General features: G+C 35.1%; 1 protein-coding gene across 1 annotated transcript in view; it reads left to right on the forward strand.

Annotated features, from left to right (window-relative positions):
• Positions 1-143,797: 143,797 nt before the first annotated feature.
• The window catches only part of LOC149565468 (uncharacterized), a 1,436-nt gene continuing 1,054 nt past the window's right edge, over positions 143,798-144,179 (forward strand). The window contains exon 1 of the mRNA XM_089816325.1: positions 143,798-144,179. This exon is cut by the window's right edge and continues 120 nt beyond it. Within this exon, the coding sequence (XP_089672451.1) occupies positions 143,798-144,179 (382 nt within the window).

Below are 144,179 nucleotides of genomic sequence, written 5' to 3' on the forward strand. Positions count from 1 at the left end.
AATTCTTGACGAGTTTAAGATTTGACGTGTCTCTAATTTGCTTAAAAGTTTGATTTTATATTGTTGTTAGGTGTATCATTTCTTCATTCTTAATACTTATATTTATTTTTATCTTCAAATTTTATCTTAATATTTGAATACTAAGCATCTTGGGTGGCTTACATCTTGTAATTTATAATATAAAGGATGTTTGAAAAATTGGATTTAACTATAGAGTTTTAAGTTATACACCAATTTGTATTATAGTATCTCAGAATGACTTATTAATTTACTTGCATACATAGGGAGTTGATCATAATAATTTGGGATTAATCTTACTTTTTGCATTCATATTCTCTTTAGATTGAATTAATATGGGTTGACGAGTCATAACTTGCTTAAATCATGATTGACAATATGATTTCTATTCCTATTTTCTATTCTATAGTGTTCTCGAGGTATCAATTGTCAGAGTTTACTGCCTTCCTGAAATAGGCATATTCTTAGTTTTTTAGAATTATAGGGATATCTTAATTTGTTATATTATGTTTCCTTTATCGTTGTTAGCAAATATTAGACCCATTCATATGTATGTTCCTCTTTTGAAAGTGATTGTAATACTACATATATTGTATATGGTTTCTTTGAACTTTATCCTTACGACCCCATGTGATGTTTGAACATGTCCTCAGCTTCATTTTCCATTCATTAATTAATCATTGTATATATTGTGTGTCAAAAATGAGAGAAAAATTGTTTTAAGAGATACCCTATTCTGATAGTAATCATTTTACTTATCTATTAAAAAAATGATCAAAGGATAAATATTTTTTTCTTTTTCTACATCTATTTATTTTCTCATTGTATATTTGCTTAGATATTTTTGAATAATAGGTCTTCCCCATATGCTCCTTGATTTACTAATCCATCTGCTTCTTGGAATTCATTATTTCTTCAAATTTGCCAATTAGTTATAATGTGATTTCCAATGTCGAGTTTAGTTTCTAGTTTGGAGAATTTCTTTTCCTAATAACATTTATAAGAATTTGTGAATCCCCTTCAATAATAAGTTTGTTAATACCCATCACCAAACTAAGTTTTGAGCCTCTCGTTACAACTTCTAATTCTGCAAAATTATTTGAGGTATTCCCTAAAAATTTGGCTCTTTTGGCTCTCTAATCTCCTATGTTCGAGTGTATTATACAACATGTCTTGACGTTGCCAATATTTTGCCTAGAGGCTCCATCAATATTTAATTTTTCCCATCCTATAGGTGGAGGTTACCACTTACATTTTTTTCTTGTTTGTATATTAGCTTTGGGGTATACCATTGGGGGATTGTTTAGGTTAATCTATTTTTTCTACATTTCTGCATCCCGATCCAAAAATGTCCCTTCTCTTTGATAGTATTCCTAATGTGGTTATTAATTACTTTAGTTATACTTGCCTTTACTTTGTTTAAAAAGGATGAAATTGACATTTCTTTGTTTACAAAATTTCTTTTGTTCCTTTCCTTTCATGTTTCCAATAGTAGGATAGAGGGGGAGATTTTCCAAAAAAAATTATAAATCTTAGATTTTCCATATTTGGGGCATCTTTTCATATGATTCTAGAGATTATCGAGAAACGTTGTTGTCAAATCAATTTTTTGACATGACCACTACTAGCACTTCTTGGCAAAGTTGCATAGAAATAACAAGTGATCAATTGTTTCAGAGGCCAGTTTACATAAGGGACATCTTGTGGGTCCTTCAAAACCCATTTTGGTGAATCTATCTACTATAAGGATCCTCTTCTATAGTGTCACCCATAGGAAGATACCTACCTTAAGAAGGCATGATGGATCTGAGCACAATGTTAATGAGATGTCAATCTACTCCCACCTTTGGGAGTTTATTATCAATTCATATCCCCTTTTGACATTGAATTTCCCAATTTTTGAAGCTGCCCATATTAATTTATCTTGTATTTCTTTATGATTTAATAGTCTTGGTTTAATATGTTAATTATAGAGTTGTTTTTCTTGTTTTGATAAGTTTGTTTCTTTAATTGGTTTCCATTTCCATTCTTCAAGGTGATTCTCACTTATTTTATATTAATAATACCAAACATGTTTAGCCCATGTATTAATTAGTGTGGTCCTAATGTTGGGGTTAGATTGTAACTATCCAAAGGTGGGAGATCATCCTAGGAATCTTTCTAGAATAAGGCTTTCTTGCCTTGGCCTATGTCCCATGTTAGATTATTATAAATCAGAGGAGAATGGTGTATCATGAAGTTCCAAGTTTTGGATCTGATGGGGAGGATCTTGAACAAGGTTCTAGCCTCAACTACTAGAACTCACTTTAGGCTTTCTCCTAGCCTCTTAGGGTATTTATCCTATACCCTACTCCAAGGGAATCTTCTCTCTATTCCCTTATTACACTAATCCTCACCAATCAACTCAAAACTCTATTTCACCATGGGGTCTCCCTAGTGCTCTCATTGCACCGTTCTTGACAACTAGCTTCCAGGAGTGCATTCTTGGCTATATTGAATTCCAAGGCTTGTATTAGGTCTCATTCAATAGTTTTTAGGATCACTAAGTGAATTGGAGTATTGGGTTTCCAATCGATTTGAAGATTGCATAGTTAAGAGGGCTACCAAGACTAATAACAAAATTAGGCCTCCAAAACTGATTTTTGGCTTATATCTCCTCAAACCCTTAAGAAGTACTCAAACAAATTTATGATTTGGATACCCTTTTGGCTCCCCTTGAAGATTTTTTAGGTCTGCAACACCTAGGTCATCCGTACAAGGGATTTCCAAAAATATGTCTATTTACAAGGGTTTCTTGTTTGTATGAACAGGAATATAGAGAGTTCTTCCTTCCACCACTCAAATGGACTCTAAATGACTGAACTCCTGGAATTAACTTCCTTCACTCACCACTCTTGCCTTCCATGAATTTTTATTGCACCCAACACCCCATTCTATGCCCCTTTCAAACACTTATTTGCTGATTTCATTGCCTAGCCGGGTATGCAAACTCGCCTAGGGCCTTTTGGAAAAAACAACAAACCTCTGAAAAACAAGACAAAAATACATATTTACATTGTTTATACAGTCTAGTACTTGATTCCAAAAGGCCATCATGGTTTCGCCATTGGAATTCAAGTTATAGAGATTTCTTTGCTGATTGCTGTGTACAGACCAGCGAACTGTTAACTTTAAAAAGATTTTTCAAACTAGTAATGAAACTGATCAAAAAAACTCCTAATATTTACCAAAGCATCTACATTCCATACACTATAAAATCACATGAAAACAGCAACCCTATCAATCCATTAAAGGTGTGGATGAAGGGTGAAATCAGAAAACTGTCATCAAAATGCTCAGTTTGCTCTTCATTCCAATGCCAAAATTCGTACAAAAGCATATGCCAACCCTCAAACTAACTTGGATTGGTCTTAAATACCTCTTACCCACGTGAATCAACAGATCCCATAGGTTTCCAACTGATTCTTGAAGCCCTTATAAAGTTTTAGCACTTTTTGTCAATGTTGTCAAGCAACTTTGCAAAGTTGCAAAGTTGCCAAGTGCAACTTTTGCACTATTGTGCATTTAATGGCTCCATGACCTCAAACATGGTTAAATGAACCTATTTCCATGTAATTACAACTTTTAACATATTTTCCATGTTTCCCATCCTCCTGGGGTCTTGGTCAGTGTTTGACCATTCTAGGCTCTAACAAGCAATTTAAGCAATTTTGCCAACATAGAAGCAACTTGGAAACTCAAACACAACAAAAACCTATTTACAAACACAACTCACACACTTGGGGCTTTATCACATATCCCTTATTCATGTGGTCTAGCCAAGACCACTACAAGCCAAAAATGATTTAGGAAACTTGGCATATTTCCTAGGTGCTCCTGCACCAGGATCCTTAAGGGAGATTCTTTGTTCTAAATAAAGATAGGGGTTTGATGCTATTAAGATATTTATGATACAAAATTTTAGCCCACTCACTATCTTTTTCGTTGTGCATCCTCCATACCAGCTTCACTTCCAATGCTTCATTTGTCCAACTCCAATTTTTAATTCCTAATCCTCCTAACTCCTTAGGTCTAAAAATTTTATCCCATGTTATTAGCACTTGTTTTTTCTTCTCATCTATCCCTTTTTAGAAGAAGTCCCTAAACTTAATTTCTATTTTATTTTTAATGCCCTTGGGAAAAGGTAAACATGACATTTGATATGTCGAGATGGTTGATAAAATTGACTTAATTTTAGTGACCTGGCTAGCCTTGGTCAACCATTTCCCTTTCCAGCTTTCAATCTTTTTATTCATTTTTTCTAAGATAGGATTCCATGTTTTACTATCTCTGACCCCTTTCTCTAGCTAAATCCCAAGAAATTTACAAGGGAAGGTGGTTTTTTCTATATCCCATTAGACAACAAATGTTTCTTTCATTATCAGTATGAGTGTTCAAAAAATTTATTTTTGATTTTTCTGCATTCACATTTTTTCCTAAGGCTTTCATGTGTGTTTTTATGGTTTTTTTGTAATTCTAAGCTTCTTCTAATGTGCTTTCTCCAAGTAGGATTGTGTCATCTGCAACCTGTTGGTGGGTAACATTTGGTATCTCTTCTATTGTTGAAACTCCTTTGATTTTTGTTTTTGACTGTGCCTTTTTTATTACTCTACCGAATGACTCTATTATTATAATAAATAATTAGGGGGATACTAGGTATCCTTGTCTAATACCTCTAGATATGTTAAAGAAACCTTCTAGTGTCTCATTAATAAGAAGAGAGATTTTAGTATTTGAGATGCAATTAAAGATAAGATTTATTCATTGATGTGAGAATCCAAAAGCTCCAAGAGTTTTGCATAAACACTTCCAATCAACTTTATCTTATGTTTTTTGTATGTCTATTTTAACTTAGAGCATACATGCTTCCTTTTTAGTTTGAGTGAAGTGTATTAATTCTTGGATAATAATGATGAAATCTAATATTGATCTTCTTGGTACAAAAGCAATTTGCTCTTCTTATATTAGTTTTGGTAATATTATTTTAAGTTTGTTAGCAAGAGCCTCGGTAAGAATCTTGTATATGGTATTGCATAGTGCTACTAGATGAAAGTCCCTAGGTTCTTCATGGTTATTTTTCTTGAGGATGAGGGCTAGGAAAGTGTTATTGATTTCCACTAAAGGGAGCCTAGTTTTCTAGTGGCTTTAATTGCTTTCCATAAATCCTCTCCTAAAATGTTCCAAAATTTTTGAAAGAAAAAGGCTTGGAATTCATCAAGTCTTGAAGATTTATTTGGGTTGAGGCTGAATAATGCTTCTTTGGTTTCTTCTAACATGAATGCCTTGTTTAGAAATTTGTTGTCCACATTTGTTATTACTTTTGGGATTCTTCTCAACATGGTATTTTGAGTTGTTAGATTTGAATATCCATAGTTGTTAAGTATATCAAAATAGTAACTAACAAAGACTTCTACTATTTGGCTTGGATCTTCTACTATGTTTCCTTCATTATTTTTTTATTTTTGAAATCCTATTGATATTTCTAGTGCTTAATTATGCTATTATGTAGGGAAAAAAAATTGTTTCGGTCTCCTTCTAATAGCCAAGTTTCTTGTGATTTGTGTTTTCAAAATAACTATTCTTTTGCTAAGATGCGCTCTTGTTTTATTAGTAGCTCCTTTTCTCTTATATATTTGTTGTTTTCCATGCCATTTTTAATGACTTCTTTATTTATCTTTTTAGGTCTTTTTCTACTTCTAATTTTTATGTAAATATATTGTTGAAGTGGTTTTTGTTCCATTTTAATATATTTTATTTAAGTAATTTTAGTTTTGAAACAAAATAGAACATTCTTGATCCTTCAAAGTTTTCTTCTTGATGCTACTATTGTATATTTTCCAAGAAGTTTTTGTCTAAGAAATACATTTTCTCACACTTGAAGGGATTTCTTGACAAGCTTTTTTTAATCTTCAATTTCTAAAGTAATAGGGAAGTGATCTGAGCTTGTGTTTGGGAGTATAATAGACTAAACAACATAATTAAAATTTATAATGTCTCCTTTAAAGATGAATCTATCCAGCCTTTTCGCTATTTGACAAAATTCATGTCTTTTGTTATACCAAGTAAAAGTCACATTAGTTGGTGGGATGTCAATTAGATTGTCTCTTAGAAACTATTCCCTAAAGTTTGTCATAACTTGAGAGAGAACTTGAAGACCTTCATTTTTTTCTTACAGCTCTAATAAGGCATTAAAGTCCCCTCCAATCCAGAAGTTATATGTTTGATTTAAATCCATAAATGTACTTATTTCATTCCATAAAGCTCATTTATTTGTTGTTGGGATAGGTCCACATACATTTATTAGATATAATTTAATATCCATTTTATAACATTTAATTCTTCCTCTCATCTAATTGGTATTTTAAACCATTCTATTGTTTTCTACTTTCCTTGGGTCCCAAATGATGCCTATGCCTCCTAAAGCCCTGTTTGACTCATTCTCTCCCATAGCCTTGCTCAATTTAGTTTCTTGAATGAGAATGAGTTCTTAGTTAAATAAGGTTAAGTTGTGTTTTAACAAGTGTTTCTTGTTAGGGGCATTTAATCCCCAAACATTCCATGTAGTGAGCTTCATGGCTCCATAGGAAGCCACTTCCCCTTCCTTGCATTAAGCAAATCATTGATCTTTATTTGGTTTTCTGCCTTGCCCAATTTGGTTTTGGTTTCAGCTTAGGATTTCTAGCCACATTTCTTATTTTTTTTACCACATCTTGGTTGCTTTATACCTTCTATATTCATTACAATTCCCAACCTTTCTGTGTTCATGCTTACATTTTGAATACTCTTTGTAATGGTTTCATCTACTATATCTATCTCTTCTATTATCTCTAGCACAATTCTATCACTTAGTTCATCTTCAGAATTTTCTATTTCCACTTCCAATCTTGGTTGATTTGTATAATTTATACTTTCTTTGAGTTGTATTGTGTCATCTTCTATTTTATCCATCACTCCAAACTCCACCCAATACTGTTGGAGAGTTGTGTTATTTCTTTTAACTTGTATAAATTTGAACTTATATTTGAACGATCCTTTCCAATTTTTCCTTATACCTTATGAATGGTTTCTACTTCCAAAATATTTTTATTATAGTTTGGATTTCCTTTTGCATCTGATTCATGGATATCTAGTGCTATGATATCTTCCTCAAGAAGGTTTTCCCCACTTATTAGGGTTTTCCAAAATTTATTGAATTTTTAATTCTTCTTCCCTAATGTTTTGGTCATTACCTTTGATTATTTCACTAATTATCTATCTATTTTTTTATTTGGAGTGTTAATTTGTTTTTAAGGTTATGTTTTGTTTTCTAGACACTTGTTATTTTATAGTTGAATAGGAAGTGAAGTTTCTATGTGTTAGAATAAAGGATTAATTTCATTTCATTGATTAAATTGACTTTACTCCCTACTTAAGATTTCCCTTTATGCACATACATTTCCATTTAATAATTAAACATTAATTATTAAATGTAATTTATCTCTTAGGGTTTCCTTTCTAGGTTTTACAATCTCCTTTTATAAGGATTGACCAATTATATATTTCATTCATTCTTTAGATTGATAACTCAATCTTGGATATTGTTAGAGAAAATTCCTTGTACTTTTCTTCTCTCTCCTCTATGATAAATTTTTTGCATGCAGGTTTCTTTAGTTTAGAAGATTTCTTTTTCATCAAATCTTACTTGGTATCAAACTTGGATTTGCTACAACTTGTTTGAATTTTTTTAAGGGACAAAGATCAAGGGTTTCTTGGATAAGATTTGGTATTTTTCAGACTTTTTTTGTATAAATAGTGGGTCTCTGAAATATGGAGTAGTTTGTGTCCAAATAGACCTCGTGGCTGGATTTAGAGGACATCAAAACTCCTATTTTTGTATAAAATATGTCAATTATGGCCAAACTTGATAGGGGAGGCAAAAACATTTTGCATACGAAGGCCATACGACCCTTGGCATGCAAGCTGAGGTGCACATTAAAAAAATCATAATTTTTTTATTAATTGTGTATTTTTAAAATGCGACACATTTTATCCAATGTGCTGCCACCCACAGCTTCTTGCCACTTGAGCATTGTCACGACCTCTCGTCATCAGCATCCAACACCAACCTGCCACTGTTGGGCCACCAACCGGGCTGCCAACCCTCTACCACCCGCCTGCAGTCATATACACACCCAGGGGGCTACATTTTGGGGGCTTAAGGTTTTTTTGTTTTTTTTTTCCTTCTATTCCTACCTGCCATTTTTTTTTTTGATATCTTGAGCATACGATATCCAAATTGGGAAACAAATTATCATTGAAAATATGATTCCAAGAAGGATGCATTGGTGCAAGTTTTACTGGTGAATTTTTTCTAGTATGGTACCTATTTTTGCAGTCAAAACCAGATGATTGTTCTTACATTATGTGGGCCCAGATTGCTCAATTCAGCTATATTTTTCAATCTGAAAGAAGCGTTGAAAAGCTCTCTTCAAGATCTTTCTAGATTCTTTGTTCTGTTATCAGAGTTTTTCAAAGGAACACATGATAGTCATTTGAATCTTTTTTTCCCTTCTCATTGTATAAGCTTTCCTTCTAGCATCTAAGGTTCAAATATTTGCAAAGTGGGGGTGTTTTTTTATTCATTTTTATATAATTTACATCAGTAAACTAGAATTATAGTTGTGGGAAAGTAAAGACTCATAAGGTGTGCATTTATTTGATTTTGTCAAAGCTTCAAGGAAACTTACAAAATTTCCCTTCTACCTTCTATAGACACCTAAATCTGATTACACCATCATGTAATCTTATTTAGTCATCTTCTAGGACATTATTGATTAAATATCTACTATTTAATTAATTAATCACCATCCCCTAGTTAATTAATTAATTTAATTAACTATAGTCCAATTGATGAAATCAAATGATAACCCAAAAGCAATTTATCAATTAAATCCCTATTCCTCTATTAAATTAAATAAATGTCCTAATCTATTTTATTTAATCCCACATCCCTTATTTATTAAATATATTATTTAATAAATCATCTTAAACCCCTAAACCATCCCTAAAACCTATCTTTACCCCTAATCCAACCCATTCACCCATACTAACCTCACTTAACCACCTAATTAACCCATCCCATCAAAGCTAAGCCACTTACCTCGTAACCTTGTTTATAAGCTAAGCCTAATCCCTCTCCTAAATGTGTGCATAACTTTAAGCAAGGGTTAAGACTTGCTAACCCAAGCCAAAGTCAATATACAAGAGCATTAATGGCTCTTACATGCCATTAATGTATCTTACATCCCTCTTACACACTCTTCCTCACTCATTACTCCCTTTGACCATCCATTTTTCCTATCCCCTCACACTCATCCTCTTTGATACAATTGTCACTCCCTGATTGGCTCTAAACAAGCACAATCCATGTGCTCCCCTTTCAAATCATCCTAGCCCTCCCTCACCATTCTTCCATCCTCACAACTTGACCCTCCATCTCACTACCCCTTAGCCTATAAATTGAGCCCTTCCCCTCTCACAATTCATCATCTACCCATGCAAACTTATAATGCCCCACTAACCACTACATCATATCCATTTACACTCTTACCATGTTAAAATCTATCTTCACCTCCATTGTTGAATCTTCCACTCACCTCCATGTTTGATAACAACCCATCCCTTGAATCTTGAGCGCAATCGAGGATACATCCCCTATCTATCTGGACACATCTACATCATCACAGTTCAAACCCAAGGAGCTTACCATTCTTGGTTTGCCTTCCTTCTTGGTGTTCACCTCATCTTATCACAAGTGTTGCTATTAGTTAGTGCTATTAATATTTGTAGCATGCTAGATTTTTATCTTTACACCTTCCATTCTAGTATGGATGCTTGGGGTCCTAGATCTACCATGCCCACACTTGAGGTGTTCTATGATTGATTGAATAGAAAGTAGGTCAAGACTACACACTTGGACTCTCTAATAGGATCAAAGAACTAGGCATTAATTCGTCAGACATCTATAGGGAAGCCACAGTAGAAACTGAAGCCCAAAATAGATTCAGCTAGAAGTGAGAGTTCCTCCAAGCCATCTCCTAGATTAGATTCTCATAAATCCACTCTAAGGGGTAAACCTTCTAAGTCTGATGAGTCTTCCTCCAAGACTAAGAAGTTTATAAGTGATCCTTATAGTTTTTGTGGTAGGGAATGACATCCAATTTCCAGGTGTTGGAAACATCTTGAGGCTTTAGAGGAGGCCATGAAGTAGAATAGTATTGCTTCTCTGAAGCCACCACCTCCTCCTTTAGGGAAAGGACGTGCTCTTTTTGCACAAGCTTTGTCTTCTTCTTCTACTTAGATCATTAATTCAGGTTTTTCCCACCATATGATACACTCACCTAATTTGTCTACATTGCTTACTCAGAGTGTTACTACACAGATTGCAGTTGTTGACTCCACACAACTTTTAATTTTAGGTTCTAGCATTATTCCTTTGGAGGGTAGTTCCCTAAAAGATGTTCAATTGGTTCCAACCATTTCTATGAACCTCTTGTCTATCTATCAAATTTGTCATTTTGACTTTGGTAAGACAGTTGAGTTCTCACCACATGATGTGGTTGTTCAAGACCTCCACAATCCTGATTTGGTTGTTTCTACTGGGAGTGTTGATTTACATTCTCACTTATATCAATTTGATGGCTTTGAGAGCTCTAATTCTACATTTATTTCTCTTGTTTCTCATGCAAACATAGTGAGCAAACTTTCGCATGGGAATTTTGGCCATGTCAACTACATATATCTCCAACAGACGATTACATGGGATCTAATGACTGGGCTACCTCAGATCTCTTGTACTGACAATACTTGTCAAGGTTGTGCACTTGACAAACATCACATAGATCCTTTTTTGGCAAGTAGATCCACATGTGCTAAGGCACCATTGGAGTTGATACATAGTGATCTTATGGCATTCCCCACTCCATCTTTTTCAAGTACTCGATATGTGCTTACCTTCATAGATGACTTCTCCAAACATGCATGAGTGTACTTTTTGAAGTGCAAGTATGATGTCTTTGATTCATTTTGAATATTTAAGACATTTGTGGATAAGTATTGTCATCTTTCTATTAGGTGTATACATACTGACAATGGCAGGGAATATGTGAATTAGTCTTTTAGAGATTTTTGCACTGAGCATGGTTTACATCATTAGTTTACACTTTCCCCATACCCCTTAGCAGAATGGGGTTGCTGAGAGAAAGAACATAACATTATGGGAGATGGCCAATTGTATGATATAGTCTTGAGATTTAAGTCCTTCTTTCTGGGTGGAGGCTATCAATTGTGCCAACTATATTCAAAATTAAATGCCTCACAAGGCATTGTGACATTTGACTCCTAAGGAAGCTTGGACTCATGTCAAGCTCGATGTTTCTACATTCCATATTTTTGGTAGTGAGGCTTGGGTATTTATTCTAGATGCATAGAGGAAAACCATGTAGAGGAAGAGTCAACCACACATATTTGTTGGCTACTATGAGGATGTGAAGGCATACAAGTTTGATCTTGATTCTAGAGAGGTCTTGTTTCAATGAGATGTCGAGTTTGATGAGCGTTATCCTTTGATGGAGTCTCTATCACTAATTTATCCCTTATTTCCTGGTACTTGCTCTTCTTCTCTACAAGATTCTTTATCCTTTGAGGAAGATCTTAGTGATGATCCACCTTCCCTTGCTCCCTTTGATGTTCTGAAAGTACCCAAGTGGAATCATGATACTATTGATGTAGTTGGACCTATGATAGGAGATCCTTCATATTCTTCTTGCACTCATTCTTAGATATCTAGTACTACACTTTTGAGTCATGCCATTTCAGATGATACACAGAGTTTTTCATAGGTGACAAGACACTTAGATTGGGATAGGGCTATGGTTCAGGAGTATTCTTATTTGATGAAGAACCACACTTGGGATCTTTGTGCTCTTTTGAAAGGAAGAAAATTGGTTTGATGCAGGTGGATGTATTGTACCAAGTATGTTGCAGATGGTTCTATTGATAGGTAAAAAGCATGTCTTGTTGCAAAGGGTTTTTTAGAGTGGAGGATATTGATTAATCCAAGACCTTTACTCATGTTGCCAAGATGAACTATATATTTGCCTTGTACTCTCTCTTGCAGCTTCTCAAGGATGGACAATATAAGAGATGGATGTGAGAAAATCATTTTTGCATGGAAACCTTCATGAGGAGATCTATATGGAGCAGCCTCAAGGTTTTGTGCATGACTCTTCTATGGTGTACAGACTTTCGAGGTCCTTGTATGGTCTTAAATGAGCCCCTTGGGCATGGTATGAGAAGATGGATTCCTTCTTGCTTCCATCACACTTTACACGTTGTCATTATGATCCTACAATGTACATTCAGTTTCATGGGGTTGATTTATCGATATTTGTGCTATATGTTGATGATCTTATTATTATAGGTATCTTACCCTCTATGATTCAAAGTTTTTAGCGAGCTTTGAGAGAGCAGTTTGAGATGGTAGACTTTGGACTTCTACACTATTTTGGCCTATAGGTTATTCAATCTTTAGATGTGATAGCCACACTCCAACAAAAGTATGCCCTTGATATGCTTCAAAGATTCAACATGCTTGATTGCAAGCCTACTCCTACACCTTTTTAGTCAAGGTTTATCTACCAGTTTCTCTATTCCTTTAGTGGATTCCACTTTGTATAGACAACTTGTGGGTCATTTGTTGTACCTAACACACACATGTCATGATCTTTCCTTTGTGGTTGGCCTTGTCTCTCGATTCTCCCATGATCCTCCTGAGAGTCATTAGAAAGATACCAAACATATTTTGAGGCACATTCAGGGTACTCCATGTTATGACATTCACTATACATCAGGAGATCCTCACATTGTTAGTCATATAGACTCAGATTGGGCTAGTGATATATATGATTGAAAGTTTACTTCTGGCTTCATTTTTCTATCTTGGTTCTAGTCCTATCACATGGTCTTGCAAGAAGAATCATGCTCACACATTATCATCTACAAAGGCAGAATATAGGGCAATGATGCTAGCTATTCAAGAGATTTTATGGCTTCCACAATTGATGAAAGAGTTTGGATTTCCCGTTGATAGTTCCATCTTTCTTTGGTGTGACAATCAGAGTGGAATACGCATTTATCTATAACCCAGTTGAGAATCAACGAACCAAGCACATTGAGCTTCATATGCATTTCATCAAGTATTCAATTTATGATGACTCTCTTAGCTTGGAGTATATTCTCATTGTTGAGCAGGTTGCAGACATCTTCACTAAACCTTTTGCATCCCTACGAAATCTTTAGTCACATTCTATGCTTTGGGTGAAGGAACTTGTCCTTGGGGGGTCTCAGTGATGAGTTTCTTTTCTTTTTAGAATTCTTCTATCTCTTTTTGGAGTAGGTTTTTTCCCACATGGTTTTCCCTATTTCTCCATTTTCTAGAGATTTGATTGTGTTGGGTACCTTATTAGGCTATGTTGTTGAGACCCATTTATGATTTTAGTATTGTAGTTTTCTTTCGTTTTCATGCATTTTTTGTAGTTGCATTGTTGCTCATCTTAAGGGGGGTGTTAGAGTAAAGGATTAATTTCATTTTATTTATTAAATTACCTTTACTCCCTACTTAACATTTCTCTTTACGCGCATGCATTTCCATTTAATTAATTAAATATTAATTATTAAATGTCATTTACCTCTTAGGGTTTCCCTTTTAGGTTTTACAATCTCATTCTATAAGGATTGATCAATTTTATATTTCATTCATTCTTTTAGCTGATAATTCAATCTTGGATATTGTTAGAGCAAATTCCTTGTACTTTTCTTCTCTCTCCTTCTCTGTTACAGGATTTTTGCACGCATGCTTCTTGGTCTTAGAAGATTTGTTTTTCATCAAATCTTACTCTATGTTATTTCCTTTTTTATTTTTATTTCCTTCTTACCCTTGACTCACGTTTCTCTTTTGTGAGAGTTCATTTCCACCTGTTATGGTTTCCAATTTGTCTTTATCTAAAATGCAAGTCTGAACATGTGCTAAGCTCATATGAGTTTTAGTTTCTATGTCACCGTTACTATTCCTATTTTGATATTCTATATTTTGTTGTGCTTCAAGCTCCTACCCTTGGTCTTTTACTATTTATGTGGTATTTTTCTTAGGAATGACAATGGTTTCCTCATGCATTCCCAAATTTCTTGCTCCATGTGCAAAGTGTTCTCAGAAATGTTCTTATTATCCCTTAGCAATTGTTTACCTAACATTATGTCTAGGTGGTTTTTGTTAGCTTCTTACCAAATGATGAGTTGATCTCCAATATTATAATGAATCAATAGAAATTCATTAATAAGTTGATTATATTTCTTCAAATTTACTTTTATATCTTCTATGAAGAGGTTTTTCTTTATACAATGATCACTTTGTTGCAATCTTCTAACTTCTTCCTCTTGTTTATTGCTTATTTATCTAATACCTTCTTCTCTATTTTGCTCCATAGTTCCTTGTGTTCTTGCTCCCTTTTGTCTTCCTTTTCTCTGTTTTTGGTTATTTTCTCAATATAGTTGCAGTTAATATTAGTCTCTAAATTTTCCTCCTCCTCCCTTATATCTCCATCTTCTCTATCATCTCCTTCACTATTTATATAACTTCTTGTTTGTTGGTGATTGTTTTGAATTTTTGTTGCAACTATATAGTCATGTTTTGGTTCTGTTAGTTTGTCTTTTCCTTTCTTTGTCAACTTAGGATGCATTTTATTTAGATTTGAGTATCTATGAGTTGGTTGTAGCTTGCGTTAATAATCCCCTTGCTATTTTATTTTTCTACAATTGAAATATTCTTAATAAATTCTTCAAATTTTGTGTATTGTAATTCATAATATGATCTATTTATTATGATCTTGAGTTTATTTTCATTTGTGATTCTTGGTTTCAATTTTATTAATAATTTATTTTATTTTTTATCTTTGTGTTCCATGTCCACTTCTAATAATTTACCTAATATTGATCTAATCCTTTTCAATATATGGGAGTGAAGTATTTTTATAGGAATGGATTTAATAACTATACAAGTTGGGAGTAGACTATCACTATGTTCATCAATGTTTGGTCTCCTTGGGAAAATCTTGATAGTGCAACCTTTGTAAAAATATAAAGGATCTGATAGACTTTCATTTCTAACTATTCCATTTTTTCAATGTAAATACACTAGACATGAAGAAAGCGAAAGAATATCTACCTATTCCTAGTTGAATGATTCAATTCATTCTCCTAGTTTAGGGCTTCTAGTATTTGTCCTATTCCAGTAAGCACAAATTTCATAGGCTTTGCATTCATGCCATCATTATTTACTAGTTTCATTACTTAAAATGACAACATTTCCATGGTTGATTTGTTGTTGACCTTGAGATTCTTTAGGATAACCCTCCACTCTTGATGTAGGAGCATCTTAGGTGTAAGAGAAATCTTGCATCACCCAAAACTATTTTCTTTTTGTTTCTTGAATAAGGGTTGTCTTAGTGCAAAGTTGTTGTCTGTGAAGTCTTGTTGTTTAGTAAGTCAGTCATATGAGCTTAGAATGTCCTAATTTCAGAGGTGGATGTTCATCTTGGATATATTAGCCTACCAGGTGAGGATCAATGTCCTATCATACGTATTAATGTATTTATTACAGATTTTTGGTGTGCAATTTTGGTATAAAAACTTTAGGCTCACAATTGAAGACCTTAGAGGCCCCAAATGGGCTCTGAAATGGGGTTGATTGAAGCTTGCACTAGTTGGGCCTTGTAGATTAGACATTATGGATTTCAAGGAGTGGTTATAATGGCCAATTGAAGCAACGGTTCAAAAGTTATGGCCTTCTCAAGTTGGGCCAACCAAAATTTCCAAAATAAGTGTCAAAGGTGTACCAAGCCAACTCTATATGTAATTTAGAGTTAGTCAGTCTCAAGGGTTAGGGTTTGATGTCTAGAAACTTCTTGAGTGGTGTAAAAATGTCTATTTAAGGAATACCCGTACATTGTCTAGGATGATTTTGAGTGATAACTCGTAGCTCTATGTTGCAAATTATTGTTAATATGGTGCCCATGTGGGTTTGCATATTGTATTTCAAAATTCTATAATATTGCATTTTCGACAATATTAAGAAGCTCATATTTTGTTCTCGCAAATTATTGTTATTTCTTTATTTTTGTTATGTGTTTGTGGTATTAAGGGGATCACCCTTCATCAAGTGGTATTAGAGAAGGAGTTCTTGAGTGTGTAAATAGATTGCCGACTATGAGGCAGTTACACCAGGATCGTGGTTTGGGTTAAACATGTAGACAGATTACCAATTGTGAGGTAGTTTGCACTATAGTTTTAGCAGAAGTACAAACAATGCCATATTGTAGAGAGCATGGTGGAAGGGTTGTTGGTGTTACACTTGAGGGTTTTAGAGCCCTCCAAATACAGATGCAAGTATAGGAAGAACAAATGTGCAGAGGAATAAATCTTGTTGTAAGAGATGAAAGTGAGGATGAAGGTGAAGAAGAAGAAAATGTTGAAGTAGAGGCAGTTCTGAACCCAAAAGAAGAAATAATTTCCAGGTCATCTCCAAGATTGAAAAAATACCTAAGTTTGAGGTTCCTACATTTTTGGGAAATCTTAACCCAAAGGAGTTGATCAATTGGATCAATGAGTTGGGGGAACACTTTGAGTATGAAGATATTGAGAATCCTAATAGGGTCAAGTTTGTAAAGGCAAAACTAAAGGGACATGCGAAGATCTGGTAGCAAGAAATTCAGTTGGAGAAAAATAAAAGAGGAAAGGAAAAAATCACTAGATGGGACAAGATGATAGCTAAATTGAAGCAACGATTCATTCATGTGGATTATGAGCTTGATCAACTAAAGAAAATGCAAGGGTTTAAGAAGTAGGAAGATCTGTTCAAGAGTATATTGAAGAGTTCTACCCAATTCTCATTAGATCTAGCCATGTAGAAGTTGATAAGGATAAAGTTTCTCGTTATCTTATTGGGTTAAGGCCAAAAATTCAAGAGGAGATGAGTCTGGTTAGAATGACTAGTATTGAGGAGGCATACCAATTTTCCATAAGAGTTGAGGAGAAATTGAGCAAAAAGTTTGATAACAAGAATAGTGGAAGAGGTCGTGGTGGAAGATTAGGTGGATGATCTTATGGAGACTGAAATAATGATCAAAAGAACAAGGATGAGACAAGTAGTAGTGGTCATAATTAGAGGGATTATAATTCCAATCATTTAAATGGTTAGAACAATAAAGATCAGAGAGGAAGAGGAAAAGAGAAAGGAGCTAGAAGAGGAGGTTTTCATGGAAAATGTTTTCACTAGGAGAAGAAGGGCATAGGGAATTTGAATGTTCCCAGTGCCAAGGAAGGATAGATCAAAGAATGAAGGCTAGACCAGAGTCGCACATGTTGATGAATATTCCAAATCATCCCATTCTAAAAAAATTGAAAGAGGAGAAGCCCTAGTTAATAGGAGAGTCTTGCTAAGTGGTGAGAACTCACCTAATCAAATGAGGAGTTTGTTTCACACAAGATAAAAATGTGAGGATAAGTATTGTGATGTGATCATTAATGGAGGAAGAACTAACAATCTAGTGTTAGAAAAGATGGTTAAGAAGTTAAATCTCAAGAGGTAGAAACACATGCATCCATATTGTATTCCCTAGGTGCAGGATGACCACAAGGTTGTGGCCAATGAGCAATGTATAGTGAAGTTCAAGATTGGAAGCTACCATGATGAGATGCTTTGTGATATCATACCTATGGAAATATTTCATATGTTTTTTGGTAGGCCATGGTAGTTTGATAGACATGTTGTAAATGATGGGTCAGAAAATACCTACACTTTGAAAAAGGATGGAGGGAAACATAAGTTGAAGTCATTGAAGGAGAAAGAAGGAAAGGTATGTGGTGTTGCTAGAATATGTTTTGTTGATGGAAAGGAGTTTCTCTAAGGTATGAAGCATCTATGTATGTGTTTTTTTGTAATCCCAAAAGATGGTAAAGAAGACGTAGAGGACGTACTTGAAGAAGTTGTAGATTTGTTGGGAGAGTTTTCTAAGATTGTTTCAGATAATGTACCTGATGGACTACCCCTAGTGAGGAATATCAGTCGCCAGATGGATTTGATTCCAAGAGTAAGTTTTCTAAACAAGGTAGTGCAAAAAATGACACCAGCAAAAAGTGAAGAGTTGAAAAGAAAAGTTCATGAGTTGTTGTAGAAGGGGTTGATTTGAGAGTCTGACTCTGTGTGTTATACCAATAGTATTAGCACCAAACAAGAATTGATAATGGAAAATGTGCATAGATATGTGGGCTATCAACGAGATCACAATCAAGTACAAATTTACATTGCCAAGTATAGATGATGTTATGGACTATTTGAGTGGAGGTGTGTATTTCAAAAAGACAGATCTAAAGAGTGGATACCATCAGATTTGCATTAGAGAAGGATATGAGTGGAAGACTACCTAAAAGGCAAGGGAAGGATTGTATGAGTGATAAGTCATGACTTTTAATCTAACCAATGCAATGAGCACTTTCATAAGGCTCATGACTAAGGTACTAAAGGAGTCTTTGGGTAAGTTTTTAATTGTTTACCTAGATGATATTTTGATCTTTAGCAAGACATTAGAGGAGCATTTGATGCAGATTCATTTGATAAGTTGAGGGAAGAAAAGTTGCTAATAAATCTAAAGAAGTGTAGTTTTATGAAGAAGGAGTTGGTGTACTTGGGATTTGTAGCATCAGTAGAAGGTCTAAAAATGGACCCTAAGAAAGTAAAGGCTATCCTTGAATGACCTAATCCAAGGAGTGCAATTGAGGTAAGATCTTTCCATGGACTGATTAATTTTTATAAAAAGTTTATTAGAGGTTTAAGTATCGGTGGGCCTTTGACTGAAACAATGAGAGGGGATAGGAAAGAGTTTAAGACAACTGTAGAAGCAGATAAGAGTTTTAATTTGTTGAAATAGAAAGTTACAAAGTAGCCTGTTTTAGAACTTCCAAATTTTAATAAGGTGTTTCAAGTAGACTATGATGCTAGTGGTACTGTAATAGGAGTTGTTTTGAGCCAAGAAGGTAGACCTATTGCTTATTTTAGTGAGAAGTTGAATGATGTCAAAATAAAATATTATGTTTATGATTACGAATTTTATGCTATAGTTTAGGTACTAAAGAAGTGGAGACATTATCTTCTTCTTAAGGAGTTTTTTTTATATACTGATCGTCAAGCTTTGCAATATTTGAATAGTCAACAAAAATTTAACCAAAGACATTTTAAGTGGGTTGAGTTTTTGTACAGTTATACATTTGTTTTGAAACATAGGAATGGGAACTCTAACAGAGTTGTAGATTCTCTTAGTAGAAGACAACTTTTGCTAACAAGGTTGTAGATTGAGGTGATTGGGTTCAAGAAACTCAAAAATTTGTACCCAGAGGATCCTGATTTTGGTGAAGCTTGGAAGACTTGTACAGAACCTGTTACACTTGATAGGAAAAAGTGGTTGTATTTCATAATCCAAGATGGTGTGTTGTTCAAAGGATGTCAATTGTGCATTCCCATAAGTTCTATGAGATAGAATATCATCAAGGAGAAACATAGTGGAGGGTTGGCTGGATACTATGGTGGAGATAAGACCATTGCTTTGGTTGCTATGAATTATTATTGGTATAGTTGCACCAGAATGTGAAGAAGTTTGTGCAGAGTTGCAGAGTATGAAAAATGGCAAAAGGCATGAAGCATAATTCTACGTTGTATCAACCATTACTTGTACCAAAGAAGATGTGGAAGGATGTCAGAATGGATTTTGTTCTTGTTTTACCAAGGACACAACAAGGGTATGATTCAATATTTGTGGTGGTTGACAGATTTTCAAAGATGACACATTTCATTCCCTGCAAGAAGACTAGTGATGTTATTCATGTGGCAAAGTTGTTTTTTAGAGTAGTGAGACTACATGGTCTACCAAAGAGTATAGTTTCTGATCAAGATACCAAGTTTTTTGGGTGTTTTTGGTGAACATTGTGGAAGAAATTAAAGACAAATTTTAAGTTTAATTTATCACATCATCCACAGATTGACGAACAAATCAAAGCTATGAATAAGAGTTTGGGAAATTCACTGAGATGCTTGGTTCGAGATAAGACAAAGGGTTGGGATCTGATTTACCATAGGCAAAATTTGCATATAATAGTTCTATCAATAGGAGTACCAATAAATCACCATTCTAGACCATATATGGGACCAATCCCAGAAATGCTTCTGAATTGAGGCAATTGGATAAAGGAGAAATAAGTAGTGTTGAAGCGAAAGATTTTGTTGAACATTTGAAGAACATCCATAAGGAGGTGAAGAAGCACATTACTAAGATGAATATGTAGTATGAGGCTAAGGCAGATGTGAAAAGTAGGTATAAGGAATTTCATATTGGAGATGAAGTCATGGTTCGTTTGTGAAAGGAACATTTTCCAGTGGGTACATATAATAAGCTAAAAATGAAGAAGTTTGGATTGTGCAAAATAGTGAAGAGGTGTGATTTTGGAAATGCCTTTGAAGAGGAGTTGCCTCCTAAATTGAATATTTTTCCAATATTTAAAATTTTAGATCTGATAAGTATTATGAAGGAGGTGATGGAGATGAAGTTGTAGAAGCACAATGGAGTATTCCAACAACTAATTAAGCTACAAAGGAGATTGAGGAGATACTGGACAATTGTGTTTGAAAAAGTACAAGGAAACAAACTTATGAAGAGTACTTTGTCAAATAGAAAGGGAGGCCAGTAGAAGATTCATCATGGCTAGAAAGGGAGGAGGTTAACTACATTGGTTTTCCTCTAAACACCTAAGACATGATGGGATCACTTCTCAAATTACCCCAAGTATCTAATGCAAGAGCATCTTGGGTGTAAGAGCACTCTTGCATAACCCCTAAATATTTCCTTTTTATTTCTTGAATAAGGGTTGTCTCTATGTAGTGTTGTTGTCTGTGAATGCTTTCTACTTAGTAATTCAATCATACGAGATCAGAATGTCCTAATTTTGGGTGTGGATGTTTATCTTGGATATATTAGCCTACCAGTTGAGGCCCAGTACCATATCATGAGTATTCGAGGATTTATTATGGATTTTTGGTGTGCAATTTTGGTATAAAAACTCTAGGCTCACCATTGAATACCTTAGAGGCCTTGGATGGGTTCTGAAATGGGGTCAATTGGATCTTGTGCAAGTTGGGCCCCATAGATCAGAAGTTGCAAATTCTAAAAAATGGTTATAATAACTAGTCAGAGGAATGGTTCAAAAGTTATGGCCTTCCCAAGTTGGGTCAACCAATATTTCCAAAATAAGTGTCAAAGGTGTATCGAGTTGACTCTATATGTAATTTTAGAGTTAGTCAAACTCAAGGGTTAGGGTTCGATGTCTAGAAACTTCCTGGGTGATGTAAAAATGCCTATTTAAGGAATGCATGTACATTGTCTCGGACAACTCTGGGTGATAGTTCGCAACTTTGTATTACAAATTATTGTAAGGAAGGTGCTCATGTGGGTTTGCATATTATATTTCAAAACTTAGTAATTTCACATTTGTGGCAATAATAAGAAGCCCATATTTTGTTCTCACAAATTGTTGTTATTTCTTTTATTCTGTTATGTGTTTGTGGTATTAAGGGGAGCACCCTTCATCAACTATATTTTTTGGGTTTTCAATCCTTTTGTTTTCATTGACCTCTATGTGTCTTTTTTGGTCTTCTGGTTTGTCTGCCTTCATGTCTGCATTTATTCTTTGATCCCTGACATTTTTATGCAAATCCCTTAGATCTTAAATTTTATTATTGATCTCTGAGAGTTTATTAGGGCTAGGATTGTCCCTAATGGTCTTTGAAGGTAATTAGTGAGGGGGGATATATATTTTTCCATAGCTTGTGCCTTTTTGTAACTGGTGGAGGTGGGGGATTCAAACTTTTGCTTGTGGATGAAATTTTGAGGCTCGATTTGCCCTGACTAAAGAGTTTGGTTTTTTGCTTGACTTGTGTGCATAACCTTAGAAAGTAAAGACCACCAAGATAACTGATGTGGGGGGGTTGAATCCATTATCAAATCAATATAACTTTTATCAACCTTATTAAATCTCAAAAATGTGCTCAATATCAACAACAACCATTAGAAGATACACATATAAAATAACACCAGATATTTTAATTAAGGGAAACCCTTGATCAAAGGGAAAACCCTAATGGGGATGGTACCCACAATTTGATGTACTAATATATAAGTTCCTTGTAAGAGGATAGACTATGTTAGGATCCAAAGAAATACACTTAGTACATATCACTCCTTGTTAGGAGACTTTAAATTCCTCTAAGGAGATTCTAACCCTATTAGGAGATTGTCATGTCCCCTAATTATGATAATATAAGTAAATTATTATAAATAAATAAATATGTTTTTTTCTTAATGTTATAATATATTAAAAGAAATATTGATATATTATTAATAGTATGATATATTATTAAAGAATAAATAATAATATATTATTGATATAATAATATTATAAAAGGTTAAATCATTATTAATAAATGAAATAATAATAATATTATAAAATGTTATTATCATACAATATGATATAAACTAAAGTTTTAATAAGGAAATATGTATAGAATTATAATATAATAATATATAATTGATATATTATTTATGTTACAATATAATACAATATACATTATGATATTAATTTAACTAAGCTTATTGATGTAAAAATATAATTTATATTATCATTAATATAATTAATATTAATGAAACGACATGACTCTATGTAATGCACCTATAAATATAATGTCAAGGATATGATAGGAGGATATTATAAAAATTTATGAAAAAAAGGAGAAAATAAGCTAATGTCAATCGGGGACATTACAGTGGTATCAGAGCAAAATATCTTGCCAGCCTAATGAATATTAAGATTCTGCCATTAGAATCGGTATCATGAGGCCTTCTATTGAAAAAGTATCATGAGAATATTAGATTTAAGAAAACTTGAGAATGATAACCCTAAAATTTTAGAGAAATATTAAGAATATATCAGATTAAAAACAACAAGAATGAAAATCTATACAAAGACAACAGACTGAATATTTCTGAATGAAAAAGAATACCAAAGGATCTCTATAATTATAAAGAATAGAAGAATTACACAATGTTCTATATGCTTGTGATATCTTTTCTAACTATGATCATCTAAGAAAAGGCAACACAAGCTAGGAAAAATAGTCATCACGTAGCAATGCCAAGAATAAAGACTAGAGCAACGAGGCAAGCTAACCCTATTGAATCCACAAGAGTCAAAATAACTTCTTCTTTAAATGGAAATTTCCAGCCACGCGCAGATACAAATTCATATACATCTGAAATAGATAGTAGATTTCAATACCATGTACCATTCAAATCACTCAACATTGCATTATGTCTCCATTTGACTTACATACATTCAAATAAGACCCCATTCAAATAGCCACCCACGCCTGCCATTCGTAAGAAGACCCCATTCAAACAACCACCCATGCCTAGCATTACCTGCGCAGCAAAGAAGTCAGATTAAGTAGAGATTAGAAGTGATGATACATAAAGCCAGGGAAGTACAGCCGCACCAACCTTAAGGAATTTAATTACCCGAACAGCTACTCACAGTACCCGTGCAGTGAAGGAAGGGGGAGGATTACACCAACCCAAAATAGTAAGTCATATAAAATGTGATATGATATGCAATTAGAATGATTAAAATTCGTTGTTTTAAGGCTGAAATCTGATCAGCATAAGTATTGCGTGAGACGGCAGAGGGTGACATAACCATTGATTATAAAAGAAAAAAAAAGCCCTAATCCTATACATATACATAAAATATTAATTGGACAGGTTAAAGACGTTTGTTGTATATCCATTTGGATATGGAATACAAATAAATAAGTAGTCACTTGTTGATTTGGAATGAACAAGTAAATATAAATATTAAATAAACAATGAATTATATAATGGAAGTAAATAACTTAAAGTATAATCATATTTCAAGATTCCTACGTATCGTTTAATTACAAGAAACTCTAATTCAATAAAAATAAAAATAATTATTAATGGACAGTTTAAATGTTATGTATATTTTGGATACTTAAAGAATAATTCCTACCATGTGAACAAGTAATCATATGTTATGGAAATTGAATATATACATATGTCCAATGAAAAAATTGATTGTATGATAGAAATAAACCATTTAATTATTTATATAAAAAATTAAAAAAATGTTTTCAAATTAAGTCATTATATTATCATGAAAACAATAATGAACATAAGAAAATGAGAGGAAGATTAATAATGATTTATCCCAAGAATTACATTCAGTAAGAGCAGAGGTGGGTAAGAGGGTAGAAGCTGAATCCTAAGGCAAGAGGAGGGGAAAATGCCCTCTTGGGTTTAGGATTGTCGAGCCATGGAACCCCACCACAATGTTTGAGGACTGAGGAATGGTATAACAACTAGGCGTGGCGAAGATGGGAGGCTCACATTTGAAGGGCGGGGACCTGGGGTTTTGTCAAGCCTTTAATGTATTGTCCCGGCCCAGTCTCCAGATGACCTAGCCTATACGTACAATGTAATAGTCTGGGAAGGGAAAATATACATACATAATGAATCAAGCATGGTAAGAGATGGAAGGATCACATTTGAAAGGTGGAGACCAAGGTCTTGTCACGCCTTTAATGTGGTGTCCTAGTCCAATTTCTGGATAACCTAACCTATACGTGTAAATGTCATTTGGAATAAGAAAATATACATACAATATAACCAACAAGACAAGAATGAAGAATTATTTTTGATTAAATATGTTAGCTTTTTTTGAAAATATATTTATATGTACTAACATTGGTACAGGTATATGAATGTGTATTAATAACTTGGTGGTTGTAGGTTCATGATCAAGTAAATTGCATAACATGTGTATTATGTGTCTTCATCGTGTATACTTCGTGTCTTCATGCATTAATGTGTCTTTTTCGTGTATGCTTTGTGTCTGCAAGTACTCATATATTTACTTTATGCATTATGACATTAAATACATGCATACCTTATGTATTCTTTCATCCTAGTGTATAACTTGTATATTGAATTCACAAGGAAGGTTTAGTGTAAACAATCATTGCTTGAGGACAAGCAATTTGAGGAAGGGTGGACTGTCATGTCCCCTAATTATGATAATATAAGTAAATTATTATAAATAATAAATATATTATTTCTTAATGTTATAATATATTAAAAGAAATATTGATATATTATTAATAGTATAATATATTATTAAAGAATAAATAATAATATATTATTGATATAATAATATTATAAAAGGTCAAATCATTATTAATAAATGAAATAATAATAATAATATAATAATGTTATTATCATACAATATGATATAAACTAAAGTTTTAATAAGGAAATATGTATAGAATTATATTATGATAATATATAATTGATATATTATTTATGTTACAATATAATACAATATACATTATGATATTAATTTAACTAAGCTTATTGATGTAAAAATATAATTTATATTATCATTAATATTAATATTAATGAAATGACATGACTCTATGTAATGCACTTATAAATATAATGTCAAGGATATGATAGGAGGATATTATAAAAATTTATGAAAAAAAGGAGAAAATAAGCTAATGTCCTATCAGGGACATTACAGAGATATGCTAACCTTGTTAGGAGTTATAGAAGGTAGATGGACCCACTGTCCAAATACTTTAGGGGCAAGACCATCAAACTCAACGTCCAACTAGCCTCTATATTATTCCTTTTAGAATAATAAAAATATAACTAATCTCAACAACTCAAATAATTTCTCTATCCTCGTGTCATTCCTCTACCACAACAAAATACTTCTTAGATTTCAATAACATATATGTAAACTTGCATCATAATGATCCATTTGATTGCTTACTCGCATTTACCAATACACTTTACGTATCACATTTTCTTGATCAATTTCATACTTCAACACAAGAAAATAACTTTCCTTTATACCATGTCTTAAAAATAATTAATTGAGTTGGCCTTAAGGCTTTCCCAATTATAATTACAATAGGACCTCATTAATATATTACAATACATTACAAATTTTTATAATTACAAAACATTGTTGGCTCACAATCTTTACAACTTATCACATGTCTGACCTTAAACTTCACACAGTCACTGACATCATCATCAAGTTATCTTATATTTCTATCTAACTACACTTAACCAGATTCTATCATGTTACGAGATATAATCCAATTACTAGAAACCACTTCTCACGAACCTTGTTTGCAAACTATCTTTTGTAAATCACAAATAACTCTCATCGGTCTTTGACTTTCTTCATGCACTCTTAGCCATGTCATTAGGACACACTGGGGAACATGTCCCCAGCTACACTAGACCTCATCTTCAATACTTGATCCGTATGACCTTTTTAGTGAATAGATTGTCCTCCAAGAAAATACGTGCAAATATAACTGTAAATGCCCAAGTAAGAAGACTAATCAGCACTAACAGTTGGGTCACTTCACTATTGAAAGAGTGTAACTGCCCTCTAAATTTATCTGGGTACAACTCCCTGTATATGATTTACAATGAATTTAAATACAGATGCTTTTAACCAGAAAGCATAAAAAGATTATAAACATCTACCTGTAAACACAAAGTAGATGTAGAAACTAAGAAACTGAAAAGAAAAGAACAACAAAGAACATCAGATGACACAAAGTTCACATGCCCAAATGCTACATTACAAAGAAAACGAGATCAAAGAAGTATTTTCCATCCTCTTGAGAAAACAAGGAACCAGAGCTTTAGGAGATATCTTGAAATGATAGCATAATTCGAAAACAATGACAATAAAATGTATTTGAAAGCAAACTGAAAACAACACAAAGATTGTGATCAGTGGAAGAAAACTGCATCTTAATCAAAGTTTTAATACAATTATCCTCCAGTATCCCTTCTCTAAATGTAAAAGACACAAAGGTCCCCTTACACATTTACAATCCAAAAATCACTATCTAAAAGAAAAACTGAAACTCTTTTCTTTAACATTACATTAACAAATCAAATTTTCTCCTATGTTTAACACACAGTTCAGAAAATAAACTCTGCCCTCTCTCTCACAAGAAATGGAACAAATCTAGAAAATTTCCTTCCCCTGCCATAGCACATAGTCTCCAGTCTCCGAGAGAAAAGATCCCCTCTCTTTCCAACACACTTGTTGAGGCATATTTATTCTTTCCTTGTTGTCGATCTCTGTTCTATTTGATCAACTGATTCTTGGAAAGGTTAATTATTAATATTTCACTCTTCCTTTTCCTGAAAATCTTCCCATACCCGTTAGCTTTTTAATATTATCATAATATGAGATTCCCCTACATAGTCCCTCATATTCTTAATATTTGGTCACCTTTAATTAATGACACTGCACACGAAACATCAAGTAATCCTTTGGAGATTGTTGACAGCTAGCTCCACACCCATACTTGATCTTTTGGAGAGGAAGAGAGTATGATATTTATGCAAACTCAAACATTCAAATTCTTTTACATCCCCTTTTTATATAATCTACAAATTCTCACTAAACTGGCATCGTGAATAGGCATTTGGCATCCATGACCTTCCGTCTGAAATGTACTTGAGCTACATTTGGGTTAAAATGAAATCAACATCAGCCTCTTCAATTACCACCAATGTTGAGCTTTGCTTTTCCTTGATATCTATGTGTCCACCGAAGCTTCAATCCTGTATTAATCCAATCATTCAGATAATTATGCGGTATATGCCTGAAATATATCTGCATTAATTATATGATGGAAGAAGACAAAAAAACTTTGTTCATGATTTGAAGGCATCTGAGGAACATATCAGATCTTTCCATGTCTCAAAGAAAATGGATTTCTTGTGAGATTTCAAATCTACACCTCGGGCCTACTGTATGATGCGATCAACATCAAGGCATCAATTTTCATTGGATCCTTATGGGTTCCTCCTCGTGCTATCAGATGAATTCAATCATCTTGACAAACCATTTTCACATGTCCACAGAAATCTCTGTGTGTTGATTTTGGTGAATCCATCATGCTGTGACTTTTTATTTAGGTGTCAAATACCAACAAACCAATTCGTGTCCCCTAGAGGAGATCAGGGGTCTTCATAGAGTGAAGAGTTCGATTGATATTTCCTAGTTGACCCTTATGCATTTCCATCCCGCACATATCATTTTTGGTATTTTCATTACAAACGTGGGGATGCCTTCTTTACTATCGGCGTCCAATCAAACTGTTCATACATACTGTTGATGCTCCAATAATGGAGATCGATTGAAACTCAAATTTTTCCCCTGTATACTAATTACTCATAATTCTTCATGAGCCTTATCTTCCTTTGATGCAGACTGGAAGCACTTCCTTGAAAATGAACATCAAACCATCCAGCGAATCCATTGAATCTCCCCTATTTAATAATAAAGGAATTGTATATTCTGACTTCACACAAGAAATTTCATCTATAATTGTAGTTAGACAATCAGTTTCATTCACAATGGTAGGGGCGCCAATTATTTGGTGTGGATAAAGATCGTTCCAAAGAAAGGTCTATAGATAATACTTTCTTTGCTCTTCACAATGGGGTTGTGTTAGGATACTTAGTCCATAAAAGTCATTGGTATCCTCTATAAATTGTTCCATTCGGTCACAACATTTCATAATCGAGCAACTTTTATTCCCCTTTTGTACAAGCATATATATAATGCTTCAAGTTCAAAACTTATTGCATCATCATCCTAAATTTTCAATTGTAAGCTCAAAATCTATATAGTTTGAATATTATTTTTTACCAACTTACCTATTATCTTGAACTTGAAATCAAAAATGAGTATGGTAGTGTTTCATGTGAATCAACTGTATCGATTGAACTAGATGGAACCAATGGTATCAGGTTGGAATCTAAGAGGAGGTGATTTTCAACTTGATGAGTCATGGACTAGAACCATCCCTATTATCAAATGAGCATCTTTTTTATGCAATGAAGTATTTGTCTTTAAGGTTTTGTTCCATATCATATTTCACGAACTTTTTCAATCTGAATTACCTCATTCCCACATTTGGAGACTGTAAATCAAGTGCATTCTAAAACTTTGACATCTTTCCATCTCATCCATAGAGCTCAATACACTCTGCATTGAACTTCCTAAATGCACACTGACATAGAGGAGGGATATTAAAGATCGATGACACACCACAAAACCAATGATATTTCTTAGGCTTCTTTATGTTTGCATTCTCATAAGTGCCTAAGAACTTAGAAATCCGCTCTCACAACCTTGCAAAAACAATTTGACTCAAAATGAGGTTTGCTGAATGAATTTTTTCATTTGACACTAATGATGATTGCTATTTAACTCAACCTCAAAACTTGGCCTTATCTCACAAATTGAATATTAGGCACTATTGTGAAGCCAATAATTTGCATAATGTCACCTTTGAAAACTAGTACACTTTGAAATGCCTTAAATGCTCAAGTTCTAAAGTTTCGCACTTATGGATGTTATATATTCTTAATAGCTAAATCATCAATACGTACTATGAACTTGGGGTCTGAATGAGCTCTTGAACTTGCATCTTAAATTCTGAACTTGTCAAACCTTTACTCTCAAACTGATGCATATCTTCAACCTTTGAGCTTCGAATTCTAGCTTGAACATTGTGGATAATGACTGGCTTAATAAACCCTAAAACATGAACTTGAACCTATGACTTCAAACCAGGAGCTACTTTTGTGGTGTTGAACTTTGAGCATTCAAATCATTACACTCTAAACCCTTAGGACCATTTTGAATTTTGCTTGTGTTGAACCTGCAGGATGGGTCATTTGAACCACTGAACCACTTCAAACTACTTTGAACTAAGGTTCAAAGTGGTTCAAAAACACAAATTACAAGTTTTAAAACCATGTCCATACTAGATACTAACAGACCTCAATCTCTATCTACTACTTTGTCAATCTTCATAGGATGCTGGCATTAATGACAAACATAGTCATGAATGCAACACACAGTCCTATTCTTAATCTCTCCAAAGCTCCAACAATGCTAGGATACTCCCCCAAAGGAATATGATCAACATTCATGCTAACACCTATTCCATTCTAATTTTTCATACCTTGTCTTAGCAAAGAACGATTCATTTTTCTCTAATGGATCATCAGTTTGATCATCATGTGGATACATGCTACTATGTTGTTCTTGGGAGGTACCCCTAATGAATGGTTTCAGAGATGAAGATTAGTTCTTTGTGGGATTCTGTTATGTGCATGCCCTAGTGGATGGTTTAAATGAATTGACAAATTTCATAGTATGGAGTGCATATATATAGTTTTGTAACAATAATGATGATTATTTCTAGGTGTTCTTTGTGATCTTCTTCTGAAATGATGAGTTGATCTCCTATATCATTATGAATCAGAAGAAATTTATTAATAAGTTGATTATATTTATTCAATTTTCTTTTATATCTTCTATGAAGAGGTTTTTCTTTAAATAGTGATCACATTGCTGCAATATTCTAACTTTTTCTTTCTTGTTTGTTGCTTATTTGCCTAATACATTCTTCTATATTTTGATCCATAGTTCCTCTCTATGCTTGCTCCCTGTTGTCTTCATTTTGTTTGTTTTTGGTTGTTTCCTCCATATAATTGTAGTTGATATCAGTCTATAAACTTTTCTCCTCCTCCCTTATTTCTCCATCATCTCTATCATCTTCCTCACTATTTATATAACTTGTTATTTGTTGGTGATTGTTTTGAATTTTTGTTGAAACTATATTGTCCTATTTTAGTTACATTAGTTTGTCTTTCCCTTTCTTTTTCAACATAGAAAACATTTATTTAGATTTGAGTATCTATGAGTTGGTTTGTAGATTCGGTTAATAATCCCCTTGTTATTTTATTTTTTCTAGAATTAAAATATTCTTAATATATCCTTCAAATTTTATTTATTGTAATTCATAATATGATCTGTTTGTTATGATCTTGAGTTTATTTTTAGTCGTGATTCTTGGTTTCAATTTTATTAACTACTTAATTTCTGTGTTCTATGTCCACTCCTAATAATTCACCTAATGTTGATCCAATCCTTCTCAATTTATTGGAGTGAAGTATTTCTACAAGAATGGATTTAATTACTATCCAAGTTGGGAAATTTAGTAGACTAGCAATATGTCCATCAATGTTTAGTTTCATGGGAAAAATTGATAGTGTAACCTTTGTAAAAACATAAAGGAGCTGATAAAATTTCATTTCTAACTATTCTATTTTTGCAATGTAAATACCCTAGGCATAAAGAAAGTGAAAGAATATTTACTTGTTTCTAGTTGAACAACTCAATCCATTCCCCTAGTTTGGGGTTTTTGGTCTATTTCTAGTTCTAGTAAGCATAAATGTCATAGGCTTGGCATTCATGCCATCATTGTTCACATGTTTCATTACTTATAATGATAAAATTTTCATGGTCGATCTGTTTTTTATCTCGAGATTCTTTAGGATAACCCTCCACTCTATTTTTTGGGTTGTCAATTCTTTTTTTTTTATTGACCTCTATGTGCATTTTATTCTTTTCTAGTTTGTGTCTCCTCATGTCTGCATCTATTCTTTGATCCCTGACATTTCTATGCAAATCCCTTAGATCCGAATTTTTATTATTGATCTTTGAGAGTTGATTAGGGCTAGGATTGTCCCTAATTGTCCTTAAAGGTAATTAGTGGGGGGGGGATATATATTTTCCCATATCTTGTACCTTTTTGCAATTTTGGAGGGATTCAAACTTTTACTTTTGGATGAAATTTTGAGGCTTGCTTCACCCTGACTGAAGAGTTTGGTTTGTTTCTTGATTTATGCACCTATTCCATTATAAGTTTACATACTTTGTCTTAGCAAAGAATGATTCTTTTTTCTCAAATGGGTCCTCAGTTTAAACACCCTTCATAGAAATATTAATATGTTATTCCTAGGAGATAACCTTGATGAATGGTTCTGGAACTAAAGATTAGTTCTTTGTGGGATTCGGCTTTGTGCATGCAATAATGGATGGTTTAAAGGAATTGAAAAATTTCATAGTATGGAGTGCATATTTAGTTTTGTGAAAATTACGGTAATTATTGCCTAAGCCATTTTTCATGGTGTCTCTTGGATCATCTCCTATTGCATGATTAGGGCTTGATTTTTTAAGTGTTTTCTTGCTACATAAGACCTCCCATCTTTCATCATTTTGTGTTTGGATCCTTAGAATTTTTAGTGTAGATTATTTTTCTTTTTCTTTTTTGGATTGTTGGAGTCATGCTTATCTTCTATTTTTTGAGCTTCTACAAGTTCATTCCCCCCAATTTCATGAAGTTTTTCTAAAATTGTGAAACTATTCTTGTAATGAAATATTATTTGTGAGGTTTTTTTGCTTGACATGGGTGAGTTGGTTATGTTTCTTGTAGGCGGGAGGAGATCAACACTATCTTCCATCTATTTGGGGTTGCTGTGCTTCATAGGATTAACAAAATATTTATAGATTTAGGGTTCATAGATGAGTGTCCAGCTTTGTTTGCATCATTCACTACTGTTGCATTTGTCACCATTTTTTTATAACTTATTATGTATTTATTAATACAAATAGAATTATAAATTAATAAATATGTATTTGTGATTTAGTTATATTAAGAGAAGTTATAGTGGAGTTTACTATATAAACATCTAGTTATGAATATTTAATAATATGAGCAAAATTATAAATAATTTAATTATAACTATAATTTAAAGTTTGAGTTCTCTCTAGTTACATTATTAATTAAAGGAAAAGTAAATATTAATATTGGACTTAAATAGAAGTCAAATTAATATTTCAAAAATGAAATTAATATTAATATTTAATCTAGTAATATACATTTATGTTATTAATTAAGTCATTTATGATTTAAGGTTTAAGATTATTTAAATTAATTACATGATAATATTGGATGATATTTTATATGCACAAAATAATTTGATAGTTAAATACTTATTCATTTAATTAAGTATTAGCCTAATAATTTATACCAACATGTATATTCTTACTTAATTATTAAACACTTCCTTATAATTCAATCTAAACATAGAAAATGATGAAATTAAATCATATGACTGAAAACTATGTGTTTCTTTATGTTTGTTTAAAGTCTTGTGATGGTTTTATGTGACTTGTGCACTTGTCAAAATAGGTTTTGCACTAGAGGTTTTTGAGTTTTCTTTTATGATGTTTATTTTATTGGATGTAATGATATGATTGAAAGTGGGAATTGTGTTTGTGAGTTTTATTTTACTAAACAAATTATGATGTCTTAGGGTTTTGAGAACCAATGCATATTTTGGGTTTCCTATTGTGAAATCAAATTTGATTATTATTTTATTTGTGGGATGGGATACAATTGTGATTTGTGAGTCTATGAGAGGTTGTTAGGTGCATGACTATGGGGGTGGCTTATAATGGGGCTCTGGGACCCAAAGTGGTCAGTGTTAGGGTATCTTATTGTAAGTTATGTAATAAGTGTTAACCTAGTAATTAATATTTGGGAAACACATTAAAAAGATAAATAGAGATGTTGGCTTTCCCATTAATTTAGTGATTTTATAGACCAAGGATGGGAATGAGATGATATCTAGTGAAAGGTATGACTATTTTCCTTGTTCATGAGAGGGTAACTCAACATTTAAGGGTTTGGGTTCTAGTTAGAGACTAGTCCAAGGTAACTCAAGTAGTTTGACCATGTGATGATACCCTCTAGTATGTAGCCTAAGTCTCCTCCATAGATATTTTGGTATTTTCCTCTAGTGGTGTTTAATTATCAGCAATTATTTATTGTTGGTGATTTAATTTTATTAATGACAATTAGTTTTCTGTCGATTATTGTGATTTTGAAATTTGACACTTGGTTTGGATAATGGATATGCTTTTAGTGTTATAACTATTTATTTTGATACTTGACTTATACTTGGTGTTTGATGTTGACTTTGGTATGTAGTGTATGATTGGTTGAGCATCTTATTTGAATTTGGATATCTTTTCTTTATCAGTAGTTTATGTACCCTTGAGTTAGATTCGACTATCAAAATCCCTTGCCTATGATTACTTTATAATTTGGTTCTCTATGTCTAGATCATTCATTATCTTCCCAGCACAGTGGTATTGGGAGCCTAATTAGGTTACTATACAGGCACGAGGTGGTGACTTCTTACCACTAGGTTTCCCCACAAGTTGATAGTTGTTGTATATTTGTGGATGCAGTTGTACTTTTATCATTTGTATTCTTATCTTGGATACTTCTATTCATTTGATGTATATATGTATCATGTAACTTGAGATCCTACATGATGTTGTAATGTGTATTGATGTACTTGTATTTGTTATTGGATACCCTACAACATGTACAATGGATGATGTTATCTGAATGTACTCTATCATATTAGTTGTTCTTATGTATTTTCTTATGAGATTATGTATCTATATTTTATTATAGTTATGAAAATTGTAGTTAAAGACTTAAACTATTAATTAAACTTCTTAAATATGACTCAATGTGAAGGAACCCTTGAGGAATGAAATATGTGATTGTATTTCTTATGTGTAAATGATATGTATATGTATATTGCTTCCATATTGTTACTTTGATGGTGTCTAACATTAACACATAAAAAATAGTCTAGTGAACCTTATAACATATTAGGTTTATTTCTTTTGGGTTCTTGAGTAGGTCATTATATAACAACACAACAAGGAGAAAAGATTGATGAAATAGCTTAGAGTATGGAACTTGTCACACCAAGGTGTATCCAAATCGATCATAGTTTTTCATACATAATTAGAGACAAAATTCAAGGTCTATTAACTAGGATTAAAATAAGAGCAAGGAATAAAACATGCCTAATATCAGAAATGGAACTAAGTTGGTAAAAGATCCATTAAGATATGATGACTAGAAGTGAGCAGTGAAAGAAGAACTAGAACACATATTGAGAGGAATAAAACATGGATATTAATTCCTATACTTAAAGATAAAATTGTTATAGGAACTAAGTGATTTTTTGGAAACAAGCTCAATTAATCAGTTATCCAAAGTCTAGATGTATAAATAAAACTTTTCACAGCTTGGTGAACCCATAAAACATTTATCATCATGCATGTATCCGTAAGGTTATGTAATCACTTAAAACTTGTAGGTTACTATCAAATCAATTTGTAGAAATCTAAACATGAAACATAACAGATTTAGCAACACATTTCACACAATGATTTATGTGGAAACCCAATTTGGGAAAAACCACCACTAACATGATACTCTTTTTCACTCTTTTGAAGTGATGCCTTGTGAAAGGCCAACCTTCTTAAAGGTTACAATACATGCTATTAAATGTGACCATGTTAAAGAATTTCAATCACACTATTAGGAGTGAGCCTTGTTAGAGGACTTTAGACCATTCACTTGGAATGTCACCTGGTTAAAGCATTTACAAATGACTGTTAGTTCAACCTTAATCCAAAAGATTTACCCTAGACTAATATAATTATTAGAGAGTAACAATAAGGCTTGATCTGATAACAATGTACAACTCCATTTGCAGATTATAGATCTCTATTTTAGTCCTCCATTCTGCTTGGCTTTCATACATTTCAGCTTTGATAGCTTGTTCACCCTTCAAGCATCCATACCCTTAAGCCTTCTTTCTTAACATGCCAATGTAAACTCTTCACTTAGGTCACTCGATGAAGCAATACCCTTGACTCCTTGTCTTCCTTAGGTTCTCACATATAACAACCCTTGATTTTAACAAGCCATGCCCATAAATACAGAATTAAGATCTTTTGTTGTTAATTCTCCATTGTCCAATTTAGGGTTAGGATATATTGGGTAGGATCCAATGAATCTACCCTTCATTCCATATCATTTCTAGAAAATTCTCCTTCAACCCTCTTTGAATTCATATTAAAATAGTTTATCATGAATTCTGTGCCACCAACTCATCAATGCTATCTTCCACCTAGTTCACATAATCCAAGAAAACAAACTTTTTGACTCAAATCCATCGAATTCATGATCTTTCTAATAATGATGACACTCAGCATTAACTTTCTCCTTATGCTTGACACATACTGCGTTGCTTGACATCCTCTGAAAAATTACTCAGCGTGAATTAAAGTTTACTGGTGCTCAGCATCAACTAGACTTTACTCGGCATCTACTGTTTCACTCATCATACATTAAAATAAACATTTACTTGGCTCCAACTGATTTTTTGCTCTGCTTGCATTGACTTTGCTCAACACCTACTAACCATTTGGCCAAGCTTGGAAGACAAACTTTGTTTAACTTGTTATTTTGAACTTTCTTAGTGTAAACAACCTTTTCAACCTTAAGTAGATTATCAATGCACTATGATATCACTATCTTAGTTGATTCTTGTACTCTTTTTTATATCATAACTCAACCTTTCCTCTAGGTTCTTTTGTTACATCTTTTTTATCAAATCCTCTTCATCAATCAAACAAGTGGTAGTACTTAAATCATACAAGTAGTTTTCTTACCAACAAAAAGCATGTTTGACATCAATGATTAAACAATGATTGAAACACATTTATCATACTTGTATAAATCTGTTTTCAGCAATCTCCCTCTTTGGCATTGATGACAAACCAAACTGATCAACCAAACTGACTTGGTTAAAATAGTAAGACCAACAAAATACCAAAAAAAAAAAAATTCCTTGCATTGAAATCTCTCCCTCTATCAGGAACTTTCATCTTCTGAATATGTTACAAAATTATGTTCTATTCTAATCAATAGACAATCAACAATCAATTCATCCTTATGACTCCCTCTAAATTACTTCTTATATCTCCTTCTATAGTATTTCCCTCTTGCTAGGTAGATGTTATCAATAGATACACTTTCTTTCTCAACATCTCTCCCTCATTCTGTGTGTTAGGATTTCTCCCTCTTTGTTCAATCTCTTTTATTTCTCCCTTCAAGATCAGTTTAACTCTTATATTTCTTCCTCTTTGACAACAATGCCAAATACTTGTCATCTTAATATGTAGATATGAACTTCTTCATTTTCTCTCATGTCACCTTACTTGTGATTGATTTGTAGTTCCAGCTCTTTGATTACTTTAGGCAGCTCCTAAAGTAAGATCCACTACATCAATTTGTAACATATGGCAATCAACATGTTTGATGTAGGGCACTCCTTTTGTTACTTAGATAACCTTTGATAGGGGTATCACCCCTAGTTTACCTCTTAGATACTCATGAGCATCCTTAGGTAATCCTTTTATGAAGATATCTACAATTTTCTCTTTTGTGTTAGCATATTCCATCTTCACCTCTTTATCTCGAACTAATTCTCTCAAGTAATGATAATTGCAATGTTCTTAGTCTTTGTGTGCATCACAGGATTCTTCGATATATTTATCATACTTCTATTATTACAATAAAGTGTCACTAGTTCAGTGATCTCTTCTTTTATACCTTTGAGAAGTTGTTTGATCCATACAATGTTTGTAGAAATTACAACAACAACAACATTTTCAGCTTCAACAATAGATTGTGAAATGTAATTTTGTTTCTTGCTAGTCCATGTAACCAACCTCTTGCCTAAGGAAAATGCTCCTCCACTGGTGCTCTTTTTCTCATCAATGTCTCTAGCCTAATAAACACCAATATAGGCTCTTAATTCAAATTTCTCATTTTTATTATAGTATAGACCATATTCCTCTGTTCCTTTCAGATATCTCATTATTCTCTTTATAGCCATCACATAATTCTCCTTGGGATTAGCATAGATCTTGCAACTATCCCTACAAATAATGCAATATCAGGTCTGCCATGTACTACATATTGTAATTTGCCAATCATAGACCTCTATAATGTTTGACTTACCTCAGCGAAATCATCATTCTTTGACAATTTATGTCTTGTCACCATAGGTGTACTTGCTAGTTTGGAATCCTCTAGTCCAAAAGTTTTCAGTATCTCCTTAACATACTCTGACTGAGTGATGTATATACCATATTTCATCTAATGTACTTGTAAGCCACAAAGAACTTGATCTCTCCAAACTAGACATTTCAAATTCTTGCTTCATTTCATTTGCAAAAGCCTTACATAAAGCATCTTGACCTGCAAATATGATATCATCAACAAAAAATTTAGATAACAAAATGCCTTTTCCTTTCTATGTCTTCATGTACAGATTGTTGTTATCATTAGTCCTTTCAAATCCAATCTTCACAAGATAATTATGAAGTCTCTCATACCATGCTCTTGGTGCTTGTTTCAAACCATATAAAGCTTTGTGTAATCTACATATTGTGTTCTTATTGTTAACATCAAAAAATCCTTCTAGTTGTTCTATGTAAACTTATTCCTCTAATATACCATTCACAAATGCAAATTTAACATCCTTTTGATAAAATTTGAAACCTTTGTATGTAGAATAAGCAAGAAGAGTTCTCACTCCTTCCAATCTAACAACAGGAGAAAATGTTTCTCCATAGTCAATTCCTTCTTCTTGATATCCTTTGCAGACTAATCTCGCCTTGTTCCTTGTGCCTTCACCATTTTCATCTAGCTTATTTTTAAATATCCACTTGGTGCCAATCATATTTTTGCCTTCTAGTCTAGAAACTAGAGTCCATGTCTTATTTTTCTCAATTCGTTCAATCTCTTCTTCCATGGCTTTACTCTAGTCCACATCTTTTACTGATTTAGGCTCTTTTATGCTCATCAAGCATGTATGATTTCTCAACTTGTTTCTTGTCATTGATCTAGCATCTTTATCTCCAATGATTTGTGCAGCACAATGATGTCTCTTAACATATTTGGACAATCTTGGTTCAGCTTTGGTTTCTTCATTTGGTCTGTCTACTTCAGAGTCAATATGTACATCTCTATAAGGTATTTTAGCATCTCTCCCATGTACACTAATCTCATAATTATAATGTGCCTCAACTTCATTATGTAACTCGACATCTGAATGTAGCTTAGTTCCTGAATACAACTCGACATTCATATTATGTGACTTAACAGTCATTGAAACTTATTGTTGGTTTGTGGCTTGATTTATAGCATCTTCTTCAATAGGCGTACGTTCATAAAAGCATATAAATGATTTGTATTATTTTGGTTCTTTCATAGGTTCAGTCTCATGTACTTTTGTATATTCATCAAATTTAACATTTGGACTTTACATAACTTTGTTAGTGTTAGTATTTAAACACTTGTAAGCTTTAATTCTTGTGGAATGACCTAGAAATATACCTTCTTCACTTTTTGCATCTAGTTTACCATTCCTAAAAAATTTAAGACTAAAAAATTTGCTTCCAAATACCTTAAAATATTTTACATTGGTGAGTATCCATGCCATAGTTCAAAAGGTGTTGAATGAGTACTTTTCTTGACTTGTACATGGTTTAGGGTATAGACAGCTATACTTACAGCTTCTCTCTAGTATTTCAAACAACATTTTCTCTATCATGAGTGTCTTAGCACAGTCCATTACAGACATGTTCCTCCTTTCAGCAATTCCATTTTATAGAGGGGTTTTAGGAGCAGATGTTTATCTTTTGATACCTCTGTCATTACAAAACATCTCAAACTCATTTGATGTAAATTCTCCTCCTCTATTAGATCGCAAATATTTCAGACTTTTACCTATTTCCTTCTAAACTCTTGCTAAGTACCACTTAAACATTTGGAAAGCATCAGTTTTCTATTTTAGAAACATAATTGTCATCATTCTAGAATAATCATCAACAAGTAGCATAATATACTTATCTCCTTTGTAGCTTTGCATTTCAATTGGTCCACACAAGTCAGTATGAACAATCTCTAGTATTCCTTTAGAGGTATGAGTTTTACGTTTAAAACTTGACTTTTTCATTTTGCCTAACTGACATTGTTTGTACATTATATTATCTAGCTTCTTCAACTTAGGAAAACCTCTAACTTTTCTCATATTATTGATACTAATCAAGTTATCAAAATTAACATGACATAACCTCTTGTGCCATAGCTACACATCATCAAATTTTACAATTAGACAAATAGCATCCTCTATAGCAAGATAGAATAGATTACTTCTAATTTGATCACCCTTTCCAATCAATTTTCCATCAGTATCATATATCTTAGCAATCTTGTTTCAAACTCAACCTTACATCCTGAATTATTTAATTGTGACAAACTCAACAAATTATAGTTAAATCCTTCAACATAGTAAGCATTGTCACATAGAATATTTTTTGTTAGTTTGATAGAGCCTTTTCCTTTTATCAAACATGGTGCATCATTATCAAATCTTACACTATTTCCATCATAACAAATTCAAGGTAATGATCTTACTTTTATCTTTAGGCATGTGATGTGAACACCCACTGTTAATGATCCATTTATCATTCTTGTTCACACAAGACACAAGTGCAGTTGCCTCATCTTCATCAGATTCATCCCTCATTGCGACATACACCACTTCATCATCATGTTCATCAGATTCACCTCTTGTTTCCTCTTCAACAATGTAGCAAGACTTCTTGCCTTTATCTTTGTAATCCTTGTTGTCTTCATCTCTTTTACCTTTGTACTTGTCACCACCTCTATAGTTCTTCTTCTCTGGACATCTAGCAGCAACATCACCAACTTCATTTCAATTGAAACAAATTATAGATAATTTACCTTTACCTCTATGAAATCTCCTTGCTAATAGTGCTTCAAGTTGATCTACATCCTCCTCACGTGTGTCACTGTCATTGGACACATACTCTATCTTTTTCTTCTTCTTCTTCTCCTCATTAGGTTCCTTCAAGGAAAGCTTAGCTTTGAAAGTAGATTCAATATTTTAGGTTTGTAATTATCAAAATTAGATAGCTCAAAAGTAGTGAGTCTACCTACTAGACCTTCAAGATATGGAATATTTCTTGGTATACATCTCAGTTCTTGTATTGCAAAAACTCTAATAGCATATATAGGTAGTAGTGTTCTTAAAACTTTTCTTAGTACAATATCATCATCTATTGTACCAGTAGGTTCTCTTATTGAATTAACAACATCTTTTATCCTTAAGAATATTGAGCAACATTTTTGCCTTCTTGCATTCTCATATCACCAAACTTACCTTTGAGACTTTTAGCTTTGGCTCCTAGAACATTCTTGTCTCCTCCATACATAGTGTTTAAAGCATCCCACATTTTCTTTTCACTGTCAAGACCTTTGATATTATCAAATTCAACATAGCTTAGGCCGAAGGAAATCTCCAACATTGCTTGGTTGTGTTCTTTCTTCTTTTTCATATCCTTGACAGTTAGGACTCTAGTAGGATCAACATGCTCAGTAGTGATGGTAGATTGTGCATGATCTCCAAGTGCTCCAAGGTGTAGCTTCATCAAACTTTTCCATGTAGGAAAGTTATCTCTATTAAGCTTAGGTACATCTCTTTTTGACATCTTGATCTTTGTGCTTTTAGTACCTTCAAATTAGTCCTCTTAAGCATATGGCTCTAATACCAATTGTTGGAATTCTTTAGAATAATTGAGAGGGGGCGGGGGGATGAATTAGTTATCCAAGGTCCAGATGCATAAATAGGTAGTTGTCTTACTAGCAAAAAGTAGGTTTAACATCAGTGACAAAAACAATGACTGAAACAAATTTATCATACTTGTATCAATCTATTTTCAACAATCTCCTTCTTCAACATTGTAAATCCTTTAATATGGCAGAATTCTTAGATTAGAGTGTTAAAACCCTTTAACAAGGTTTCTCCTAATAGAGTAAAGACTCTAATAGGTCTAGAGGAAATTCCTTTAACAAGGTAACACCTAACAATATTTTTGTATCCCTTAACCAAATAATCTCTTAACATAGCATATTCCTAAAGAGAACAAATAGTTGTAAGCACCAATTTGACATTGTGGTTTTCACCTAAATTGGGTTTCCATGATATAAATATTGGTGTTATCATGTTGTGAATATTTTACTGTAATGGATGAATTTTTAATAGGTAGTTAACCGATAATGTTGTTATAGTCATGACTAAATCTTATCATTGATAATACTAAAAGGTAATAAATTATTTAAATTGTTGATTTACTGATTCATCCTCCTACTAATCAATCCTCTATCTACAAATTGGGAAATATCATAATGTAAAAGATGGTATGCCCTCTTAAGACCCTTGATTATGGGGTAAATTTATCTATAACTCAAGATAGAAGATAGAAGATAGAAGAAAGGTTTAAGGGGTTTGTAAATCAATACCAAGTCAATAACCCTTGGCTATGATAAACTCAGAAATTTACATCTATGCAATTAGAAGTAATGCCTTCTAAAAGACCTCATGTTAATGAGGCAATTGTAATTTTCAATAACTGAACTAATGCCCCAAGTTACATTGGGGGTTTTCTTTGCCATTATTTTTTCCATGGTGTCCACACTTTGAATGGGGATATATTTTTTATATTAAAATAGTATAAGTTGGAGTTTACAAAATTGATTCAAACAAAAGCAAACATAAGTAGTTAAAACATCTAAAAATACTTGTATATGGGAAAACCTAACCTATTGGGACCACGCATAAACAAGAAAATATTAGTAGCATATGCATTCAAGATTCAAATAACATTGATAAAACCACTAAGTCTACTTGAGTTTTAAAACAACTATGTAACCAACAAATAAAGTCCTCACATAACCTCAAAGTAGCTCAACAAGGGCACTCATAAGAGGCCTTGTTGGTGTTCTCAAATGTGAGGGATGTAGATGTGCTCTCCCAAAACACAACTATTGAATCCCTTGAATGATAAAATGATATGCAAAATGATATGATCCTAAGACTAAATGAGTGAAGAAAACCTTCAAGAAATGGCTATAAGTGAGCCAATCCTCAAAGGATTCTAGGAATGAGATGGAAATGAAATGCAAGAAAGAAACCTACAACATCATACTACCATAAAAGCTAAATGCAAGCTAGAAACCTAAGTAATACAAACAACTACCAAGGGTTAGTTCTAAGCATACAAATCTCTAAAAAACTCTAGAATCACACTAGCATGATAACAATGCAAATGAGGGAGATGGAAAATGCTTGAGACAAGGGCTCTATTCATAGGCTTGAGAGAGGCCTTGGGGAGGTGGCATCTATGTGGCATCCATATAGGTTCCACAAGGGAGACATGGAGAAGTCATGCAAAGGTTAAAATTCAAAGTTTGCTCACACATGTGTGAGCAAACTTAAAGGAAGGAGTGGGGGACAAAGGTGTAAGAGGCATAGAAGGTGTGAAGGGTGTAAAAGGTTTGAGGGATTTCTCACACATGTGTGAGCACACACTTAGGATCTGAAAGGGGTTTAGTAGGGTGTTTATAATAAATAAGTGGGATTAAGAAGTGGGTAGGCTTAGAAGGATGAGAGCGATGGGTGTAGACTAGGTTTTAGGATAGGTTTAAGACTAAATTAAATAGGATTTAATTTAATCATAGATTTAGAGAATTTAATAGAATGGAGGGAATTAAATAAATAGAATTTATTTAAAAGGGGATTTATGGAGCAGTATGCATTAAATAAATTTAATACATTAGAGGGGATGCATTTAAATTAAATTTAAATACATCAGGGAAATGAACCTATTTAATTAAATAAATTCAATTAAATAAGTAGAAGAATATGAAAAATACAACTAATTAGTAAATAATTAATTATAGTTTCAAGGGAGATATTAAATCAATTACTATAGTGTTTAGGAAAATTTTAAGTGTCTACAATACTACTAACAGAAAGATATAATTCAGGTAGATTACAATTTATGATCCAATACAAGGAAGATACAAAAATAACTGAAAAGATTATACAATGTGTGTTTAGCTATTAAGCACACATCCTCCTACATTAACATTTTTTTTAGACACTTGATACTCCAACATATTGCTTCTAGGATCTATATGTAAATTGCCAATCCTGAGATTTTTAATGGTTAGATTTAAATTATCAACTTCCCTTTGAGATAACATATCCTTGTGAAGAATCTGTCTTTTCAATGGGCACGATGAGAGAGAGGGATGGAGCGGGCGGGAACTGCAATTCGAATCACGTTGTTTCGAATCTGGAGAAAGGCGGGAAACAGGAGAGCACGTCTGCAGGAGGGCATGCAACAAGGCATGCAGCAAGCGCAGGGCAGGAAATGGAGGGGAAAGATGAGGATGCCTCAAAGGATGGGGACCCACGGGTTATGTTGCCCCATCCAGGTGAGAAGATTCCCCCTCCCCCCCATGTGGGCAGTGGGCCGTCTGGGGCATGGGGACGCTGGTCGAATCTATTCGGGATAAAACCATCAGGTAAATCATCTTTCCCAAAAGTCATTGACAAATCTGATAAGGAGAAAGGTATTTTTGCTCTAGAAATCCCTAGGGAAATTATTGACCACAATATCCTAAGCATGGCGAACACTCTGGTAGGAAAATTTGTAGGGCCAAGACCTAATATTGATGTAGTGAGGACATTTACCAGGAGAAAATGGGACCTTAAAGGGCATGTAGAAGTGACTACTATGGCCAAAGGCTTCATGTCTTTCAAGTTCTCTTGCTCGGAAGATTTTTCTCGTATACTATGTGCTGGGAACTGGTCTTTGGGCAAATCCAACCTAATATTGCAAAAATGGACATCCAACTTGGATTTGAACAATGATTTCCAATCTCAGGTTCCAGTTTGGTTAAGACTTTCGGAACTTCCTTTGGAATATTGGCATGAGGATGTCTTTGATGGCATAGCCAGGACCTTTGGAGAGCTCCTCTCCATTGACCCTGTCACAACAGCTAAGAAAAGATTGAACTATGCAAGAATCTGTGTAGGAGTCATCGAAGGCCAGGACATGCCTCAAGTTTTAGAACTACAATCTCGTCTGGGAAATAGATCTCAAAAGATTGACTATGAAAGTGTGCCTTTTGCTTGTTTCCATTGTAAGAAGGCTGGCCACAAGGCTGGATCATGCCCACTTTTCAAAGGGAAGAGTACGGTGGGAAAGGCTCGTCCACAAGGGGGGATAAAAGATTCTCTAGATCCCAAAAAAGAATGGAAGAAAAAAGCATCGCAAGTCAAGGCAAATGGAGAGGCAGAAGGAAAAACAAATACTGCTCCTAATGCGCCCCAAGAGGAATCAGGGCCTCCTCGAGTGACTGGAAACGTAGGAGGGGGAGAAGAGAAAGGAGTGAAAGACGATTCAACACCTCTCCCCAATGCGAAGGAATCTGAGAAGAAACCTGAGGAGACAGGTGAAAATATGACTCTTCCCCCTCTGGATTCTCAGGAGGATGACTTGAAACTATCCTTTGTCCCGAACTCCATGGAAGAACTAAAGGAGGGGGAACCCATGTCCCAGGACCCTAACCCGGTGTGTTGTCCCCCCCCTTCAACAGTAAATAGAATCATAGAGAGGTTGTTTGCATTGACAATGGAAGATTTGGCGAGAATTGATGCTTGGCTGGACAAAGGACTAGAGGGAGAAGAGAATCCCTGGACAGAAGTCAGGAGTAGAAAGAAGAAGAATAGCAGGGACCCTTCTCCGGTATCTCCCCCTTCTACTAGAAGCATGGCCAAGGCTGATCTCAGCCACAAATCTAACCTAGTGGGAAGGAAAAACAAGAATTAAATTAGGAAAGAGGAAGCCAGAAGAAACATTAAGGATGGTACGCAGCGCACCATCCAGGAAGCATGTTCAGTAGTTAAATCATGAAGATCTTATCTTGGAATATTCGTGGACTCAATGGAATCCACAAGCAAGAAGTTATTAGAAATATGATAAGGGACCAAAGGCCTGATGTGTTTCTAATCCAGGAAACTAAAATGAAGAAGGAAAGGATGGAAAATATTAAGTTCAACAATAGCATGAAGGGCATAGCCTCTAACTCTGAAGGAGCGTCTGGAGGACTGCTGTTACTTTTCAATGATAAGTATTTCAATATAGTAGCTGAGTATGATGAAGATAACATTCTTTTCTGCAGAGTTCAACATTTGCACACCAATGATTCCTGGTTTTTAGTGAATATTTATGCCCCCAATAATAAGAGAGATAGAAAAAACTTCTAGACCAAAGTTGGTAATATGGTGCAAGATTGTGACATTAAGAAAGGTATAATCATGGGAGACTTTAACACACCGCTAGAAGATAAAGAGAAAAAGGGAGGTATGCCCCCGAATTGGGAAAGTAAACAGGATCTTTCTAACTTCATAAATAATCTGGCCCTTATGGACGTAGAGCTTAAGGGCGGATCCTTTACCTGGTCAAACAAGAGATAAGGCCATGATTGCATTCAGGTTAGGCTGGATAGAGCTCTTATATCTTCAGACTGGCTTCAATCCTTCAGCTGCAGACTATCTCTGCTTCCCAGAATTGGTTCGGATCACTCTTCCATTTCTCTTTTAGTTTCCCCTCTGGTACACAGGAGATACCATCCTTTCAGGTTTGAGAAAATGTGGACCTCTCACCCTGACCTCCTGGATAATATCAAGAAATGGTGGGGGATAGAGGTGGAGGGCTCAGCCATGTTCAGAGTCACCAGAAAACTTAGCAATGTGAAGAGGATGATTAAAATTTGGAACAAGTCTAATTTTGGTCACATCTTCCATGATAAGAAAGAGTTATTTGATAATCTAACTATTATCCAAGATTGCATTCAGAAGGAAGGTTACACTGAGACCAACAGGGTTTCGGAGCTCAAGACCCTATCTGAAATTCATAACATTATTAATAAGGAAGAAAAATTTTGGAGGCAAAGATCGAGGATCACCTGGCTAAAGGAAGGAGATTGGAACACTAAGTTTTTTCACCTAACCACCCTCAAGCACCGTGCTAGTAACAGGATCTATGGTATCAGAAAGGGGCAGGAGCTGTTAACTGAAGAATCTGCCATCTCGGAAGAAGCTGTTTCCTTTTTCTCTAGCCTTCTCTCTGAGGACCCAATGCTTTCCATTTTGGACCAGGAGGATTTGTTACACTGTATCCCTCAGCTCATTCAACCTATCCATAATAAATAGCTCTGTGCTATTCCTAATGCTTCGGAAGTTAGAGAGGCTCTCTTTTCTCTGCCTGCTGACAAGGCTCTAGGCCCGGACGGTTTTCCCACTTTTTTCTTCCAAAGGTTCTGGCCGGTGATCATGGGAGAGGTTGTTCAGGCTGTCCAGGAATTCTTTGGAGCCAAATCTATTCTCAAGGAGCTAAACTCGACTTTTGTGGTTCTCATTCCTAAATCCCCTGGGGCGGACTCGTTGGACAACTTTAGACCTATTAGTCTGTGCAACTCACTCTACAAGATCATCTCTAAAGTTCTCACTTTAAGAATGCTCAAGATCTTGCCCATGATAATCTCGCAGCATCAATCGGGTTTTGTTCCAGGGAGACAAATTTTGGATTCTGTCCAGATGGTGCACGAAGTCATCCACTCTCTTGAGGCATCCAAACGGGAAGGTATGTTTCTCAAACTGGATCTTTCTAAAGCTTATGACAGGGTGGACTGGTCTCTCCTTGGGAAGGTCCTCTCGACTTTTGGCTTTGACAGTAAAGTTTGCAAAATTATCTCTCAATTGGTGTCCACCTCCTCCTTGGCTGTTCTGGTTAATGGAGTCCCTTCTAATTTTTTCAAACCTTCCAGAGGCCTCAGACAAGGAGACCCGCTTTCGCCCATTTTGTTCATCATTTTAGCTGAATGCTTAGGAAGGATTATAGACTGTAGAAAACGTGAGGCTTGTATCAAAGGGATCCTTCCCTCCTCTAATTGCGTTCCCTTCACTCATCAGCAATTTGTTGATGATAATATCTTGGGGGGGGAAGCTTCTGTCAAAGAGGCTAGAGCCCTGAAGAAGATTCTTGATACTTACTCCAGTGGGACGGGTCAGCTGATTAATTGGAACAAAAGCTCGCTCTTTTTCATCAACACCTCTGAGTTTAGACAAAGAAAAATCGCCAGGATTCTGGGTTGTGGGGTAGGCTCTTTCCCCTCTACCTATCTTGGTCTTCCTTTGGGATCCTCACCCCCGGAGTCTTTTTGGAATGGTATTTTGGACAGATTCAACAGGAAGATGGCTGGTTGGAAAGGGGTCTCTCTTAGTCAAGCGGGGAAATGCCTCTTAGTCAAATCTTCTCTTCAAAATCTGCCAATCTACGCCCTGAGCCTCTTTGGAATTCCGGGGAAAATAGCTGAAAGAATGGAGAAAATCCAGAGAGACGTCCTTTGGAATGGTAATGAAGGGAAGAAAAGATACCCTCTTGTTGCTTGGGAGAAGGTTTGCCTCCCTAAGAGGTACGAAGGTCTGGGCATTAGAAAGATCACTCACCTCAATAAGGCTCTCCTAGCTAAACAAATATGGCGGATCTTCAGTAGCACCGGTGAATGGAGGGACACCCTGGTAAACAAGTACCTTAGAAGACCCACTCTTCTTTTCACCCTTTTTAATGAAGATATCCCAAAAGGATCGAACATTTGGAATGGGATCATGAAAGCCAGGGACCTGGCTAAGGCCAGGATATCATGGAAATTGGGAAATGGGAAGGACATCCAGTTCTGGTCGGATAGATGGCTTTCCCAAGATCCACTTATCAATAACCCTATTTTTGAGAGATGGATGCAAGCTTGTACTGATCAAATTGGGTCCAAAGTTTGTGATTATTGGAATGGCCAGGAATGGAGTGACCTATCCCTCATCTCTGAGGACTTGACTCCTATAATGCTTATGCTCAATTCCATGATTCCTATCAATTTGGGGGATGAGCTGGTCTGGAGGGATAATCCCAATGGAAGATACTCTGTTGCCTCAGGCTATAATTCCCTTTGGAGCTTAAAAGAGAAGGCCCCTTGGGCGGAGGCTTGGATTCCAGGTCTCACTCCAAAGATCAACATTTTTTACTGGCTGGCTCTTCAGAACAAAATCCTTACTCATGACAATCTTATGAAGCGAGGACATGTTATGCCCAGTAGATGTCCCTTGTGTAAGAATCAGGCTGAGACCTGAAATCACATTTTCATCTTATGTGACTATGCCAGGGAGGTGTGGAATGTCATCACACATGATAATGAAACCCTCTGGTGCAAACCGGATAATCTCATGGATTTTTTCCATCAGTGGAAAGGTCTTTGTAAGATTGTTGGTCGGCAGGATCACTCGGACTGGATTTTACCCCATTTTTGCTGGGGAATTTGGAAGGAAAGGAATAATAGAATATTTAGAGACAGAGAGGAGCCGACTATAATCCTTGGCAGGAAGGTCTCGAAGAATATAAAGGAAAATCTCCAAGTGCTGAAGGAGGAAGAAGAAGAAGAAGGGGATAGAAAGATAGCTAAAGAAAAAGACAGGAACCTCAAAAGGCAGGATGCTAGCTGGCTTCTCCCCCCAGATGGTTGGTCAAAAGCCAACTTTGATGGGGCTTCTAAGGGTAACCCAGGCCCTTCAGGTTGCGATGGAATCATAAGAAATAGCTATGGGGAGGGAATAGCTGCCTTTGCTTCCCCGCTGGGAATCTAGACTATTCATCTGGCTGAAGCAAGAGCTGCGAGTAAGGTGGTCAAGTTGTCTTTTGAAGCCGGGATTACTAAACTCTGGCTTGAGGGGGACTCCAAAAACATTATTAATACCATTAATGGTATTTCCCCTCCCTCGTGGACGATTGCGAACATAATTGCTGAGACTTGCGCCACTCTCACAAAGTTCGATAAGGTCCACGTCACTCATGTTTACAGAGAGGCAAACCCAGTCGCTGATTGGTTTGCTAATAAAGGGGTTAACGCCACCAATAATCTGACCTGGCATGCCGAAAAAGATTTTCCGGCGGAGGCAAAGTTGCTCATCGACCAAGATAAAATCTTGGGAAGGACGGCTCAAATCCAATGCAATTATGGATAATAAAGATTGCTTAATGAATGGTAAGTGCCATTATTGGCATCGTGATTTTCACCAGCAAAAGGGGTTTCCTCTGACATTTTGACACGTTCGAAAGGACGATACCATTATTTTCAGAAAGGGGTATAATCATGGGTATCATAAAAGAAACATCACCATTTTTTCGAATGCAAATAACTTGCACAGTTCAGAGTTCATGAGAATTGTGGAAGTTGATCAGGTAAACATGACGGGTGAGAGGAGCAGAAAGGAGCCGGTGGGGGAAGTTCAGAAGTGGAAGAACAAGGCCAAAGTTTGGAGAGAGCTGGAAAAGGGTGGGGTTACTAATTTCTTCGAGAAACTTCATGGCTCGGATCCTGAGATCACTAACAGCATGGTGAATTCGTGGAATAATGGTAAGGTTAAGGTGAACGGGGTCTACTTTCAAATTACTGAGGATGTGGTTGCTGAAGTCACGGGGATTCCGATGGAGGGGCATAAATTCTTCAGAGACAAGAAGATGTCTTCTAATGCAATCAAGGATTTTGTGAAAAACACTGAAGAGCTGAACAAGTTGGGCAAGAAAGAGACGTTTTTTGTAACGGATACTATAAACAAGCTCTGGAGGTATGTTCTCTATGCTGTCATTGAATATATAACCCTAGACCCCAGGTTTGATAGGGTTAGGACTCACCATTTTGTGATTCTGAATCATTTTCGCCATGGTAGTAAGATCTCCTTCCCGTATTATCTTTTTAACTCGATGAACAAGGCCATTTCTAGTTTTAAAAAGAAAGCTACCGTCAACTCGGCACTGCATGAGGGTCTTCTGCTTCTGATTCATGAGCATTTCCATGCTCAAACCATTAGCAAAAACCCTATCCAGGGGGCAGATGTTGACAAGAGCAGCTCCAATTTTTCCTCAGATTTCGACGATGTCGAGAGCATCAGCTCTGATGAGGTTTTTGAACATTCAGGTAAGAAGACTAAAAGCCATAAGAAGGATTACCCCTCTATCAAATTACCCAGCAGAAAGAGCCCTAGAGGTCATACCCCAGCTAAAACTGGCTCTACTGAGGTGGAGGAGGAAATGGATACTGATGATTCTGACAAGGTTTCGAAGGAGGAGCTGGATGAGGAGAAACTGAGAAAAAGACAGAAGAGGGAGGGAGAGAGCATGGAGCGCTCCAGTAGTCAGGGAAAGGATTCTTTGCCCATTCCCCTCTCCCCTATACATCCTCAGCCTCCTTTGGAGGAAAATGACAACTCTGGACAGATTGAGGGGGAAGTGCAAGTTAATAACAGAAGGAAGGCTTGGAAGAACTTCAATGTGAGAACGGCCACTATGGGAATCTACAGAGAGGCGATGAACCCCCAACTCCTGGTGGACGACCTCGAGAAGCCTAGACTCAATGAGCTAATTGACCCGGCTATGGTGGCTATTTTTGATAATGCAAGACAAACGGGCATGAATCTGTTGAAAAATGCCCGCAATAGCATGATCGACAACTTCAAATCAATTAAATGGCTTTTCCATGAGCTTGAGGATGTCAGAGATAGGGTTTCCCAAATGGAAAAAATCAAGAGCAAGACAGGTGCAGATAGCCAAGGCGATCGGAACAGCTGGGAGACTCTAATGGAGAGGAGAGTAAAAAATATTAAGAACTACAATCACAACCTGGCAAGTCAAATGATCTCCCTCCTCGCTTCGATCAACGACAACATCCTCTCTCTCTTAGAAAATCTCAAAGACAGGAACCAGATGGAGGAAGATGATAAATAGAACAGAGACAAAGATAGGCTGGATGTGGATAAAGCCAAGGACAGCACTATGGAGCAGGATTTGACGAACGCCCAGGATCATAAGGCAGAAGAGCAACAAGAGTGCGCCGAAGCTGCCCAGACCATGATCGAGATGGAGAAGTAGTCTGCTAGGTTGGGTCTCTGTCCTTTGGTTTTTGTTTCTCCTGGCTTTCGCTTTTTGTCTGGTCTTTGTTTTTTTGGTTGGTTCTCTGGCTTTTTTAGTGGGCAGTTGTTTCGAGCTGGGCCTTTGGGCTTATTTTCATCCGTAAGGCTTATGTTTTGGCTGGGCATTTTTTTGCTTATTTTCAGCCTTTCTTGTTGTTAAACTTATGGGTTTCAGGACCCCTTAAAACCTGTTTACCTTATCAAAAACATATCCTTGTGAAAGGAAAAGTATTGGCATGAGATCACCTCCTCCTTGTGAATTAACAAATAACCCTCCCTCATCAATAACATGAACATGTCTTTGGAAATCTCTAATGCAACCAAAACTTGTGACATAATTTGAAAATGTATGAGTTTGTAACTAGACTCAGTAAGACAAATCCTTCTCCTTTGAAAAATCTCTCCATTTCTATCCTTCCAAAGAAGCCATAGGATTTCACGAGTTAGGATAGACCAAAAAAAAAAGTTTTCAAATCAAATGAATCAACAAACCCAACAAGGATTTCACTCCAAGTTAAGCCTGGACAATTGTTCCAAGTAATGAGAGTACCAAGAAAAATGGACCACACATTTTTGGCATAAACACATTCAAAGAAAAGATGCTCGTAAGTTTCTTATACTTAACAAAGCTCATACATAATAGGATTACTTTTATCATGAGGCACTATAAAGCCAACATCAATTTTTTTGTGTAACAAAAGCCATCTAAAACAAGATTTTTTAGGTTCACAAGGTGAGTGCCAAAAAAGTCAACAATAAAACATCATCTAGAGCCTGAACAACCTATGGCATAATTTGAAAATGTACGAGTTTGCAACTAAACTCAATGAGATGTCTCCTTCTCCTTTGAAAAATCTCTCCATTTCTATCCTTCCAAAGAATCCATAGGATTACATAGGTTAAGACATACAAAAAAATTAGTTTTCAAATCAAATGAATCAACAAACCCAACAAGGATTTCACTTCAAGCCTAGATAGTTGTTCCAAGTAATGGGAGTACCATGAAAAATAGACCACACATTTATAACATAAACATATTCAAAGAAAAGATGCTTTTAAGTTTCTTGCACATAACAAATCTCACACATAATACGATTACTTTTATCATGAGGCAATACAAATCCAAAAAAAAACTTTTTGAGTAACAAAATCCATCTAAAACAAGATTTTTTAGGTTCACAAGGTGAGTGCCAAAAAAGATCAAAAATAAAAAGCCATCTAAAACCTAACCAACCTATGACATAATTTGAAAATGTATGAGTTTGCAACTAAACTCACTAAGATGTCTCCTTCTCCTTTGAAAAACCTCTCCATTTCTATTCTTCCAAAGAATCCATAGGGTTTCATAGGTTAGGACAGACCAAAAAATATCATTTTTCAAATCAAATGAAGCAAAAAACCCAACAAGGATTTCACTCCAAGATAAGCCTGGACAACTATTCCAAGTAATGGCAGTACCATGAAAAATAGACCATACATTTCTAGCACAAACACATTCAAAGAAAAGATGCTCACAAGTTTCTTTCACATAAAAAATCTCACACATAATACAATTAATTATATCATAAGGTGCTATAAATCCAACAACAAGTTTTTTTAGTAACAAAAGCCATCTAAAACAAATTTTTTAGGTTCACAAGGCAAGTGCCAAAAAAAGTCAAAAATAAAATACCATCTAGAGCCTGACCAACTTAGCCCCTAGCCTTAATTCACAATTTCAAATATGGAACATTCTTCTTTCATCATGTTATATATCTCTTTAGTAGAAACTTTGCAAAACTATGAGCTATTCTTCCACTTAACTCACTGTAGGAATTGCTTAGAGTTTAGGATTTACCTAGGAAAGAATCTGCCAAGAACCTTTGAAATAATAGAAAATGTCTTCTTTTGAGTATTAGGAATGTTATATGAGGTCGATAACTCATCCACCTGCCCAACCAATTATCTATCATAATGTCTTTAGTCAAAGAAATGCCATAATCATGCCATATTTTTGTTGAACAACTTTGAGTCAATGCAAGAGGCTTCCCATTGGCCTCAACTTCACACCATATGGATCTATCCATAACTAAGTAAGAGGGGTAACCTCCATATGATGCCTTACACAACAATAGATCCCTAACCTATGACCATGCTTTCCATAGAGATTGGAAGACCTTAGAACCAAAAATTGATAATTGCAAATTCCCAATAACTTTGTCATATAGACTCACATTAGACCAAAATTTACCTTTTTTGATACTAGATTTGGAAATGTTATTTCTTATTAGAACTTCCAAGAATCCTCACTAAAGAGAGCTTGAATGATCCATTTTGAGGCCAGGGAAACTCCATGATATTTTAGGTCTTTAATACCTAACCCTCATTTCTGTTTTGGTAGAAAACACCATTCCCATTTAACACAATGTCTCTTTTTATTACCCAGGCCATCAGACCATAGAATGTCTCTCATTAATTTTTCTAGGCTATTAGACTGGTAGTTGAAAAAGAGCCAGACAAATGAAAAGTAAATATGATGTGCAAAAAGTACCCTTTGAACCACTTGGATTCTCCCAACCAAGGCAAGGATATGAGTCTGCCATTTCAAATACTTTTTTTCAATATTTGCAAACAACCAATTCCACATATCTTTGAGAGAGGGTTCAACTGAGAATAGTATCTCATGATAGAATTTGTCCCATGCCACTACCACCCTTTATTCACCATCCTTGATGTAAGGGAAGAGTTTCACCCAAGTGTGTTTGACTTTTGAGTAGCAATATTTTCTTTGGAAACCAGACAAAAGAATTGGGGTCTATCAAACATATTATCAAAATTAGTTTTGTCCAATTCAATAAATAAAGCAATATCATCTACAAATTGAGCATTAATGAGCATCTCCTAATTAGGCAGTGTGATCCCTTTAATCGAAGGTCCTAACTATGTGGCTCTAAGAGTAAAGAATAATGCATCAGCTATAATGACAAATAGTGTTAGAGGAATCAGACAACCTTGTCTTATAGGTCTTTTTAGGGTAGTAGCTTTAGTGTACTCACCATTGATATAAATAGAAGTGGAGGAGTCCTTAAGAATAATACTGATCCAATTACAAAAAAATGAGGAAAACCAGAGGATTGCAAATTCTTAACACAAATAGCCATTCAATCTAGTCATATGCCTTCTCAAAATCTAACAAAATCATGGGTGTATTTCGTCCCTCACTCTTAGCCCAATGCATAGCTTCCCAACTAGTGATTAGATTCTCAAGAATAAACCTCCCTTTGCTAAAACTAGTTTGGGTCGGGGAAATTAATTCATTCAGAAGCCCTTCAATTCTTCTGGCTAAAACCTTGAAAATAATTTTGTATGACAAAATCAATACAGTCTCCAGTTATTAACTTGAGTCTTATCACCTCCTTTGGGAAGGAGTTTGATAATTCCTCTATTAATGTCAATTCTTAGGGATCCTTGTAGATATACATCTTCATAGCGGTTCAAAATTTTAGGTCCAAGCCACTCCATGTTCTGTTTATAGAATTTTGTTGTAAGGCCATGAGGGCTAGGTGCTTTATCATTAGAAAGATTTGAGATTACCACTTCTATCTCATTTAGATTAATAGGCTTATCAAGCTTACTTGCTTCAAAATCTATAATCTTCTTACGAATAAGCTTGAGGTAGTTATTAAGGGCAAGAAGGTTATCCTTACAAAATTCAAAAGTAAAGAGATCCTTATAGAAATTATGGAAGGCTTCCTTAATGACACTTGGGTCACCTGAAAGATACCCATTAATTTGAATGCCTTCTATAATATCTCTTTAGTTCTTAGCCCTAACGATGTTAAAAAAAAGTATTTAATGCTCTTGTCACCCTCCTTTTGTTTACATTTAAGGTCAATTTGTCTATCAGTGACTCAACACTTAGTCAATTAGTTGCATTGCTATCGAGCTCTATAGTTGTTACCAAGATTATCATTAACTCATTAGTGTTAACCAATCATTTTAATTACTCTTGAGCAAAGTAGTCAAAATGCAGTGTCTCCCAAGCACCCGAGTCACTTTATAATGTTTTCCAATCTTCAAAGTGTCTACCAAGCTTCAAAGACTATATACAGTGCAAACGGAGTATACCAAAGGTTACTAAGCTATTCAACAGAAGTGAAGAAGATCATAGTGTTAACCAAGCTCTGGCACGTTAACCAAGTTCTATTGTATTTACCAAGCTCACAATGTTAACAATGTGAATCTAGTGATGAATGATTCATGCAGTGTCAACTAAGTGATTCAATAGCTACTAAGTTTCTCAATATTCACCAAGTCATATAGTGTTGACCAAGTTCGAGCTACTTGGAAGTGATCAGTATGGACCAAGCTTCACCTTCAATCGAGTGCTAAATATTGTTGAGCATTGATAGTGTTTGTTGTATATCAAAACATCATCGAGTTTATCTTTAGAACCTAAGTTATAGTAGTTTGGCTGACTTTGTGAATTATGATGAAATTGGTATTGTAGCCAACTCTAGTAAGTTGTTATTTGGATTGGTATATATGTAATGCATTGTATCATATCCAAAAATGTCATATTGAAGAAACTTATGAAGTACATGGGTATGAATTGAAGAAAGCTAGAAGTAGTATAAGGGACAACAAATAATTATCTATCACACCCAGGTGATCATTGCAATACAAGGAATCTCAACCAATAGATCAGTGTTGCAGATCAAAGATCAACCAATGATTCATCCTAACATGTGCATTATTCAAATCCTTTAACAAGGTAGACTTAATAGTATTTTTCTAAATCTCTTAACTGAGTGCATACTTCATTATATGTTTGTAAATCCTTTAACAAGGTGGACCTCACAGTCCTTATTGCTCCTAACAGGGAAAATCACCAGAAGTGGTCAATTGTAAGCCTTAATAGGTTAACTTTATATTGTAGTACTAAAGCTTGTGGGTATCATCCCTACCCCAGTTATACTTTCTAATTTGGAAGGTTTCTGGGTTACGATATCTTGTGCCAAAGTGTTATGAATGTTTTATTGCTTTGATTCTTTCATGCATGCAATTAGATTAGAATAATATATGAAGGATTAATTGGTGAAGTAAGATAAATTTGCATTGGTTCCTACTCACCCCTCCCCTCTTAGCAAGGTATTCCTATTTTCAATGCTATTTCTAGATTTATTTCTATTCCATCTATTTCTACAATTGTTTCTATTCCAAGTGTATCCATAGCTAGTGCAATGATAGTTGAGAATCAGTTTCAACCAAGCACTGAAGTTTTAAATAAGGGTAAAGAAGAAGAAATTGATTTGGATGAGGACATTGCTATTCCAAATTGGGATATCTCTCTCCTCACTCCTGACCAAATGGATATCTTAGTAGAACTATTAAAGAAGAGAGCTAATCAATAGAATCTTGGAGAAGAGAAGAAGAAGAAAAATCTAGTCCTTGAGGACATAAAGAGAATATTTGTTGATGCTCTAAGTATCAAGGTTGATAGTACACAACCTATTCTTGATCAACTAACTGAAATTGTCCACAAATTCAATGAAGATATGAATGGACAAAAAAAAATGATGTAAAGAGCTTAAAGAAAATTTGAGAATAGAGTATTGGAGCAAGTTGCACAAAAAATTTGCAATAGATCAAGTAGAGTTATCTATTATTCTTTTTTCACTGGAAACATTTGTAAGTAATGTTATTTCACTATTTTTCAAATTGAGTGACATTTGTATCTTCACAAATGAGATCAAGGATAAATTGTCCAAGATAGATGAAGATATGAAGGAAAGTGCACACCAGTTGTCACTTGACCCAAGTTATAGTTCTGCGCACTTCAGAAAGATTAGATATCTGACAAATCTACAGGCAAAATTATTGAAGGAAGAAGCCAAAATCAGGGTCACACTTGTAAAAATTCAGGTCATAATTCTTCCAAACATAGATACATTATAGAAACACATTGCACATGCAAAGAATTTCATCCATGACAACTTCTCCATAGCTGATCACATGATGGAATTATCAAGAGAAGTTCAGATTGCCTTGCATGTAAGTAAGGTATTAAAAGAGAATTGAGACAAGACTATGGTACTAATTTTGAAAGTACATTCTAATTTCTTATCACATTTTGGTATTATTCTATATATATTCTACACCTTTTGCATTTATGTTAAAAAGGGGGAGAAGTAAATATTTTTAATGTAAAAAGGGGAGAAGTAATATGCAAAGGGAGAGAAGTTAATAAGAGGGAGAATACTATACTCCATATATATGTATATAGGTGAGATACATGTATGGGGGAGTAGTATAGTATTAAGTAGATACATGTACAGATAAGCAAAATATATCTCTATAAAAGCAATTTTGAAAAATTAGAAAAAGAGGATGTTGTGATATTGCTATCAAGATTTAATTGTGTGATTTCAAGTCAAACTCATTGATCCATGTTTCATGAGTAGTGATTCAACATGAATCCATCTCTCATGAGAATAAATGAAACACTTAGCACTCATTAGATCTAGGAGATGCTTACAAGGGTGAAGCACTGGGACTTCCCAATAGGTCACCCATCCTAGCACTACTCCAGCCTGAGCGCTCTTAACTACAAATTTTCTTCCATGGTTAAACCCAAAGCTTGCAACTGAGCTATAGCAGCAAGAAGTCTAAACCAAGTTGAAGACACTGTATGATGATAAAGGAAGTTTTTTTGACTTATTGTTTTGAATGTTCAAATTTTTGGTTTGATAAGTGTTTTTGTCACTAATGCCAAATGGGGATATTGTTGACATTTAAGATCAATTTGTCTATCAATGACTCAACACTTAGTCAATTGCTTACATTCTTACTGAGCTTTATAGTTTCTACTGAGCTTATCAATAACTTAGTAGTGTTAGCCAAGTATTTTAGTTGCTTCCAAGCCAAGTAGTTAGAATGCAGTGTCTCTTGACCACCTGAGTTAATTTAAAGTGTTTGCCAAGCTTCACAATGTCTACCGAGCTTCAAATACTATGTACAGTGTAAATTGAGCATAGCAAAGCCTACTGAGATATTCAATAGAAGTGAAGAAGATCATAGTGTTAATTGAGCTCTGGTATGTTAACCAAGTTCTACTATATTTACCAAGCTTGCAGTATTAATAATGTGAATCTAGTGTTGAATGAGTCATTTAGTGTCAACTAAATGATATAATAGCTACCAAGTTTCTTAGTATTCACCGAATCATATAGTGTTGACCAAGCTTGAGCTACTTGGGAAGGGATTAGTATGGACCGAGCTTCACTTCAATTGAGTGCCAAAGATTGCCAAGCGTTGATAGTGTTTGTCATGTATCAAAACATCATCGAGTTTGTCTTTAGAACCCGAGTTACAGCAGTTGGGCCAACTTTGAGAATTATGGTGAAATTGGTATTGTAGTTGACTCTAGTAAGTTGTTATTTGGATTGATATATATGTAATGCATTGTATCATATCCAAAAATGTCATATTGAAGATGATTATGAAGTACATGAGTGTGAATTGAAGAAGGCTACAAGTAATATAAGAGACAACAAAGATTCACCTACCACATCCAGGTGATCATTGCAATACAAGGAATCTCAACCAACAAATTAGAGTTTCAAATTAGAGATCAGCCATTGATTCATTCTAATAGGTGCATCAGTCAAATCCTTTAATAGGGTAGACTTAACAATATTTTGCTAAATCTCTTAATTGAGTGTATACTTCATTGTATGTTTGTAAATACTTTAACAAGGTGGACCTCATAGTCCTTATTACTCCTAACCTTGTAGATCACCAGAAGGGGTCAATTATAAGCCTTAACAGGTTAAATTTATACTACAATACAAAATCTTGTTTGTATCATCCCCACTCGAGTTTTACTTTCTAATTGGAAGGTTTATGGGTTACCATATCTTGTGCCAAAGTGTTATGAATGTTTTATTTATTTCATTCCTTCATGCATGCAATTAGATCAAAATAATGTATGAAGGATTAGTTAGTGAAGTAAGATAAAGTTTTATTGGTTCTTGATTCACCTCTCCCCTCTTAGTGACCTAGCCTACCTTATATTTCCAACACCTTTATCCAGTTCATTCTTGCTCTTGTTCTCTATTGTTTGACCTTATATTGGAATAGTTTCTTTAATTGGCATTTAACCCTAACCAATTGCTCCTAAAGTCTAGGATTAGATCCTTTTGATTACAGTTCCTTCTCAATATAGTTCATCTTACTTTGTACTTCAATATCCTCAGATCTTCTGTCAATAGCTCTTCTTTTTGCCAATAATATGAAATACAGTCCTCCAAGAATCCACTAGGCGATTCCACATCTCTCTAGGTCTCAACTCTTAGTTTCTGAACTTACAAAGACTTGTAACCATTTGGATAGCTTCAAGACAATCATCTTCTTTAAGAAGCAAAGTGTTCAATGTAAAATAATAATTGCACCTTTTTGTGCCTCTATTATCAATAGCACTCTCCATACAAACCTTCATATGGATTGGGTAATGGTCAAAGATGGAAACAAGGGAGGCACAAATAGGACCATGACCATCCTCAACTTCAAAAGAGAAAGTAGAATTCTTGACATAAATCCTATCCAATCTACAATACACTCTTTGACTACCTCCTTGATTACTACACCAAGTATACCATATATCATGAAATAATCCTTTCTTAGATTCAAGGAGATCTACAATTCTAAATTTCCTTTTAAAATTGGACCAAAAGAATTACTCATTACCCTTCCAACTATAGGGATTCATCCACATTTATCCTCTTTGTATTTCACCATGTTAAAATATCCTACAAAGATCCAATGAGCTTTAGGAAGTCCAGATGTCAACCAGTCCCAAAAACTTGCTCTCTCTCTCTCTCTCTCTCTCTCTCTCTCTCTCTCTCTCTCTCTCTCTCTCTCTCTCTCTCTCTCTCTCTCTCTCTCTCTCTATAATCATTTGGAGCATAGATATTACAAAACCCAATTGTTTTGTCTTGAGTATTTAGGGTGATCTAGATGGCTCTTTGACACAGGGATAAACCATTAGGAATAACCCTTTCAACCCAGTAAGGACCAACAAGAATAGAAATGCCACCTTTATCTCTATAATGGTTAGAATAGAAGCCAATAGGTTGGTCCCATAAATTGTTTACTATGGTATATGCTTGGAATCCCACAATTTTGGTCTCATGAACATAAATGATGTCCTTTAATTTAAGGTTGTTACACCATTTCCTAACCATATATTTCCTCTCAGGCATCTCTAGGCCTCTCACATTCCAACTATGTAAATGCATCATCATCTAGACTGACGGGGTTTATAATTGTTATAAAATTTGTTAAAATAGTCAGAAATATCCTTGTCTACCTTTTTTTGGTCATTGGAAAGAGATTGTCTCTCCGCAATCTTCCTCTTATTCTTAGAGGATTTGTTTACTACTTTAATGAATGGCTCTTCAACTACAGAACTTCCAGCTTCATTATTAACTTCTTTCAACACAACAGCAAATTTTAAATTCTCAGCTAATGGTCTATCATAGTCTAGGGCACCCTTAGAGATCCTTCTCAAATTCTTAGCTTTCTCTTTGATAGAGATTAATGCATTTTTTTGAGAATTTAGCTTAGATGGGGGTGAGGGAAGAACAAAGCCCTCTCCATTAAGAATTACATTCTACTTATCAACACGATAATCGACTAGGGGTTGGGTTTGTTTGATGCCTCTAGCATAAGTTGACACCACCTCAAAATCTTCCTCAAACAGAGGATTATAAAGACTAATAACTTTACCACTATCATTAGATTCAATGCCTGGGGCATTCTTATTATTATTATCAACTAGGGTGTCTTTACAAAATCAGAGGAAAATAATAGACTTTCAAATCAATGGTAACATCAAGTCATTAATCAATCAAATCACCTATCAAATCAACTTTAAAAAGAGGAAAAACAATTCACAAAATCATAAAATGAAATAAAAAGAAAAAAAGAAAAAGGAAAATACAAAAGTTGAAAATAAATGGAACATATATTAAATCAATAAAGTCATTTATCCTCACAAAAGTGAAAATCCTCCTTTTACATTTAAAAGAATTGAAATTTATTTATCTATTCTCACAAGCTAAGTCTATTGGACTCTTCCTCTTGGTGCCTTATGAGATATTTACAGTTTCACCATTACCCTCCAGTCAAAAGTGAAATCTTTATCTTTACCCAAACCCCTCCTGAAAACCTATAAATATGAGGGAAATTCAAGAGCAAGGGAACCCAAGTTTGATGTATCTGCACTATAGACATATTTAGAGTTATCATCTCTTCATGTTAGCATAGTGGCATTCTTATTATAGCAAATTCATGTTATTCTAGTATCTTTTTAGCATTGTTATGTTGTTCACTTGATATCATTTAGCACTTGTTTAGCCTATTGCATGCATATATCATAGCATTTTAGGGTTATTATATTCATAAAATCTACATTCTCACATAGATCTTGCATAGATATTTGTAGTTATGCATTCATATCATAAACGCTCATTCTAGAACTGTCACTGAGATGTTGGTTTGAGAGCAATCTTAGCGATTGTAGTTAGAGAAACATGGGATGTTCATAGATTCTCTGCTTGACAATGATTTCTTAGGTGTAGATTAGTTCATTTTTATTATATTTGCACTCTACTCTAAGGTCTCATGAATACGTGATTCCACCACGTACAAATTGGTGCCCACCATTGCACTTCATCGTAAAGCCTCATTATTCTTTAAGTTTTCTTTCTAATCTTTTATTTTTATTATAGTTCTACATTTTTCTTTGGTTTCTTATGTAGATCTGACTCATTTCAGGTTCTACAATGTTTGGGAAGCTTCATAACAAGAACAACAAATTTTCAAAGACATTCCTGAGCTCATGAAGACCAGATCTGCAATTTTCCCGATGCTACAATGCTTCTAAATATTATTTTAATGTTTCCATGTAGTCTTTTAATGCATTTGAAGTGTTCTATAACACATGAATTTTGTTGTAGTGCATTTGAAATATTTTGTAGCACATTTGCTAGATCATGTAGCACATTTGCATGTTTAAATAATGCGTTTGACTTTTTTTATAATGCATTTAAATATTTTTGTAATGCATATGCCATTTTGCAGATCTCTTCTAGGTTGACAGGAATTCTTAGGTTGCTAAAATTGTAAGGTAGGAATGAAGACCCTAAAAAATGCACCTAGGCTTTGCTAGCATCGAATCAGGTAAGTAGACCTAGACCCTTGTCAATTAGATTATGGCATTTCTAAATCTATAACCTAGTTTAAGTAAGAAGTTTGATCTCGCTGATTTGATCGGAAGTAGGCCTATGCTCTCAACTCACAAGATTTGATTAGAATGTTAAACCTTCTATAAGGGCCAGTAATAATCAAACAAGGAATGAACAAACACTTAGCTTAATTAAGAGGCCCTTTGTCTTCTATAGTTAAGGGCTAAAAATCAAACAAATCTTTTCTATCATGTTTGGGAGATCAAAGTAGTAGGGATACACTCTCTCTTAGAGTGATCAAATTCCCAAACCTACTTTCAATTTCTACTTTTCCTTCTTTTTACTAGCTAGATTATTCAGCCGTAGAGGGGCTACCTCCCAAGATTTTCCTTAGCAAGGCTAGTGAGAGGGAATGCATTTTAATATGACATTCTTAATCAAATTCAAGTCAACTATGTTCAAAATATAGCCTTCCTCTAGTAGTCTTGCAAGAGATTGCACCAAACCTCCTTAGTGTTAGTGAGAAGCTCTCTCTCACAAAGAGGTAAATTCAAACATTTTTGGTCAAACACTAAAACTTGGTAGTCACTAGCTAAAGAAAACCTTGTTAGGAAGCCATTTCTTTCATTTTCTAGGTGTGTATAGGTTTATTTCATTGTCATTTCTACTACAATTATGTTTGGATGTGTCTTTTTTAATACATCACAATCCTTTAGATCACAATCTTCCCAAGAAGACGCAACTATAAACTGGCACAAAACCATGCTCAAAACTATTGGATAACCTGAAATAGTGCATCCAATACTATAAGCAACACAATTGACCTTTTCTATAATGAATTTGCATCCTAAAATAGTGCATCTAACTAAAACAACAATGCATTTGAAGAATTAAATAGCACATAACACCTGTAGAACAGTGCTTGATGAACTATAGAATAGTGAATACAACCATTGAAATGACACATTTAATACTTCTTGTAGCACATTTGAGGAAAATCCTAGAACAGAGGTTATTGCATGTGCAACTTTCACAAAAGAACAATAGATTTGGATACCCTTTTTCCTTATCAACATTCTACAAAATTGAGAGATTCTGAAATTGACCGTCACCATTTTTCAAACAAGTGATGTTCTAACTCCAACCAAAGATTTGTATCCAATAGGTTTTATTACTTCAACTTCACATATCAAGTCAGAACTAAATTAGAAACACACATATGTTCCCTACCTGATTTCATGAAGGTGAGTCTATCCTTTATCAACATTACCAAACATTTTTTCAAACATAGCTTGTTGCTCAATGAACTTCGGTCTACAAGAAATCCTCGAACTATCAAAATCCAAAAGAACTAAAGGAATTCCATCTACATCTCATGTTATTACATAAAAATAATGTAGATATGAAACCAAAATTATCACCTATATGAGTGAGTGCTAGAATAGCCAAGAGAACCATCAAATACACACAATCTCCAAACCTTAGAGAGTTTGTCACACCCACCAACTGTTCACCAAATATAACTACCCACAAATCAACCTTTTCCAACTAGAACTTAGAGCCCTTTATCAAAATGAGTTCACCTAACATGTGGAATGAAAAGAGTATTGAAACCAAGATTGGGGGTTTTCAGCAAAATCCTAAGCTTGTGGACATCATGAATAAAATACCTGAAAGACACAAAGAATGCTACCTGCTAAGATTAGCACAACAAGGTGTGAAACTGTCATTTGACTTTGATATAAAAAACCTTAAATAGGATGAAAAATAATCACCCTGTGATGTTGTTATACAAAAAATTCAAGATTTACAACTAGAAATGGAAAGAATGAAGCAAGGAAAGATTCATTGTTGAGTTTAGTCTTGAAAAAGTGTCCCCCCTTCCATTCAATAAAAGCATCATCTTCATGCCTTTCCCATAGAACATGCACCTACCAAAATATGATAAGTATTTTGGTACATCTGATCCTCAAGATCACCTCAAAAAATTCTATAGTCTAAGTATGGAATTTGTTCATGACATAACTTACTTAATGCAGTTGTTTCCTAGAAGCCTAGGAGGGGAAGCCATGGAGTAGTTATTGAAGCTCCCATATAACATCAAATCATTTGATCAACTAGCTGTTATGTTCATCACACAGTACTCATATAATATTGAAAGGGAGACCACCATGATCACCCTGTGTAACACAAAAGACAAAACAACTGTCAGGAGAATCCTTCAAGGTGTTCCTACAAAGATGGAGGCATACCTTTGCCAAATACCATCAAGACATCCCTTATAAAGAAAAAATGGATATATTCATTAATAGTCTCTCCAAACTAATGAATTATTGGCTACAACTTCAAGGTCCTAAAGACTTTAAAACTACATTAGAAAACCCAGCCAAAGTAGAAGAGACCTTGATAAACAACAATATCATCAAGTTATCAAAATATGGTAGGGTTTTCTCAAAAAACTCCTCACAAAATCATAATACATCTGATTGTTCTGTCGATACAAAAATGTCATGGTGGAGAAATAACAACAAAAACATATTCAATGATGGGGTTGTTGAAGCTAATCATGTTAAACCACAAACTCAACCCCATCTAAACTAGCAATATCCAATTGTCAATAACACCAATGTAAGTACTAGAAAAAACCCACCCAGACAAGACAAAATTCATCCATTTTACCAACACAACATGGCTACTCCTTCAACATCCAATCAATAAGAAACCTATAATGAAGATCCTCCCCAAGGAGGATACCAATCTTCTAACATACCCAAGGAATACAAACCCAAGGGTGTGTCTTACGAGAGTGCATTGCAAACACTCTTAGTAGATGAACTTATTGTACTCACTAAGGCCAAGCCGTATGAATGACAAGTTAAACAAAAGTGGTGGAGTGACACACACTTTTGTGCCTACCATTGAAATAGGGGGGAACTTGACCAACAACTGTTATGTCCTTAAAGGGGCTATACAAAAATTGATTAACAATAGAACTATCGAAGTGAACAACCTCTGTAATAATGAAGACCACATGACCTTCAAAAACCCCTTCCTGAGCCATGAGAAGGGTGAATCCTTTAGAGAAAACCAGAACACATCTTCCCATGATAAAGTTAATTATGCTCATCATTGTGATAACACTATCAACATGATCTCCAGGTTTGACGATCTCATAAATATCATTATAATCAAAGACAATCATAAGAAACAGTCTTTAAACATTGTTACCCAAGGGAAATCATCCAAAGTTGTTCTACTAGGCACAATAACTAGTTCAGATAGGAAACTAAAAGTTCCACTATACCCAAATACAATTTGGTTAAATAGTTATTGAAAACTCCCGCCCACATTTCCATTTTTTAACTACTACAAATATTGCCTAAACATAAAGAGATCCTCACCAAAGCCTTAGTGTTGAATGATCTGGATGTTAGCAGACTTTAAAACATGGTAAGTAACCTTGTTGCCCCCCATTGTATATCTTTTTCAGGCTAAAATGGCATATCTGTCATTCACCCACAAAATTCTTTGTTACACATTGAGGTCTTTAATCACCAAAATAGAGTCAAAAGAACTTTGGTCGACGGTGGAGTGGGCCTAAACATTTTCACTTTGAATTTGGTATGAGCCCTAGGATATGCAAAGAATTTTGTTGAACCTAAAAAGAAGATTATGATCAAATGATGATGACGAGAGATCCTCCAAGGGCATGGTCATTCTACCAATAAGGGTTAACCCTGTAGTAAAGGAAATTGTTTGCCAATTCCTAGATTTGAAATTAACCTACAACATCTTGTTAGGTAGGCCATGGATCCATGACATGCAAGTTGTCCCTTCCACCTACCATCAATGTTTGAAATTTCCTTACATGGGTCAATAGGTGACCATACCTATGGACCAAAATTATGCCCAATGCTATAACACTCTTGTCCCTCACAACAAGGAAGAGGTAAAAATTCCAACAAGTGTTATTAGACAATCTACATCAGTAGACACCTCTACATCCACATATCAAGGCACAACCACTTATCTACATTAACTAAGGGTAAAGAGAAAGTAGGTTGTTCCATTTCTTCCACTCCTTCACCATCATCATCAAAGGACTCTAAACAGTCACATTATGAGGAAATGGACCGCTTAATGAAAGAATTTTATCAAAAGTGAAAATTGTAATGCAAAGGGGTAGGTGAGTATTATGTCTCATTATTTGATTCCCCCACTATCTCCAATATCTCATGGTAAACTATCTTCAACCACTAGCTCTATCAAGACAATTTTTTCAAAGAAAGAGGTGCACCTTCAAGTTCTATAGAGAAAACAAGTTAACAAATACAAAACATTAATATTTCCCCTCAACTCTTTGGAAAATGTTTTCATCTCATGAAGAAGATGGGTTACACAGGTGATGGTCCTTTAGGGAAAGGAAATGGTATCGTTGAACCCCTAGCAGTGTAGTTCAGGTATAACAAATAAAAAATAGGGGTAGGATATTTAGAATAAGACAATGCAAAGACCATTTCTAGATCCCATTCCAAACACAGTGACTCTTCCACCTTGGTATGGGTACCCAAGGAAAAAGATGTCAACACTTAGAAAACAAAAGATACTAAGAATGTGAATCTATCCTTTCCTGATTTACAACCTACAAGAGAACCATTCATGGACGCCCCTAACAATGAAGACAATGATGATTCCACCAAGGGGAATTCAATTTGTTATCTGAGGAATCCATCCACATTAAAGAATGTGATTTTGTTCACATTCTTGTACCTAATATATCCATAACACAAGGGTCTACCCCTTGTTCAGACCTTACTTCACCAAGAGTCAGTCCACATTAACACAACTTAGAAGAGGATACATAATAGACATGTGAAATCACATCACATGAGGAGGATGAACCTAATGATGGGTTCCAGTTTCAAACTTTATTTTCACGTTATAGACCTAACCGATACAACGTATGAACCATCAAATGAGGTCAAGTATTTAAACCCCACTGAATCCCATTCCTATTACACATCACTATCCTTAGTCCATCCTTAGCTTATCAGTTGAGACTCAATAGAACCTCACAACTTCCCACAATTTGACAATGATCAAGATGTATTCATATATCTTAACGCGATCGAACCATCTCATACAAAAAGAACAAAAGAAAAGTATGTAGATGGGTCTGATGTCAATCACCTCAGTCAAATGAGAAAGGGGAGAACATGTCCAAGAACCAATTACCAAAGCCACATGTAGCTTGTCCTAAAAAAAATTGAAACAAATAGAAATGATGCATCCAACAATGAAACCCTAACTGTGGCACCCATGGATAAGATGATTAATACCTTACCTAAACATTTGGAGGAAATGTCATCTATTTTAATTGATCCTAAAGAAAAATTCAACATTGGAATAGAGAAAGAACCTAAGATAATTCAATTGGAATAGTCCCTAACTACAAAGAAAAGAAATGAATTCATTCACTTCTTCAAAGAAAGGAAAATAAATTTTGCATGGTCTTACACTAACATGCCAGGGCTAGATCCAACTATAATCCTTCATCACCTCAAAATTTCTTTAGATGTCAAGCTAGTTGAAAAAAAACTAAGGAAAATACATCCTCATAAAGCATTACTGGTCAAAATAGAATTGGAGAAATTGCTTAGTACCAACTTCATCCAACCATTAGCTTATGCATCATGGATATCAAATATTGTACCTATCTCAAAGAAAGATGGAAGCATACATATCTATATTGACTTCCAAAATGTCAATAAAGCATGTCCTAAGGATGATTTTCCCCTTCCAAACATTGACACAATTGTAGATCTGACAGCAGGACATTCCATGTTTTCACTCATGGATGGTTTTTTAGGATACAACCAAATCATAATAACACTAGAGGACCAAGAGAAAATAATTTTTAATTGTGCATGGGGCACATTCTATCGGAATGTCATGCCCTTTGGTCTCAAGAATGCAGGGGCTACTTATCAGTGGGCCATGAACACCATTTTTTATGACATGATGCACACTTTAATGGAAGATTATGTTGATGACCTCCTTGCCAAATCCCATACCCAAGAGAATCATCTTCCTATCTTGGACAATATATTCACATGCTTAGAAGCATTCAAAGTTAGGCCAAACCCTAAGAATTCACTTTTGGTGTGAAATTTGGAAAACTCCTAGGGTACATCATCTCTGCCAAAAGAATCAAGGTTGATCTTCGTATCTCAGTTAGCAAAAAAGTGTGTGTCTTTCACTCATCTCCTCCATAAGGACATAGTTTTTAAATGGGATAGTTAGTGTCAAATGGTCTTCAATCTTCTCAAAAACTACTTGATGAATCCACTTGTGTTGTACCTCCAATGTCACACAAATACTTGTTGCTCTATATCTCTTTGATATATAAATCAATTGGATCCCTCTTGGCACAAGACAATGATCAAGGAAAAGAAAGAGCTATTTATTACATTAGTTGTACCCTGGTCAATTATGAGCTAAATTACACTTTTATTGAGAAAGTATGTTTGGCTGTAGTTTTTGCTTCACAATAACTATGTCACTATCTTCTGACACACAAAGTTAAGCTCATCTCAAAAATTGACCCTCTCCAATATCTTCTCAAAAAGACAACATCAACAGGCAGATTGGCCAAATGGGTAATGATCTTGAGTGAATTCAACATTGAGTACATTGATAGGAATGCCATCAAAGGACAAGCCATTGTCGATCAATTGGCAGATGCACCCATAGAGAGCTCAAATCCTATAATAGCTGACTTTCTAGACACTCAAATTCTCTAGATAGAACCAGTCACATGGAACCTTTACATTTATTATTCCTACATCCACCGTGGTTCAAGTGATGATATTTTGTTCATCGCTCCCCTAGGCATCACCATCCCCAAGTCTTACAAATTGCTCTTCCCATGCACAAATAATATGGTCGGGTATGAAGCATTAGTTTTGGGTCTCAAGTTGGCCTTAGAATGGAAGTTAATAGCTCCTGAAGTCTATGAGGATTCTCAGTTGGTCATCAATCAAGGTACAAACACGTATTAAACCAAAGATGAGAAATTGTTGCCTTACAAGCATATGGTTGATAAGATTAATGCATCTTTTGTTCATATTACCTTTTAACAAATTCCTAGAGATAGAATAGGGTAGAAAATGCCATGGCCACCGTAGCCTCCTTGCTTCAATTACTAGATCAAAATGAGCGATATGAGTTCTTAGTGGAAGAGGTGGCTCAACCCGCATTTACTCAACCCAAATCCCTCACTATTTGCCATCTTGACACCCATGATTCCCCTTGGTATAAATCCATCACCACCTATCTCTATGATAACACCATTCCCTATAACCTCTCATGAAACCAAAAGCGTAATTTCATCCAACAGACCTTGTGTTACACTTTGGTGGTTGATACATTGTATAGGAAAGGTCTCAACAATACTTTATTTGGATGTCTCAAAAAGGATGAGTCTAGGGTCGCTTTGAAAGAAGTCCATGCAAGCATTTGTGGGTTACATTTCAGTGGGTTTACATTAGCAAAGAAATTTATTAAAATGGGTTATTTATGATGAACCATGGAAAATGATTCTATTGACTATGTAAAAATTTGTAAATAGTGTCAAATCCATGGCAATTGTATTCATGCACCAACACAAGAACCAACCCACACCATGGCCTTTTTAGAGTGGGGCTTTAATTTGATTGGAGCCATCCAACCACCTTCCTCTGACAGACATAAATGGATCATCACCACAACTAAGTATTTTACCAAGTGGGTTGAAGTGGCACCACTTATAGATTCTATTAGAAAACAAATATCATCATTCATACTAAACCACATCATTTGTCAGTTTGGTATACCTCATGCCATCCTAATGGACAATGCCTTGATTTTTAAAAATCAAATTTTTGATGAGTTATGTGAGAAGTATCACATTATACACCATTCATCATCAATCTATTATCCCTAGGGAAATGGCCAAGTGGAGGCCACCAACAAGAACATTGTCAACATTCTCAAGTGAGTTGTCAATGATATTGGTAGAGATTGGTACTTACAACTGAACCCTACCCTATGGGCCTATAGGATGAGTGTTTGAATGCCTATAGACACCACACCCTTCTCCTTGGTTTATGGTTGTGAAGTCATTCTTCCTTTAGAGGTCAAGATCCCATCTTTGAGAGTTACCCTCTATGATATCATGTTAGATGAAGATTACAGAGTGGCCCATTTGAAGCAACTAGAACTATTAGAAGGTACAATGCACAAGCATCTCAAAGTGTATCAAAATAGGTTTTCCACACGCTACAACAAAAAGGTCAAACCCTATGTCTTTCAAATTGGAGATCTAGTTCTCTAGGAAACCTCTAAGAATTAGGTAGCTAGGGAAAAGAAAGGAAAATGGGAGGCCAATTGGATTGGTCCTTACATTATCACAGAATCCTTCGGGACTAGTACTTATAGACTCTCAAATTGTAATGGAGAGAAACTAGAAGAGCCCATCAACAACAACATCTCAAAAGGTTTTATGTCTAAATACTTTAATAAGCACCTCATCGCTGAAAATACCAAAAAAATCAAAAACACCAGAAAACATTCAAAAAGAAAAAGGAAAAAAAGAGAAAAAAATTGGTACAAAAGGAATGAGAAATATCACCTTTAGTTTAAAAGGAGCGAGAGATAACACCTTTGGACACCCCTAAAAAACACAAGTCCTTCAACACAGAGAGACAACAAGGCATGACTCAAGCAACTCTCTCTAAGACAAATTTTGCTTGTTTGTGGCCTTTCTACTTCATATTACCACCCTACCTAGTAGAGTTGAGTTAATTTCACACATAACCAATTGAGAAACATTGAGGGGTTACAATTCAGTGGTTTCTAGGTATTAGACACAATTCACAGTAGTGGAGATAGCTAGCAAAACAACAACAAAGGGAAGACAGGCAACTCAGAGGAAACATGGAGTCTAATTATGTTCTAAGATATCATAGACATGAATTCCAGGAAAATTAGTGCACATCTCAAATATTTGTCATGGCCAATAGTTCCCCACATCCAGCTTAGTCTTCATAAAATCCATTTGAAGTCCCAAAAATCCTTTTGTCACCATGGTCTCAATTATAGCTCTTTGAGTCCACTTTTAGCCATCGCAACCCACTTTTGGTCTCCTTAACTCTTTATCTGTTCCAAAAGGCCACAATTTACTCCATATTCCAACAAATCTCACTCACATATTCATCTCCCACCAGTTTTGAAAATTATCAAAAACATCCAAAAATTGTCAAAAATTGTCAAAAACATCCAAAAATTATCAAAAAATGTCAAAAACATTAAAATATTATCAAAAATTGTCAAAAAAATTCAAAATTTGTCAAAAATTATCAAAAAAGTCAAAATTTGTCAAAAACATTCAAAAGTTATAAAAAATTGTCAAAAATAGTTGAAAAATCTCAAAAATATCAAAACAACCCAAAAATCAAGCCAAACAACAACACACTTATCTCAAACAGGCTATTTAATTGTGCATAAATTATTTTTGTATTTTTCAAACCGATGATCCATTGATTTCATGTCAAGCTAGTGTATGTTTATAATTGTTGCTCCTTCAGGATAGGTTTGCATAGCTCGACTGATTTTATATGGAATCAATGATGAGGCTCACTACATTGAAAACTCTTTAAATATTTTATGGCATATTTAATTTACCTATTACCTTTGGAAAAAACAATAAACAAGTGCATCAATTAATTAAGAAGCAGTATAGTTATGTCTTGAAACATCTCACTAGACTTTTGGAAAATATGGCACAACACAAATAGCAGAAAAGTTTTTGGTAGAGTCCCTTTTCTCTCCTCCTTTTAAGAAAGACAATTCTCAATGGATTTTCAGTCCTATTTATGTTGCAGAGACCATGATTAATCCAACAACCTTTCAACAAATATATCAATGCTATCATGCAAGGCCTAAACATCCATTAGACTCTTTCATCGTCATCTAACAGGGGCTTAGAATAAGTAAGTGTATGTTTGAGAAACCACAAGGTCCTCAAACTGCCTTTTCCAACTCCAAGCAACTTTTTCAAAGCCCCATAGTACCTTTTCAAACCTCAACACCTTTTTAAGGCCCCATTAATGCCTTCTTAGGCCCCCAATACACCCTTTAGTGATCAAGCACCTTTTTCAAGGTCCCATAGTGCCTTTTCAGGCCTCAGTACCTTTTTAAGGCCCCATCAGTGCCTTTTCAAGCCTTAGTGCCTTTTTATGCCCCCAAATCACCTTTTCCATTTTACTATTGCCTCCCTAAAAGACTTATACTACACTTGCAATAATACCAATTAATTCTCCGCACTTTCCAAACCCACTTGCGCCATCCTTAGTGACTCTTGTTGTCTTTGTGCTCATGACCACTTTGCCCCTAGACCTGCATCATTTCCCTCTGCTCATGACTGTTCCACTCAAAGTTCCACTTCCAATGACCACACTCATGCCCATTCAGAATTCACTACCACCTAGAGTCACTTCGCTTCAGTTTACACACCATCCTCACGAGCTTTTTTCATCAATCTCAGTAAAAATATGACATTCTGCTTTACATTATCTGCTCAAACTCTCTCTACAGACAATATTTTTTGTAAATCCTCCACCTTACTTGTCATCTATGCTCCACCATCTGCCTTTGGTAGTGGGTCCATGACACTCAATCCACCCCCTCCTCATTCATTGACTTTTGCCCTAGAATCCTGAGGCTAATCAACTAACTTACTACACTTGTCACCTCATCTACACTGACATCTTATGTCACTCTCTAAGATTTTCCCATGGTCCTCTTCAAAGAGTCCATCTCCCTCACCTCCATCACTACTTTTGACACACTCTTCATCACCCTAGGAAAACTATTCTCTACCTGCATCATTGGTTCATCATCTAATACTACCTGCAATGCTTGTTGTGTTTACTCCCTAACAACATCATGAATGCTAACAATGACATTTTTCTTCTACTCTAACTCCTAAACCCTCAATTTATGCCTGCACTAGTCCCACATGACTTGATTCACCTAGCTCATGAACTAATGCTTGAAGTCTGGACTGGTACACCAAATCCCTAGAGGTCCGTTGAATGTGCTTTTCCCTCAATCCTTGCCTCATCCATCCTCCTTGGTTAATATTACCCTCCTATTGCAACTGATTTGGTGAGCCTGACATGCTTTCAGTCACAAACTTACTAGACTTTTCATAATAAATAAGAAATTGTGCTATCTTCTTCAACATGCTTCCTTTCATGGACATATTCCTCTCTATTTATAGCTTTCACTTGCCACACCTTACACTTCATTTGCCTTGCCATGCATTCACTCTATACATCCTGCCACACCAATACTACATACACTTGTCACTTGGCTCTAACATTCCAACACCTTGCTTCCCACTAATACATATCTTTTACCATAATCACCAGATCCCACTGCTAAATCACCACTGACACATCCCATGCTTTGTTACCATACTTCTACAATAGTTACTTCCAAAAAGAATTGAACAAACCTGACACTATTGCACACAATTGTCAACACCACTGGTCATAAATAATGGTTGTTCTACTGTTATGAGCTTTTAGTACCTCGATGATGTACTTGACTAGAGGTATCATGATGAAGCCATGATCTTTTCACTTACCTTTCATTTTTCACTAATTTTCTCTAGTGATCCTCTAATTTTATGCATTATTGGTGTCCACTTGTAAGTGTCTCCTCTTGCCTGGATGACCATGTGTACCTCGACCTATTTTTTATGATATCTTAGGTGAGGCTCTTTATCTGACATATGATTGTTTGTGTGCATGTTCCCATTTACTGCAGCTATAACTTTTGTTCTTAATAGTTGTCTTATCTTTCATGTATTGGTTGTACTTCTTAGCGTGATACAATATTCATATCACCATAGTTGAGCTAGTCGTGGTTGTACTAGGACACTTTTTACTTGATGCTCTATGATGACAATTAATTTTCATCTCTTTACAAAAAGTGACAGTTAATTGCATTCATCAAGTTTGCATTTCATCTTGGGTACCTTAAAAACCAACGGTTGGCACATAAATCAGGATAACACAAACAAGGCAACACAACACCATTCAAAAACTCAACAACTTCATTTGGATGACTATCGAAAGACACAAATCAAACCAACATCACCATGCAACTTTAACACTCAACTATTATGGACTTGGTCTCATCACAACATCGCCACCATGCATCACACTTCATTATCCCATTATATTCATTCTACCTATTGCATTGCATGACCTTTGAATCTCAAAAAATTATGGTTACTATTTCCTCTTATCACATTTCACTCTCTCATTCTGCCACATCGCTCATCTCATTCATTTCATTGTGTGACCTTTGAATCTCAAACAATTTTGGTCACTACCATGCTTCTTTCTCTGCATTCACTTTTTCACCCTTCTCACTAGGATTTTGATGTCCCTTTTTGGCTTTCGAATCTCAAAATTGAGGTTACATCTTTTCATATCATTTCATCCCTAGTATCCTTCATTTCTCATTACATCCTCATTTCATCCATTATCATTCCCCATTTATATTTCTTATCCATTTCTTATTTTTCTCATCTTCATTTTCATTTCTTTGTATATTCACTTCATACCTCACTTCATTAGTGCATTTGCATTTTTCATTTTCACTTTTATTTATTCATTTCCTTTTCATTTATCCATTCCACTTTATTCAATCACATTTTATTTATAATTTTGTTTTATCACATTTCCTTTCTACATTTTATTTCATCACAGTTCATTCATCCATTTCATTTCATTACATTTTATTTATACATTTCATTAACCCATTTTCATTTTATCCATTACCTATCAATCACATTACATATCATTTCATCCACTACATTTCATCACATTTTTATTTATTTATCATTTCATTTATACATTTCATTTCAATTCATGTCATCACATTTCATTTAATCACATCACATCACATTTAATCACATTACATCATCTTCCCTTACATTCAATTTCATTTCATTACATTTCATTTACCTATGTTTTATTGCATTCCTACCATTACATTACATGTCAGTTCACCACATTTCATTTATGCATCTTGTTACCTAATATTTCATTCACACATCTCATTAGCACATTTCATTCATACATGTCATTTAACCACTTCATTTCTACATTCACTATCCACATATCATGTTATTCTTTTAAGCATCTACACCCTACATTAATCATCCACATTACCACAACATCTACAACTATCATATAAATTAATTCATCACATACATGCATCCATATATAACATCAGATATATAAAGTCCATGATATAACAAGTGCACAAGTCCAAACATCAAAAAGCTCAAATAGTCATATATCAAAGGATTGAATCATCAACATCAACATAAAGGGTCATCATCATCAATGATATACATGATAAGCAATTAAAAGTGCAATACAAAATGATACACGAACCAACCTTGTGTCTCACCACCTGCACCATCTGTATGTGTCTATTCAGGAGGTCCCTACTCGCTGGGGGCACTCCTATCATCTGAGCTCTCTATTGCCGAACAAACTACACATCATTTGACATTCTAACCCTGACCTTCTCTATCTAGCTCTGACCCATATCATTTACTAATTGGTTAGACCATGCACCACTACCTGTACCTCCTCTCATAGTCACTTTGCCTCAGCCCCAGACCTCTCTAGGTCTCTCTATTGCAAAACTTCTCAGTCTATGCACTAGGCCCCGTACAACTATCCGTCATTGTGCTAATCTTATTGCTTGACCTAGCCTTCCATACCTCCCCTGTACCCTCGCTCCACCTCTAGCTTTGCCTATGTCTTGACACCTCCCTATACCTCTCCCCTTGCCACCATTATCATCCCCTCCACTCGACTAGTCATCAATACTTGGAATTGGCTCTACTGGATTTGTATATCTTAGGAATAGGTGCTCTCTAAACCATCGTGCATAGTCACCCTCCATCCTTGCATCTGCCTCCCCATCTCTCAATGCTCATACCGAAAAAGTCTCTATAATATTTTAGAATGCCTCATGACATGCATCATACTCCAAAGTTGGCACCATACTGGTCTCTCTAACTAAACTTGGGCATAATGTGTTGATCCCTGTGGCATGCCCTGCCAACAACCAAACTATCTCACAACCCTCTTGAAAAAAAATCTCTCTATAATTGTGAGGATTTGGCCAAGAAAAAAAAGTGGACAAAAGAAGTATACCATCTCATCGTTATCCTCGACCCGCGGCTCTGTAAACTAGTATGGCCTCCATATGACCTCATCTAGGTCATCCAACATCCGATGCCAATACTCTATCTTGCCCAGATGGGGTTTCACACCTGAATAAGTATATATATATATATATATATATGGCATATCCTGTGGCTACTGACACACACATATTGGCCATGTAATGGGTAGATTCTTCCATGTCTATAGTAGTAATAATTCAACTCCTGTTGATAGTGAAGCTAACCCTGAATATACCACTTGATGCAAGGCATGATAGAGGTGGGATAATATATAACTCCCCCATGAAAATCACCATGGCATGTTGATCATATCCTAGATAATCTAACCCCATCCCTTGGGACATCCATGCCCCCACCTATTAGGCAACAAAAATCCACCTATCAAACCAGCCAACACTACAAGCAATGTTTCGTACTGAAGGATCTAAAACCAGGAAAAGTTGTCATCTTCAAAAACATCTCTAAAAGCTATGCCATTAGGTTTTGGATCATAGTACACAAGATTTCCTACTGTAGAGATCCATAAAATCCAATATACATCCTTGGGAATAATAGTCATATCCCCCATGGGCATGTGGAAGGTGTTGTGGTCTAAGTGTCACCACTCAGGCATAGCTGTCAATAATCCTTTGTTCACCTAGAACTAAGGCATCTATAACAAATAGGTGAATCCACATCTATCAATCACTTGTTGATCTAGTGCAAAAAATCTACCAATCAGTTCTAATGGCCATAGGTACAATCCTCGCACCATGAGCGTGTGCCTATGTACCTGTTTCATCAAACAATCAACCAATGACCTCAGTTTTTCTCCCAAGTGATCATCTTACAAATATCAACATCTAGCTATTCAACTAATGGTTCTATCTCAGACCAGTTAATTTTTCCTACTCTGTATCCTGAGATAGACATGTTCATTTTTTCCTACTCTGTATCCTGAGAGGGGCACTATTTTCTAACTATCCAATATCAATTGATTGATCCTACACATCATTTTGTGACTAAACATGAAAGACCACTATCAGACTAACCCATACTCTAGCTTTCTACATTATCTTATGCTCAATAAATGATACACAAACTATTTTTGTTGTTCCATTCATTTTGCACACTACTACAATAGTGAAAAGCGTTGCAAGTTTCACTTGAGCTATTTTATAGATCATATGCATTGATTTATATATCGTTTGTGCTATGACATTTCATACGCATTATTATACTTATCAAATGTGTTATTTAACTCAACAGATGTGCTATGATACACAAATGTGCTACTAACTTTCTTATATGTGCTATTAGAACACACAAATGTGCTATAACATGTAGAAGTGCTAAGACATTAGGCATATATGCTATAGCACATTGTTTCAATAGGGCATTTCTCATCAACAAGACTCAATATACCCTAAGTATCAAAGGCACTATTTCACGTTGCATATGCACTAAAACCTTCAAAAGCACTCTGTAGAGCTACAAAAATGCTATATGTTTTGGGTCCTAGGGTTTTAAATGCATTGTTTCATTAAGTAGATGCACTATTTTATGGGTCAAATGCATTAAAAGAATTTAAAAGTGCTAAAACAAACCCCAAATGCACTAAAATGATAAATGTATGCATTTATAGAGAAAATCCACACAAAACTCAAAAAAATTGTGCCAAAATTCACAAATCTTAAATGACAGAGGATCTAAATGACTCACTAGGGCACTGTAGTCTGTTGGAAACTCATATTTGCAACCCTTCTTGAACTTATGCTCTCGCAATGGGATCACTATACTCACTAGTTCAGAGCCCCAAGTAACCAACAATAAAAGGGGAGTGTGAAAATGACAAGGATAAAAGGTCTTTTGACCTATTTCACTCTCAAGTGCGGCATTTATATGACATTTTAAACCGTACTCACCTAACTAAGGCTTTTTCACTCATTTTCTTGAACTAGCTATTATTCTAAAACAACTGGGTCACCTCCATCTATCCCATTTTTATTACCAATTATTTTCATACACATTTTTAGAAATCAAATTGGAATATCCATATTTTTGCACATCCACTTTTCCAATTTCATTTCTGAGGGGGAAGTATACCGAGGCATCAAAAAAATAAAATCAAATATAAAAAACATTCTACCCTAGCTAGCATTTTAACATCAAATCAAACTCAAGCATCCAATCAAGTTATCTGAAACGAAGGGTTTTAAAACGTCAACATCGAATCAAACATCAAACTATCAGCAATCAAACATCAAATCATCGATAATTAGATAACAAATTATCAACAATCACGCATCATATCAACCTTGACTCAATCAAACATCATTGATCAGACATTTAGTTATTAGAATTCAACCTAAAATCAAAAAACCAGACAGACTTTGAACTAATATGCTCAAAGAGAGGCATTTGTAGAGACCCAAAAATTGGCAAAGACCTAAAACAACGCAAAGGATAAAATTAGAGGAAAACAACAGACTTTCAAATCAATGGTAACATGAAGTCATTAATCAATAAAATCACCTATCAGAGAAAAAAGGACCTAAATAACCTTTAAAAGAGGAAAAACAATTCACAAAATCATAAAATGAAAATTTAAAATAAAAGAAAAAAGGAAAAGACAAAAGTTGAAAATAAATGGAACATTTATTAAATCAATAAAGTCATTTATCCTCACAAAAGTGAAAAATCTCCTTTTTATATTTAAAAGAATTGAAAAATCTCCATTTATTCTCACAAGTTAAGTCTGTTGGACTCCTCCTCTTGGTGCCTTATGAGATATTTACAATTTCACCATTACTGTCTAGTCAAAAGTGAAATCCTGATGTTTACCCCAACCCCTCCTGAAATCCTATAAATAGGAGGGAAATTCAAGAGCAAGGGGACCCAAGTTTGATGTATTTACACTATAGGCATATTTAGAGTTATCATCTCTTCATGTTAGCATGTTAGCATTGTTATTATAGTGAATTCATGTCATTCTAGTATCTTTTAGGATTGTTATGTTGTTCACTTGATATCATTTAGCACTTTTTTAGCTTATTGCATGCATATATCATAGTATTCTAGGGTTATTATATTTGTAAAATCTACATTATCACATAGATCTTGCATAGACATTTGTAGATCTACATTTATAGCACACTCCCATTCTAGATTTGTCACTGGGATACTGGTCTGAGAGCAATCTTAGTGGTTGTAGTTAGGGAAACATGGGATGTTTGTAGAGTCTATATTTGACAATGATTTCTTAGGTCTAGATTAGTTCATTGTCATTCTATTTGCACTCTACTCTAAGGTCTTATGAATACATGATTCCATCGTGTACACTATCCTCCATAGCTTTTGATTCTCTCTTTATGTGATAGTCATTTGCATCTAATGATTCTTGGGAGGTGTGGGGTTGATCTTTCATCAAATTCATCATGGTATCAAAACTCTAGATCTTCATACCCATGTTCTATTTATGAGAGGTTCGGCTTGGTTTTCAAATTTGTCATTTTTCCCACAAAGGTGTTTTGTATTGGATCTAGGGGGTCACTTTTTTCTGGGACACTTTGAGCTCAAAAGAGCATCGTTGTTGAGCTCAAAGTGCTTGAAAATCCCCATTTCCATATAAGATACATCCATATCAAACATTGTTGAAATCTAAGGCAATTTTTTTTTTGCACCCAGGTTGTTTGACCTACACATGCAAATTGAGATGACAATATTTTTTGTATTAAAAATATACATCACATTTTTTTAAACAAATATGCATGTGAGGTGTTCTTGATAAAAAGAGCACAATTTTTTTTAAATAGACACGCATGAGGAAAGCCCCCTATACCCGCGCATGCCACATAATGAAAATTTGGGCTTCTTTTTTGGTAATCTTCTACCTGGGTATACCACGTAGCGCATGTACTCGCCACCCACCTCGAGCCCAAGACTACAATTTCATACACCTTTTTGGGGGGTCAAAAGCTAGCCTAGTACATTTTTTTGGGTTGTGGATGCTACCTCCAATGTGTTCAAGTAGTTGTACCAACTCAAGTTAGCCCACTCGGATGGAAAAGTATAGAAGTTTAGAGAAAAATGACTTATTTTTAGGTGTTGATTTGGTACAATTCGTGCCAAATTTTTGGTAGGCATTTTACTTGGACCTATGCTTGTTACACATGACCCCAATTTTTGCTCCTCTATGCAGCAACATCGACTCCCCTCCTCGATCCATGCTAGAGACATGTACAAGAGTAGACCTACCCCTCATCACATATGGCTCTTAGTTCCTTTTTTGGCACTCCTTGGAATCTGTGGCCACCAATCATGCCCTATGCTTTTCTATGTGAAACTTGTGATTTGGTATGATCTAACTCAACTTGCTCCCCAAGTCTTATCAAATGGTACTTTTTAGCTTTTTTAGCCAGTTTGCAAGTGTTGTAGGCTATTTTTTTGCTTGGGTCTATGCGCCTTCAATACAACCTATTTGATTGGTCATTTCATTAATATCATAGACCCATGTCCATATAAGATGCCAGAATATTGGCACATTTCTTTTTGCATGCTACCAAGGTTTGTGTTGGTGAGCAAGCCTCTTTTGGTGAACGCCATTTGTAGTGGCCTATTTGTTTTTCTCAATGGCTTTGGTCATGGATCTAATGTACACCCCCCCTCTATTGGTGGTTTCCTCATTGGTGAGTAACTCTCCAATTACAACCAACTACAATGCTGGTGATTTTATTGGGAACATGTCAAGTTTGTTTGGAGGTTTTCTTGTGGTTTCCTTATTTTTAGCATGGTGGGTGGTTTTTTGTTCATGATTAGTGGTCTCTTCAAAGCTTTACGTGAGTGTTTTTGTAATTTTTTTGGGATTTTATGACAGGTGAGTGCTTTTTCAAGCCACCTTGGCCACCACGTGACATTCAACACTTGTCATGTAATAATTTTGCCAGTTTTGTGGCATAAAGGATAGTTTACGTCTTCATGGGCCGATTGGACTTTCATGGTGCCAGTGTGGTATTTTTCCCTTGGCAGTTTTCAAGACATGAGTGATTTTACTAATGTTGACACTTTACCACTCTTGTTGTGGTTTTATGGGCTTTGTCAATGGTGCCACATTTGAATGCATTTTTGGCTTTAAAAGATAGATGTTTTGGTAATGTTTTTGCCAAGCAGTGGCTTGCAAAGGCAGTTTTGCCTTATTTGATTTTTTTTCAAACATTTGACACATGTCTTTAATGGCCACCAGAATTATTTTTTTTAGCACTGACTTCTTAACAAACCTATTATTTCTAGCTGTCTGGATTTTTTATTGACAAGTTTTTGCAATAGGGGTCATTTTTTTGGCTTTTTTTTTGCCTCGACACTCATTTGACTGTCAAATTTATGCCTGTCACTTGCTAACATTAGCATTGCATCAACAGTTACGTTGCACTGTTGCTCATATCGCAGGCATATAGACTCCATTTTCCAAACAAGATATCACCAATAACCAAGATTTTCCATTTTGAAAATTAGATTTTAATATCTTTTTCTATTGTCAAAGTTAGGAGTTTTATTTTGCATTCTGGGAGACATATCTTGAGCATCTGATCTTTGATTTGGGAATTATTTATATCTTTGGAAAGGTCTTCTAGAGCTCTTTCCAGTGATGGTTATTTTTCTAGATTCTACACTAGGAAGATTCTATTTAGTTTTTTTGCATTCTAGTGGATATCTTGGTTGTTTCAGGTTTGGGGATCAATTTCATTACATCAGATGATTCATCATGGGTTGTACTATCTATTATATTGGCCTTTTGTCTCTTCTGGTCTATTTAGACATCATTTGTTTACATTCTTACAAATGCACTGGAATAAAGTGTCATATTGCATTTGTATTTTTGTTTCAGTTTTTTTGCCTTTTGACTTGAGCAGTGTCATTTGAGGACACTCATATAGATTATTGTATTCTTGTGATTCACCATATCTGACGCCTTATTGTATATGCACTACTATGGTTAGAGTGCCATATGGAGTTGATGTTTTTCTTTATTTGTCATCTTCCTTTATCTAGTGAGTTTCCATTTTATGGCAGTAGCCTTGTGAAGTGTCTAAGATTGATCATCTCAGTACACACGTGTATTCAATATTTGTTCCTATGTATTAGGTGGATGTAGTGGCTCAATACCTATGCATTTTGGTGAGATGGATCATTTACTATATAGAAACTCTTCTTTTTGTTCCTATTTTGGTTTTCGTCTTCCATGTTCAATTAATCAACTCTTCATGCTTTGGTGTTTCATGTCATCTATATCTTTGAGTTCAGTTGTCTACCTTTGTGTACCTCCTAATTTGAGTAATGTCTTCTAAGAGCACTAATGTAGATTATAGTCTTCTCTGCCTAGTTAGGTCCTATTTTTGTGGATGTTTTTTCATATCAATAGTTACATTTGACAGAGTTTGCAGCTTCTACATACTTCAGTGGTGTTCTACATGATCATCTCTTTTGTTCCCATCATCTGGGATACTCCCTAGTTTGGAGGATTCTTTAGTCTTTCACTAGTTCTTTCAACATTACTTGCATCTCTTCTTGTAGTAGGATTTTTCCCATGTGGTTTTCTATATTTCTCCTCTTTACAAAGATTTGGTTTTGCTTGGGTACCTCATCAGGCTTTGTTGTTGAGACCCAAATCTATTTTAGTAGTAGTTTCTAGGTTTTTAGCTACTCCCTAAGCTTATCGTAAGGGGGGGTGTTAGAGTAATTAGATGTTTTCTAATTAACTCTATTTCACTTAAGCTAAACTTTAGGCATATAATAATTACTTTTTTTATTAACTTTTTTGCTTATCAAGAATGTCTCATCTATCGATCTAGGAATTCCAACCTCCATAGCTTTTGCTTCTCTCTTTATGTGATAAGTGTTTGCATGTAGGTGATTCTTGGGAGCTATGGGGTTGATCTTTCATCAACTTCATCGGTTAATTTATTTGTGTTTGGAGATACTTATTTAAGTAAAAATAATTGCATAACATATGTGATTAATACCACTTAAAAAAATGGTCATAAGCAATCTCACTCTACTTTTCACTCATAATTTTGGTGCATGCCTGTTGGCCTAGACTTTTCCTCTTTGGCTCCTCTAAGCAGTTAAGTTTCATCTTCCTAGTCTGGTTCTTTATATGTTATTCCACTAGATCCAATTCCAATAAGGAATCCCTTGTCTAGCTTCAATGAAGAGGAAAGCTACCCTACGTTTTAATTCTATGATTCTAAACAAAGACCCAATGGATTATGATGTTGAAAGAAGAAGGGTGGAGAGGGATGATGCCCAAAATGGTATATTTGGAAACCCTAATGGTCATTTAAGGAATAATCGCATATGGGTTCTTCTCATAAGTTCTTCTAGTAAAGCTTCAAGGGAGAACATTGTTCCTTTAGGCCCTTCCAGGAGACATTTGGGCTCTCCATCAACTCTTCCAATTCCAAAAACCTCAATTGTGGTAAAGATTCAATTAAATAGGTTCAAGCCCTCGAGATAGAGGCTAGTTTTCATATCAATCCCCCTAGGGTTTGTAAGCCCCTGCCAACAAACGAGCCCCAAACCCTCATCATAAAAAATATTTTTACTAATGGGCTTTGGGAGTATTATCAAACTAATGGCCTTTTTCACTAAATGTTGTTGTGAGTATCCCTCTAGATCCCTGGTGTGAGATTGTCTTGAAACCACCTTCGGCGACTAGGTAAGAATCTCTTCTCTTAAAAATAATGTTCTTTTCCTAAATTGTTCTTCTTTAGAACTAAGAAAAAAATTATTGTATGGAGATCCAATTTTTTTGAAGGGCTATCATTTAAAATTCATAAAATGGAATCCCAACTTTGATTTGAATTCCTTTAATAATGTCAAATTTTTGAAATTTATTCTATTTAGAGATATTTTGATAGAATTATTGTAGAGTGATATTCTTATTTGTATTGGAAATTTTGCATGTTTTTTTAGAAATTTATAAAATGACTTTGTATCCTCTAATAATACAAAATACTGGTTGAAATGAAATCCTTAATAGATAATTAAGAATTTGAGCAATACAAATCCACAGATCTCATAGAATACCTGCATTCAAGAACCTGTCATAGAAAAGAAAAGACTGTTGGAATTCTTTAGAATAACTGGGGGGAGAATTAGTTATCAAAGGTCCAGATGTACAAATAGAACTTTTCACAGTTTGGTGAACCCATATCCATATAACATATTCATTATGCATGCATCCATTAGATCATATAAATACTTAAACTTTAGGTTACTGTCAAATAAACTTTACAAAAATATAAGCATGAAACATAATAGATTCAATAACAGATTTAACACAATGATTTTATGTGGAAACCCAATTTGGGAAAAACCACCAATAACATGCTACTCATTTTCACTCTTCTGAAGTGATGTCCTGTGAAAGGCCAACACTGTTAAAGGTTACAATACACACTATTAGATGTGACTTGGTTAGAGGATTTAGGAGTGAGCCTTGTTAGAGGACTTTAGATCATTCACTTGGAATGTCACATGGTTAAAGGATTTACAAATGATTATTAAGTCAACCTTAATCCAAAGGATTTTCCTTAGACCGATATAATGTTTAGAAAGTAACAATAATACTTAATCTAATAACAACTTACAAATCACTTTTTAGATTACAGATCTTTGTTTTAGTCATCCATTTTGCTTGGCTTTCACACACTTCAACTCTGATATCTTGTTCACCCTTCAAGTATCCATACCCTTAAGCCTTCTTGCTTTGCTTTCCAATAGTAGTCTCTTATATTTGGTCTTTGAATGAAGAAATACCTTAGACTCTATGTCTTCATTAGGTTCTTGCACATGGCAATCTTTGCTTCTAACCAACCATCTCTATAAATAAAAAATTAAGATCTTTTGTTGTTCAACATCTATCATCCATTTTAAGGTTAGATAGGATTAGGTAGGATTCAATGAATCTTCCCATCTTTTCATTTTATTCCCTTCTAGAAACTTATCCTTCAATCCTCTTTGAATTCACCTCAAAATAGTTCATCTTGAATTTTGTGCCACCATCTCATCAAGCTTATCTTCCACACAGTTCACACAATCCAAGAAATCAAACTTGTCTGCTTAGATTCATTGAATTCACAATCTTTCTCATAATTATGACACTCAACATTAACTTACTTTTGATGCCCAACACATACTATGTTGCTCAACATCCATTATAAAATCACTTGACATGAACTAAAGTTTACTAGTGCTCGGCATCAAATAAACTTTACTCGACTTATATTGTATCACTCGACATACACTAAAATTTGATTTGGATTAGTTCCAACTGATTATCTGCTCGGATTGAACTAACTTTGCTCAGCACCTACTATGCAGATTGTTAAGCTTGGCAACCTCAATTCTTCTTACTTGTTCTTCTAGATTTAATTAGTGTATACGTCCTTTGCAACCTTAAACAGATAATCAATGCACTATAATATATTGTCTTAATTAATCTTCGTACTCTTTTTTCATACCATAACTCAACCTTTCCTCTAGGTGCTATTGTTATCTGATTTGATCAAAACCACCTCATCAATCAAACAAATGATAGTACTCAAATCATCTAAGCAGTTGTCTTACCAACAAGTAGCAGGTTTGACATCAATGACAATACAATGATTGAAACACATTCTCATATTTGTATCAATATATTTTCAACAATCTCCCTCTTTGGCATTGATGGCAAACCAATTCAATTAGTACAACCAACAATAATACCAAAAAGAAAATAATTCCTTGTACAAAAATCTCTCCCTCTATTAGCAACCTCCATCTTTTGTATAGGTTACAAATATTTGTTCTAATCAATAAAAAATCAACTCATCCTTATGACTCCCTCTTGATCACTTCTTATATCTCCCTCTTACTAGGTAGATGTAATCATTTCTTACTCTATAGTAATCAGTAGGTAGCAGGTACACTATCTCCCTTTGAGAAGATATTCCACATTTCTTCTATCTGTATAATATTTCATCTATATCTCCCTCTTCGACAACAATGCCAAAGACTTGTCATCTTAATATGAAAATATGAACATTTTCAATTCCTCCCTCTACCACCTAGCTTGTGACTGATTTGTAGCTCTAGATCTTTGATTACTTTAGGCTGCTCTTAAAGTAAGATCTACTACATCAATGTGTAACATATGTCAACCATCTTAGTTGATGTAGGGCACTTCTCATGCTTCTTAAATAGCCTTGGATTGGGGTATAAACCTTAGTTTACCTCTTAGATACTCATGAGCATCCTTAGATAATGCTTTTGTAAATATATCATCTATATGCTCTTTTGTATTAACATATTCCATCTTCACCTCTTTATCTTGAACTAACTCTCTCAAGTAATGATACTTGATTTCAATGTGCTTAGTCTTGTGTGCAGTACAGGATTATTTAATATATTTATAACACTTGTGTTATCACAATAAAGTATCATAGGTTCAGTGATTTCCTCCTTCATACCTTTGAGTATTTGTTTGATCCATACAATGTTTGTACAATTTACTACAGTAGTAACATATTTAGCTTCAGCAATAGATTGAGATATGCAGTTTTATTTTTTGCTAGTCCATGTAACCAGTCTTTTTCCTAAGAAAAATGCTCCTCCACTAGTGCTCTTTTTGTCATCAATATTTTCAGCCCAATCAGCATCAATTTAAGCTCTCAACTCATTTTTTTCATTTTTATTATAGTTTAAACATAGTCTTATGTCCCTTTCAAATAGCTCATTATTCTCTTAACAACAATCAAATGATTCTCCTTGGGATTAGTAGAGAATCTTGCAATTATCCCAATAGTTAATGCAATATTAGGTCTACTACATACTACATATTGCAATTTTATAATCATAGACCTGTACAATGTTTGATTCGCCTCAGCTAAATCATCATTCTTTGATAATTTATGTCCTATCACCATAGGTGTGCTTACTAGCTCAAAATCTTCCAATCCAAAAGTTTTTAATATCTCCTTTACATATTTTGAATGAGTGATGTATATACCATATTTCATCTGATGTACTTGCAAACCCACAAAGAACTTGATCTCTCCAAACATAGACATCTCAAATTCTTTCTTCATTTCATTTTCAAAAGCTTTACATAAAGTATCTTGACCTCCAAATATGATATCATCAACAAAAAATTTAGATAGTAAAATACATTTGTCTTTCTCTATCTTCAAATATTGATTGTTTTTATCATCAGTCTTCTCAAATCCAATCTTCAGAAGATAATTGTGAAGCCTTTCATACCATGCTCTTGTTGGTTGCTTCAAACTATATAAAGCTTTGTGTAGTCTACATACCATGTTTTTGTTGTTAGCATCAACAAATCGTTCTAGCTATTCTATATAAACCTCTTCTTCCAATATGTCATTTAGAAATGCAGATTTAACATCCATTTGATAAACTTTGAAACCTTTTTATGCAAAGTAAGCAAGAAAAGTTCTTACTCCTTCCAATCTTGCAACAAGAGTGAATTTTTCTCCATAGTCTATCCCTTCTTCTTGTGCATGCCCCTTGAAAACTAATCTTGCCTTATTCCTTATGACTTCACCATTTTCATCTAATTTCTTTATGTACACCCACTTGGTGTCAATCACATTTTTATTATCTGGTCTAGAAACTAGAGTCCATGTCTTATTTTTCTAGATCTATTCAATCTCTTCTTTCTTGACTTTACTATAGTCCACATGTTCTAAGGAATCTTTCACTATTTTAGGTTAATGCATGCTAAGAAAACATGTATCATTTCTCAACTTGTTCCTTATCATTGGTCTTGTATCTTTATCTCCAATGATTTGTGCAGCAGGGTGATGTCTCTTGACACACTTTGATAATCTTGGTTATGCTATGTTTTTCTCATTTAGTCTCTCAACTTCTAAATCACTATGTACTTCTCTATTAGGTAGTTCAACATCTCTTTCATGTACACTAATCCAAAAATTAGAATGTACCTCAACTTCATTTTGTAACTCGACAACTGATTATAGCTCAATTTTTTAATGCAACTTAACATTCATAGTATGTGACTAGGCAGTCACTAAAACTTGTTATTGATTTGCAACTTAATTTACAACATCTTCATCAGTAGAAATACCTTCATAAAAGTATACAAATAATTTGTATACCTTGGGTTCCTTCATTGGTTCAGCCTCATGTACTTCTATATATTCATAAAATTTCACATTTGCACTTTCCACAACTTTGTTAGTGTTAGTATTTAAATACTTATAAACTTTACTTCTTGTTGAATAGCCAAGTAATATACCTTCTTTACTTTTTGCATCTAGTTTACCATTCCTAAAATCTTTGAGAATATAACACTTGCTTCCAAATACCTTAAAATAGTTTACATTGGGTGAGTGTCCATACCATAGTTCATAAGGTGTTGAATGAGTACCTTTCTTGACTTGCACATGGTTCAAGGTATAGACAATTGTACTTACAATCTCTCTCTAGTATTTCAAAACAACATTCTTCTCCATCATGAGTGTCCTAGCACGATCCATTATAGATATGTTCCTCCTTTCAGCAATTCCATTTTGTGGAGGGGTCCTAGGGGCATATGTCTGTCTTTTGATTCCTTTGTCATTACAAAATTGTCTCAAATTCATTTGATGTAAATTCTCCTGCTCTGTCAAATCTCAAACATTTCAAACTTTTACCTGTTTCCTTCTCAACTCTTGCTGAGAACCACTTAAACATTTGGAAAGCATAAGATTTTTGTTTCAGAAACATAACTATCATCATCCTGGAATAGTCATCAACAAACAACATAATGTAATTATCACCTTTGTAGCTTTGCACATCAATTACCCACACAAGTCAACATGAACAATCTCCAAAATTTCTTTAGAGGTATATCTTACTCTTAAAACTTGACTTTGTCATCTTGCCTAATTGACATTGTTTGAAAATTATATTATCAGGTTTCTCCAACTTCGGAAAACCTCTTACTCTTCTCATGTTATTAATACTAACCAAGTTATCAAAATTAACATGACATAACCTCTTGTTCCATAACCACACATCATCAAATTCTATAGCTAGACAAGTAGCATCATCATTATCAAGATATAATAGATTACCTTTGGTTTGATCACCTTTTCCCATTAGTTTTTCATCAATTTCATATATCTTATCAATTTTATTCTCAAACTCAACCTTACAACCTGAACTATTTAATTATGATACATTCAAAAAAATATAGTTAAGTCCTTCAATATAATAAGCATTGTCAGATAAAATATTTTCTATGAGTTTGATAGAACCTTTTTCTTTTATCAAATAGGGCACATTATTACCAAACCTTGCACTATTTCCATCATAATAATTCAAGGTAATGAACTTAGTTTTATCTCCAGTCATGTGATGTGAACACCCACTATCATGATCTATCTATCATTCTTGTTCACACAAGCCACTAGTGCAGTTGCCTCATCTTCATTGGATTCATCCTTCACTACAACATACACCACTTCATCATCATGATCATCAAATCAATCTTTGGTTTCCTCTTCTGCAATGTAGCAAGACTTCTTGCCTTTGTCTTTGTAATCTTTGTTGTCTTCATCTATTCCACTTTTGTACTTGTCTCCACCTCTATCATTCTTTTTCTCTATACATCTAGAAACAATATGACCAACCTCATTGCAATAAAAACACATGATAGGTAACTTACCTTTGAATTTTTCTTTAACTCTGTGGGATCTCCTTTCCAGTAGTGCTCCAAGTTGTTCTACATCCTCCTCATCTATATCATTGTCACTAGAAACACATTTTACCTTTTCTTCTTCTTCTCATTAGGTTCCTTCAATGATAGCTTAGCTTTGAAAGTAGATCCAACATTTTTAGATTTGAAATCATCAAAATTAGATTGCTCAAAAGCAATGAGCCTACCTACTAAACCTTCAAGAGTCATATTAGAACCTGCTATACATCTCAGTTCTTGTATTAGATAAACTCTAATAGCATAGATGGGCATCAATGTTCTCAAAAAATTTCTTAGTATAGTATCATCATATATCTTACAAGTAGCTCCTCTTATAGCATTAACAACATCTTTTATCCTAGAGAAATATTGAGCAACATCCTCACCTCCTTGCGTTCTAATATCATCGAACTTACTTCTAAGACTTTCAAATTTGGCTCTTAGAACATTTGTGTCTCCTCCATGAATGGTATGAAAATAATTCCACATTTTCTTTACACTATCACAACCCTTTATGTCATCAAACTCAACATAACTTAGGGCAGATGCAATCTCCAACATTGCCTAGTTGCGTTGTTTCTTCTTTTTCAGATCTTCAGCAGTTAGGGCTCCAGCTAGATCAACATGCTCAATAGCAAAGGTAGATTGTGCATGATCTCCAAGACATCCTAGGTGTAGCTTCATCAGACTTTTCCATGCAGGAAAGTTATCTCTATTAAGCTTGGGTATCTCTCTTTTTGACATCTTGATCTTTTTGCTTCTAGTACCTTCAAACTAGTCCTCTTAAGTAGATGGCTCTTATACCAATTGTTGGAATTCTTTAGAATAAATGAGAGGAGGTGAATTAGTTATCCAAGGTCTAGATGTACAAATAAAACTTTTCACATCTTAGTGAACCCATATCCATAAAAATATTCATTATGCATGCATCCATTAGATCATACAATTGCTTAAACTTGTAGGTTACTATCAAATCAACTTTGCAGAAATGTAAGCATAAAACATAACAAATTCAATAACATATTTGACAAAGTGATTTTACATGAAAACCCAATTTGGAAAAAATACCTATAACATGCTACTCATTCTCACTCTTCTAAAGTGATGCCCTATGAAAAGCCAACCTTATTAAAGGTTACAATACACATTGTTAAATGTGATCTAGTTAGAGGATTTCAATCACCATGTTAGGAGTGAGCCTTGTTAGAGGACATTAGATCATTCACTTGGAATGTCACCTGGTTAAAGGATTTACAAATGATTATTAGGACAACCTTAATCCAAAGGATTTACCCTAGATTGATAAAATGATTAAAAAGTAACAGTAAGGCTTGATCTAATAACAACTTACAACTCACTTTGTAGATTACATATCTCTGTTTCAGTCATCCATTCTACTTGGCTTTCACACACTTCAGCTCTAATAGCTTGTTCACCCTTCAAGCATCCATACCCTTAAGCCTTCTTGCTTTTCTTGCCAATAATAATCTCTTCCGTTTGGTCTCTAAATGAAGCAATACCTTAGACTCCTTGTCTTCCTTAGGTTCTCACACATGACAACCTTTGCTTTTGACCAACCATCTCTATAAATAGAAAATTGAGATCTTCTTTTGTTCAACCTCTATTATCTATTTTAGGGTTAGATAGGATTATGTAGGATTCAATGAATCTACCCATCTTTTCATTTTATTCCCTTCTAGAAACTTCTCCTTCGATCCTCTTTGAATTCACCTCAAAATGGTTCATCTTGAATTCTATACCACCAACTCATTAATCTTATCTTCCACACAATTCACACAATCCAAGAAATCAAACTTGTCAGCTCAGATTCATCGAATTCATGATCTTTCTCATAATGTTGACACTCAGCATTCACTTGCTTTTGATGCTCGAAACATACTATCTTGCTCAACATCCACTACCAAATCACTCGACACGAACTAAAGTTTACTAGTGCTCAGCATCAACTAAAATTTACTTGGCTTATACTGTATCACTTGGCATACACTAAAATTTGACCTTTCTCAACTCCAACTAATTTTCTGCTCAGCTTGCACTAACTTTTCTTGGCACCTACTATGTATTTTGTTAAGCTTGGCAGACTCAATTCTTCTTACTTGTTCTTATAGACTTAATCAATGTATCCACTCTTTGCAATCTTAAGTAGATAATTAATGCAGTGTAATATCATTGTCTTAACTGATCTTCATACTACTTTTTCAACCTTTCCTCTAGGTGTTATTGTTATCTAATTTGATCAAAACCTCATCATCAATCAAACAAATGATAGTACTTAAATCATCTAAGCAATTGTCTTACCAGCAAGTAGTAGGTTTGACTTTGGCGACAAAACAATAATTGAAACACATTCTCATATTTGTATCAATCTATTTTCAATAAAGACAAGAGAAGGCAAGGGTTTGGCTTTGAAAATATGCAAGATTATATTATCAGACAAACATAATAAGTAAAATATACAATGGATCAATCATTATAGAAGGAGATTGTAAAGCCTAAAAGGGAAACCATAAGAGGTAAATGACATTTAATAATTAATATATAAGTATTAAATGACAATGCATTTGCTTAAAGTGAAATCTTAAGAAGGGAGTAAAGATAATTTAATAAATGTAATCAAATTAATCTTTTACTCTGAGTCCCCCACTTAAGATGAGAAACAATACACTTACAAAAAATGCATGAAAAAGCAAGGAAACTACAAATTTGAAAGCATAAATGGGTCTCGACAACATGGCCTTATGAGGTACCCAACACAACCAAATCTTTAAAAAATTGGAAATTTGGGAAAACCATGTGGGAAAATCCCTACTCAAAAAAGAGACAGAAGAATATTAAAACAAAAAAAGGAAGGACTCATCACTAAGACCCCTCAAGAACAACTTCCTTTACCCCAAGAATAGAACACAATTGAAGATATCCTAGGGACGTAGAAGGTTTAGTGAATACGTTTGCAACCTTGTCAATAGTGGAAATACACTCCAAGATTAGAGAGCCCTCCTAAATCAAATGTCTGACAGAGTGCATATGAAGCTCAATGTGTTTGGTCCTCTAATTCTCAACTGGGTTGCAAGAAATGTGTATGTCACTCTAATTGTCACACTAAAGAAAGCTAGAACTATTTGGGGAAACATAAAACTCTATCATCAACTATTGAAGCCATTAAACCTGTTGGCTAGCTAGCATTACTATCTTGTATTATGCCTATGTAGATGATAATGTGTGAGCATGTTGCTTCTTGCAAGGCCATGTGATAGGACCAAAATCAAAACAAAAAATAAAGCCATAAGTAGACCTCTGATCATCAATATCACTAGCTAAATTTGAGTCTATATAACCAACAATGTGAGGATCCCCTGATGTACATTGAATTATATCACATGTAGTACCCTGAATATACCTCAAAATACATTTGGAAGCTTGCCAATGAATCTCATGAGGATCATATGAGAATGTAGAGACAAGGCCAAGCACAAAGGAAAGATTAGGTCATGTGTGTGTCAAGTACAATAAACTACCCACAAGTTGTCAATATAAAGTGGAATCAACTATAGGATTATAGAAAGTGGTAGATAAAACAAAAGTGATGTAATGGAGCCTGATGGAATAGTCCCTTGGTGAGTAGCTAGTCCTTAGATCCCCTTCACTGAAGAAATGCAAAACAAAAATGTCTTTTATCCTGCCCAAATATGCTTAAGCACCAATCACAATTTTTCAATTAGGATGTTAGGTTATCACAACCAACCTCCTACATAATGAAATTCTAATCACAAGGAATATCCTTCAATCTAGACAACTTATCCCAAATTGCCCAAAAATGCCCAAATTGACAACTTTTTGATACAAGACCCCAAAATGCAAATAAGATTAGGGGAGACTCAATGATGAGCTTGTAGTCTATTTAGGTCTAAGATAAGGTGGAATGATGTTTAAAACTAGACTATGCAACATCTATCATATGGTTGCTTCACAAATCCACCATATTAGGCTTGTAGCCCTTTTTCATGAAATTTTGACTTAACTTCAGAAATCTCCACATAACCCTATGTATAAATCACATATTCAAGTACACTTTTGGGTTTTATTGAACATACCCTAAACACTAGGATAGGGAGTTACAAACAAATTAGGGTTTTCCCAATTTCTTCCCTAGCGATTAGCCCTATTAGGCCTCCAAATACAAAGGAGGTAAACTTTGCCAAATCCAAAAATTCAAACCAATAATTGGAACATGAAGGGGATAGAATAAACAGATCATAAACCTAATTTCAAGGCTTGGTGTTACTTCTGGAGCGAGTTATGGGAGGTGTTGATCAATGTTATAAGCATGCACATGGATCTCGCATGCCTAGGGCATCAAATTTCTATTGACCACCTACACATACAAGTTTAAGACCAAGCACATCTTAAAGTAAATAATCCACACTTGGATTTCACCAAAGGCCATCAAGTTCCCATGGTGAAATCCTGAGATATGGTGATTTCTTATTGAAACCCTACGTATGACAACTTTTCTAAACCACTTCTACAAAAAGTGAAATATCTTGAGTTAGGAGATTGATCAAGACCTCAAACCAAGTGAATTGGAAATATGATTCATCAAAATTTCTAAAAATGTATGTTAGACACCTTGATGCTTCTATACAAATTTGTACGCTCTGTTACAACATCAAATTGGTAAGAAATCTGAGTTATTTTTATTGAATTGAATGCAAAAGTACATGATTGTACCTATCACCCACCTGAAAGGGATTACGTAGGCTTCCCCAATGGTCATAACACAATTTCAAACCATTTTTGGCCATTGGGAATCAAAATACAATTTTTTGCAATTTTTGCTTTAAAGTTACTTGACAACTTTTGAGCAACTTTTGCATTTTATGAAACTTTTGCAATTTGTGAACAAAGTATGTTCAAACCTTGACTACATAATCCAACTAGGATAAAAACATGCCAAAAACATGAAAATAAGAAATATCCTAAGATTTTAAGCTATTTGAACATCTTTGACCATAGTTGACCAATGTCTTATAATTATGCCAATCTTGGAACTAGGTCTTACAATTAAGTTCAAATGTTGAGATAGCCTATCCTATAGGTTCTTAGGACTTGTGAGATTCTTCATTTGATGTGGGTGCTCCTACACCATACTCCCCATGATTTTTTTGAACTCAAGTTCCTACTCGAGGTTAATTGTTCCATAGAGATGCCATGTTGCTTGATTTAATCCTTTGTTATCCAAGTTGCATCAATGTTCGGGAGTCCTTTCCATTTCACTAGATGTTGCATGTATCTGTTATGCTTTGTTTGTTTCAACAACTTGGTATCCAATATTGGCTCCAACTCAACTAGTTTTCTTTGAGGGAGGTTAGTAACATAATCTTCATCCATTTCACTTCATTGACCCTATTCACTTGTTGAACCTATCAAACCTTTATAAGGAGTGAGGTTTGCAACATTGAAAATTGGAGAGATATACAAGGTGGGGGGAAGAGATATCTCATAGACATTCTTACCCACTTTGTTGAGTATGGACTATGGCCTACCCTTCTTCATGTGAAGTTTTGTTTTTTTACCCTTAGGTAGTCTATCTTTCCTCATGAATGCCCATACCTTGTCTCCAATTTTGAAATGGACTTCCCTTCTTCTCTTGTTTGTTTGTTCTTTTTACTTCATGGTAGATTTTTGTAGTGCTTCTTTCACTTCATGTTACACCTTGGTAATGAGCTCTGCAAGTTACTCTCCTTGTGCACTAACCTTGAAATTAGATGGTAACTCAACCAAATCGAAATGTCCTTTTGGATGGAGGTTGTAGACTGCTTGGAAAGGAGTTTTGCCAATAGACCCGTTCATGGAGTCACTAAAGGAAAATTTTGCTTGGGGTAAGAGAAAATCTGAACTTTGAGCATGTTGTTTAGTTAGGCATCTTAGAAGGTTTCCTAGTGACCTATTCACCACCTCAGTTTGTCCATCATTTTGTGGGTGATAGGCAGAGCTACAGGTCATATTAGTTCCCAACTTTTTGAAATGAGTTCTCCAAAAATGCCCTTGAAACTTTACATCTCTATCTGATACAATGGTTTGGAGTAGGCTATGGATTCTTACTATTTCTTTAAAGAAGAGGTGTGTAATGTGGGTTGCATCATTAGTGCTTTTTCAAGGTACAAAATGGACCATCTTGTTGAATATGTTTACTATGAAAAATACACTATCAAATCCTTGTTTGGTTCTAGGCATACCCATTACAAAATCTATTGAAATGGATTCCCAAGGCCTTATGGGAATTGGTAAAGGCTGATACAATCCCTAATTTGTAGATACTCCTTTGGCTTGTTGGTAAATGGTACATGTTTCAATGAACTCCTTGGCATCATTTCCCATCTTTGGCCAAAAAGAACTCCTCTTTACCATGTATGATGTTTTTTGTCTATTCCAAAGTGACCACCTAAGCCACCACAATGATTCTCCCTTATAATGTTTGTCCTCATGGAACACTTAGGAATGCATAGCTGAGGCCCGTTGAATAAGCGTCCATTATAAATTAGATATTCAAAAAAATCAATGTGGTACTTGTCCACCATTTTTATGCATAATTCAAAGGCTTCTCCAAAATTTGGATCACCTACATATAAATGCTTTAGTGAGTCTATGCCCATACTCTAGAGTTGAACTTCTTCAACTAATCCCACTCTTCTGCTAAGGGAATCGACCAATTTGTTTGCTACACCCTTCTTATGTTTGATATTGAAAGTGCATGCTTGTAGTTGCTCCATTTATTTAAGATGCTTTATTGGTAATTTTTCTTGAGAATTCAGAAAACTCAATGCATGATTATCAGTATAAACTACAAATTCCTTAGGAATTAGGTAGTGTCTCTATTTCTTTAGGGCTTGCACCATAGCATAAAACTCTGGGTCATATGTAGAGTACTTCTTCTCTGCTTCATTCAGTGTTTCTGAGAAGAATGCTACTAGTTTTCCCTCTTGGCTTAGGACTACACCTATGGCCAAGTTACTTACATCAGTCTCAATAGTGAAGACTTTTTTGAAATTAGGGAGCATCAAGATAGGTTATTGAGAAACTCTATTCTTCAAATACTAAAAAGCATCATTGACCTCCTTTTTCCATGCAAATTTGTTCTTCCTTCCTCCTTTGATGGTGTCTAGCATAGGAGCACACACATGACTAAAATTCTTGATGAATTTCCTATAGAAATTGGCAAGGCTATGGAAGCTCTGTACATCATCTTGATTCTTTGGTGGAGGCCATTTGATAGTGGCTTCAACCTTCTCAGGGTCCATCTTGAGGGTGCCTTGTGAAATGACAAAGCCTAGGAACACAAGTTCCTTCTTCATGAAAATTCATTTTTCCAAGTTGATCATGAACTTGTGTTAACGAAGTCTCCTCAATACTTGTTCCACATGATCAAGATACACTTCTCTGCTATGACTAAATATTAGTATATCATCAAGATATATGACAAAAAATTTCCTATGAAATCAATGAATATCTCACTCATGAACCTCATAAATGTACTACGCGCATTACTTAACCCAAAAGGAATTACCAACCATTTAAAGGGACCTTCAATAGTTTTAAATGTTTTCTTTCATTCATCACCTAGTTTGATCCTAATTTGATGGTATCCTGACTTCAAGTCAATTTTGGTGAAATAGCAAGAACCCCCTAGTTAATCTAGCATATCCTTAATTCTTGGCATGGGGAATCCATATCTTATTGTGATTTTGTTTATAGCCCTTTTGTTAGTACATAACCTCCACTTTCAAACCTTTTTTGAAGCAAGGATAGATGGGACTACACAAGGACGTAGGCTTCTCTGAATCAATCCTTTCTCTAGCGGATCATTGGCTTATTTTGCAATCTCTACATGCTGTACTAGTGTCATTTTATAGGGTACCTTGTTAGGCAGGGATGAGCTAGGAATCAGGTCACTTTGATGACTAATATCTCTTATGGGATGGAGGCTTGAGGGCAAGTCATAGGTAGTAACATCATTGTATTTGAGCAATAGACCTTTGATTTCATTTGGAATAAGTTTTGTGTCCTTAGCACTGATGTTCTCCTTGGGTTTGGAAACTAGTATGAATCCTTGGGAGTTAGGTTCTTTCAATTCCTTCATCATTTCCTTCTCTCCTATGGTGACCACAATATACTCTGCCTTAGGATAAGGCATAGGTTTCATTGTAAAGGTTACCCCATTCTTTGTTATTGAAATTTTTTTCTTCCTACAATGATGTGTGGCATCCACATCATATTTCCATGGTCTCCCAAGGAGAATGTGGGAGGCATCCATCTCAACTACATCGCAAAGCACTCTTTCCTTAAAGTATGCAAGTTAGAATTCTACCCTAGCTTGTTCAGTTACTAAGGTTTTTTGACCTTTTGTGAGCCAAGATACATGATAGGGGAAGGGATGGGGCTTCTTAGGAAACTTAAGTTACTCAACAATTTTAGAGGACACTAAATTCTTAGTTGATCCAAAATTAATTAATAAACTACATATCTTGCCTTGGCATTTGATCTTTGTTCTAAATAGGTTCTTCATGTGGGGTGGCTCTTGGGCTAAGGTATCTGTAAGAAGGCTTGTCTCATCATCAAACATGCACCTTTCTCAAGTTCAAGATCCCTGCAATCAAGTTGATCTTCTTCAACAAGTTGAGTTCTCCTCTCCCCTTGATTATTGTTCCTCTTCTTAGAACACTTTCCCATATGGTGACCTAACTAATTATAGTTGTAGCACTTGATAGGGCCATTTCCTCTTCCTCTACCTCTGCCAAAGGTCTTTCCTCTACAATTCCCTTTGGAACTAGATTATCCTTATTCTAATCAATAGTTTTACTATCATTGTTTTGCCTTTTGGTCCAAGAGTTTTTTTTACCCTTGAAATTCTTATTATTGCTATTCTCCTTCTCTTTGTTTTGGCCCTATCTCCTCTTCCATTTTTCTTCCACTTTGATGGATAACAGATAGCACTTATTCATAGGAGTGAGAGTGTGAAGGCTTAGTTCCTCTTGGATGGGTACTTTGAGGCTATTCATGTATCTTACAAGTTTTTCTTCCTCATCCTCCACTATGTTGGTATTCATACACAACTTTAGGAACTCCTCTATGTAGGAACTGACATCTAGATCCTTTTATTTCAAATTCTACTTCCTCCTATTGAGTTGTACCCCGTAGTCTTCAAGCACATAGATTTCTTTGACTAGTACCACCATTCTATCCCAAGGAGAAATCACGCTTCTTCCTTTCTTCACCCTTTTAGTCTAGATGAACTTACACCAAGTTAGGGGTACCCCCTTAAACTTGGAATTTTCCATTTTTACTCTTTTTTTCTCTAGAATGTATTCATATTCAAAGAAACTGGTTAGGGCCTTAATCCAATCCAAGATCACATCAACATTCATCTATCCATTGAAAGTTGGTGGTTCCAACTTCTTCTCCATGGACTTGAGAGAATTAAATATAGGTCTTTGTTCTATAGGAACTTCACCATCTTCCTCAAGGTCATCAGCCTCGGTATTTTGGTCTTCTTCAGATTGTGCCCCTTTGTTCTTGTCCAACTTGCTTTCAAGTTCCTTCAACCTCTTTGCTAGAGAAACATTAGTTTTCCTTTGTTCTCTCATGTTTTTTGCAAGTTCAACATTGGTTACCCTTGTAGATATTTATTATTCTCAATAAGTGACATGGATTTGATACCACTTGATACAATGGAGCTTGATAGAATAGTCCCTTGGTAAGTAGCTAGTCCTTAGATCCCATTCACTGAAGATATGCCAAACAAAAGTGTTCTTTATCCTGCCCAAATGTGCTTAAGAACCAACCAAAAGTGCTCAAATAGGATTTTAGGTTATCACAACCAACCCCCTACACAACAAAATTCTAATCACAATGAAGATCCTTCAATCTAGACAACTTGTCCCAAACTGCCCAAAAAAGCACAAATTGACAACTTTTTGACACAAGACTCCAAAATGAAAAATAAGACTAGGGAAGACTCAATGATGATATTTTAGTCTATTTAGGTTTAACATAAGGTGGAATGATGGTTAAAACCAAACTATGCAACATCTATCATATGGTTGCTTCACAAATCCACCATATTAGGCTCATAGCCCTTTTTCATGAAATTTTGACTTAACTTCATAAATATCCACATAACTCTATGGATAAATCACATATTCAAGTACCCTTTTGGGTTTTATTGAACATACCCTAAACACCAAGATAGGGAATTACAAACAAATTAGGGTTTTCCCAATTTCTTCCCTAGGCAATTAGCCCTATTAGGCGTCCAAATACAAAGGATGTATACTTTGAAAAAGCCCAAAATTCAAACCAATGACTGAAACATAAATTTAAAATCACAAAAAGATCACAAACCTTATTTCAATGCCTGGTGTCACTTTTGGAGTGAGTTATGGGAGGTGTTGATCAACGTTATAAGCATGCACATGGATCTTGCATGCCTAGGGCATCAGATTTCTATTGGCCACCTGCACATACAATTTTAAGACCAAGAACATCTTAAAGTAAATAATATACACTTGGGTTTCACTAGAGTACATCAAATTCCCATAGTGAAATCCTGAGATATGGTGATTTCTTATTGAAACCCTAGGTATGACAACTTTTATAAACCACTTCTACAAAAACTCAAATATCTTGACTTAAGAGATTGATCAAGACCTAAAACCAAGTGCATTGGAAATATGATTCATACACCTTTCAAAAAATGTAGGTTAGACACCCCGGTGCACTTGTACAAGTCCGTAAACATTGTTACAACATCAAATTGGCGAGAAATCTGAGTTATTTTTATTGAATTGAATGAAAAACTACATGATTGTACCTATCACCCACCTGAAAGGGCTTATGTAGGATTCCCAAATATTAATAACAACATTTCAAACCATTTTTGGCTATTGGGAATCAAAATACAAGTTTTTGTAATTTTTGCTTAAAAGTTGCTTGACAACTTTTGAGCAGTTTTTCCATTTTATGCAACTTTTGTAATATGTGAACAAATTATGTTCAAACCTTGACTAAATAATCCAACTAGGTTCAAAAAATGCCAAAAAAATGAAAAAAAAAAATATCCTAAGATTTTAATTCATTTGACCATCTTTGACTATAGTTGACCAAGGGCTTATACTTATGCCAATCTTGGAACTAGACCTTACAATTAGGTCCAAATGCTTAGAGGCTAAAACTAATCTATCCTATAGGTTCTTATGACTTGTGAGGTTATTAATTTTATGTGGATTCTCTTGCACCAAACACCCAACTAAAAAGGTGTGGGACCAGGCTTGCAATAAAAAATGTTGAATCTCTGAAGCATATCAAGAGCATACTTCTGCTATAGTATGGTTATCCCATCTGAAGACTTAACAACTTGTAGGCCCAAAATATAGTGCATAAGTCCAAGGTCTATCACCTTAAACTACTCTCTCAAATCTTGATGAACACATTGAATCATAGATTGTGAGCTACCTGTAATAATGAGATCATCAACATATAGCACAAGTATCAATAGATCAACCCCATGATGTTGAATGTACACTGTAGGATCAAAATGACAATTTGTGAACTATGAAGCAAGAAATAAGGAATCCATCTTCTCATACCAATCCTTAGGGGATTGTTTGAGATCATACAAATACCTCCGAAGTTTTCACACTATAGAAGAGTCCTGCACAAAACCCTATAGTTGCTCCATATAGATCTCCTCATGTAGGTCTCCATGAAAAAAGGCACTCTTCACATCTATCTAAAATATTATCCATCCTTGAGAAGCTACAAGTGAGAGTGCAAGTTGAATAGAATTCATCTTGGTGATAAGATAAAAGGTATCAAAGTAATCAATACCCTCCACCTGTGGAAAAGCCTTCACAAAAAAACATGCCTTGTACCTATCAATAGAACCATTTGCATAAAACTTGGTATGGTACACCCACTTGCACCAAACTAAATTTATTCCTTTCAAAAGAGAACAAAGAACCCAACTATGGTTCTTCATCAAAGAAGAGTACTCCTGATGAAGGATGCTCCCCTTAATACCATAAACCATAACAAAAAACAAAGAAACAACAACAAATGCGAGAACAAAATATGGACTTCTTATTTACACTGCAAATGTGAAATTATAGAATTAAAAAGTACAATATGCTAACCCACATGGGCACATTCATTACAGTAATTTGCAAGACAAGTTGTGAACTATCAACCAGAGTTGTCCTAGACAATGTTCAGGCCCTTCTTAAATAGGCAATTTTATGTCACTCAAGAAGGTTCTAAATGATCAAACTTAATACCTAGGGCCGACAAACCCTAACAATACATATAGAGTCAACAAAATACATCTTTGACAAATTATTTTAGAAATTTTGGTAACCCAACATTGGAAGGCCATAACTCTCGAACTGTTGCTCCTATTGGCTATTATAACCACTTCTTGAAAATGCCAGATCTTGATCTACAGGATCGAAATGGAGCAAGCACCCTTTCATCGAGTTTTCGAACCTCATCCGAGCACTCTAAGGCCTCCAATAGTGAGCCTAAAGATTTTTCCACAAATTTTTCCACCCAAAATCTGTAATAATTTCTCTAATACTTAAGCTGGGGCAATGAGATTTTTATGGTAGGCTTATAATTCCAAAATGAACCTTCCTATAGAAAATGAGAACATTTTGAGCTCGTATGAAAAACTTACTAAAAATAGCAAGCTCCCAGAAATAGAAACCCCCCAGTCTACTAGTCCTTATTAAAATAGAAAAGACTGAAAAGAAAATATTTTTGCATGATGCAAGATTGTTATTACACCCAATATGCTCTTGCATCAGACACTTGGGGTGATTTGAGAAATGACTCTGTCACGTCTCGGGTGTTTAGAGGAAAACTCAGATGGTTAATCTCCTCCCTTGCTAGCCATGATGAATCATCTACTGGCCTCCCTTTCCTTTTGACTAGGTATTCCTCATAAGTTCTATTCCTTGTACTTTTTCCAATACAATTGTTTGGTATCTCCTCAATCTCCTTTATAGCCAAACTAGCTATTGGAATAATACATTGCTCTTCTACGACTTTGTCTCCATCACCTCCATAATACTCTGTCAAATCTGAAATGTTAAATACTGGTGAAATATTCAACTCAGCGAGCAACTCCACTTCATACACATTTCCAGAATCATGCCTTTTCACTATCTTGCATGATCCAAACTTCTTCATCTTCAGCTTATTATATGTACCAACTGAAAAATGCTCCTTTCTCAAAAGAACCATGACTTCATCTCCAACCTGAAATTCCTTATACCTCCTTTCACATTTGCCTTAGCCTTTTACTGTGTATTCATCTTTATGATGTTTTTCCTCACCTCCTCATGAATGTTCTTTAAATGTTTAGCAAATTCCTCTACTTTAGCACTACTTATCTCTCCTTTATCCAACTGCCTCAATTTAGAAGCATTTCTAGCACTCCTTCCATATATAATCTAGAATAGTGATTTACTAATACACCTATTGACAGAGTTATTATATGCAAATTATGCCTGGTGTAAAATCATATCCCATCCTTTTAACTTGTCTCCAACCAAACATATAAACAAGTTTCCCAAATTGTAATTCACAACTTATGTCTGTCCATCATTCTTTGGATGATGTGATGAGCTTAACTTCAAATCTATCTTCAACTTCTTCCATAATGTACACCAGAAATATCCAACAAATTTTCTATCTCGATCTAAAACTATACTCTTTGGTGGAACATGTAGTCTCACCACTTCTCTAAAAAACAACTCTACTACATGAACATCATCACTAGTCGTCTTGCAAGGAATAAAATGTGCCATCTTTGAAAACCTGTCAACCACCACAAAAATAGAATCATGCTCACACTGTGTCCTCAGCAATCCAAGAAGAAAATCCATGTTGACATCCTCCCACGACTTTGCTGGTATTGTTAATGACTGATACAACCCTGTATTCTACTTCACTCCTTTCACCATTTGACATACTCTGTAAGTTTGTACAAACTTCTTCACATCTTTCTATAACTATGGCCAGTAATAATTCTCAGCAACCAAAGAAATGATTTTATCTCTGCCAAATTGTCCAGCCAACCCTCCACTATTCTTCTCTTTAATGAGATTCTCTCTCATTGAACTTCTTGGAATGCACAACTGGCTTCTTTTGAACAACATACTATCCTGGATCATAAAATCCAACCACTTTGTCCTATCAAGTGTAACAAGTTCTGTACAAGTCTTCCACACTTCACCAAAATTAGGATTATTTGGATACAAAGTATTAAGTTCCTTGAACCCAACCACCTCTATCTATATTTATGTCAGAAAAAATTGTCTTCTACTAAGAGGATCTGCAGCTCTGTTAGACTTCCCTCTCCTGTTTTTCAAAACAAAGGTATAACTCTACCAAAACTCAACCCACTTCAAATGCCTTTGGTTCAATTTTCCTTAACTATTCAAATATTGCAAAGCTTGATGATTAGTATACAAAACAAAATCCTTAGGAAGAAGATAGTGTCTCCACTTTTTCAATGCTTGAATTATAGCATAAAATTCATGATCATAAACATAATATTTCCTTTTTGCATCATTCAACTTCTTACTAAAATAAGCAACAGGTCTACCTTCTTGGCTCAAAATAGCTCCTATTGTAGTACCACTAGTATCACAATCTACTGGAAATACCTTGTTAAAATCTAGAAGTGCTAAAATAGGTTGCTCAGTAACTTTTTGTTTCAACAAATTAAAACTCTTATCTTCTCCTACAATCCACTTAAATTCTTTCCTATCCCCTCTTATTCTTTTAGTCAAGGGTCCACAAATACTGCTAAAACCTCTTATGAACTTTCTAGAAAAACTAGCTAGTCCATGAAAAGATCTTACCTCAGTCGCACTCCTTGAAGTAGGCCATTCAAGAATAGCCTTCACTTTCTCTGGGTCCATTTTCAAACCTTCTATTGAGACTACAAATCCCAGGTACACCAACTCCTTCTTTACAAAACTACACTTCTTCAGGTTTATCAACAACTTTTCTTCCCTCAACTTATCAAACACCTTGCAAATATGAATCAAATTCTCCTCCAATGTCTTACTAAAGATCAATATATCATCTAGGTAAACAATGACAAATGTACCCAAAAACTCTTTTCATATCTCATTCATGAGCCTCATGAAAGTGCTCGATGTATTGGTTAGCCCAAAAGGCATGATTGACCACTTGTACATTCCTTCTTTGGTCTTGCAAGCAATCTTCCACTCATCACCTTCTTTGATACAAATCTAACAATACCCACTCTTCAAATCTATCTTTGTGAAATACTCAACTCTACTCAAATAGTCCATAAATCATCCATCCTTGACAATGGAAATTTGTACTTGATTTTGATCTTCTTTATAGTGCAAGAATCTATGCACATCCTCCATTCTCCATTCTTCTTTGGTGTTAATACAACAAGTACTACACATGGACTCAAACTCTCTCGAATTAACCCCTTTTGCAACAACTCATGAACTTGCATATTCAAATCTTCACTTTTTGCTGGCATCATTTTGTGCACTATCTTGTTTGGAAAATTGGCTCTTGGAACCAAATCCATCTAGTGAATGATCTTCCTCATTAGGGGCAATCCATTAGGTACAGTATCTAACACTATATCAGAAAACTCTCCCAACATATTTGCAACTTTTGCAAGTACCTCCTCTACTTCTTTACTATCTTTACGAATTATAGCAAAACACATATGTTCATTCTTCATACCTTTAAGAAACCCTTTTCCATCAATAAAACATATTTTTGTAGCACTACATACCTTTTCTTCTTTATTCGTCAACCCCTTCAACTTATGTTTCACTCCATCCTTGGTTAGAGTGTAGGTATTTGCTCACCCGTCATGTATAACATGCCTATCAAACTACCACAGCCTACCAGAAAACATATGACATATGTCCATACGTATGATATCACATAGTACCTCATCCTAGTAGCTTCCAATCTTGAACTTCACCAAGCACTGCTCATTGACCATGACCTTGTGGTCATCTTGCACCCAAGCAATATAGTATGGATGCGGGTGTTTCTGTCTCTTCAACTTCAACTTGGTGACCATCATTTTTGACAAAAGATTCTCAGTACTTTTGCCATTAATGATCACATCACAATACTTATCTTCACATCTACACCTTGTGCAAAAAAAACTCCTTCTTTGATCAAGTTCATTTCCACCACTCAACATGACTCTTCTATTAAGTACGACTTCTTCTCTTTTAGCATCTTTAGAATGTGAGGATTTGGCATCTTCATCAACATGTGCAATTGTGGTCTAGCCTTTTGTTCTTCATTTTTTCCTTCCTTGGTGTTGGGTACAGTCAAATTCTTTATGCCCTTCTTCTCCGTAGTGAAAACATTTCCCACGGAAGCCACCTCTTCCAGATCCTTATCCTCTACCTCTTCCTCTTTGATCTCTATTGTTCTAATCATGAGAATGATTTCAATTATTTCCCCTTTGGTTTTGACTACTACTCCTAGCCTCATCCTTGTTCTTTTGATCATCATTATGGTCTCCATAAGATCGTCCACTAGATCTTCCACCGTGACCTCTTTCACTATTCTTGTTGTCAAACTTCTTGCTCAATTTCTCCTCAAATTTTACGAAAAATTGGTATGCCTTATAAATGTTGTTCATTTGAACTAAACTCAGCTTGTTCCGAATGCTTTGCCTTAACCCATTAAGATAACAGGACACTTTCTCCTTATTAGCTTTAGCATGACTGGTTCTAATGAGAACTCGATAGAACTCTTCAATATACTCTTGAATAGATTTTCCTACTTGCTTCAACCATTGCATATTCTTCAACAAATCAAGCTCATAATCCATGAGAATGAATTGTCACTTCAGTTTAGCTATCATCTGATCCCATCTAGTGATTTTTTCCTTTCCCTTTCTATTTCACTACAATTGAACCTTCTACCACCAAATCTTTGCATGTCCCTTCAGTTTTTCCATGACAAACTTGACCCTATAAGGATCAATATCTTCATTCTCAAAGTACTCCTCCAGTTCATTGATCCAATCAATCAACTCCTCTAGGTTAAGATTTCCCAAAAATGTGGGAACCTCAAACTTAGGTTTTTTTCCAATCTTGGAGATAACCCTAAAAAGCCTCTCTTCCTCTGGATTTAGAATTGCCTCTGCTTTGGCATTTTCTTCTACTCCATCCTCATCCTCACTTTCATATCTTATCGAAAGATGCATTCCTCTATGCATTTGTTCTTCCAATGCTTGCATTTGTCCTTGGAGGACTCAGAAACTCTCAGGTGTAACACCTACAACTCTTTTGCCACACTCTCTTTGTAGAGGCATTTTCATGCTTCCACTGAAACCCTAGTACAAATTACCTCACAAATGATGATCTATCTACATGCTCAACCCAAACCACGGTCGTGGTGTAAACTACCTCACAGTCGATGATTTGTCCACACACTCAAGAACTTTAGCTCTAATACCACTTGATGAAGGGTGCTCCCCTTAATACCATAAACCATAAAAATAAAAAATAAAAAAAAACAACAACAAGAAATGTGAGAACAAAATTTGGACTTCTTATTTGCATCATAAATGCAAAATTATAGAATTCACAAGTACAATATGCTAACCCACACAGGTGCCTTCATTACAGTAATCTACAAGACAAGCTGCAAACTATCACCCAAAGTTGTCCTAGACAATGTTCGGGCCTTTCTTAAATAGGAAATTTTATGCCACCTTGGAAGGTTCTAGATGCTCAAACTTAATACCTAGGGATGACAGACCCTAACAATACATATCGATTCGGCTAAATACATCTTTGACAAATTATTTTAGAAATTTTAGTAGCCTAACTTTGGAAGACCATAACTCTAAAACCATTTCTCTGATTGGCTCTTATAACCACTTTTCAAAAATGTCAGCTCTTGATCTACAAGCTTATAACAGAGCAAGCACCCTTCCATCAACCTTTCAAACCTCATCCAAGCACTCTAAGGCCTCCAATAGTGAGCCTGAAGATTTTTCTGTAATTTTTTCCACTAAAAATCTGCAATAATTTCTCTGATACTTAAGCTGGAGCGATGATTTTTTATGGTAGGCTTATAATTCCAAAATGAACCTTTCTATAGAAAATGAGAACATTCTAAGCTCATATGACAAACTTACTAAAAATAGCATGCTCTTACAAGTAGAAACCCCCCAATCTACTACTCCTTATTAAAATAGAAAAGATTAAAAAGAAAATATTTTTGGGTGATGCAAGATTGCTCTTACACCTAGGATGCTCTTGGATCAACTCCTCATCCATAGTCCTATCCCACTCTAAGTGTCCTGTTACATGTGAATAAATCTATGGATCATCTAAAATGACATGACTCAATAGTCCGGTACTAGATGTCTAAGCAGGAGTGCGACAAGTATCTAAAGGATCTCTTGTCATAGGTCCAACTACATCAACAGTACCACAAGCCCAGTTGGGTACTTGTTGAACATCTAGGGGAGGTTTGGAAGGTGGATCATCAACAAGATCTTCCTTAGAGGAAACATGATCCTAAAGACGAGTAGAGGAAGTAATAGGAAGTAAGAGAGAATTTGGTGATGGAGGCTCCATAAGAGGATAGTGGTCATCAAACTGGAAATCTCACCAAAATAAGACCTCTCTGGAATCAAGATCAAGCAACTTGTACACATTCACATCCTCACAGTAGCCAACAAAATGAGCGGTCAACTCTTCCTCTCCATGGCCTTCCTTTAAGCATCTAGAAAAAATGTCCAAGCCTCACTACCAAAAACATAGAATGCAAAAACATCAAGCTTAAAATGAGTCCAAGCCTCCTTAGGAGTCAAATGTCATAATGCTTTGTGAGGCATCTAATTTTGAATATAGTTGGCACAATTGTAGCCTCAACCCAAAATGAAGGACTCATAGCTCAAGATTGTATTGTACAATTGGCAATATTTTGTAATGTTTTATTCTTTCTCTTAGCAACGTCATTCTGCTAAGGGGTATGGGGAACTGTCAACTAATGATGTAAACCATGCTTAGCGCAAAAAATATCAAAAAGATTAATTCATGTATTTCCTATCATTGTAAGTGCGTATACACCCGACAGAAAGAAAATTCTACTTCTCCACAAATGTCTTAAAGATGTTAAATGAATCAAAGACATTAGACTTGTACTTTAATAAGTACACCCAAGTGCATTTAGAGAAGTCACCTATGAAGGTAAGCACATATCGGGCACTTGAAAAAGATGGAGTGGGGAATGACATAAGATCATTATATACCAACTCCAATGGTACCTTGGCACGTGTGGATCCACTTGCTAGAAAAGGATCTATGTGATGTTTTCCAAGTGCAAAACCTCAACAAACACTATATGTATAAGAGATATGAGGTAGCCCAGTCACTATATCCTATGTACTCATCTATTGTAGGTGTTTATAGTTGACATGGCCAAAATGCTCATGCCAAAGCTTGCTCACTATTTTTGGATGAACAACAAGATAAACACTTATAGAATTAAAGTTCTTGAAGCAATCAAACTGGTATAAGTGAGACTGTAAATCAACACTACTAGTAGAAACAACCAAATCAAAATTATGTAGGTCTCAAATAAGCTCATCATTTAATGAGAACTCAACTATCTAGCAAGAGCCAGAATGAAAAATCTGATAGACAAATGAGACATTCATAGAAATGGCCCAAACCAATATAACATCCTGTAGAGAATCACTCTCCAAAGAGATAGTGCTAGAACCTAAAACTAAAATCTATGTGGAGTCAACAACTATAATCTGTGTAGTAGCACTCTAAGAAAGTGAGGTAAATAAATTAGGTGAGTGTGTCATATGGTAGGAAGCACCTGAATCAATGATCCAAGTAGCAAAAGAAGACAAAGGTCATGCAAAAAGAGCATGTCCTTTCCTTGAAGGGGGAGGTGGTGACTTCAAAGAAGGAATATTGTTCTATTGCATGGCCTCCTCTAAAGCCTCGAGATGTTTCCAAAACTTGGAAAATAGATGTCCTTCCTTGCCACAAAAACTGCAAGGATCACTTGTAGACTTCTTAGTCTTGGAGGAAGACTCATAAGACTTATGAGGCTTACCCTTTGGAGTGGATTTTTGAGAATTTGATCTAGGAGATGGCTTGGAGGAACTCTCACTACTAGTTGAATCTATTTTGGGCTTTGATTTCTACTTCGACTTCCTTGTAAATGTCTGAGAAACCAATTCCTAGTTCTTTGATCTTGCGAGAGAGTATAAATGTGTAAGCTTGGCCTACTCTTTAGTCAACCAATCACAAAATATCTCAAATGTGGGCATGGAAAAATCTAGGACCCAAAGCATCCATAGTGGAATGGAAGGTAGAGAAGAAAATTTGAAAGTTTCCTTGAAGCTTTGACAAAATCAGATAAATGCTCTCCTTATCAGTCTTCACTTTCCCTCAACTGTGTAACAAAGATCTATGTCATTTAAACCTCATTAGAAAGTCCTCAATAGACTAAAAAGCATCAAGTACAAGTGATATAAGCTTTGACTCAATCTTAAGTTCTTTGAACTCAATGATGCTACCAAACAAGCCCTTGAGCTTAGCCCACATCTCTCGAGAAGTATCATACTCGTTAAGCTGAAACTACAAGTTGTCTAAAACACTCAAAGAAATCAAACCCATGGATACATCCATCTTATTCCTATGCTACAAAGTCTGAAAAGAACTTTGGAAAATTGGTTGCACTTCATCTAGACATGACCACAAACCCTTTGAACAAAGAATTCATTTCATGGTAGTTGAACATCATGTGTGATAGTTATGTAGGTTTAGAGGAACTAGACAAGAAGAGGTTTTGACTATTTATTTAGAAGGTAAATGACATTTAATTATTAAATGGAAATGTACGTGCATAAAGTAAAATCTTTAGAAGGGAGGATAGGTAATTTAATAAATTTAATCAATTAATCCTTTACTCCAACTGATAATTTTAAGCAAATAAGGATAATCATGAATAATTCTTTATACTACCTAGAACCATAAATTTTGAAGGGGTAATTTCAGATAGAATTATATGGCAGCCACCCCCATACAAGAAAAGTAGTAAATTCAAAGACTTAAAAACTTTTGATACCTTTGGGGTTTTTGTATCTAACCCTTATCTAAAAATATCCTTTAATTTTGAGAGTGGAGGGTTTATTGTTTAAAATAGAGTATTTCCTCCCACATAAGGTATTGGAGGCTTCCCTCTAGACCGAATTCCAAAGAAAGGGGAAATTATTGAGGATTAGGGGTTAGTGGAAGTGACTCCCACAACCCCCTCCCTCTATGGCCTATGGTGATCTAGGGATGTCTTTGGAAATGAATAATTTACATACTATTCTAGAACCTACTCTAAAAAACATTGAAGGATCTGAAAGGGATATTCAAGCTATCCCTTCCCCTCCCCAACTTCAAAATGTAGAGGATTCCTTTGGTCCCCTTAAAATAACTTCTCAAAAGCCTTCTGTAGAAGGGGATTCTCTATCTTAAAATAGTAATATGTCATCTAGCCACAAGATGAGTGAAGAAGAAAAAGAAGCTTTCTGTGAGAATATCATGGAAGATCTAATCAATAAATTCACTAAGGATTCTGTTAAGGATGATCTTACTGTTGAAAAAGAAAAAATAATTGAAAAACTCATGGTACTTGGGGGTAAAGGTTACACCCATGAGGAACTTAGAAATGATTTTCTAAGAATAGAATATTCTAATAATCTAAGAGGATTGGAACAATCCTAGGAACCTATGGATTATCTAAACTTTATAAAGATTCCTAAAAAGAGAGGAAGAAAATCTTTAAATGATTTTAGAACTCAAGATGAAGAGGCAAAAGACCAAACCAAATTAACTAATCTATTTGACATAGGGAGGGGAAGTTCCTTCCAAGGAGAAATGAAGGTCATTACATAGAATCTAAGGGGTCTAAATGCTCGTATCAAACAACACTTGTTGAAGTGTTGTCTTAGTCAATATAAACCAAACATAATCATTATTCAAGAAACTAAAATGAATCAAGAGGAGTTAAATGCTTTCTAAAAAAGACTAGGATTTCAAGAAATCTTTGGAAGCCCTTTCATAGGGGGCCTTTGGTGGTCTATAAATCATCTGGAATCCTCATATGGTCATTATTACCCCCTAAGAAGTGAAAGATATTGAATATCTACTCATATAAAGAGTCTAAACTTCAATCTTTAATATACTTTAGTAACCTTTATGGGCCTACTCCCACATCAAACAAAATAAGACTATAGCTAGAAATAGATCATTATATGCAGTCTCTTCAATCCCTTTGTGTATTGGGAGGGGACTTCAATGAAATATCAACCTCTTCAGGAAAAAAAAAGAAAAAGAAAAATAAGGGGCTTGCCAAAATTATCACAAGCTTCAATGGATTTTAATAATTGGATTGACTAATCTACCCTCTTAGAAATAAAATCTAAGGTCTTGGAATAATAGAAGGCAATGCTTTAGCCAAATAGAAGATAAATTAGATAGGTTTTCCATATCAAGGAACATCCTTAACGAGATCTCTCATCTGGAATATGAAACTCTTCCTTTCTCTAGTTTAGATCATTATCTAGTTCTTCCAACACTGAACTTAGGTGCTACCCCAACCATAAATACATTTAAATTTGAATTAATGTGGTTCAAATATGAGTCACTACTCAATTTACTTGAAGATCAGTGAGTAAGCTCGAAAGTTTCAGGCTCTAGAATGTATAAGGTGGTGCAGTAAGTTAAAATTATCAAGCGAAACCTTATCCATTGGAATAAAACTAAGTTTGGGAACATCTTTTCTCTCATGGCTGAGACTAAGTCCAACTTAGCCAATGTTAACTCAAAACTTATGAAGAGAGGAATTGATGAAATCATGTATCTTAAGGGAAAAGACCTCAGGCTAAGATTGGAAGACATTCTTACTAAAGAGGAAATCTTATGGAAACATAAATCTAGAGATACTTGGTTAAAGCAAGGGGATAGAAATACCATTTTTTCCACAATAGCACCAAATTGAAAAAAACCAATAATGAAATTTTAAATATAAAAGATAATGAAAATAACATGATACATAAGCCCTCTAATATTTCTTTTGGGGTGACATCTTTCTATGAAAACATGTTGAATATTTTGAAGGATCTTCTCTAGCTTTCCAAAAGTCCTTAACTGATATTCCAAATTGATTACAAAAGATCATAACAAAAACTTATTAAGAAAAATATCTAAAGAAGAGGTTACCCATAAAAAATAAATCAAAAGAAGAGGTTAGGATAGCCCTCTTGTAAATGGACCTTGATAAATCCCCAAGGCCTAATGGCTTCCTGTCCTTCTTTTTTCAAAAATATTGGCACTTTTTGGATGATGAAGTCACAAATTCCTTGGAGGGTTTTTCAAACTCTATTGGTTTACTCAAAGAAGTTAATCACACCTTTCTAGCACTAATTTCCAAACAAGATTTTATGGAAACTTTCAAGGACTTCTGACCAATTGTACTATATAATACTCTTTATAAATTGCTATTCAAAACACTGGCTAATTGGATGTTAAAACTTCTTCCCTATATCATCAATGAGTAATAAACATGCTTTGTTCTGGGAAGATCCACTTATGATGGATTAGTGATTTCTCAAGAATCCATCCACTATCTTTAGTATAATGTCTCTTCAAGTATGCTTATCAAACTACATATCAAAAAGGCTTATAATAAGGTGGATTGTATATTCCTATATAAATGCTTGCAACCCTTTGGTTTCTCTAATCAATGGATCAATCTAATCTTTGAATATATATCCACTCCCAAGTTTTCTATTCTAGCTAATGGAACGACATAAGTTTTTTTCTCTCCCTCTAGAGGCAAAAAATAAGGGGACCCTATCTCTCCCTTCTTTTTTTCCTAATGTTTGAAGCTCTAGGAAGGGATTTTGGGAGCTAAAAATCATATCATTCTCCTGAGGGCATCCAATTATCCTATACGGAAGATGCCACAACTCACCAATAGTTTGTTGATGATACAATGAACCTAGCATCAAGGAGGCAAAATCCTTTAAAAAGATTCTCCAGCCTGCATGTTAACATCTAGATAGGAAATCAACTTGTCCAAATAAGAATTTATCTTCTTGAATATTAAGGAAACCCTAGAAACCAAGATTAATAAAACTTTGAATATTAAAAGGGGGTCTTTCCCTTGTAAATATTTGGGTATCCAGTTAGAATAGGGGGAAAAATCTCTTCGAGCTGAAATATTCTTATAGGCATCAAATACATGATTAAGTATTGGAAAGGAAAATGGTTTTCTTTAGTAGGAAGAATAACCTTTCTCAAGTTAGCATTTTCAAGTATGCCAATCTACCAACTACTAGTTCTAGATCTACTAGCACAAAAAAGAGACAATATTGATAAGATATTAAAAGACTTCCTATAGTGGGGCTTAGAGAGTAATAAAAAAGTGTCCCTCTTGACATAGGATAAGGCCTTCCAACCTAGGATAGAGGGTGACTTTCAAATCAAAAACCTAAAGGATCAAGCTATGGCTCTCAGGGCCAAACTCATTTCGAGAATGATTAGATTTCCCCATCTAAAATGGGATAGAGTCCATTATAATAAATATCTAAATTCAAATGACCCACTCAATATCCTTGGAACTAGAAGCCCACCAAGGGGGTCCAACTTATGGAACTTTATGCTTAATTGGAGATCCTTTATCCTTAAATAAGTCATATGGAAAATAGGAAAGGAAGATTAAGTTTGATTCTGGGAAAACTCCTATGGAGGTTGTCAAATAATTTAAAATATGGTAACTTACAATCAACTAGATTAATTTTGGAAGCTAGTATTGGTCCTTATCTATCAATTATGTGGAGAAAGGTAATAACTCTCTGGAAGATGGGAAATGGAAGCCATTTTCAACCTTCGATATCCCCCCAAGGAAGCATAAAGGCTAAATGCAATACTAAAAGAAAGGAATATCACCTTCATTGGACAGTAGGATATGTTAATTTGGGATGGTTCCAAAAATGGTGAATACAAATCCAAAGATGGTTATAGATACATTTATACTCTAAGGCATCATCCTAAGGTGGCGATGCCCCAATCCTTCTGTTGGGATCATTTATGCTTGCCCAAGGCAGGAGCTTTCTCCTGGTTAGCTCTCCAAAAATGAATTCTAATTTTATATAGAATTAGGAAAATTGGCTTTGAAGACCTTCTTGATGCCCGTTATGTAAATTGGTTGAGGAAGATGTTGACTGTATCCTTCTGAATTGCTCATATGAATCATCTATCTGGTAATGGTTTTGTAATAAAATGTATGATAGGTTGGCTTTGCCTATTTCAATTTTTTCCTTTCTTTAGTTGTGGCCTAAGTTGAACTCTGGTTGCATCTTTTATGGATTGTGGATCACTCTCCTTCCACCATTCTCTGGGAATTGTGGAAGGAGAGAAATAGGAGAATCTTTAAAAATCTGAGTATGTCCCATTACTTACTCACTATCAAAATAGATGTTTCCATTATTGAAACCTTAAATTGCAAAATCCTCAGAGACAATGGGACAATAATGCCAATGTCTCCCTAGGATGATAAGAGGAGAAATTGGTGGCCAAGATTAAAACTCTTCTCATTTCACAGTAAGTGGGACAAGGAAAGTAAAGAGAAGAGAGCTCAGTGTGTTTGGTCCCCTCATGTGGAGAATTGGGTTAAACTAAACTTTGATGGAGTATGTACAGGAAATCCAGTGATGACTAGTATTAAGTGCTATTTTATAAACCACCAAGGTGACTTCTAGCATAATTTTATAAACCAATAGGCAAGGCTATAGACAATGAATCTAAACATATGGCCCTTATCGAGGGTCTTTGGATTTGTTCAAAATTGAACCTAAAATAGGTAGAAATAGAGGGAGACTCAACCATAGTGATTAATGCTTTAAGAAATTAAATACTTTTCTAATCAAAGCTTTGGAGTTAGCTAAAAAACATAAAAAAACAACAACTATCAATCATATCTATAGGGAGGGTAACAATATTGTGGAAAAATTCGCTAATGAGGGGGCATATTGTATTTTTCATACTATTATTTATCCTCACCCATACCCACCTCAACTACCAACTCCTAAAAGCACTAATAAAAATCAAAATTTTATTACCTTTAAAATTCATTAATGCTTATGTTGTAAAGAGTCACTCCTTGATTCGATCTATTATGTGTTCTTTCTTTGAATATTAGAGGGGATCTTATGATTTCGCTAGCAGCAAATTACAATATTCTATATATTAGTGGGGAGCCAATCCCAACATATCCCATAATCTTCATAGAAGATCCAACTAGATTCTAGAAGCATAGAGAGGTCTATGATAGGAACCTTCATTTTATCCTTTTCTTCTTTTTCATATTGGATCCTATTGGGGAGGATTGGCTGGAAAGGTATTTGGGGAGGAAGGTATTTTGCATGAATGTACTTTGTATGTCTCCATTGAAGACCTACGAGTGACTTTTAGGGAGGAATACTGGATAATTTGGTTTTATTTTTTTGGAACTTTTTGTATTATACTAGGTTTTTCTTAAAATGAAACTACATCTAAATTTGTATTTAATTTTGATACACTGAGCATAATAGTATAAACACATTTATAAAGTATCAGTAGTTTCTGGAATGACAATGAAGCATAAGCCTCGCTATACTATTTAGGTAATTTAGTACTTTGGAAAGATTGTTAAGTAAGTTTATTCAATAATTTTGGGAAGTGGGTTTGTTATAATTCTTCTTTACACAACTTATATGCTTGATGGGCCTATATAACTTTAGTAGGGAAGTGTTCTTGAATATGTTCTAATTATCTATGGAACAAGTCTATCTTCTAATATTCAAGATACTTTGGTCTAAAATTTACTTAAATTAATACTTATTAGGTTATTTATGTAAGAATTTGGTATAGCTTTGATACCATGTAAGAATTGTCCTAAGGCAAGAATGAAATGCCAAGATCTAGAAGCTCAAGAGATAACACAAGAGAGACAAGATATGATCAAATGAGAATAGATATTAGATGATTTGATATGAGATAATTGGCTATCAGATAATTGGATAAATACATTATAGAAATGCCTTGTATATAAAGACAATTGATATGACTAGGAGTCAACAAAGAGATAAGCATAACAACTAAGCACATGTCTACCAAGAGTGGATTATTATCCATTATGCATGAATGTGTTAGATACAATTGATTAATTATGTGTTGTCTTTGATGTTACACAAATTTCATAATCATTATCAGTCAGTATATGTCGAGCTTGCTTGGGCAATGAAGATAGTTCTCAATGTCTATCGAGCATTCCTGTGTTTGCCTAGTTCAGAAGGTAATGTCTACTAAGTTCACTCAGGCGTTGAAGGAAATTTACAGAAAGAGAGTGCTAACCAAGCTCACTCGGGTAACAAAGGAAAGATGGATGGAACCAGTGCTAACCAAGTTCACTTGATTACCAAAGGATTTTTGTACATTTGCAGTGTTAACCTAGCTTCTATTGGTTAACAAAGGAAATCACTTCAGAGTTAGTTTCTACCAAGCAAGGTCAGCTAGCAAAGGATTTTCCTATTTTGTTGTATTGAGGTGAATATTGATTATTGTAAGTTGTATTTGAGCCAACTTGACAAAGTGAAAGGTACAAGGTCAAGTTGTGATTTCAAAGTGTAGAAGAAAGTGTGCAAGTGAGTGCAAGAGAATGTATGAATTATGGTGATGTGATTGAAGATCTATTGGTAAGCAAAAGAGGCAAATTTGAAGGATAAGAAGAATATCCTTGTGGTGTAGAAAATTCATATTCAATCAAGAAGGATTAAGTACAAGCCAGAACAGAGATCTAAAAGCAGCAATCAAGTTGCATTCAAATCAGGTCAACTCATTGTTACTCTATAACCATTGAAGTAGTGATCTAAATCTCTTAACAAAGTTGGCTTAACAGTTATTTGCAAATCCTCTAACAAGGTGGTAATTCCATTGAATTGTTCTCAAAGACCTCTAACTAGGCCACTCCTAACAGGGTGATTTAATCCTTTAACAGGGTCACACCTAACAGTGTGTTTTGTAACCTTTAACAAGGTTGGCTCCTAATAGGGCTCACTTCAAAAGAGTGAAAATCAGTAACTAGTTGCTATTGGTGGTTTTTCCCAAATTGGGTTTCCACATTAAATCCTGGTGTTAAATTTGTTCATGCTATTTTCTTTATGTGTTTTCAACTAATTTATAGTAATGGTAATCTTAGATAACATCTAATGGTTCTTAAGTTAATCTTTTACCAAGCTAAACAAGTTACTACTAAGTTACTACATTCTGTGTGTTTACCGAACTTCAGTAGTATTCAGTTATTCATTTGCATTTTATACCGACATCAAAAGGGATCTGAGATTTATTTTTGTAGTAACTGATTCACCCTTCCCCTCTTAGTTACTCATCTTATATTTTCAACAATTGGTATTAGAGCTTTTGGTGCTTGCAGAGAAGGTTTCAAGGACCTAAGCTAAAGATTAGGATGTCTTATAAAAGAGAGATTCCCAAGCTGAACATAGAAAACTTTGCAGCATAGCAAGGATTGATGAGATTGCATCTGGCTACCATTAGTGATTCAGGTTGCAAGTATCTTGATTTTGAATATAAGACTCCCTCTGGAACATTATCAGTTGAAGATATTGTTGAAAAGAAGAATCATAATATCATGATGATTGATATTGCATCTGCTCTTAGTTATGCTAAATTTGATGAGGTCAAAGACTGTAAAACTACTTATGATATGTGGAATAAACTGAAATATATCTATGGAGGAGATGAAAATGTAAGAAGAGCCAAAGCAGAAAGCCTTAGAGGAAAATTTGATCAAATGAGAATGAGAGAAGATGAAAACACTGAAAAATATGTGGAAAGAATCAAGGCCAGTGTAAGTGCAATCAAAGCATCTGAAGGAGACATCAAGGAGGAAACTATTGTAAGTAAAGTGCTTAGAACTCTTCTTCCTATTTATAAAATTAGAGTATCTTCTATTCAAGAAATGAGATTTGATCCAACTAATAAGATAAAATTGGATGCTCTAGGTGGAAGATTAACAACTTTTGAGTTAGACAATTATGATAACTATGTTCCTGCTTTAAAGAATATTGAATCTGCATTTAAAGCTAAACTCTCACTCAAAGAAAAGGGTAAAAATTCAAAATACAGTCAATCAAGAAGTGAAGAAGATGGATCATCAGAAGAAAGTTTAGACAATGATCTTGAAGTTGTTGAAGCCCTGCTTGCAAGAAATTATTCCAAAGGAAGAGAGAAGTACAAAGGTAAAGTTCGTCTTATCTACTTTTCTTGTGAAGAAATTGGTCACATTGTTGCTTGGTGTCCAAACAAGGAATTGAAGGATGAAAAGAAAAGCAACAAGAATAAAGGCAAGAAGGACTCCAAGAACTAGAAGAACTTCAAGGACAAAGGTAAGAAATCTTGCTTCATAGCTAAAGATTATGATAACAATGAAGATGAAATGGTCTATATTGCTATAAAAGATGAATATGATGATGAAGGAGATAAGATGGCACTTATCTCTCATGTTAAAAAAAATGATATATATTGATTATTGATAGTGGATGTTCACATCATATGACTAGTGTCAAAAAAAAAATGAGCATATGGAATATTACAATGGAGGTAGTGTAAGATATGGAAATAATGAACCTTGTAATATAAAAGGAAAAGGATGTATCCTATTAACTAAAGAACTTGTGTGTGATAATGCTTATTGGGTTGAAGGACTAAAGCATAATCTACTAAGTGTGGCACAAGTGAATAACATTGGATTCAAGATAGAATTCATGAATGGACACGCCAAACTATTGGATGGGAAAGGAAATTTGGTTGGTTCTGGAAAGCAAACAAAAGGTAATCTATTTTATCTTGATCTCAGTGATTGTTCATGTCTTATTGCTCAGATAGAAGAAATCTAGTTGTGGCACAAAAGACTATGTCATGTGAACTTTGATAATCTGGTTAAGATAAACAAACATAAAAGAGTAAGAGGTATTCCTAGTTTGAAGAAGCCTGACATGGTTCAATGCAAGAATTGCCAAATTGGTAAGATGGAAAAGACAAGCTTCAAAAGCAAAGACTATCAATCAGAAGAAGTCTTGGAAATTGTTCATACAAACTTATGTGGACCTATTGAAATAGAGAGTTATAGTGGAGAAAATTTTTCCATTCTCTTTGTTGATGACTACTCTAGGATGATGATTGTAATGTACTTAAAATAAAAATTAGAAGCTTTTCAAAAATTCAAGTGGTATCTGGCAAGAGTAGAAAAAGAAACTAGAAAGAAGTTGAAATGCCTAAGATAAGATAGAGGCAATGAATTCATTTCCCATGAATTCAACAATTTCTACATTGAAAGAGGAATCAAAAGACAAGTATCTGCTCCTGGTACACCACAGCAGAATGGTATAGCAAAAAGAAGAAATAGATCTATCATGGATTGTGTAAGAACCATGATGATTAAAAAGAATATTGCTCTCAAGTACTGGAAGGAAGCTATCAAAATTGTAGTTCATACCTTGAACAAAGTTTAGTTGAAGAAAGATTCAAATAAGACAACTTATCAACTATGGTATGGCTACAAACCTAATGTAAGTTACTTGAAGGTATTTGGCAGCAAATGTTACATATTGAAGGAATCTAGAAAAAAAAAAATTGATGTAAAAGGTGATGAAGGCATATTTCTAAGATACTCCTATAGAAGCAAAGCATATAGATGTTTGAATTTATCTACTCACAAAATTATAGAAAGTGCACATGTTAGAATTGATGAATATGCAAAAAAGAGTGAAGAAAGCAACAAGGAACCTGAAGACTATAGAAGATTCATTTACTATGAACCTGATACCCTTCCTAATCTATCTAAAAGAAAATATGCTTCAACTCTCAAGTCTCCAAAAACTCCAATAGCTACCAAGTTGTAGATAGTACAACCCAAATTGCAAGGACTCGAGTCACAAATAGAGGCTACCAAGCTAGTTCAAACTAAGCCTGATGGATCCAAGTCACAGATAGAAGGACCCAAGCTTGAAACTAAAATTCAAGAAGAAGATGATGGAACTCATTTAAAGACCAAGGAGCTTGTATTAGCAAGATATGTCAGAAGACATCATGCACCTGATCAGATCAATGGAGATAAATTAGATGGAACAATGACAAGAAGAAAATTTAAAGGTACATGTTTTACTTGCTGAATTTGAACCTAGGAGTGCTTAAGATCCTTTAGAAAATGAAAGTTGGACTGAAGCAATGAATAAAGAGATAGAACAAATAGAAAGAACAAAACTTGGACTCTTGTTCCTAGACCCAAGGATAAAAATGTAATTGGTACAAAATGGGCATTTAGAAATAAGTTGAATGAAGATGGAAAGGTATCAAGAAACAAAGCAAGACTAGTATGCAAAGGCTACTCTCAAGAAGAAGGTATTGACTATGGTGAAACTTTTGCTCCTGTAGAAAAACTTAAAGGTGTTAGAACTTTACTAGCATATGCAACACATATAGGATTTAAGGTATATCAAATGGATGTTAAATCTACATTCTTGAATGGAATCCTTGATGAGGAAGTTTACATTGAACAACCAAAAGGTTTTGTAGATCCTAGCAAAGGAGACATGGTTTGCAAACTACATAAAGCTTTACATGGTCTTAAGCAAGCTCATAGAGCTTGGTATGAAAGAATTCATAATTACTTGGTACAAATTGGTTTTCAAAGGACTAATGATAACAATAGTCTATATATCAAGGAAGGACTAGATAAAAAGATTGTGTTAACAAAATATTTTTTGATAATACTTTATTTATAGGAAATGATGATCGAGCACTCTTAGAAGAAATGATCAAAGAGTTTAAGATGTCCATGTTTGGTGAAATAAAATTCTTTGTTGGATTGCAAATACAACAGAAAAAGAATGGTATCTATATCACTCAATCTAAGTATATCAAGGAGATACTGAAGAAATTTGGAATGGAAGATTCAAGACTAGTTGGAACACCTATGTCTACTAGACATAAGATTTCCAAAAATGATGATTCCAAAGAAGTGGATAAGACTACTTATAGATCAATGATTGGAAAGTTACAGTCTATAGTTCACACAAGGCCTGATATTGCTCTAGCAATTAGAATAGTGGCAAGACTCTCAGCAAATCCCAAAGAAAATCACATGATGACAATCAAGAGAGTCATGAGGTATCTGAAAGGTACTGAAGACTATGGTTTATGGTACAAACTTTGAGGCAATTTAGACTTAAAAGTATTTACTAATGTTAATTGGGCAGAAAGTCTTGATGACAGAAAAAGCACTGGTGGTGGAGCATTCTTTCTTGGTAAAAGACTAGTATCTTGGACAAGAAAGAAGCAAATTGTACTTCTCAATCCATAGTAGAGGTAGAATATGTAGCAATAATAGTCAATTGCTCTAACATTGTTTGGTTCAAACAACTGTTGGAAGGAATGAAGGTAGAAATCACAAATCTAGTTGTTATATATTGTGGTAACACTAGTGTAATCAACATATCAAAGAATCTAGTGATGCATTCCAAAATAAAGCATATTGCTATAAAATATCACTTCTTAAGAGAATTCGTGCAAGATAAAGAAGTTATATTGGAATATGTGAATACAAAGGAATAGATTGCAAACATATTCACCAAGCCATTACCTAAGGATGCATTTTTGTATCTAAGAGGTAAGCTAGGGGTCATTCCCCTATCTGAAATTCACTAAATGAAGTTTAGTGAATGCATCAACCTGAACCTGTTGAAGATCAATCAGTTGGTGTTGAATAGACAAGGGCATAGTGTAGATGAATCAGTACTTAAAGTACATTGGAATTTACAGAGTTATTGTCTTTGGCATATGTTGTCAAAGAGGGAGAAATTTACTATCATATCTTTGAGAAATCTTTGGAACTAGTATAAAGTTAGAAACCGGAGAGGGAGAAGTTCTCTGAAAGATAAAGTATGGTGAAAGAGGTAGAATGTTCTAAACAAACTTGGTAACATTTGTTATAGACATAATTCAATCAAACAAAAAAGCTCATACTGATAGAGAGAGTTCTCTAATCCAAAATTTCATTGTGCTATAGCATGATGTGTTTCCATCAATGCCAAAGAGGGAGATTGTAGGATAAAACTGATTAATTATTATGTGTTGTCTTTGATGTTACACAAATGTCATAGTCATTATCAGTTAGTATATACCAAGCTCACTTGGGCAATAAAGATAGTTCTCAATGTCTACCAAGCATTCCTATGTTTGCCTAGTTCAGAAGGTAGTGTCTACCGAGTTCACTTAGGCATCAAAGGAAAGTTGCAAAAAGAGAGTGTTAACTGGGCTCACTCGGGTAACAAAGACAAGATGGATGGAACCAGTGCTAATCGAGTTCACTTGGTTGCCAAAGGATTATCATAAGTTTATAGTGTTAATCGAGCTTCTATTGGCTAATGAAGAAAATCACTTCAGAGTTAGTTTCTACCGAGCAAGGTTGGCTAGCAAAGGATTTTTCTATTTTGTTGTATTGAGATTAATTGATCTATCTATTGATTCCAGCCAACTGAGGTGGTGAATATTGATTATTGTAAGTTGTATTTGAGCCAACTTGACAAAGTGAAAGGTATAAGTATAAGGTCAAGTTGTGATTTCAAAGAGTGGAAGAAAGTGTGCAAGTGAGTGCAAGAGAATTTGTGAATTATGGTGATGTGATTGAAGATCTATTAGTAAGTAGAAGAGGCAAATTTGAAGGATAAGCAGAATATCCTTGTGGTGCAGCAAAGTCATAATCAATCAAGAAGGATCAAGTACAAGCTAGAATAGAGATCTAAAGTCAGCAATCAAGTTGCATTCAAATTAGTTCAACTCATTGTTACTCTCTAACCATTGTAGCAGTGCTCTAAATCTCTTAACAGAGTTGGCTTAATAGCTATTTGCAAATCCTCTAACAAGGTGGCAATTCCATTGAATTATTTTCAAAGATCTCTAACCAAGCCAATCCTAATAGGGTGATTAAATCCTTTAACAAGGTCACACCTAACAGTGTGTTTTGTAACCTTTAACAAGGTTGGCTCCTAACAAGGCTCACTTCAGAAGAGTGAAAATTAGTGACTAGTTTCTATCGGTGGTTTTTCCCAAATTAGGTTTCCACATTAAATCTTGGTTTCAAATGTGTTCATGCTATTTCTTTTATGTGTTTTCAACTAAGTTAAAGTAATGGTAATCTTAGATAACATCTAATGATTCTTAAGTTAATCTTTTACCGACCTAAACCAATTACTACCGAGTTACTACATTTTGTGTGTTTACCAAGTTTCAGCAATATTTAGTTATTTGTTTTCATTTTGTACTGACATTGAAAGGGATATGGGATTTATTTTTTTAGTAACTAATTTACCCCTCCCATCTCAATTACTCCTCTTATATTTCAAACAAAATGTATGTACAACAGTGAGAGGATAAGAATGCAAAGGTGTATCTCATAAAGAGATGTAGTAGGCAACATGTGCTCAATTGAAGTGGAAACTATTGTGTTGTCAACATGACAACTCATATAAATATGCAAACTCCTAGGTATCTACATGACAACTAATATGCTAATGTATTAACCTAAGTAAACATAAGTAAAGTGTAAATAGTAAATACTTATTTACATCAACAATTTCAAAGAATCCAAAATTTGAGTTTTGATTAATTATCATCTTTTCTTTTAAATTGGTAAGGTCGAGGCCTTCACTAAAAGGATATTATGGAGTGTTTATATTATTTATATAATATGATTGGACTTGTGATGAATTTTAGTCCTATAAGCTTCATTCTACCACCTAGTTAACTTTCAGTTTTTTGGTTGGGTTATTATGCTCATTCTAGCTAATGCAAAAATGGTGTCTTGCTTGTCTTGATTATGTCACTTCTTGAAAGGGTGTTCATATCCAAAGTGCCCTTTCAAAGTAAATAGGATAAGGTCCTTGGTAACACTCCAATTCACTATATCATATAGTTAAGCACTATAATTAAAATCAGATGGATTTGGCTTCATTATAATTCAAAATTCTTTTAGTTTTATTTTATTACCATTTGTTTTAGTTTTACTGGATCATCTGAGCTCTACACTAACAACATGTCTAATAACAAGATGTTGAGTCTCTTAATTGGTGGTAATATATGGGAGCTCTTTATTTTTGGTAATTAAACTTTATTATTTTCTTTGATATTGAAGGGTCCTTGTTTTAACTGTCCTGAATCAATTGAACTATTGAGTAAGATTCTAGTTAATGCTCTAACAAAATGTTTACCTTGGAGAAATGGGTGTTATGGCTTTTTGTTTGACAGGTTTCTTTAGTGTTGATAGATTTTTATATTTAGAAATCATAATATAACTTGGGCCATTCTCCATGCTAGTATTGTTCAGGAAGGATGTTAGATGGGAATATTACTTCCACCTGGAATTATGTATTACTCTCCATTGATAAAACTTTGTAATGTTGTTTATCAACATAAAAAATATAAAATGTAATGGATCTAATTCTTCATTTTGTAAATGGAGGTATGCCCCCTTCAAGACCCTTTTTAGGGCATTTATACTTTTTCATAAGATTTTGGCCCTAGACTACACCGGGGGTTTTCATAACCCCATTCTTTTTCCCTGGTGCCCGAACTTGAACAAGGTAAAATTTAAATATTTCTAAAAATTAATAAAATGGGTATTTTCCTCTTGTTGATTAAAAAATCACATACAATTAATAATTACTGTTAAGTTTCAGGATTTGCACCCTTTACTAAACTGGAAACGTTTAGTAATCCTTACTTAACATGGGATTCATTTCACTATGTAAGACTGGATAACGAAACGAAACCTCTAGATTCTAGGCCGGCTCCTATTGAATCTTTTAGTAATAACCTCTAAAACTTAAAGAAAAAACTTGAGGGGAAAGTGAAGAAAATGCAAAAAATAAACCTAAAACCTAAAGCTTAGACTAAGAAAAAGAGGTGATACACCAAAGTGATTATGAAGACCTGAATACACTTGATAGAGAGGATTATATAGCTCTGAGAAATACACATAAAGCACGACTTCCTGTAAAGGCTTGCACAAATGATTTATAACAAGGTTTCAGCATTGAAACTACAAAAAATGAGGATAAACTAATACCTCACTTTGATTAATTTCACATAAAAACACAAATTATAACCTGCAACCAAACTTACTTTTCTACACAAAGGTGCTGGAATGAGAAAGAAAGACAAGGAATAATGAAAACATTCATAGGTTATCCTATCAAATCATTTGAAAATGCACACAGAGTTTGCAGAAAGAAAGAAGGCTTAATAATGAACACCAAAAATAGCATAATCACCCTTGTTGTCACTTGTATTGTATCTCCAAAAATGAATTACAGACTTTGCAAATACAATCTAGGACTCAGAAGTAGTCATAGAAACTGTATGCATAAAATCAGAACCTCTTACAATGAGTTAAAAAACTCATACTTATGCACCTTTCACCCAACTGCATTTTGAAAGCCATAAATGCTGGGTCGGATTCAGCCCCAAAGGCCAAACTTGAGTCCTTGAAAAGACTTCAAATAGGTGTACAAAATAGCCCAAAAGGCATGGTTTGATAATATCATCAACTGCCCCTCATAAATGCAGTTATATCTCCAAGAAAACTCTCAAAAGTCTCTAGAATGCAATAACTTCCCTTTAAAGACAAAATCCTCACCTTAAGACTCAATATTTAGTCATAATGATTTGCAAAATATCTATTTTTTAACCCTTTTAAAAGAGAATTAAATATTTATTTCTTTGCCCAATAATAAATATTAAATCATTTATATTCCATAAAATACAAGACATTTGATATTTATTAAATAATAATTTATTATAATATAGTTTGTTCCTTTTGTTTTAATAAGTATTAATTATTTCATATAAAATATTTAAGTGATAATAGTTAATCACTCAATATTTTATTAGAATAATTAGTATTTATTAAAATAATGAGAATGAATTATATTATAATAATTTAATTTTGCAAGAAATAAATGCCTAATTTCAAACCTTTTAAAAGAATTATAAAAAACAACAAAGCTTTTGCAAAAATTAAAACAAGTGTTGAGTCTTAGGGTAAAAAAAAGGTCTTTGTTTTAAAACATTACAAAACCCATAACATGGGCGCCAAAGCTTGCAAAAAATGGAGAACTTAAAACAAATAAGGTAAAAATCCTTTCCTTTAAAAACTCAAACTTCAAAATTTCCTTCAAAATGACAAAGGGCATGCAAAAATATTGAAGTTCACATAATCATATTCTAGAGTTTTTTAGTGTTGAAGAGGAGTGAGGGTTTGAGGAAATCTACATGGATGGTGCTTTGCATCTGGTCTTACTATTGTTCCATGAATGTGAGTCTTCAAGTTTTCCATGGGAGGAATGATAGAGGTATGCCTGCTACTGTTACATACGATTTTTCCCCCTGAATGAGCTTGTAAGTTGCATTTTTAAGAACCCGAATGGGGTTTATTGCTTGCCGCCATGTGATTATGAAAGGTAGTTCGATGCCTTTTCAGTTGTTTGAAATATCTCTATTGGCTACCATTGTTGAGGGATCTTGCTACATATATTGTAATCACTAATGAATTTACAAGGGTTGTTGCTTCTTTTCAAATCCGAGCTACTCCCAACACTTGGGTCAAATTACTCGATCATTGCTACACCCACTGTTACCAACGAAGGTCATTTTCCCTGATAACACCATTATCTATTGGTCTATTCAAGTATTCTAGTGTTGAAATATTTCTCATTGATTGATGTCGGGTTTCTTAGGATATATGCTAAATTGAAGGATGTTGCTATGTATCTTATGCATCTGTTGGTTATAAAAGAAGTCACCTTTGTTATTGAGGATCTTCTTGTTGAAAATGAGTCTGAACTTACTATCCACCTTTTCCTCCAAACTTATAATTGCAACAGCCTACTCTTAATGTATTATCCCTGTCATATCCCGCTTTATGCTTTGCACCAAAATGAGCATCTGTGTATCTCTGTACTTTAGCTGGAACCACAATTTTGACAATAGGATTCATACATTTATTTATAATTTTTGAAGTATCACCAATTGGTCCACATATGTGAGTAAATGCATAGGACAAACTGGTGCTTTTATTTCATCATATTTTATCGCATTGGCTCTATTCTGAGAAGGTACTCCCTAGTTTTGTTCAATGATGTTGATTCCTTCATTGTTTATAACAGCCTCAAAAAAAAATGAAACTCCATATAATGCTACATTTTAAAGTCCACATCAGATCACAGTGTGCAATTATATTGTTATCCATTTTGAAACACCACTGGTTCTCATTTTAACCAAGGCTTTCAGAACTGACTGTGATGCCTGACTATTGTTACACATGAGTTTCATACTATTTTATCTTCTCGTAGTCAGTTATTTAGATCCTATAACAGCCTCCTGAGTATATTTCAAACCTTGTCACTAATAATAGCGACCTATCATTTTTCTCATTGCTGAAAGGCATTTAATTAAGATCTGTCCCTGTTAGCAAGAAGGCAGAGCACCATTTGAACTAAGTAAAGGTTTGTTTTAAACTTTTTATATACCATCTTTGATCATTGTAATAGAACTAAATTTATCCTTTTCCTTGTTAATGCTCAGCTACATGTAAAATTTGCTGAAAACTTGAATGTTCAGTTTTGTATATTTATTAGTAATCCATTTTCCAATAGATAACTAATTCTCTTTGTTGCACCAATATCAAAAATAGCTTCTTTTACTGTCTTCTTTGTTTTGTAAATTATTACAAGAAAATTTAGATGCTAAGAATTATCCGAATACTCATTGTCTTTGCATGCTGAAATGATGTTCTCTTGACTATTAGGATATTCTGAATTTCATGTGATATTTAGGCTATCCTTCATGAGGTTTGAGCACAGGCTCGTGACACTCATAAATGATTTTATCTCTCTCAACACTAAATTTCAATATCACTGCTTACTTTTCATTCATGATGAAATGCATTGATAGATAACTATGTAGTCGTAGAAATCGGTAGTCATTGCTTAGATCCTTTGGGATCTAACATTAGTTGCTTTTATGTTTTGCAGATGCTGGAGATCATGGAGCTCGAAGTTGGACGAATGCGGCAAGGAGAGAATTCATAACCAGTCAAAGCAACAAGCAATGCTTGGTTATCTCTACTGGTTATATATATATATATATATATATATATATATATATACATATATATACATATATACATATATATACATATATACATATATACATATATATACATATATACATATATACATATATATACATATATACATATATACATATATACATATATACATATATATACATATATACATATATATACATATACATATATATATATATATATATATATATATGTATATATATGTATATATGTATATATATGTATATATGTATATATATGTATATATATACATACATGTGTGTGTGTGTGTGTGTGTGTGTGTGTGTTCGTGTATTTCTTGATGAAAGAAACCTAGTAGTTATACTCACAACCTGTGTGAGATCTTCCATATTTAGCACATCAACGCTTTCATACTTTGTAAAAATGAAAATTGTACATATCAGTTGATGATCTATACAATGAACATTATATCTCTTTTGCTCATGATTTCATTTATGATTGCAAAAATGATGGAATATAAATGAATAGAAAAAGTATGCTTTCCTTCTACATGTTACTTGGAGTGAAATTTTCAGCATGTGTAAAAGTTTTGGTAACATTTTTGGTGACTTCTTCTGTTTGTCTGCCTGCTTGACACTTGACCAGTTTGCTCTTATTCAAGGGGCATAGAGTTTGATTATTCATTCCTAGCACCTAGATCTGACACAAGGTGACTTCTAAAGTTGCTGGTTCAGTTTTGAATGCATGCACGTGAGTTTAGTAAGACCTAAAACTCTTATTAAATTGACGGATATGCAGGGTCAGAACTCAAGTATTAACTTTAGGAGTCAAAATCGTCATAGTCGACCATTTGGTTTGAGTATGGGTGAATGTGTGGGTTTGAATGAATGCATGTATGCAGCATATGCATGGGTATGCAGATATGTATGGCTGGCAGCCGGACATTTATTTGCAGCGATATATATGTGTGTATGTATGTGTATGTTGGATATGTGTATGTGTTTAAGCACACATATTTATGCATGCATGAATGAAATGAGAGGATGTGACGGCTCAACAACATAAACCAACAACTTAACTTAACTAAAATACAAACAAAATAGGAAGTTAACCTAGAACAGAAACTAAACTAAACTAAATGCAGATGCACTTATTGAAAACAAGGGAAACTAACTTAGTATGTACAAAGTAGGACTGAAACTCATACCTCAAAACATGGTTTGAGGTGAATCTTGTTCATAGGGATTGGTAGGATGTCTCCTTCCATGGTAGCTAGTTGGTAAGCATTATGTTGTTTACATTCAGTAATCTGAAATGGCACAACCCACATATGATCAAACTTATTGTGCTGGCCGAGCCTACTCTTGAGAATATCCCACTTCAGTACCATGTCAGTAACATGGAATTCTTGAGCTCGAGCTCTTTTATCAAAGCTCCTCTTTATCTGCATTTTTTGATATTCCATGGTTTCGATGGCTTTTTTCCTAGTTTCTTCCAGCTCCATCAATTGGGCACACCGCACTAGCATAGGGTCACCTTCCTCAAATAGAACTAGTTGTGTAGCAAGATCAAGCGCTGGTAATTCTATCTCAATTGACAATCTGGCCTCTTTCCCATATACAAGCCTATAAGGCAAGTTTCCAATGACTTGCTTTAGGGTGATCCTGTCAACCCATAAGGTGGCTTTCAATTTTGAATGCCAATATCTCTGATTCTCTTGCAAATTGTGCTTGATGATTCTTATAAGGTTCTTGTTGGAAGACTCTGCTAATCCATTTCCCTATGGGTAATAATTAGAGCTCATGCTAAGATATATTCCATGATTAAAAGCCCAATTAGTGACTTTCATTCCAATGAAAGCAAGTGCATTATTAGAGATAATGGAATATGGTACTCCAAATCTATTCACAATGTCATCATAAAAGCTTAGGACTGTTGTTTCATTTGCATCCTTTAATGTCATTGCTTCAGTCCAGCATGTGAAATAATCAGTGGCTGTAATGATCCACTTGTGACCTGCACTTGATGGAGGGTTAATGGCCCCTATAAAATCAATGCTCCATTTCTAAAAGGGTTGTTCTATCTTAATTGGCCATAAGGGCAAAGCTGGCAGCCTCTCTTTTCCTGTAAAGATGGCACATTTAGCACATTTTCTGACATGTGCATGATAGTCTTTAAACAAATTAGGCCAATAATAGCTAGCTCAAAGAATCTTATAGGCTGTTGTCCTAGGGGAAAAATGTCCTCCTGAATTCCCATCATGAAATTCATGCAATATCTGAGCAATTTGATCTGAATCTATGCATTTGAGAAGGACTCCATTGAAGTCTTTCCAGTATAAAGTGTCATTAATTAACACAAAAGGGACTAATTGCAAGCGATAATATCTTCACTTTGCTCGATCTAAGGTGGCTGGACATTGACTGGTTTTCAAAAAATGTATCATATCCTATAACCAGCTTGTTGTTCTATCATTGTTTCCAGTAGCACCGATCAGTAAAATAGCATTTGCTTGCTCCTCAAGCTCTAAAATATCCTTATCTGCAATTTTCTCACACAATCCATTTCCTCTAACTAGCTTGGTTATCTGGATATCTACGTCATACTCCATGACGCGTGTGATCCAAGCAGCGCGCTTCTCATTCAAGTCATTACTCAAGAGGAACTCTTTGACACTTGGATGTGTGATACGCAAAATGACCATGTTATGCGTCAACAAGTGCCTGAATTTCTTAAGGCTTTTTACAATAGCAAGGACATGTTTCTCAACGAAACTATACCTTTGCTCATATTCTTTGAGTCCTTTGCTAAAGAATGCGATTGGTTGTTCCAATCCCTCTGCATTTTTTTGTATCAGCATGGCTAAAATCACATCTTAACCACCATATGCATAAAGAATGAAATCCTTACCAAACTCAAGATTGATTAGGATGGGTGTTGTTGCTAATGCATCTTTAATGGCCTAAAAATTCTCTTTGGCTTCCTTTGTCCATGCAAAAAATACATTCTTTTTAAGCATGGTTGTTAATGGCTTGAGGAGAGTTGTGATGTCAGGCAGAAATCTCCATACAAAATTAATGCGGCCAATAAAACTTTGAAGGCCTTTCTTGTGTTGTGGTAGAGGCAGCTCCAGAATCGCTGCAACTCGTTCAGGGTCTACCGTGATGCTTGACTTAGATACAATGTATCCAGGTAATTTCCCCTCACGCACAGAAAATATACTCTTTTTGGGGTTTAATAATATGCCAAACTTTCTATAGCGCTGAAAAATCTGTCTTAGGTGATCAATATGATCTATTGTTTTTTGTGAATAAACCATGACATCATCCAAATAAACCAAGATGAACCTATACATTAGATTACTAAAAGCCATTTCCATGGCTTTCTAAAAGGTTTCTCCAACATTGGACAACCTGAATGGCATTCTTTTGTACGCCATTGTTCCCCACTTTGTTGTAAATGTTGTTTTGAATTGATCTTCTTCCTTTACCAGGATTTGATTATAACCTAAATAGCCATCCAACAAAGAGAACCTTTTAGCCCCTGACACACATTGTAATATATGTTCCATGGATGGAAGTAGATGTCTATCCTTAAATGAGACTCGATTCAAGTCTCTGAAATCCACATATAGCCGTAATTCTCCATTCTTCTTCCTTACCGGGACCAAATTTGCAACCCACCTTGTGTCTTTGATAGGAAAAATTATCTTACTTTTGATTAGCCTAAACATTTCCTTCTACATCAAAGGTTCCAGTTTAGGATTGATTGGCCTTTGCTTTTGCCGAACTGGCTTAGTTGTTGGTTCCAGCTCTATTGTATGTTGTACAAGTCCTGGATTGAAACCTTTTAAATCGATGTATTGCCAAGCAAAGACATCACTAAATTCTTGGAACAAATGAAGAAAAGCTTCTTTTTCTTTAGCTAAATTTACTTCGCCAAATTTTATGCATTTACCCGATGCAATTTCCAGATCTGCATACTAGTTTTCTTTGACTAGCAAGTTGGCCTTTCCAAGTTTCAGCTGATCATCGGAATTAAAAATGCTTTCCAGCATTACTAAACCCTTTGGCAACTTGTTGTTTTTCAATTGTATCACCTGATCGCCATACTGGTCTTTATATCTCTGCTGGTTAGAATTGGCAAAAATGTCTTCTTCCAGAAAAAATTGCAGAATTTGTTCATCGCTATCAAAAACTTGCCAACTAACATCATTATTAGGAACTGAAGGCCTGGTAATAATTCTAACATGCTGCTGATCAGTATGCACTGAAACATTTTTAAGAATATCATATTGGGCTCCTATAGATGCGGGTCTATCAACATGCTAGGTTTTGTTTCTAGGAATAGCTAGTATATTAAATGCATCAAAGTTTTCAAGTAAATCCCAAACACGATGTCTATAAGACTTTAGAATGTCATTTTTTGCAGCATTCAGACATTTGATTTGATTAACTACCAATTCACTATCACCATACACCCTCAAGCACTTAATATCACATTTTCTTGCCCATTCTAATCCCTGAATTAACCCTTTGTACTCTGCTATATTATTGGTACAAGAAAAGTTGAATCTGAAAGCGGCATAGTACCTATCATTATCAGGTGAAACTAACATGACGCCTCCACTAGCACCTTGTCTACCCCTTGAACCATCAAAAAATATGCTCCATAGCTAATCTTGGGACTCCCCCAATTGATTTGCAGGTTTTACCAGATTGGGAATAACATCATTTTGATCATGTATAATATAGGTCCCTAAGTTAGCACTCGTCATATGATAAAACTGGTTTTCATAGGTTTGACTTGATGCCCATTCATCAAGAAGAATATTTGGGACACTATCTAGCTAGCTTCGATTTTCAGCAGCTATATGATATTCTACTTGATCAAATGCAAGCAGGTTTGCATTGATAGAACTGGGAACATAAGGCTCTATGTGGTTTTTTGCAAGTAACTCAGATTTAATCGTTACTTTTGTGCCATATCTAGTCCTAAAAAGCATGTGGGACCAATCGGATGACAAATAACCACCAATATTTGTAATGAAATCTCTAGACAAATAGATGGCAAAGTACGGAGGTAAGTCTATAACATAGATATCCTGCTGAATGGAAAAATTAGGATAAGCATGAAGGGTAACACTTGCATCTCTAATCATGCCTATAGTACCTACCAATGTCCCATCAAGTTGAACAACACCTCTTTCAATGGGCTGATATTTCAATCCTAACTAGTCAGCTATCTTTTTTGGCATGACTGAGCTTATAGCTCCACTATCTACCATACAGTTATGGACTAATTTATTGCCAATGATCAAGGAAAGATAGAAAGGAGGTAGTTTTATTACCTTATTTGGCTCCTTGGCAATTTTGTTGCTACCCACCACTCTTGCTGGTTCATCCATCACCCTTGTGGGATTTGCTTCATCCAAGAGAGCCTTTTGCAAGATATCCGCTTGACCAGAAATAGCCAAAGTCTCCCACATTGACATAGACATGTTCATCTTCTTCATGTTCTCCACGATATTAAATGGTGCAGCAAAGTGTGATTTCTGATGTGCTTTAACAGTACCATGCTTCGCCGGCTTGTGAACGATTTCCTTGGTGACAGGGATGTGAGTGTCTCCCACCGTATTTGTAGCACTTGGTGATGGCTCAGTTGTATCTGATAGTTTAACCTTATTTTTTGTTTTCTCTGCTTCAAGGGCTCTTTTCTTAGCTCAGGTATTTGCTGATACTGGTGAGTCATTATTAACTGCACAAAACTCATCTTTCTGCCAGTTGAGGAAAGCGATTTCAAGAGTAGGTGCATCATGTTGCTATTCAGATGCATCATTAGTGACATTTTGTTGTCCCATAACTGTATTTTGCACCATTAATGCCTGATTTATTACTCCATTCATGCATGTGGCCTGATTATGTGGTTCACTACAGGGGTAACACCACTCAAAATCTGTTGCAAGATTATTTTGCATGGGCACTATATCTCTTACTGGATTTGCAGCATTAAGAGGGATTGGGTTATAAGGTCGGAAAGGCCTTTGATTGATATTCTACCTATAACCCATTGCATTGCCTTGAAACGATTGTCTATTTCCTTGTGCCTGACCTTGATTTTGCTGCTGGTAAGGTGGGTTTACAACTGGATTCTGCTGTTGGTAAGGTGGCCTAGGCTAGAACTGCTGCTTTTTTAGATTAACCAGCTCATTACTAAAAGTTTGCATCATATTTTTGATGTTGAGCTTACTATTCTTAATCTCCTACAGCTCTTGTGAAGGGCCTGTAGTACCTGAAGGGCCTAGCACAGTAATTTCTTGGTTGGGAATAGCAGGTAACTGGTTAAATGGTGGAATTGCCAATGGTATATTTGGGTGAATGTCTGAAAAAATAGGCATTGGAGGCCTAGGGGCTATTTTACTAGCCTGGATAAGACTATTTTCAGCTCTAATGGTGATATCATAAGCTTGAGGCAGCGAAACACCTCCCATAGATTGAATCATTACTGATATATCACTATTTAAGCTTCTCAAATAATAAAGAAAAGCATGATCAACTAAAGGTCTTACTGTAATGGGTATTCTAGTCTAGGTCCCTGTTGTGGTGCCTGCTTTATGGTTGTGAGCTGCTCTACCAGTGACAAGAAGTCAGACTTGTCCTCAAAATGTCTTCTCAAAGCATCACCCAAAGCATCCCATGAGCCTATGGAACCAACAGTTAGACTTCTGAACCACTGTAGTGCTTTCCCCTTTAAAGACACTGCCAGTAATTTAGTAGCAACATCTTCCTTTGTAACGTGATGTATGTTGCAAAAAGTAACAACATCCCTTATCTTCTCATAAGCTGTAGTCTAGTTTTCTCCAGTAAAATCTGGCAAACTCTTCAATGTTGCAAGTGGTATATTGTGATGTTGACAAAAGTTCAAGGGACTCCCTTGATTAAAAGGTACAAAAGTGTATGTCCTTGCCATTTGTGGGGGTTACTACACTGGTTGCTATTGTACAGGTTGCTATTGTACAGGAACACTTTGCTGAAAGCTCGTATTTATTGTATTAGCTGGTATAAAACTAGTGCTTGCTAAATTTGTAGTTGAATCAACAACTATGTCAAATGATTCAGCACTAACTGATGGACTTGTTGAATGCCTGACTTTCCTTTGACATGTTCTGTTGTACACCTGAAGACCAGGGGCTGAAAGTTGCCTTCTTGATGCTGGCTTCATTCTAGCAATACTCCTTCCATGTCTTTTTGGAGTTTCTAGCTGTAGATATTCAAAAGAATCAAAACTCTGTGTTTGTATCTTTCTCATAAATTGATCATCTCCTATTTGTTGGTTGAAAAATGACTTTCAGTTGTACCAGCATAGTTGGAAAATGCATTGAGTCCCACTAGGCATGCCAAAACTATTAAGTTTTAGGATTTGCACCCTTTACTAAACTGGAAATGTTCAGTAATCCTTACTTAACATGGGATTCATTTTGCTATGTGAGACTAGATAATGAAATGAAACCTCCAGATTCTAGGTCGGCTCCTATTGAATCTTTCAGTGATAACCTCTAAAACTTAAAGAAAAACTTGAGGGGAAAGGGAAGAAAATGTAGAAAATAAACCTTAAACCTAAAGCTTAGACTAAGAAAAGGAGGTGATACACCAAAGTGATTATGAAGACCCGAATACACTTGACAAAGAGGATTATATAGCTCTGAGAAATACACATAAAGCACGACTTCTTGTAAAGGCTTGCACAATTGATTTATAACAAGGTTTTAGCATTGAAACTACAAAAAAGGAGGATAAACTAATACCTCACTTTGATTAATTTCACATAAAAACACAAATTATAACCTGCAAGCAAACTTACTTTCTACACAAAGGTGCTAGAATGAGACAAAAAGACAAGGAATAGTGAATGCACACAGAGTTTGCAGAAAGAAAGAAGGCTTAATAATGAACACCCAAAATAGCATAATCACCCTTGTTGTCACTTGTATTGTGTCTCCAAAAATGAATTACAAACTTTGCAAATACAGTCCAGGACTCAGAAGTAGTCACAAAAACTCTATGCATAAAATTAGAACCTCTTACAATGAGTTAAAAAACTCATACTTATGCACCTTTCACCCAATTGCATTTTGAAAGCCATAAACGTTGGGTCAGATTCAGCCCCAAAGGCCAAACTTGAGTCCTTGAAAAGATTTCAAACAGGTGTACAAAATAGCCCAAAAGGCATGGTTTGATAATATCATCAACTGCCCCTCATAAATGCAGTTATATCTCCAAGCAAACTCTCAAAAGTCCCCAAAATGCAATAACTTCCCTTTAAAGACAAAATCCTCACCTTTAAGACTCAATATTTAGTCATAATGATTTGCAAAATATTTTTTTTTTAACCCTTTTAAAAGAGAATTAAATATTTATTTCTTTGCCCAATAATAAATATTAAATGATTTATATTCCGTAAAATATAAGGTATCTGATATTTATTAAATAATAATTTATTATAATATAGTTTGTTCCTTTTGTTTTAATAAGTATTAATTATTTCATATAAAATATTAAAGTGATAATATTTAATCACTCAATATTTTATTAGACTAATTAGTATTTATTAAAATAATGAGAATGAATGATAATTGGTTGGCTCTGGAACGGTGGGAAGGTTAGCGTGCCTGCGGGCGTTCTTTTTGCTGGTGTGCAAGGTGTTTGCTCCTCTCGCTCGTGGGTTTGGGCTTTGTGTTGGGCTTGACTCTCTCCTTCTGTGTGGTGAGTACAAGCTCATGACAGTGGGGGATTGAGGGGCATTCGCCCCTTCTTTTCCTTGGCTGGAGTGCTAGGCCCAGGCTCGGGTGAATGGGGGATCTAGGGGTCGCCTTTCTTTAGCCTTCGGGTGTAGATCTAGTGATGGGAGAACTTGGTCCAGGGATGCATGATAGTAGCAAAGATAAGAAGGTTAAATCCCAATTGAACGATGGAGAGTCCTCCTCTAATGGAATGCTTCGACTTCAAAAAATTAATGGGTGTCTACAGAAAGCTGAGGTTCATCCTATTCTTATAATTCAACCTGAACAGGTTGCAGAGGATGTCGAGTACTGGAATAATCATGCTCTCATATGCAAATTTTTGGGCCTTCGCCTTTCATTGCCAGTGCTAGATTCTTGGGCTCGCCGAGTGTGGAATCTAGAAGGAGATATGGAGATCTTGTTAGCAGCTAATAACTACTTTATGGTTATATTCTCTTGCATGTCGGATAGGAACAAGGTATTCAAAGGCGGCCCTTATTTTTTTAACCAGATGGGGCTATTTATCAAGCCATGGCACTCGGGCTTTAATTTTGCAGAGGAGATCCCCTCTTGGGTGCCAGTCTAGGTTCGCTTGCCAAGACTTCCATTGGAATTCTGGAGGGAGGATATTCTTCACTCAATTTCGATGCTTCTTAGAAAACCTGTCAAATCTTCTACACAGATGCAAGATCGCAAGGTAATCTCTTTTGCTCGTATTTGTGTTGAAGTTGATTTGAATAATCCATTGCCAGATTATATAGAGATTTGTATGGGCGTTGTTTCTTGGATCCAACATTTGGATTATGAAACCCTCCCATTCAGATGCAGAATCTGCCATGAGTATGGACACCTACTACGTCGATGCCCCAGGTATAAGAATCCTTCCCTAGATGCTCCTGTCCCTCCTAGGGAGGACAAAGGAAAGGCTAAAGCTTCTAATGGACCGGTTGACAGTGAGGGATTTACTCAGGTTAAATCTCGCAACAAGGACAAAGGAAAGAGGAGAACCTGGACAGAAAGGCAGACCGATGACACTTTTAATAGGTTTGATGCTCTTGAGAACATGGACCAAGAGGAAGGTATCCCAGTTGAGCTCTCCCAGGAAGTCTTCATTCAATAAGAAAATCTCGAGGGAGACATGCAGAGAGAGGATCAGCCTCTTGGTACAGGGGATCTATAGGCTGAGCAGTTAGTTACTGATGGATCTCCTCTTGTTCAAAATATTGGGGATCTTTGTGGAAATTAGGGTCCACAGGGACCAATAGGGGTTTCCAATGTACCTCATAAGCCTAAAGGGGCATCTGATCTGGCTAAGAAGGCTTCTCTTGCTTTAGGAATTCAACAGAAGCCCTTCAAAAAGGGGCCTTTAGATAAACCAATAAAAAGTGGTAGGAAGACTGATCAGGAGAAAGTGAAGATAATGGGTGAAAATTTGGTGGAGTTTGGGTCGGTACGTCCCATTGATGCTCATTTCTCCCAACCCCATAAATGATTTTGTTATCTTGGAATGTAAGGGGGTTGAACGGCATCCCCAGACAAAAGGATGTTCGCAGATTAATTGAGTCTCAGTCTCCTGATATGGTTTTCATTCAGGAAACTAAGCTTTCTTTGGATGCTTTGGCTAAGTGTGTTGCGTATATTTGGCCCTATGGCTCTTGGTAGGGGGTGGGTGCCTTGAATAGTTCTGGAGGGGTGGCTTGCTTTTGGGACCCTAGGAAAGTTTCCCCTCTTTGGTGCTTCTCCAGTAGGTCATCCATTTCGTTGATAGCCACTAGTTGTGAGAATGGTGAAAGATGCTTCATATCCAACATTTATGCTCCTACAGACTTTGCAGGTAAAGCTCAGGTATGGGCTCATATTAGATTCATCCGATCCTTGGAACCCTTTCTTCCATAGATAATAGTAGGAGACTTCAATGCTATCCTTAGCTTGGAGGAAAAAAGGGGTGGGTTAGCAAAGCTAGATCAATCATCTAATCTGCTCAGAGATATGATTAGCTTATTACATCTCATTGATGTGAAGCCAAATAATGGAGTTTTTACTTGGAATAATCAGAGATACGGTGGCGAGGCTATCTTGGAAAGGCTTGATAGATTTTTGGTTTCAGGTTACTGGATGGACAACAGGTGGGTTACCAGTTCTGAAATTCTGGATTGGAGGGGATCAGATCACTGGCCTTTTAAGCTTTCCATCACTTCATGCAGGATCATCAGGAATCCCTCTTTCAAATTCCAGTTGATGTGGTTACATGACTCATCTTTACCTGATCTAATGGCCACCTAGTGGTATGAGGGTATGCCTGATCATGGTACGGCTATGTATACTTTTAGTAAGAGGCTTCAGCATGTGAAGTTTAGGCTTAAGAGATGGAATAAACATTGATTCGCCTACCTACAGGATCAAAAGACTACTGCTCAAACCAAGCTTGATATTATTACTCGACAGATTCAGGACCATGGGTTGAGTTCTGAGCTGAGTGGAGCTGAGACTTTAGCCCTTAAGGAGCTGAAAGAATGGGAGCTTCGGGAGGAGATTTTCTGGAAACAAAAATCTCGCATCAATTGGCTTCAGGAAGGGGATAGAAACATTTCTTTCTTCCACAACTCTATCAAGGCACGACGTCATGGGAATTCTCTTTGCTCTCTTGTTTTACCAGATGGAACTCGGATCTATTCTTGTGAAGCTATCTCGAGGGAAGCAGTTGATTATTTCTCTGATCTCTTTTCTAGAGAGGACTCTAGAGTTGGGCATCAGGAGCGTGACATTTTGGATTGCATCCCTCATCTTGTCTCTGCAGAAATGAATGAAGCCCTATTAGACCCTATCTCGCTTCTAGAACTAGAGAAGATTGTGTCTAATATGAAGAAGGGTAACGCCCCTAGTCCAGATGGGTTCCCAATTGAATTTTTCCAAGAATTATGGGAGATAATAAAGTTTGATCTTCTAGATGTGATCCAGGAATCACACAGGAATAAACAGATGTTGAAGTCTTTGAACTCAACCTTCTTGGCCCTCATACCTAAGAAGGAAGGGGCTGATAGGTTGGATCAATTCAGGCCCATAGCGTTGTGTAATGTGGTCTTTAAGATCATCACCAAGCTGATTGCAGAGAGGCTCAAACCTTTCCTCGGTTCTTTAATCTCTGTGGAACAGGGTGGCTTTATGGAGGGAAGACAAATTTTGGATGGAATTTTGATAGCATCTGAGGCTATCCACTCTATGGCCAACTCTAAGGAGAAAGCTATGTTTATAAAACTCGACATGGCCAAGGCCTATGATTGGGTGAGTTGGGATTTCCTTCATAAAATTCTTTTGAAGTTTGGATTTGTTGTGGAATGGGTTGATTGGGTTCTTAGCTGCGTGTCCTCAACCTCCTTCTCTGTTCTCATTAATGGAGAACCTTCTGAGCTCTTTGGTGCCTCTCGAGGACTCCGGCAAGGTGACCCTTTATCTCCTTACTTATTTATTATCATGGTAGAAGGACTTGGCAGATTTTTAAAAGCTCAGGTTCGACAGGGGTTTATCCAAGGGTGGAGTTGGAGTAATAACCTTCCTTCTTATTCCCACCTTCAATTTGTGGATGATATTGGACTGTTGGGCAGGGCTAGAATCAGCGAGGCAGTTAATATCAGGAAAGCTCTGGATATCTATTTGAAAGCCTCAGGTCATAAAATTAATGATAATAAGTCTTCTATCTATTTCTTCAACACTCCTAGGCTCATCCAAAACAAGATTGTTGGAATTCTTAGGTTCCAGATTGGCTCTCTCCCCTTAATGTATCTTGGGGTTCCTCTGTCCTTGGGTGCTCAACGGAGAGATTATTGGCAGAGGATTTTGGATAAAGTCAAAATTAAGGTTAGTCATTGGACTTATAGATGGTTATCTTTTGTTGGGAGAGTGGTTTTTCTTAAATCTGTGGTGTAGTCTCTTCCCATCTACAAGTGTGGTGTCTAGATTCCCCCTTCTAGTTTTGTTAATGATTTTGATGCTTTATCTTGTCAATTCCTTTGGTTCGTAAATTTGCTTTCCTCGAAGTGGAGTCTTTTTAAGTGGGAGACTGTGTGTAGGCCAAAGCATGCAGGTGGCCTCGGGCTTCGGGCGATGGACCTTGTTGTCACTGCACTAGCTGCCAAATTATACTAGCGTTGGTGTAACAGTCAAGATCAAGAGTGGGCCAAGATTATCACCCACAAGTACTTTCCTAGTGCAGATTGCTCTGAGGTGCCTTGTCTTCCTTTGGTGGGTAAAGGCTCCTATATTTGGAATACTCTCAAGAGGGGAGAAAAAATTATAATGGAGGGGCTCTTCTGGATTTGTAACAAAGGCTCGGAAACTCTTTTTTGGCAAGACTCATGGGATGGCAATCCTCCTATTCTTTCTAGTTATCCCCACCTTATCCCCCTCTCCCAATCATTTTCTAATGCTGGTTGGATTAAGGTGGAGCACTTTAAGACGGTTAAGAGCCTAGGACAGGTTGAGATTACCTGCTGGAAGGATCCCCAGGAGTGGCCAATGGATGGATCTATTGAAGACCGGACTCTCCTCTCTAGTGTTCTGGAGGGTAGAGTATGTAGCTCTCTCAATGGGAGGGACATTTTAGCTTGGGGTCCAAGTCCAAAAGGTAAATTCATAGTGGCTCAAGGCTTTGCGGTTCTTGATAGGAACCTTCACGTGC

Source organism: Cupressus sempervirens, chromosome 3, assembly GCF_028749045.1.
Source record: "Cupressus sempervirens isolate cs-2001-9-10 chromosome 3, ASM2874904v1, whole genome shotgun sequence".
In the NCBI taxonomy this organism is placed as follows: Eukaryota; Viridiplantae; Streptophyta; class Pinopsida; order Cupressales; family Cupressaceae; genus Cupressus; species Cupressus sempervirens.